The sequence below is a fragment of the Quercus lobata genome, chromosome 3, assembly GCF_001633185.2.
Source record: "Quercus lobata isolate SW786 chromosome 3, ValleyOak3.0 Primary Assembly, whole genome shotgun sequence".
Classification (NCBI taxonomy): domain Eukaryota; kingdom Viridiplantae; phylum Streptophyta; class Magnoliopsida; order Fagales; family Fagaceae; genus Quercus; species Quercus lobata.
In genome coordinates, this window is record NC_044906.1 from 39,595,810 (window position 1) to 39,739,988 (window position 144,179).

The 144,179-nt window shown below is 36.5% G+C and overlaps 4 protein-coding genes, 1 long non-coding RNA gene and 1 other non-coding gene across 8 annotated transcripts in view; 2 read left to right on the plus strand and 4 right to left on the minus strand.

Moving 5' to 3' along the window:
• Nucleotides 1–3,357: 3,357 nt before the first annotated feature.
• On the minus strand, nt 3,358–3,476 carry LOC115982996. The gene has a single exon (XR_004089813.1). It is a non-coding gene; the product is annotated as a 5S ribosomal RNA (ribosomal RNA).
• Nucleotides 3,477–16,205: 12,729 nt separating this feature from the next.
• On the minus strand, nt 16,206–22,378 carry LOC115980875 (pheromone-processing carboxypeptidase KEX1-like). The gene is made up of 3 exons (XM_031103080.1): nt 22,180–22,378; nt 18,066–18,157; nt 16,206–16,310 (listed from the first exon to the last, which is right to left on the minus strand). Exons 1-3 carry the CDS (start codon nt 22,376–22,378, stop codon nt 16,206–16,208), a joined length of 396 nt encoding a protein of 131 aa, XP_030958940.1.
• A 19,371-nt stretch (nt 22,379–41,749) lies between these two features.
• LOC115981700 (sodium/hydrogen exchanger 8) lies at nt 41,750–87,530 on the plus strand. 3 transcript variants are annotated; one of them, XM_031104017.1, is made up of 23 exons: nt 45,431–45,744; nt 50,973–51,023; nt 51,197–51,288; nt 55,859–55,936; nt 56,008–56,165; nt 56,750–56,851; nt 56,922–57,039; nt 58,496–58,548; nt 58,672–58,737; nt 60,089–60,133; nt 64,944–64,996; nt 66,410–66,594; nt 70,369–70,416; nt 70,572–70,679; nt 71,625–71,856; nt 74,683–74,985; nt 77,274–77,371; nt 77,512–77,643; nt 77,755–77,973; nt 78,074–78,280; nt 85,527–85,788; nt 86,328–86,617; nt 87,022–87,530. In XM_031104017.1, the coding sequence occupies exons 1-23, from the start codon at nt 45,543–45,545 to the stop codon at nt 87,334–87,336; spliced, it is 3,417 nt and encodes a 1,138-aa protein (XP_030959877.1). In that variant the 5' UTR covers nt 45,431–45,542; the 3' UTR covers nt 87,337–87,530. The 3 variants fall into 3 exon arrangements, with proteins under 3 accessions (XP_030959880.1, XP_030959877.1, XP_030959879.1); XM_031104020.1 differs by lacking the exon at nt 45,431–45,744 and adding an exon at nt 41,750–42,061 and having other exon boundaries at nt 56,750–57,039; XM_031104019.1 differs by lacking the exons at nt 45,431–45,744; nt 50,973–51,023; nt 51,197–51,288; nt 55,859–55,936 and having other exon boundaries at nt 56,077–56,165; nt 56,755–56,851.
• Nucleotides 87,531–117,444: 29,914 nt separating this feature from the next.
• Nucleotides 117,445–118,035, plus strand: LOC115980876 (RING-H2 finger protein ATL39-like). The gene has a single exon (XM_031103081.1). It carries the CDS (start codon nt 117,445–117,447, stop codon nt 118,033–118,035), a length of 591 nt encoding a protein of 196 aa, XP_030958941.1.
• A 21,379-nt stretch (nt 118,036–139,414) lies between these two features.
• LOC115982157 lies at nt 139,415–140,321 on the minus strand. The gene is made up of 2 exons (XR_004089519.1): nt 139,928–140,321; nt 139,415–139,810 (listed from the first exon to the last, which is right to left on the minus strand). It is a non-coding gene; the product is annotated as an uncharacterized LOC115982157 (long non-coding RNA).
• A 728-nt stretch (nt 140,322–141,049) lies between these two features.
• The window catches only part of LOC115982156 (probable potassium transporter 17), a 6,286-nt gene continuing 3,156 nt past the window's right edge, over nt 141,050–144,179 (minus strand). The window contains exons 5-8 of the mRNA XM_031104681.1: nt 143,509–143,769; nt 142,743–142,795; nt 142,287–142,656; nt 141,050–141,996 (exon numbers count right to left, since the gene is read on the minus strand). Coding sequence (XP_030960541.1) covers nt 141,143–141,996; nt 142,287–142,656; nt 142,743–142,795; nt 143,509–143,769 — 1,538 coding nt within the window. The 3' untranslated portion in view covers nt 141,050–141,142. The remainder of the gene's footprint in view (nt 141,997–142,286; nt 142,657–142,742; nt 142,796–143,508; nt 143,770–144,179) is intronic.

Sequence of the window (144,179 nt, forward strand, 5' to 3'; positions counted from 1 at the left end):
ATGTTAGTGGTCTACGTCCTGTTGAACAACTTCGATTCTTTCATAGTGGATTCAGGTTTACCTTGAGGATAGTTAGGTTAAATTCTCCCCAGGTTTTTACCGGTTTGGTTTCCTGGGTGATCATATCATTGTCTTATTTATCTTTCCGCTGCTTTGCATGATATGATTGTTTGATTGTGATAACCTAGATTTGTTAATTTGGACTAAGTAACAACTTGGCTAATTACCTAGGTTAATCCAATTGTGTTTTTAAGGGGTCTAAAAACTATCAAGTATATCACAAAGCCATTAAAAATCATCATTAACTCAAAAGGAGCTATAGAGTAAGACAACACAATAACACTTAGTATCTTAAGAAAACCAGCAACATCAGATGAACAGAAACTAGCAGTTACAAATTCAAAAAAATTTATTATCCATCCCTGTAACATTACTTGCTGCAAGAATAAAAACTACATATCTTTCATTACATTTTTCAGTGGTAAAAGAATTTTTATTTTTTTTAGAAAAAAGTATACAATGAAGTGACACCCAGCAAAAATAAAATAGCCAATTACTATAACTTCAAGATTCATTCGTTTTGCATTCAAATGGAAAGTATTACACTATTTTTTTGACATGGAACAATTACACGTTTAACATATGTAAATTAATAGTACAAGTCTTCCCCCTCCCCCCCCCCCCCCAAAAAAAAAAAAAATCAGTACAAGTCCTTGTTAATACAGACTGTACTGAACGTAAAGCCATGGAATTGATCCCAAGAAGGATCAATTAAATTAGAATCTAATGAACCAACAACAACAATGTAAGTGATCAGCAAAATTGAAAAGGTCACAAAAGAATTCTTCTACGTATCTTCTACGTTAAATTTCTCATCATTTAGATTAGTTTAATTCATAGCTATTATTTATATACACGTGTATTAATCTGATTGGTTGTAGAGGCTAGATCCGTATATTGTGGAATTAGTAAGAAGTTAGTTACTCTCAGACTTTGCATAAATACTTGATGTACTTTTATTTTCTTTCAATGCAATATAGAATTCTTTCATCAAATTCTCATAATAGTTACTTTGTTGTCTCAAATGACATAGTGCCTCAATGAAAGAGCTAGCAAGATGCTCTAAAATATTGGCACCTGAAAAGCTCAAAATTCCATTTTTAACAATTTTGAGTCCAATCTTAGGAACAAACTCTGGCAGCCATGGTACGACTCCACTGTGTAGGTTAACCCTATCCTTTAAGAACCTTCCCATGCATCGCATGGGTTAGAGACTAGTAATAATAATAACAAAATTGGCATCTCGGCCTCTTGGGAATCCCATCCCATCCCCACCAACCCAAGTAATTTACAACGGGTAGACTTGAGACTAGTAGGGTTTTAGTTTAAATCTTTTTCCTTTGCCAAAAAGGATTAGGAAATTGGTATTCCGATTTTCAATGGGAAATAATTACTTATTGCTCTCTCACTTTTTGAGAGTCTGGTACAACTTCAACATGGGAAGATTCCCCATATGAGTTTTTACTGAGCCCCTGAAGTTGATCACTCTCCTTTCTTGGACTAGCCATCCGAATTCGTCCAAGTGAGGTGTTACTAATGGCCTCCTTAGCCTGTTCAGCTCCTTCACCTCCTCCACCGTAGTCATGGGTATGTCTGTCTGGAACTGCCACCACAGGTTTGGAGTTGATCCCCATGCCGAATGATCCAGTGCCAAAGTTCCCGTCCTTAGACTGGAAGGAATGATCGGGAAGATGTTCTTCCATGCCGCTTCCAATTCTTGTTCGAAACAGCCCAACGGCGTCGTGGGACAAGCTCTGATTTGGGCAATCACTTCGTTGGGGACCATAATGGCCTTGTTTCGATGCCATATTACCCAGCCCGACTGGGTTAGATGAGAAGGTTGTGGGTTGTTTGCCATGAACGTTGAAGCTGAAGGGGATTCTCAACACTTAAGTTAGGCCTCTTTAGACCTTTAGCTCCTTTTGAATTTGTCAATTTTTTATCACAGTTTAGCTTAGTACTTTTGGACTGAGTGAGCATTGAACTACTCTTTTGTTCTGATATTTGACTTACCGTGGGACCCAATGAGATTTGTTTAGAAGATTTCTGGGCTTCCCCATTTTTCCTATGCGTGTACATCACCCTAGTGTCAGGTGATTTGGAAAAAAGGCCCACAGTCTTCTCGGGCAGGTGAGAGGCACCGGCTTCAAAGTGAAATGTCAAATCCGGCTCATAGGTAGGCAGGCTAGAAAAGTGGTTTCCATCCTTTTCCTTAGTTCCAGAATTGTTATGAATCCCTTGTTTAGTTGGAGAAAAAACCCCATGATTTCGTCCAGTTCTAACTGGATTTCTTTTTCAGGTAACTATCATCCATTCACCATAGTTTTGATCATTATGACCATTATGGTGAGGTGTCTACTTCTCATTTGGGTTAGAAGGCGAAGCTTCATCACCGACTACCGTGTTAGGCCCAGTGAGGTTAGGACAGCTATCAACTTTATGCCCAATTCTTCCACAGCTGAAACACAGCAAAGAAATTCCTTCATACATGAATTTTTGCTTAAGCTGGCCCACTTTAATAGTGTTAATGAGTGGCTTTGTAAGATCAATTCAAAGACAGAGGCGTGCATAGCTGCCTCTTGTACCCGATGCGTGTAAGAGTCTATCCTTAGCACCAGTCTATGGCTCCTCCAATTTCTCTAAGGACTGAAGCATCATAGAACTCAATAGGAAATTCTAGGAGCCTAACCCAGACTGCCACAGCTGAGAACGAAGCTTCCGATGCTTTGAAGTATGGCTCCCATGGCTTAATCGCGAGGAAATGTTCCCCAATAAACCAAGGGCCACCTTTTAGCACTTTGTCATAATCAGAGTTCTCACTAAACTTGATAAGGAAATAATCCTTTCCAAGGTCAACACAATCCATCTTAGCTATGGGCTTCCAAAGGGTGTTGAGTTTGAAAGTGAGGTAGTTAAAACCAACTATTCTACCATACACTTTCATGATCAACACCTTGGCCCAAGGAGCCCTCATACGGTACTTTGTCTCTTTAGAGAGACTTACATCAACCATGCCTTCAACTAAATCCTCAACTCCATCATCAGACACTTCCTCAGGATCTTCCATTCTATCAAAGCTAAAAGCCTGGGTATATGCCCCTGGAATGTCTCCTATTAAGCTGTGTTTATAACTTACTTGTTTGTGGGGTGGAACAAATGGTTTCTCAATGCTGTTATCTTTAAATTTCTTCACACTCCTGAACAATTCAGCTTCTTCTTCTGTAGAACATTGGGTTGGTTGTTGAAACTCAGATTCCATGGCAAAGCAGTTCAAGCTTTACGTCTTTCTTAAAGAGAGGGGTGCAACACGAGGACTTACCAGGAGGTCACCCATCCTAATACTACTCTCGCCCAAACACGCTTAACTGTGAAGTTCTGATGGGATCCGATGCATTAGTGTTGGTATGATCGCACCCACAGTGGGTTGCTATCTCTAGCAGCTCATTGTAGCTAAAAGTTATATACTTAAAACAATATTTAATTCACACATGCTCACCATATCTCACGCATGACACTTTCTTTATACCCTATCTCAATATCTCTATCTCTCACACACAAATGCAAAACAAGAGAAGCAACAGCTTTGCCTCTCTCCACAGAACCTCTCTTCGCCCAGGACTCTCTTCAGCCAACCCTCCCTCCCCCCAGCCCAGCCCTCTCTCCCCTTCGCCCAGTCCTCCCTCCGCCTAGCCACTACTCCTTTCACCCAGACCCAATCCTCCTTCCATTGGGTCTATGGATTTCTTTGGGTTAGGTTTTGGTTTAGGTTAGGGTTCGGTTTTGGGTTAGGGTTTGGTTTTGGGTATTGCTTATTAATTGGCAAAGGGAATGCTCCTCATAGGATCAATGATCTCAACGACGAAGCATTTCAGTTCATTAATTGGTAGGTCTGTTTCTTAACTGTTCTTCCGTTTTGAATTCACAGATAGTTGCATACTTGCGTTTGTTTCTTCTTGTTCTTTATGCTTTCACTTTGTGCATGATCAAATTTATCAAAAGAAAAACAAAAGGAAAAGATTGATGATAGTGCAACACAAAGCTTTTCAATTTCACAATAAAGTTACTAAGAAGTTTATTTGATTTGCTATTAGTTTTGCATTTAATATAAGGTCCAGTTGTTTATACACTTATGAAAAATAGAAAACATGTATAACACGTTTATACACTTATGAACAACCTGTGTCAAAGGTTTCAATTAGTTCAATTCATTAGGTCTAATGTCATTGAATAAGGGACCTATTTATCAATGTTAAAAAAAATATGACAGTCACGACAAACATGGATTTCCAAAAATATGATTCTTCAGTTAAAAAAAAATTATTAAAAAAATTCGAGTTTTAAAAAATGTGTTCGCTACGTTCAAATGATCAATTGAAAATACCCTTAGAAACAAAGAACAAAGAAAACATAATTAAAGAATAAAAAATTAATAGAAAAAGAATATTTAAATGAAAAGCTAAAAATTTTAGATGCTTTGACGTTGAGTGTATTGTAAAGTGAGTTTTTAAAATAGATAAAATAGCTTTTTGAGTTGTTTAAAGCTATAATTTTTAGCAATTTTACTATGAGTGCTCTAACACCACACTTTATAATCACCCAACATCAAAGGTTTTATTTTAGCATTCAATACATAAAAATAATATAAACAACATAATAAAATAATATTCTCAATACAATAAACAACCACCATAACCACCACCACCACAGCCACAATCACCCATAACAACCACACCATTGCATAGCCACAACCACAGCCACCACCACCCACAACCGCCCAAAAGATATTCCACGTCACATGCTTTCGGGAAAAAAATTTATTTTAGAAAATACATAGAAAATAAAAGAAAGCAAAACGTGAAATAGAGACACCAAACCAAACACACACAACTAGAAGCAGTTACATTAAAGCTTAAGAAACCAACCCAATCATCAAATCAACCATACCTGTCAACAGCAACCACAAGTAAATTGAGTCTTTCTTTGAAACAAAAACATTAAAAAAAAAAAAAAAAAAAAAAAAAAAAAAAAAAAACAAAACAAAAAGAAGAAGAAGAAGACAGAGTTACCAAAAGAGAAACAAGAAAGAATTAATAACTAAATGTCAACACCCAACCATCACAATCCCTCCAAATTGCAACCCACAAAACCCAAAACAAAATTACCACCCAAAACCACCATTAGCACCACCCACAAGGGCCACAACCCATACAAATTTGAACCCCCACCACCAAAATCAAATCACAAACCCACCAAAACCCATCTACACCCGCTGAACCATCGCGAGACACACGAATTGAGCCGCCCACATTGTCACCAATCTCAGTCGTCTAAGGAGAAAAAAAAAAGAAGAGAAGAAATTGAGAGACACAATCACAGGAGATACTGAAAGGGAAAAAGAAAGAAAGAGAAAAAAAAATTAAACAAAGAAGAGAGAAAATGAAATAAAATAAATTTTTTTTTATATAGCTTTGGAGCTACAGTAAAGTTTCATCTTACTATAGATTGGCTGCTAAATTTTTTAGATTTAACAACCCTAATGTAGCTAGCTTTTTTTGTGTTTTTATTGCTAAAAAAAGTTTTAAGTCATTTTAGCATCTTTAATGTGAGTGCTCTAAGATGTGCTAAATGTTGAAAATTTTGGCACGTGCTATAGCGATGTTCTACTTTTAGAAGGGCAAGACTAAGGGTCTGTTTGGGAACAGTGAATTTAGTTTTTTGCTGAAAACTTGTTGCTACAACTATAGAAAAAAAATTATGTATAATTTTAACCCTATTTTAATGCTTGAATATGCAAAATGACTTCCAAATATGAAAAGAAAATATTTAACAACAACAATAATAATAACTAATTTGTTTGGCTTAGTTATAATTTAATATCAAGTTTGTTATATTATAATTAAGATACATATTTCATCAAAGCCATCAATTAGAGTTACCAAAAAATACCATAATGTTAGTGGTAATTATAACAACAGTCAACTAGAGTTTGACCAAAAAAAATGCCATAATATATTGTAATTATAACATTAATAACAAAGGAAGTCCTACGATGGACGAATCCCACATATTGATGCTGTGATATTGTTCTGAACCATTTTCATCTCAGGTTCATTTAAAGAAGAGATCACATGTGTCATTTCATCATAATAACCCCTCTCACTACTTTTATTTCTGTCACATCTAGAAGTTCCTTGTCCAATATCATGTAATAAAAATATGAAGAACGACTGTAGCAACAATAATGGATTCTTGAATGTGTATATCATAGCTAGCATATCTCTCAAAATTCTCCATATATTCTTTTAAATACCAAAAGTTCGCTCTATGACAGAACGAAGTGATGAATGGAGATAATTAAATTTTTCCTCTAGAATTTTTGGTCTTTGACCTTCTTGAAAATCAGAAAGGTAGTGCCTCTTCCCCTTAAATGGTGCAAGGAACCCTTTTTTCATAGGGTACCTTGAATCAACAAGATAATATTTTCCTACAAATGAGAATGTTTATTATATTAGTACTTTCACCGCAAACAAGATTTTAATACGTTAATTAAAATTTAACAATACAAACTAAGTGGAAGTTTGGGGAAGTTGTCACTCTCATTATTGAGGCAACTTAAAAATATTCTTGTGTCATGTGCTAACCATTCTCATCCAACACAAGCAAATGTGAATTTCATGTCAAAATCACAAGCACACATGCAATTAGTTATTGACCCCCATTTTCTTCCTCTATATGTATGCTGATTATAAATTGATAAGCCCACGGAGATATGAATCTCATCAATAGCTCCAATGCATTCCAAATCATTGTCATATCAATACCATGTGAAATTTTGCAACGTGTTATGTCATAAAAACAAATTGAAAAAAAATTATTTAAGATACCAAAATAACAAAGTACCTTGAAATGTAGCCAATATCTATCACAATATTGTAAATGTTGTGGCACATTAGGAAATGCAGGATCTGTAGGCTTGATAATGTCTTGTGATATAACATTGCCTAACAATGTAACTACCATTTTCACGTGTCAACTTATTGTCTCACCCCAACATTGAAATCTGTCCTGAAGCATTTTATTACCCATGCCAGGTCCTGTTGACACCCTATTTTGCAACCCGTATTTAACCTCACATGGAGGGTAAAAGGATAATTTCACCTTGGAAATATGCATCTTGATTCTGGTCATTAGATCCCTAATCTCATTTCACCAAAATGATCTTGATGTTGTAACGATTAAATCGACTAGTCATAAACCCGAATCGAACCATTAGATTGAAAGTTATCATCTAATCAAGTTTTAATGGCTGAGATACACTATCACAAATTGAGTCCGACTATATGTGATTATGAATAATTGATTTCAATTGGTTATAAGTATAATCAATTTGAGATCAATGACGTGTCATAATTTGATTGGTTAGGACTATATTATATAGTAGGGTTGCATACACCTAATTAATTAGATAGTTAAATATTAATTATTGAATGAGTAATTTGTGCAATTATTTTTTAATTAGAGTAAATTTGGAATCAGTTAAGTCTAAAATGGGAATGATTAGAGTCATTTAATGTTAATAGGGAGCTAATTTGGGACCTATTAATATTAATTGTTCTGAAACTATTTTCTAGCAAATGACCTCTGCTCACTATTTTATCAATATCTCTCAGAATTTTTTGAATCTGTAAATGAGATTAATTTTTCTAGAAACTAGACATCCAGGGCTTCAATTTGAGCACAAAAATGAGATAATTCTGATCAGAATTGAGTCAGATATGATTTTTCGAAATTAGCTCTACAAACTGTTACAATAGTTACGAGAAAACCGAACTTTGCTTCCTCCTCACTCTCATCAATCTCCACATTTAATGAACCAAATTTCTCCAAAGGCTAAAATGAGGTCTAGGTTCATGATTCTTTATCAACTCTCATTAAATGGTCTTCTATTCATATTTCCTCCACCACTACTATATAAACCCCTTCTCTCATTCATTTCAAAACACACACAAAACCCCTCTCTCTTCTCTTGAGTTCTAGTGAAGTTGAGTAGCCTTGTCATATCTTGGTCTTCCTGAAACTTAAGGTATTGAGTGGGACCCACTCTCCCTCTCCTAGCTCTTCTTTTCCTCCACCCTTAGAACTTCCATCAAGAGTCCCCTCTTCCACCATATGGATCTTACATAAAGGTATAATCCACTTCCCTAACTGTTTGTTTATGTTGCTATGATGAAAATTTAAGATTAAAACATGATAATTCACTTGAATATGTTTGAATGTTCTTAATTGTTCTTATGTGTTCTTTATATGTTCTTGGTTGTTCATCACATATTCATGTATATCACTAGATTTAATCTTAAATCTACATCAAAAATATGAAAAACATGTTTGTTTAATAATTTTTTAAAATTCTTGAATCTAGGATATTACCATCCACACACATTCACTAGAGTTTATTTTTCAATCCAAATGCCATGCTTAATAAATTGAATTAGGGTTTATCACATGCACACACGTTAAATTCAATATGCAAATTGATAGATAACATATTGGATAATATGATATGAATGTTGGCCACCATAGTCTAGAAGACCGGTTTCACCGGGCGAGGTACCTTCCCACCTTATAACATAACCTCCGAACTTAGATCAAAGGTTGATAGACCAATGCTTATCTATGTATTTTATCTTAGATTGTATCTAGGACTAAAGTCGTGTAATTTTCCTATGATCAATGTAAATTCAATTTCAAATTAATAAAATGAGGAACTTTTCAATTATGGTTTTTTTTTTTAAATTTTTCCAATAATTAAATAAGTGGCGACTCCATTGTAAAACCCTTAATTTAAAGGGGAAAATATAAGCAGTCGAACCTCCATTTTGAAAGGCAATAACACGACTTCACCCATTTAAGTGGGTTTGACCTAACATCCTATAAAAACGGGCCGGGGGTGCGATCTCTCACAGTGGCAACTCCACTGAGGATATTAAGGGCTAAGCTTCAATTAGATTATGGTAGCCAACTATGTCATTGTTTGTTTATTGCTTTTTTGTTTATAATATGTCTAATAAGTTATTATTTTGTATGTCATGCATCATTTGCTTAAATGAAATTTATTTTATTTGTGTGTTAGCCCGGAAGCCCGGTAGTATTAGCCGTGGATTGTGGTCTTCCTGAGACTCACATACCCAACGGTGAACCTTCCACCCACCGCAACAAGGATCATTATGGTTATGCCATGGTGGTTCATAAGGACAAACTGTACCGTTCGGACCAACGCAACGCTCCTGGCGTCACAAGTTGGGTGGTACGACGTCTTAACTTATGGGAACCTTTAACCTACCTTCTACCCATGTTGTAATGACCCATAGAATCTACCTTTAGGTCGATCCTTGTAAAGTGCATTGCATTATGCATGTGTTTGGCCGTTGTTTGAATCATGATAAGCCCAAGTCCAATGCTTGAGCCCATCATAATTGTTTGAACCTTATATGCTATGAGTGAACTCAAGCCCAAAAGTCTATGATTGAACTCTACTTGGTATGGAAGCCCAAAATTTTTTCTGGAATCATTCTAAGCCCAACACTTGAGCCCATCAAAGGTGTATATGCATGATCAACATCAAAGGCCAAAAGCTCCCAAGATGCATGCCTTCTAAGTGCAAGCCCAAGCCATTTCATCATAATCAAGGTTCAAGCCCACCAAGTTTCAAGCATACTAAATGGATCAAGAAGAAGCAAGTGGCCCAACTTTGCCTCAATCCACATTTGGTTTGAAACATCATGGTTAAGCTTAAAGTTTGTTTGTTTATTCCATGTTTGAATTCAACTTTTTCATGTAGCATTTAATGAGCTTTGTTTATGTGTGTGTGTATATATATATATATATATAAAACAAAACAAAAAAAAAAATTCAAGATTTCCAAATCTTTCCCAAAAAAAGAGAAATTTTTAAATGAAAAAAAGTCTTTGGACTAGGGGCATTGAGCCCTTAAGTCATTTTTTGAAAAAAAAAAAATTCTTTGAACTAAGGGCATTAGTCTTCCTAGTGACTTTTTCAAAAAGGCCCATTTTTTTTTTCAAAGATTTCAAGATTCTTTAAAGTCTTCTTTTCAAAATGGTACATGAGGATCCCTTGAACAAAACTTTTTCTAAATTGTGATGTTTAAAGGCTTGAACAATCAACTTGTACTGAGAAAGTATTAATTTCATTTGATCCGTATAAACACTTTTGCTAAATTACTTTGAATAAAAGAAGAAATGGTCTTAAAAGGCAATAAAAAAGAATCCATCCATTAGAAAATCCCAAGAATCCATGTCCTTGATCCAATTTTCAAAAGTCTTTTGTTTCACATCATTAGAGCATTCGTACTTTTTCTTTTAAAATGAATTTATTAAAAGAGCTTGGGTCATTGTGCCTGCAAGCAAGCATTACTAGGGATAGGAGGCCGTCTTTGGTAAAACAAGATTATACCTTAATACCTAGAATGGTCATTATCCATTGCTAGCCCATTTGAGCCTTTAAATACTTAGCCTTTTTTTCACATGAACCCACTAATATCTAAACCTAGGGTGGGAAAATTCAAAGTATGCATGCTTATATCTCATGTTGAGGAGGAGTCGACCTTGTAGCTTTGAAGCTAATTGATAAAGCTCTCCTAGAAGACATGAAAGACAAGTAGAGCATTCATTAAGGTAAAGATAAGAGATCATCAAAGTAAAATTAATTTTCACTCAATCAAGGAAAGAGAAATGAAATTCCATCAATGTGAGAGAAAACAAAATGTGCGTCAAGTTTGAAGAACCTAAAATTCATCATGCCAAGAAGAGTAGAAGGTTCATCCAAAAGAAAGTTCATCAAAAAAAGAAAAAGATTCATCAAGCACAGAAAGGTGCAAATGCATCGAGGTAAGAAAGAAGTCTAGAGAGTGCATCAAAATGACCAAAAATCATTAAGCTAAGAAAAACAAGGAGGGAAAAATGTCCCCAAAAGTTCATTCAATCAAAAGATGAAAGACAAAAAAAAAAAAAAAAAAAAAAAAAAAAAAAAAAAAAAGCCCGCTAGGCTGAAAACCCAAAAGGGCGGTCTAGGCAAAAGTTAGGGCCAAAGAAAAGAAGAAGAAGAAAAGAAAAAGGGGTAAATCCCACCAAGTTGGAAACTTGAAGATGCAACCTAAAAAGAGAAGGATTTTACAAGATGAAAGTCTAGAGGTATGATTCAAGGGGAATGTGCATAAAAACAAATGTTGATACAAGTGACCAATGAAAACTAGTGAGAAGATGGCAAAGAAGAAATGGGAAAACTCCTTCAATACTTGATTTTTGAGTAATGCATACTTGGGAGAACATCATAGGGAATTTTGAGCCTTTTTATATCATTAATTTAATAACCTAAACCCAGCCTACATTACAACCCATGAATAAGACCTCCTTGAAGTCTTGCTAATTGTAGGCGCATCTTAAACTCTAATAATATTTTCTCTTGAATTAAAAAGGAAAAAATGCTTAAAATTTTCAAACCCCACAGGATGATATGTCCGAGGACAAAATTTCTTAAATTCTCAAATCCTCAAAATGACTCAAAAGAACTTCCAAGCCTAGACCACTCTCCTTATTTGCACCCCAAAATGTGATTCATAAATATTATCATATTTTATTTCTTGATTGCCTTTGGAGACTTAATCTGATGATGTTCAAAAGGATGAAACAAATTTGATTACATGAGTTTAATGATCTTGATCCTTCCTAATCAAAGAGATTTGTTTGATTCTTAAACACTTTGATTTGCCAAAATGGTTGTTCAAAGGATCACCTCTTGTTTGTTAAAAAAAAAAAAAATGAGAGAAGAAGAAAAAAAGAGAAATCTCATTTCCACCAAAAAAAAAAATCATTCTTTTTCAAAATCCAGTTCTCTTGAACTACGTCTTGACTTGATCCTCTATGAGAGAGGTACGTAGGCAGCCTTTCAAAGGCCCAGTCCCAATCATCCAAACAACCTTGGGGAACAAAGTCAAAATAATGTGACAAAATTGTTTGGGTGCATGTTAGGTTAAGCCCATTTGTTTGCATTAAGCATGTTTAAACTTGGTGCGTTAGCCTATTTATATTGTGTGCAAGTTTTCACGATAATTGGTTTCTAACAAGCTAGGGAAAGAAAGCCTTTTTGTAGGAACCAAGGATGGTGGACCATGATCTTCTTTCATGTTTGTCAATGGTCACAACATCAAATGAATTTAGCTTCAATCTAAGCATGGAATATGCCCCAAACTAGGGGCATTGGGTAAGTACTTCCAATTCATTTCAATGAATAAATCCATTGCTAATTAAAATTATCTTTTTGCAAGAATTGAGCAAGGACTTATCCAGTAATCCGCATCAATTTCCAGCCAAAATTATTCTCATTCAAAGGATAGGTTTTTCAAAAAAAAAAAAATCATCATGAATAAATCTTCATCACTATAACTCCATCTTCATCTTCTTCACTTTTTTATAATGAACAAATCTTCAGATTTCAAAAAAAAAAAAAGACAAGACAAAATTTCAAAAAAAAAAAAAAATCAATTCTTTCTAAATCTTTCAAAAAAGAAGAAGGAAATTTTCAAAAAAAGGCCTTAGGACTAGGGGCATTGGGCTCATACTTCTTTTTAGGTTGCTTCCAAAAAAAAAAGATCATTAATCAAAATTTTCAATTCCTTGAAAAAATTCAAGATTTCCAAATTTTTCAAAAAAAAGGGAGACAAAAGAAAAAAATTTCAAAAAAAAAAAATCAATTCTTTCTAATTCTTTCAAAAAAAAAAATCATCAATCAAAAATTTCAATTCCTTGAAAAAATTCAAGATTTCTAAATTTTTCAAAAAAAAAAATCATCAATCAAAATTTTCAATTCCTTGAAAAAAATTCAAGATTTCCAAATTTTTCAAAAAAAAAAAAAATTCATCAATCAAAATTTTCAATTCCTTCAAAAAATTCAAGTTTTCCAAATTCAAAAAAAAAAAAAAATTCATTAAATTCTTCTTCAGGAATAGAAAGCTATGATCCTCTTCCATATTTTCCAATGGTGCAACATCAAGTCAACTGTCCACCCTCAGCATTCATCGAAGCATGGAATATGTCCCAAACTAGAGGCATTCGCCAGGTATGCCAACTTCTTTTCAATGAATAACTCCGTTAGTAATTGAAAATGTTTATTTTGCAGGTACTAGTGTAAAAGGCCACACACATCGGCATGAGCCAAGATCTAGAAATCCTAGGTCCTCTGAAACATGAGCCAGGATCCAAAACTTTTGGTCCTCTAAAAACATGAGCCAAAGCCCAAAAAACCTTAGTCCTCTGAAAAACATGAGCCAAGATCCAAAAATCCTAGGTCCTCTGAAAACATGAGCCAGGATTCAGAACCTTTGGTCCTCTGAAAACATGAGCCAAAGCCCAAAAAACCCTTGGTCCTCTGAAAACATGAGTCAAGATCCAAAAATCTTAGGTCCTCTGCAAACATGAGCCAGGATCCAGAACCTTTGGTCCTCTGAAAACATGAGCTAAAGCCCAAAAAACCCTTGGTCCTCTGAAAAACATGAGCCAAGATCCAAAAATCCTAAGTCCTCTAAAAACATGAGTCAGGATCCCGAACCTTTGGTCCTCTAAAAACATGAGCCAAAGCCCAAAAAACCCTTGGTCCTCTGAAAAACATGAGCCAAGATCCAAAAATCCTAGGTCCTCTAAAAACATGAGCCAGGATCCAGAACCTTTGGTCCTCTGAAAATATAAGCCAAAACCCAAAAAACTCTTGGTCCTCTGAAAACATGAGCCAAGATTCAAAAATCCTAGGTCCTCTGAAAACATGGGCTAGGATCCAGAACCTTTGGGCCTCTGAAAACATGAGCCAAAGCCCAAAAAAAACCCTTGGTCCTCTGAAAAACATAAGCCAAGATCCAAAAATCCTAGGTCCTTTGAAAACATGAGCTAGGATCCCGAACCTTTGGTCCTCAGAAACACATGACTAGAATCTCCATATATTCTTGACCTCAAGTAAGCATGTCTTGTACTAAAAAAATTGCATGCATGAACTACGTTTGGACCTGATCCCCCCACCAAGAGGTACGTAGGCAATCTCCCCTGAGATTCGGTCCACATTTTGATCCACTACATGACCGTCTACATTTTTATCTACATGCATCATACATTCACTATGGTTAAATACTAATTGCAAAGTTAGGTGTCTCTTTCATACATTGACATTTGCTTTTCAAGCTCTGCCAATAAGGGGCATTCTGTTGACACCCTATTTTGCAACCCGCATTTAATCTCACATGGAGGATAAAAGGGTAATTTTAGCTTGGAAATATGCATCTTAATTCTGGTCATTAGATTCCTAATCTCATTTCACTAAAATGATCTTGATGTTATAACGATTAAATTGACTGGTCATAAGCCCGAATTGGACCACCAGATTGAAAGTTATCATCAAATCAAGTTTTAATGGCTGAGATGCACCATCACAAATTGAGTCCGACTATATGTGATTATGAATAATTGATTTCAATTGGTTGTAAATATAATCAATTTGAGATCAATGATGTATCATAATTTGATTGGTTAGGACTATATTATATGGTAAGGTTGCACACACCTAATTAACTAGATAGTTAAACATTAATTATTCAATGAGTAATTTGTGCAATTATCTTTTAATTTGAGTAAATTTGGAACCAATTAAAGTCTGAAATAAGAGTGATTGAAGTCATTTAATGTTAATTGGGAGCTAATTTGGGACCTATTAATGTTAATTGTGCTAAAACCATTTTCTAACAAATGACCTTCGCTCACTATTTCATCAATATCTCTCAGAATATTTTGAATCTGTGAATGAGGTTAATTTTCCCAAAAACTAGACATCCGAGGCTTCAATTTGAGTACAAGAATAAGACAATTCCGATCAGGATTGAGTCAGATATGATTTTTCGAAATTGTCTCTACAGATTGTTACAGTAACTACGAGAAAACCGAACTTTGCTTCCTCTTCACTCTCATCAATCTCTACATTTAATGCACCAAATTTCCCCAAAAGCTAAAATGAGGTCTAGGTTCATGATTCTTTGTCAACCCTCATTAAATGATCTTCTATTCATATTTCCTCCACCACTACTATACAAACCCCTTCTCTCCTTCATTTCAAAACACACAAAAAACACCTCTCTTCTCTTCTCTTGAGTTCTAGTGAAGTTGAGTAGCCTTATCATATCTTGGTCTTCCTGAAACTCAAGGTATTGAGTGAGACTCACTCTCCCTCTCCTAACTCTTCTTTTCCTCCACCCTTAGAACTTCCATCAAGAGTCCCCTCCTCCACCATATGGATCTTGTATGAAAATATAATCCCCTTCCTTAACTGTTTGTTTATGTTGCTATGATGAAAATTTAAGATTAAAACATGATAATTCACTTGAATATATCTGAATGTTCTTAATTGTTCTTATGTGTTCTTCACATGTTCTTGGTTATTCATCACATGTTCATGCATATCACTAGATTTAATCTTAAATCCACATCAAAAATATGAAAAACATATTTGTTTAATAATTCTTTTAAATTCTTGAATCTAGTATATCACCATCCACACACATTCACTAGAGTTTATTTTTTAATCAAAATGTCATTCTTAATAAATTGAATTAGGGTTTATCACATGCACACACATTAAATTCAATATGCAAATTGATGGATAACATATTGGATGATATGATATGAATGTTGGCCACTATAGTCTAGAAGACCGGTTTCACCGGGTGAGGTGGGTGCCTAACACCTTTTCACCTTGTAACATAGCCTCCGAACTTAAATCAAGGGTTGATAGACCAATGCTTATCCATATAATTTTCAATTTTTAGATTGTAACTAGGAAACATAGTCATGTACTTTATCTTAGATTGTATATAGGACCAAAACTATGTAATTTTCCTAGAATCAATGTAAATTCAATTTCAAATTAATAAAATGAGAAACTTTTCAATTATAGTTTTCTTATTTTTCCAATAATTAAATAAGTGGCGACTCCATTGTAAAACCCTTAATTTAAAGGGGAAAATATAACTAGTCGAACCTCCATTTTGAGAGGCAATAACACGACTCCACCCATTTACGTGGGTTTGGCTTAACTAACTATAAAAACGGGTCGAGGGCACGGTCTCTCATATGTCCAAGAACCACCAATATAATTGCATCAGACTCTTCCAAGTGAACTCCTTTGTTGTCCTCATATCCATACTGAGAATACAATGTATTACACAATTCTTCAAAAACATAGCATGATACTCTAAAAACATAGTGACATTTATGCTCATTCCCATGTAAGATATATTGTACCCATTCATACTCTGATTGTACATTTTGATAGGCTAAGACATATTGACTCCTTGTGATGAATTAACCAATTAATTAACCAAGTTAATTAATTAATCTGATTAACATGCAATACGAGTGGTTGCACAAACAAATCACCAATTAAGTTAATATGCAGCAGAAAATAAAATTGACACGATGATTTGTTTACAAATGGCGAATACCTCCAAGGCAAAAACCTCACTGGACGATTTTAAAGTCACCACTCCTGAGAATCCACTATTATCACAACAAACGGTTACAAGTAAAGGAATCACAATACTTTATACCAACTTACAGTTGAACCCCTATCCCAATACCCAATTGGACTTATTCTATAATGACAATCTCTCCTTTCAATGCACAGCTCCCAGGTACGTGACTAACTAATTGATGCATGGATTCAAGTATGTGACTAACCACCAACTTAAGAAGGATGTTAGCTGCAAAGTTCTTTAGTTCATCAATACAATGAAAATTACGAAACTCCTTGATTATAAAACCCTACGGCATATAAACGCAGCAGCTTCTTGAAGAAAAAGATGAACTAGGTCAAATTGTCTCCGGTCACAATATGCTTGTGAAAAACCTTTGCATCAAGTTGTACTCACTTGCATTAGCTGTGACGACCCTTAAAATAATTCTTATATATGTTTAAAATTGTGAGAAAAGAAAGCTTAAACATGTATACACAGATTGGAGTGAAATCAGATCTGAAAAACTGATTTTCTTAAATCTCAATAGATAGGGTATCTATCGAGCAGCTATCGAGCATCGGGCAAAAGTTGCTTTTTAAACCTCGATAGATGCTATCTGTCGAGTTTTAAAATCTAGGACTTTTTCACTTGATTCTTGGACAGATTTGCATGGTTTTAACACTCGAATTTGAAACTTTGTTCTTTGAAGTATTAAATATATCTTAGATCTACCTAATTACAAGTAAAATGTGTTTTGTCAAAAGATTAGCCAATTCTACATTGATATATATTCCTAATATGATTCACATATGTCCTAACAATCCCCCTCTTTGGCAATCTGTGATAAAACCACAACAAAAAAATGAACATATGAGAAAAGTCATAAATCACTCAACTCATACTCACTTGTTGAATACAATAAATCTATCATCTTTCTAAAAAAAAAAAAATATATATATATATATATATATCCTAACACAAACTCTTGAAAAACTTTGCAAGAAGAGAGTTTATGGCAAAAAAGACTTTGACAGCCTGTATTTTTGAAGTACTTTAAACAAAACTCATCACGACATCTTAGTGTGAAACAGAAATAAAAAATTGTATACAAATAATAAGAAGCATGTGCATAAAGAGAGAAAAGAAACAACACATAAAGAGATAGGTGAATAAACATACATCAGCATATATATATATATATATATATATAAATATAAGTACGATATATGTCAAATGGTCACGAGACTGGTATACATGAGGTAAAAGTAAAATAAAGAAAAGAAAATACATAATAACCTCACTACATCCCTCATAAACAAAAACAATCCTCCTAACAAAAATATCTATCCCCTATACTAACTCTGCCCCTAAGAACATGACTACCCTTATATCCAAAACTACTCCCCCTTTTTGTCACGAATGACAAAGGGTAAATAACTCAAACAATCATCATGTCCTCACCGGAAGAGCTGGCATCCTCATTCTCATCATCATCATCGTTGGAGTCACCATCATCGTCCTCGTCCTCAAATGCCTCTAGAGAAGGTGAGGGAGACTCTATGAAACCACCAAGGACTCTACGAAGCCACCAAGGCGAGCCTGCCGTCGAGCAATACGGTTGACATGGGTGTTTACTTGACACAACTCATCACTAAGCACGTCAAGACAAGCATCCATACACTGAAACTGCGCCATAATCACCTCGAGGGTCACACCAGCCGCGGATGTAGAAGGAGCAAAAAAAGCCGGAGGAGTCACCATCTTGGTCCGTGGCTGCTTCAATCAAAGCTAGAGCTCGCTCTATCTAATGGTAGTAGTGTCTATGACACACATAGGAGAGAAGTGTGTAGACTTAGGATAGGAGACAGAAAAATGGCGAAGAATTTGCATGATAACTAAAAAGAAAATGAGCTTATCACGGGTCACCGTATCTCTATAGACATCTATAAGGAAGAGAATAAAGTGAGAGGAAAAAATCTATAGTGAGTCCCTCAGGAAAGGATAACAAAAATCGAGCATGAGGCTCAGTAATGGAGTTATAGTGAGACAAAGGGTGGAGAACAAATGTCATCGCCATGTTAAGGAATCTAGGACCTTTTGCAAAGCTCGAGCAAGGAGTGTTTTGACGGTCACCCTAAGAAGAAAGTGTCTCACAAAAGCGAGACGAGAGTTCGTCTTTGGACATAGTCCTAAGACGCTCACAGCTGGGGTAATCAGCAAACTCTACCCTCAATACGTGTAGCACCTCAGATATAAGATCCAGAGTGACTAAAATGCACGTACCTAAAATGCGAGTGACAAAGTGAGGTACAAAATAGTCAAATCCGTGCATGTTGGAGTAAAACTCCTGTATGATCACGGAAGGATAGGTGACTAGGATGCCACACAGTGACTCTCAACCCCTACTGTAGATGACAGTGGGAATGTTAGTTTCGGAAAAGTCCGATAGAACAACTTAGTGTTCGGAATGAGTGCCATGTCGTGAATAGTTCACCAAAAAGTCCTTACGGGCTTTATCATCACAGAATTGGATGTGAGATGGAGTAGAATTAGCGGGGGAAGAAGAAGAAGATGACTCGGAACTAAGAGGGTTCCGGGATGGAGTAGATTTCCGTTTAGGTGCCATAGAGCAACTAACGAAAGAAAGAAAGAAAGAAAGAAAGAAAAAAACACTCAGAAAAACACCAACACAGATCAATATCAAAATAGAGATAAATGAAAGTATGTATGCATGAAAAATGCATGAACATGTGACATGCAAAAGAAAAAGCATCATAGATTTAGCCTAATCCAAACCTACTAGCACACATCATTTTAACATAGTAATCACACATCCAAAATGCATAAATCATAGTTAAAATGCAAATGTGATGCAATGCATGATCATTTTGAAAAACCCCAGAATTTTAAAAAATCCCAAAACCTAGGTCTAAAATGAATGAAATGCATGAAAAAGGAGAGAAAAGAGATCATACCAGATGAAGAACACAAGGTTTGGGCCGAAAAATGAGTGGGGAAGGTGAAGAATGTGAGTGGGAAGAGTTTGGAAGAGAAATGAGAGAGTTCCTATCGAAAGGGATCGGAGAAAATGAGATAGAAATCGCGCTGACCCTATATATAGACAAATACGCGGCTCGATGGATCAGTAGGTATTGAGAGGTGTCAAGAATTAAAATTAGCTAGATGGAGCTATCGAGGCGCTATTGAGAGATGTCTACAGCAAAGTGACCTTGCTGAATCGAGAAGCTATCGAGAATCTATCGAGCATACAGAAATTTCCTCAATGGATCGAGAAGCTATCAAGCAGCTATCAAACCAAATTCTCAAAAACTTCAATGGATCGAAATTGCGATAACAACTATCGAGAAAAGAAGCTCAAAAGGCTCAATAGATAGCCTAGCTATTGAGAGGTATTGAGAAACTGTCGAGATTGCTTAAAAACAATTTTTCAAAAAAGAGAAAAACACAGACATGAATGCAATCAAACATGCTACTCAACCAAAGATCCAAACAACATTTTGAACTCTCAAAAACATCTCTCAACTAGAAAAATGTCAAGCATTTAGATCCAAAACACACACATACACACACACTAAACAAGTCTAACCAATTTTATTTTTCAAAAACAAGTCAAGACAGTTTAGTGAGTATACATTAACACGTGTATTTCATGTGATGGCCAAATCACATTATACCTGCACATGTATCAAAAGTAGTAAAAAAATATTGCGTGTTGTGTGTGAAATACATCACACGATATCATAATTGTCTACATGTTATGACGATTTGAGATATGAGAAAATCACTTTAACTCACACACAATCATAACTGTTTGATGGGGACTATCACCTTCGAGGTACATCCTATAATTCTCACATCTCCTAGAAACACGCTTGCAACCATATTTAAAAGTATTTTGATTCTTTTTGCTTTTGATTTTCTTTGCATATTTTTCTTTTTGAGCATATTATGCATGGGCATATAAGAGAGGGAAGAAATACCCAATTATGTTAAGTTTTTGACATTACATTTTTGCTATGTCGAAGCATACAGATGTCATTTCATGATTGGCGGGCAACAGTGGTGAGATGGTGATTTATGCCTTTCTCTTAGGATTTTCTAGTCCTCGTCGAAAAGAGTGATACGAGTGTTAAGTACAAGAGATTACTTAATCTTATTCGTCACAAACACAAGCCACAAAACTCACTTGCTTAGTTATGCATAAAGATGCTCATCTAAGCTATAAAAATGGTCATCCAAGGTACACAAGTATCAATGTACACAAAATACATACTGTTTTTGTATTTTTCTGATTTTTCAATTTTTTTTTTTATGAAAAAAAAAATAAAACAAAACTAAAAATAAACAAACAAAAACATGTTAAACAAAGGAAAGTATAAAACTAGACTGACTCAAAACAAGAAAGTACATCACAAAAGTAATGCATACTCAAAAAAAGAAAGGGAGAGAGAGAGAAAATGACTAAATCACTGGGAGCCTTTTTTCCTTCCACACTTTGGAAAAACCTTTCCGTTTTGCGAACTCTTGATTTGGCAATGAGGGGGAAGAATTGAAACTGTTCAAGTTTGAAAGGAATATGAGGACTTTGAGTAGATCTCCTAGAGGAGCACAGAAGGATGGAAACTGATTCTGGTTTCCCGATGAGATCATACTGTTGCTCTATTGAGTGGCTAACCACTTATAGCAATTAGGTCGAGTATGTCCAGTCGCTCCACAGTGATGACAAAGTTGCTGCTTCTTCTATTTAGACTTTTGAGTGTTTCCCTTCATAGCCCTAGAGTTTTTAGTTTATTTCTTATCAAGCTTAGGGGGTGCTCCTAAGATAGATTTACCATTGTCTAAGTTCTTACTAGTTAAAGCAGTTTTGACATCATTATTCTCAAATTCAACATTATTAGTGGGATAAACAAATACAGTAGTACTAGTAGAAGCAATACTAGGAGAAGAGAAGTCATACCCTAAACCGATTCGATTGGAAGCAGATTTTCGAAGGCTGAGCATTTCGTCAAGCTTTGCACTTTAAGTCCTCTCCAGCTAAGCTCTGACTTGAAACAGCTCCGCTTCAAGCTTCTTGGTCTTCTCAGCCAAGAAATTATTCTCAAATCTTAGTGCTCCAATGGTCTAATTGGTTTCATCAAACTTCGTGCAGATTTCTTTTCGTTCAAGCTCCACTTCACTAAACTTCTTGGTTACCAACCTATACAACTTCTCATACTTTTCCGAGACCTTGTATAATTTTGCATAGGCTGTGTGGATGTCATCTTATTCATCCATCTTCACAGATTTAGACTCCACCAAGTTCTCTTCTTCATCTACATCTTCAACTGTCCCCTCAGTAGGATTTACAATGGCAGTGAAGGCATTTAGGATTCCATCCTCCTCATTATCGTAATCATCCTCAGGCTTGGTGTCGCTCAAAGTAGCAGCAAGTGACATGCTCTTCCCAATGGTCTTGAGATACGTAAGGCATTCTTGTTTCATGTGATCGAAGCCTTGATACCCAAAGCACTTTGTTCCTAAGGGAACAGTATACTGACCACCATCCTTAGCATCCTTCTTTCCTTTGTCTTGGTTCTTGAACTTAAATGAATTGGATTGCTTGCGGTCTTTGTCAAATCCTTTAGCATTAGCATTCTTCATAAACTTCTTGAATTGCCTTGTAATGTAAGATTTCATTTTGGAATTTTCATTATCTAAAGACTCATCTGTGTTACTGTTCTTGGCCTTCAATGCCATGCTCTTGCCCTTACTAAATTTCCTAATCCTTGTCAAACCCAACTCATAGGTCTGCAAATGGCCAACCAATTTTGTCAATATCCTTTGATTCGTCAATCGTGGTAATCTTGGCATGAACTCTCTCGGGTAGAGATCTGAGCACCTTTCTAATAATCTTGGGTTCGAGAATGGTTTCCCCAAGATTAAAGGTTGAGTTCACTATGTCCTTGAGCTTAGCATAAAACTCATCAAATGACTCATCCTCCTCCATCTTAATCTCTTCAAAGCTCGTGGTAAGCCTCTGAAGTTTTGAATCCTTAACAGCCTTGGTTCCTTCATAGGTTGTCTGGAGGATGGTCTATGCTTCCTTTTTAGTTTCAGTGGAAGATATCTTTTTAAACCTCTTATTTGTGACTGCACTGAATAAGACATTCAATGCCCTGTTGTTGAATTTATCCGCTTTGATCTTTGCATCATCCCAATCAGCCGGCACTTCCTTAGGCTTGGTCCAGTCTATCTCCACAGCTTACCATACTTTTTCATCTAATGACTACAAGAAAGCTCTCGTGCATACTTTCCAATATGCATAGTTAGTTCCATCAAATAAATGAGGTATAATTAAAAATTGTCCTTTATCCATGACAACAGGGGTCAATGGATTATACAACAAAGATTAACTCTAATTAGAGTATGTCTGCTCGGATACCACTTAATAGGCCAAGATGTATTGACCCCTTGTGATGAATTAACCAATTAATTAGCCAAGTTAATTAATTAGTCCGATTAACATGCAATACGCATGGTAGCACAAACAAATCACCAACTAAGTTAATATACAGTGGAAAATAAAGTTGACACAATGATTTGTTTACAAATGTGGAATACCTCCAAAGCAAAAACCCTATTGGGTGATTTTAAGGTCACCATTCCCAAGAATCCATTATTATCACAACAAGTGGTTACAAGTAAAGAAATCTCAATACCTTATACCAACCTACAGTTGAACACTTACCCCCATACCCAATTGGACTTGTTCTGTAGTGACAATCTTTCCTTTCAATGCACGGCTCCCAGTACGTAACTAACCAATCAATGCATGGATCCTAGTACGTGACTAACCACCAACTTGAGAAGGATGTTGACTGAAAATTTCTTTAGTTCATCAACATGATGAAAATCACGAAGTTCCTTAGTTACAAAACCCTATAGCGTATAAATGCAGCAGCTTCTTGAAAAGAAAGATGAACTAGAGCAAATTGTCTCCAATCACAATATGCTTGTGAAAAACCTTTGCATCAAGTTGCACTCACTTGCATTAGTTGTGACGGCCCTTAAAATAATCCTTATATATGTTTAGGGTTGTGAAAAAAGAAAGCCTAAACATGTATACACGGATTGTAGTGAAATCAGATTTGAAAAACTGATTTTCTTAAATCTCGATAGATAGGGTATATATCGAGTAACTGTCAAGCATCGAGCAAAAGCTGCCTTTTAAACCTCAATAAATACTATCTGTCGAGTTAGCTATCGAGTTTTAAAATCCAGCATTTCTTCACTTGATTCTTGGACAAATTTGCATGGTTTTAATACTTGGACTTGAAACCTTGTTTCTTGAAGTATTAAACACATCTTAGGTCTACCCAATTACAAGTAAAGTGCGTTTTGTCAAAGGATTAGCCAATTCTACATTGACATATGTTCCTAACATGATTCACATATGGTGTGATTCCTTTCTCTTTCTCTCTCTTTCTCTCCTTTTTTCCGATCCCCCATTAGGGATGACCTTCCTTCCTTTTTATAGCCATTTGAATTGCATCCTAGCCTTCCACTTGGAGGGTTGTTGATCTATCTTTGGATACCTGTCCTATCATTGCTTTACTGGTGGTAGTAGAGTAGGTTACAGGCTATGAGGGCACTGTTCAGGGGTTTTTCTATCATTAATGCGGCAGGCTGTGTTGTTGTAGAGCATTTAATACAGAAGTGATAGATGTTTTATCTGGAAGTTTTCTCTTGCTTTTATTCGTATGTCACCATGGTCCTCCTCGGCTTCTAATCTCATAGTTCTTATGGCCTTTCTCCTATCTCCCAAGGGGTCTCTATTCCTCGACTTCCTTGGGTGAACTACCCTCTTCGGTTTTACTGATCCGCCTAGTACTTCGATTGTCTTGATTAGGCTGGAACTAATTTGGTTTGAGTCAATCAATTGGTTGTTTGACTAACTCTGTCAGGTGAATCCTTTAATGTCAGACAACTATACCATGTTGAACAAGTCTCTCCTGCTAATCATTTTACCTAGTAGAAATATTTCCTATCATTATTATTGCTATTTTGTTCATGTTGAACATATCTCTGTGTGTATATATATTGCTAATTTCTTTTTTTATGGTAACCAATATTTACTTGAAACAATGAAACATATACCACTAAATTGTTATATATATTCAACAAAAAGGAGAAATTTGTTCTTACGTGGCATATTTATTTTTCCATACATTATAGACGTGATAATCTGGGATGAAGCCCAAATGGCCCCCCTTGACCCAAAAAAATAATTAGTAGGTATATGCATCAACCCATTATGCTTGGCCCCTCCACTCCAAAACAATCACAATCACAAGCCTAGCCCAACCCTCTCAAGCCCAAAAACTTAACAAAACTTAAAACCAATTAGCCAAAATTTGCAAACCTAATTCACAAAAAAAGGAAAAAAAAAAAAAAGAAAAGAAAAAAAGGGACAGACGCAAGCTAAGAGAGAGACCGAGAGAGACCCATCACAAAAAGCTTTCATATGTGATACTTTAACTTTTTTTTTTTTCTAGCCCTTGTCAAAAGTCCTCTCAAATGTCAAATGTTGTCTTTTCTACTTTTTTTTTTTTTTTTTTAGCCCTCAATTAGTTGTAAATGGTAGTTTTGTATTTGAAATCTAAATTGATTTTTAATTTTTTTCATAGATATAAATGTATGGACATAGGCTTGGGCTTAGAGTAGAATATTGGGATTAGGATTATAAATTATATATATATATATATATATATATAATAGCAATCATTTCGAAATGGTACATCAATATTGATTGGTACTATGGTTGTAAAAATCATGATTTGAATTGTAGGATCGCACGATTTTATGATCCCACCTCACCAAAACGTTTAGAATTGCACTAGGATTGTAAAAATTGTAGGATTGTACGTATGATCCTATAGGATCATAGAATCGTATGGGATCCTACCAAAAACAAAAAATTTTGGTTTATTTTTTTTATGGGATAAATTTTTTGTTTTGATGAAACTTTAAGGGTTTTTATTTTTTCATGTTATGATGGTATGACTTTTTATTTTATTTTTATAAAATTATATTAACCTAAGCAAATGTTTTCTATTTTCTATTTTATTTGTAATCAAAATGAATGAATGCTTCATCATTTCTAAATGAAGAATCTGATGTTGGCTTTGCTGCCTTTTCAGCCATAATGTTGTTATATTTGTTTGATCAATATACTAATTTGTGTTCTAATATTACTAAAATATTTTTTATATATAATTTTATCAATTATGCTTGTATTTGTATCTTGATTGATTGATTTTTTAAAGCATGCTCTTTAATTGTTGCTAAGTGATATAACTTGAATAGTTGAGTGTGAAATTGTATCTTGATGTCTTTTACAGTTCTAATATACAAATATATAATGTCTACATAGATAATGATGATTAGGAATTTAGAATGGTGGTTTTAATAACCTTAGAATGAGAATAATTAAATGTTCATTTCACCTTAATATTTATTTTGCTTTTGGATTTCATATTGTATTTAGCTAGTTTCCATTTACTAACTTATTTTGGATTTCAAACTTGGAACTTAGAACTTAGAAAATATTTTCCATGTGTTTAGATAAATATTTTTGTATTTGGTTGCTAATTAAAATTTAATGAACTTTTTAGATACATTGGGTCAAAACTTAAATATATTTGTTTTGTTAGTATGTATGTAGCAATATATGACATGTAAATTACATCATATGATGAAAATTTTAGTTTTTTTATGGATGAATTTATAATTAACGTGATTATTCAACGTATAAAGTTATTATCAATGTGTTTTTTGCTTTAAATCTGAAAATATGTGAATCTTATGATTCACGATCTGATCCTACGATCTACGATCCCATTACTTTCAACAATCCTACGTAGGATCTTGATTTTGACAACCTTGATTTGTACTGAAATATATCGTTCTCTCTGTCAAATTGAAATGGTCTCCAATACAAAATTGACTCCCTTGATTATGAAACAATGATTTTGTGTTTTTGTCTTTATTAATAGTTTGTTAATACTAAATGGATGCTTATTTGAAATTTCATGATTTTTTTTTTTTTTTTTGGTGTGTGGCTATACTCTACCCCCAATTAAACCCCAATGCATTATTGGACAGCCATTCTATTCTATTAATATGCTTCAGTTAGGAATTTTTGTTTCGAAGCCCTAATTATGGTATTGAATCTATTGATATATTAATCATTATTAATTCTAAACATACACACATATGACCTTTATATTGACATATTGTGTTACAAAGATTGTTGGGGGCATTTATGACTGACCATGGAAACTTTTTCTAATTTTAGAGTAAAGTAAAAAAAAGTGAAGTTGACTCTTTTAAGGATGTGAGCACTAGCTATAACCCCCAAATTACTATTTTTTACTATTAAATCAACAAAAACAAGCATTATCGCAGATGCTAGTTCTAAAATTTTTGCAACTTAGCTACAATAAGATGGTATTTCTAGAAATTACTGTAGTAAGTTGTAAAATTAATTTTATTATATTTTATTACTTTCTCCTCTCTCTCTCTCTCTCTCTCTCTCTCTCTCTCTCTCTTTCTCTTGTCCAAGTCTCTTATCTCCTCTTAGCTCTCTCTCTCTCTCTCTCTCAGATTGACATGGAGATGATGTTGTGGAGATCGGCCTGTGGTGGAGGCATGGTTATGCCTAGGTCATGGTGGTTGCTGTGATGGTGGGTTTATTGGGCTTTGTTCTTGGTTGGGTTGGCGGTGGTTATGGCAGTTAAGCAATGGGTTTTGGTGTGGTCGTGCTGTGGAAGTCATGGTTTGTGGTGGAGTCATGAAGGTCGTACGTTGTGGTTAAGGTGGCATTTGTGGTGGAAGTTACGGGTTGTGGTTGTGGCTGGGCCACGGTGGTTTTGTTCTTGGGTCACGGTGGGTTTGCTGCTTTGTTCTTGGGTTTTGGTGGGTTTGTTGCTTTGTTCTTGGCTACGTTGGTGGTGATTAAATAATGGGTTTTGGTGTGGTGGTGCCTCCTACTATTGGTGGTGGTGCAGTTGAGAGAGAGACACTGCGAGACAGTGATAGAAATTAGATAGAGAAGAGTTAAATAGTTTTATATTATTTTAATGTGTTGTACGTAAAAATAAAAACTAAGATTGTTGGGTGTATTGTAAAACAAGATGATATAATAGATAAAGTAATTTTTTAGATGGTAAAATAAAATATTTTTTGCAATCTCAAATGCTAATGCTCAATGGTGCTTTAAAGCTGAGATGTTATTTGGAGATATCTGAACCCAAAAACTTTTTTGATATGGTTGAAGAGGGATTTTATCTTATCAACGCATGGGATTGAAAATTTGGAATGTAAATTTGTTGTTTTGTTTTGAAATTTGGAGACCACCTGTAGATTTTATTTTATTTTATATTATTTTTAATTTCTAGTTACTGTGTCCATTAGTTTTTAAATTGTAACAATTTAAGCCCAATATTTTTTTAAAAAAAATTTGTTTATTTAACACAGCTCTCATACCCTACAAATGATTGTAGTGATGATTATAAGAAAATTTCTAAATCTTTACTAATAAGGATAAAATTATAAATATACTCACTGAAATAGAGGCGTAGAGCGATGTTCTAGACAAACCCGTTGCCCTTGTATCCACTGACATATGGCAACAGTATGGAGTCTACAGCTCCAAGCTGACGGCGTCAACCTAGAGCGAAGATGAAAAGTTGACGACATTAAGCTGAAGGGTATGCACGAGACTGATGGTTTTGACATAACCTAAACTTGGCCTCCACGCATGTGTATACGAGGAAATATCTTGTGCCCCACATTTAGAAAGACTCCTACAAAGAAAGGGTTCTGTAAAATACGCTCATAAGGACTCCTATAAGGAAAAGACTTATAAACCAAGGAAAAGATGTCAACCCTCTACTACTATAAAAGCTCCAATACTCTCATTAACTAAAGTACATATTATTCACCCCAGCTCTGGCACTCTAGAGTTGTGAGAAGTTCTAACTTGACCTTTGGAGGGTATTTGGCCGGCATCACACCGATGTTCTCTGTTAGGTTTTCTCTTTTTTTGTGCAAGCATTGTTTCGAGCACGTGAGGTCGTGTGACTTACTGTTGATTTTTTGACATCATCAGTTGGCACCGTCTGTGGGAAATAACAGCAATTTGTAAACCATATTATCGCCTCCCTGACAAAAAGTTGCATGGTACTTACTTGCTCGATGGCAACCACCACCTACAATCAAGGCAACAAACCGTGACCCACTGCCCTGGAGAGGCAAGTCCAAACCCTCACAGCAGCAGTGGAACGCCTCACCAAGCAGAATCATGACTTGAAGGAACAGCTGCGCCAGAAGAACGCGACAATGGACACCCAAGAGGAAAACCAAGAGGGCACTAGTGCTGAGAGAAGGAACTAAGAAAGACCAGAAGGTAGCAACGCCCCGAGTAGGCCAGAACGACAGGATACTAGTCGTCCATCCGTCATTGATACAGTTCCACCTCAAATAGTAACTGAGATGTAGATGATGAAGGAACGAAAGGATTTTATGATGAATGCCCTTAGAGGACGAGTGTCCACTGACCTTAATGATTAAGTCCATCGTAATGATTCACCATTCACTGCATCCATCACCTCATTCCCCCTTCCGTCAAAGTTTCACATGCCGCAGGTGGAAAACTATGACAGATCAAAGGACCCCTTAGATCACCTGGAGTCTTTCAAGACCCTAATGCACCTACAGGGGATACCAGATGAGATCATGTGCAAAGTCTTCCCGATCACGCTAAAGGGATCTGCAAGGATCTAGTTCAGCAGGCTGACGCTCAACTCCATTGGTACCTTCAAAGAGTTAAGCGTCCAGTTCGCCTTACACTTCATCGAGGGACACAGGTATAAGAAGTCTATTGCATGCCTTATGAACATCAAGCAGTGGGAGGATGAGACGCTGAGATCCTACATCACCCGTTTTAACAAAAAGGCTCTCTCGATAGATGAAGCCAACGACAAGATACTCGTGGCTGCTTCCACGAACAAACTACGAAAGAGTAAGTTCTTGTTTTCCCTATACAAGAACGACCCGAAAACTATGTCAGATGTGCTGTACAAGGCAACAAAGTACATGAACACGGAAGATGTATTGTTGGCCCGAGAAGAGAGGCCTAAGATGAGGGAAAGATAGGAAGACATACGAAAGGACAGGGGGCATAAAATGGCTAGTACCAGAGAACAGCGGGAGGACAGACGCTTCAAACCCCCCGTAGGGAAGTTCACGAGTTTCACCTCGCTAACCGCTTCGATCGATCAAGTCTTGATGCAGATCAAAGACAAAGGAGCCTTAACATTCCCCGGAAAGTTAAAGGGAGATCCCAATAAGAGACCTAGGGACAAGTACCGCTGCTTCCACCGCGACCATGGTCATGACATTGCTGACTACTATTACTTGAAGCAGCAAATTGAAACTCTTATAAGGCAAGGAAATCTACAATGGTTCATTAGCAAGGAGAGAGCGAACCTGCCTCAAGAGTATGCCCCTCGATGGGATAACGAGCGCTATAAACCACCCATAGGAGATATAAGAATGATCGTAAGGGGTATGACTACTAGGTCGTCCAAAAAAGCTTGGAAGACTTACCTCATGATGGTTTAGAACATCCAACTGATGGGTTCCGTACCAAAGATGGTAAGGATTGACAACCTTGTTATCGGGTTCTCGGAGGAAGACGCTTGACGTCTTCACCACCCGTATGACGACGCACTTGTCGTTAGCATACGAGTAAGGGATTACTATACGCACCGAGTTTTGGTCAACAACAACAGTTTAGTCGACATCCTTTACTATCCAGCATTCCAGCAGATGAGGATTGACAGAGAGCAGTTGGCTCTAATGAATGCCCCGCTCATTGGCTTTAGAGGAATGAGGGTATTCCTCTTGGACGCAGTCACGTTGTCCGTCACGGTTGGCGACTACCCCCAGCAGACCACTAAGGATGTAACATTCCTAGTGGTCGACTGTTCGTCTACGTATAATGCCATACTAGGATGACTTACCCTTAATTCATGGAAGGCAGTAACCTCAACCTACCACCTGATTATCAAATTCCCTATAGATTATGGGGTATGAGAGCTGCGCGAAAATCAAGTAGTGGCACAAGAATGCTATGTAGCTATGATGGAGATGGATGACCACTTCCAGGCCATGAATATAGAAAAATACCGGATGGTGACAAAGCCCGTTGAAAGGCTTGAAGAGATAGTTCTTGACGACTCCAAGCCAAACCAAATGACAAAGATCGGTACCTTCGCCAGCCTAACGGTCTACCAAGCACTCACGACTTTTCTCAGAGATAACCAGGATGTATTCACCTGGAGCCATGAGGACATACCAGGAATAGACCCTTCAGTCATGGTGCATAGACTGAATGTGCCGCCCTTTTTTCCACCCATCCGTTAGAAGAAGCGAGTATTCGCCCAGAATGAGATCAAGCGATAGAGGAAGAAGTTCACAAACTACAAGAAGCAAACTTCATTAGGGAAGTTTACTACCCTGACTGGCTGGCGAACGTGGTGATGGTTAAGAAAGCCAGCAGGAAATGGAGGATGTGCGTAGACTTCATTAACCTGAACAAAGCATGCCTCAAAGTTAGTTACCCCCTCCCATAGGTTGATGTCCTGGTTGACTCCATGGCTCAACACCAGTTATTAAGTTTCGTGGATGCTTTTTTAGGTTACAACCAAATTAGAATGCACGAAGCCGATCAAGAGAAGACTTCATTCGTAACCAACCAGGGCCTCTTCTGCTATAAAGTGATGCCATTTGGCATAAAAAATGCCGGCGTAACATATCAAAGGCTCATGAACAAGATGTTCGCACAACAGATTGGGAGAAACGTCCAGGTCTATGTTAACGACATGCTGGTAAAAATCCGAATGGAGGAAGATCACTTAGAAGACCTCAGGGAAACATTTAACACCCTATGTTCCTACAACATGAAGCTCAATCCAGGAAAGTGTGCCTTCGGAGTAACAATAGGAAAGTTTCTGGGATTCATGGTATCTCAGAGGGGAATCGAGGCCAACCTAGACAAGATCCGGACCATAATGGAGATGGCACCCCCAAGGAATGTACAAGAAATACAAAGCCTTAACGGCAAAATAGCAGCCCTAAACAAGTTCGTGTCAAGGGCAACGGACAAATGTCGACCTTTCTTCTGCACGCTGAAAAAATCTTTTGAGTGGATAACCGAGTGTTAGCAAGCGTTTGAGGACCTTAAGACCTACCTCTCATCTCCCCCGTTGTTAAGCCTTCCCAGCCTGGGGAAGAGCTGTTCCTTTACTTAGCGGTATCCTCGGCGGCCATCAGCGCAGCCTTAGTCAAGGAAGAAGAGAAGGTGCAAAAGCCCGTGTACTTCGTGAGTCGAGCACTCCGAGGTGCAAAAGAAAGATACCCATCAATGGAGAAGCTCGCCTTTGCTTTAGTTATAGCAGCCTGTAAGCTTAAGTCATACTTCTAAGCCCACACGGTGATCGTCCTAACTGACAAACCTCTATGGTGAGCGATGAGCAATCCCAAAGCTACTGGACGGATGGCGTTATAGGCGATAGAGTTGAGTGAATTTGACATACAGTACTGCCCACGTACTGCCATCAAAGGTCAGGTGGTCGCTGACTTCATCGCAGAATTCACAAACATAGAATGCCAGGAAGCGGGAGATTATCCCCAGTGGAGCGTGCACACGGACGATTTGTCCAATAGACGGGCTGGCGGGGCAAGCATTATACTTCATTCTCTAGAAGGTGACGAGATTGAATGCATGGTTTGCCTTAACTTCCTTACGACCAACAATGAGACGAAATACGAAGCATTAGTAGCAAGTTTAGATCTCGCCAAAGTAGCGGGAGCCGCAAGTGTGGTTGTTTATTGTGACTTTCAAGTCGTCATAAACCAAGTAAATGGCAATTACGAATGTAAAAGTGAGAGGATGAAGAAGTACTTAGAGCAAGCAAAGAAAAGGGTAGATGACTTATAGGCCAAGATCATTCAAATCCCCAAAGAGGAGAACGAGCAAGCCAACCATCTTGCCAAGACTGTGTCAGCAGAGCACATGGCCATTTCCGACAAGGTACTCTCATTTACTCAGCTTACGCCATTGATAGATGTCATTAATGTGCAGGAAGTAAGTTCCAAGAGCGACTGGAGCACCCCTGTAGTCTCTTATTTGAAAGACGACGTGTTACTCGATGGTAAGGAAGCCGTAAGGAAGCTGAAAGTCCAGGCAGCACAATTCGTTCTGATAAAGGACATATTGTACAAAAGAGGCTTCTCCCACCCATATCTAAGGTGTTTGAGTCCCGAGGAAGTAGATTATGTCATGAGGGAAGTCCACGAAGGAATCTACAGGAACCACTTAAGATCACGATCATTAGTGCACAAATTGATTCGGGCCAGATACTGCTAGCTCACCATGCAGAAGGACGCCCAGGCTTATGTCAAAACCTGCAACAAGTGCTAGAGGTTCAGCAATGCCATCAGACAGCCATCAGAAGAATTAACTCTAATAACGACCCTGGGCCATTTGCTCAGTGGGGATTAGACATCATGGGCCCATTCCCGGTAGCAGCACGGCAGCTGAAATTCCTTATAGTAGGTATAAACTACTTCACGAAATGGGTAGAAGTTGAAGCCTTGGCCACTATTATAGAGAAGAATGTTCGTAGCTTCGTCTGGAGGCACATCATTTGTAGATATGGGATCCCTAGAGTCTTGGTATCAGATAACGGAAAGCAATTTGACAATGACTCCTTCAGGAACTTTTGCTCGCAGTTAGGAATTAAGAACCACTACTCCTCTCCCATCCACCCTTAGGCCAACGGGTAGGTTGAGGTCATAAACTAATCCTTGCTTAAAAACATCAAGACTCAGCTTGAGGAGGCAAAGGGTATATGGCTCGAAGAGCTTCCAAGCGTGCTATGGGCATACAGGACAATAGCCCGAACACCTACAGGGGAAACACCGTTTCGACTAGCATATGGAAGCGAGGTAGTTATTCTAGCAGAGGTCGGGCTCACAAGCTACAGGGTGGACAACCACGATGAAGAGAAAAATGACGAAGCAATGCACCTACAGCTTGATCTACTGGAAGAAGTTAGGGCGACGGCAGAGTAGAGACTCGCACGATACTAGGACCTCATGGCCAAGCACTACAACTCTCGGGTCAAGCATAGAGACTTCAAGGTAGGAGACCTTGTCCTGAGAAAAGTAATGGGCACCACTAGAGACTCCGCCCATGGAAAGCTTGTCCCTAATTTGGAAGGACTTTACAGAATCACGTCATGGCAAAGGAAAGACACCTACCACCTAGAGACACTAAACGAATGGAAGTTGCATCATCCGTGGAATATCGAGCACCTACGGAAGTACTACCAGTAGAGATGATAATGTGGAGAGCAACACTTTTCATTTGTAGTTTACTTTAATTAATTTTAGCTACACTCCTCAGTTTGTAGTTTACTTCAGTTAATTTTTGCCATAAATACTTTTTAAGCCCAAAAGGCGGGTTTTTTTTTTTTTCTTTAAAGAACTACTTTTCTACGAATGCATGGTTTATCATAATAAGAGGAGTTTTATTCAGATATGACTAATGTGTTTTTCTACAAAATATTATCAAGTCCATAAAGTGGACGAGTTTACAACTAAGTCCATAAAATGGACGAGTTTACTATCGAGTCCATAAAAATGGACAACTTCATTGGTCCATAAAGTGGACAAGTTCATTAATTCATAAAGTGGACGGGTTCATTAGTCCACAAAGTGGACGAGTTTATTACTAACTCTACAAAGTGGACGAGTTTATTACTAAGTCCATAAAATGGACAAGTTTATTATCAAGTCCATAAAATGGATAAGTTCATTAGTCCATAAAGTGGACGGGTTCATTTGTCCACAAAGTGGACGAGTTTATTACTAAGTCCATAAAGTGGACGAGTTTATTACTAAGTCCATAAAGTGGACGAGTTCATTAGTCCATAAAGTGGACAGGTTCATTAGTCCACAAAGTGGACGAGTTTATTATCAAGTCCATAAAATGGACAAATTCATTAGTCCATAAAGTGGACGGGTTCATTAGTCCACAAAGTGGACGAGTTTATTACTAAGTCCACAAAGTGGATGGGTTTATTACTAAGTCCCTAAAATGGACAAGTTTATTACTAAGTCCATAAAGTGGACGGGTTTATTATCAAGTCCATAAAATGGACAAGTTCATTAGTCCATAAAGTAGATGAGTTCATTAGTCCATAAAGTGGACGAGTTTATTACTAAGTCCACAAAGTAGACAAGTTTATTATTAAGTCCCAAACATAGACGAGTTCATAATCAAGTCCATAAAGTGGACAAGTCCATGAAATGGACGAGTTTATTGCTAAGTCCACAAAGTGGACGAATGTATTATCAAGTCCAAAAAGTGGACAAGTCTAAAAAGTGGACGAGTCCACAAAGTGGACAGGTTTATTACCAAGTCCATAAAGTGGATGGATTCATTTCACATGTAGACGAATTCATAAAATCAAGAAGATGAACATACAACAACAAAAAAACAGATATAAAACACTATAAATAAAATGAAGTTTTTACAAACAAAGCTCAAGAAAAAACAAAAAGGGCAGTGTCCAGAAATTAGACTACAGTTACAATAAAAAGGAAAGAAAAATGCTAAGTTCATGACGTAGGGGGGTCTTATGGGGCCTTGTCACCTTGGAGAGGAAGGTTTGGGGTATCCCGAGCTAAAGGGTCGTCAGCAGTTGGAGGATTGGCCGACGGAGTCAGAGGAACGACGGGAGGATTCAAAGTAGGCTGAGCAAGGATGACGCTGTCATCTTGAGTATCTTGATCTGACTCGGTAGAGTCGTCGGTTCTTCTGGAACAGCGTCGCATGCAAGTGTTGTTGGCAAGAGGGCATCCATTGAGACCTTCGCCAAGTCTAGGTTAGGGTAATTGGATTTGACCTGTTTAAGGCAATCCTCAAACCCCACACCATAATATTCGGTGCAGGAATCAATGAATGCTTGTGAATCCTTGAACTCTTTTACAGCGTCGACCTTGGCTGTCTCCACTTGGCCCACCAGAGTCGCCAACTCTTTCTCCGCTGTCTTTTTGGCTTCTAAATCTTTTTTCTGCTAACAACCCTCCTCTTCCAGCTTTTCCTTCAACTCCTTCACCTCTTAGTTGAGGGCACGAAGGGCGCTCTTGTATTGTTCTTGCCTGTGAATCATGTTCTTAATACGCTTTTGCTGACGGGTAATCACCCTTTCATTGGCAACACCCTTGACCTGTAAAGCCTTCATACGAACCAGGGCCTACAAAACAGAGCAATTGTCAGCTGATTGGCATGAAAATGAATAAGTAAAAGAAAGAATGAAAGATACTTACCCGAGCAAGGTCAAAGAGGCCTGAATCCCCCAACTCCCCCGTCACCTATCCAACACAAGGATCCGTGTCTTTATCTTTGATAATGGACTCAAGCATCTTGATAGCATAATCCTTGTGGATAAGGAAATGATGCTCAGAATCTTAAGTGATGGAGCCAAGCGTTGTCATCAACCCCTTGCCAGCCTCGTGCTTTGGAGGTGATGGCTTTTTAGGAAGTTTCTTTCCAGGAGTGATGGACGCCTTTTTTGACGGGCGGTCGTCCTTCCCGTCACCTTTCCTCTTCGTCGCCCCCTTACCAATGGCCTTAGGGGCTGACGAGGACTCCTTTACCTTAGTTTTCTCTTCCTCTTTCTTATAAGCAGCAGCTGCCCTCACCCTCTATCTGGCTGCCTCCATTTCTACAAAGGCAAAAGACAAGTATGCATAAGTGACAACCAAAAAGAAAACGAGTACAAAGATGACGGGGAAATTAAGAGATACTTACGTCGATGAGAATAGGCATTTAACTTACGAGCAACCGACATCAGCTCCGGACCTTCACAGTAAAGGTGTAAAGTGTCGAGTGTAATGAGGTCCCGACACTTTCGCTACTCCAACGGGATCTTTGTTACCCGATGGATGAAGGCTTCTTGCTCCTCTATGATATGAGGACGAATGCTAGCTGAAAATAAGGGAAGTAGACGGTGTTAGAAATTTGAAACAAATAAACAAAGGGAAAAGAGCAGACGAGATTAACCTAAATCCTTGACAAAAGCCCAAGTATTGTAAAAAATAACCATGGAGCATTGTCTCCCATTCTTCTTGACGACACACCCAGTTCGTCCCTTTTACAAAGAAATACCTACCCTTCCAATCCCTATTGGAGTTGGGCATATCAGATACCAGCTTCAACCCCTTCTTCCTCACCGCAAAGTGGTATATCCCCTAAGATGAGACTATATGTTGAGGTCGATAGTACCAAAAGAACTTGTTAATGGTTAACAAACGGTTCCCGCCACTTAGATGAGCCTACAAAATCTCAGCCCCAATGAATATCCTCCAAGTGTTGGTGGTGATTTGGTTAACAGATAAGCCCAAAAAATTGACTAGCTGAAGGTGAAGCGTTGTCAGCGGTAGCCTCAATCCTGCTGCGAACATGGCATCATACATGGCAACGTCCGCAGTCTTCCCTGAGTAGCACTTCTCAAACTTCCTAGGGAGACGGATTGGGATGTCGTCCGAAATCTGGTAACGGTCTTGTAGGGTTTTAAAGACTTTGTCCGACATCATCGGCAAAAAGTCATTGACAGTCCATATCTTGGGGAGGACGAAAGGACGGTCATCTCCAGGGGCTTCCGAGGTGCTATCTAAAGCCTTCTCGACATCGTCATTATTGTCCCTGTCACTTTCTCTTCCTTCCCCCTTATCTTCCTCATTACTCATCACTCCCTCATCTTCCTCACTACTCATCACTCCTTCATCTTCCCCTCTATAACTCTCTAATTCCTTGTCAGAAGGTTGGGTTAACGTTTCTCTCTTTGACAACCAAGAGAAGCCCTCCTTGGGCTTGTGACCTGACGGGAAGACCTCGTCGTAGCTCGCTCCATTGCGGACTAATGACTATTCACTCGTCGCTTCTCTAGACATCTGACTGCCTACAAGCGACGGAGGCATTCTAAGAACCTAAGTTGACAGCCTTTTTAAAAAATACATAAAAAACAGAAGGTAATAAGAGCAAGGGTGACTTACCAAAGTAAAGTTGACGAATTCTTGGAAGATGACGGTTTTAGCTAAAGCAAGATGACGTGGGCAAAGATCTCTTAAGTGACGAGTTCACTCTGATAGTCAATAGTAGTAAAATAGAGAAAAATGAGGGGAAATGCGAGATATATATAAGGGAGGATATGCACAAAAGACGAAGTGACACCCTTGTCCAGAAGGGGAGCCAATTGGGTTGCGCCACGTGTCCAAGCATTAAATAAAGGCTGCTCGAGGAATCGCCTATAAATGATTTTCCCTCTCTCCTGAGGAAAGAAAACTAATAAATAAAGTTCAACTCCATAATCTGTCAGCTTAGACTGACAGAGTTATGGAGTAGGGGTAGCTGATAAGGATAAAATTATAAATATACTCACTGATATAGAGGCGTAGAGCGACGTTCCAGACAAACCCATCGGCCTTGATTCCATTGACATATGGCAATAATATGGAGTCTACGACTCCAAGCTGACGGCGTCAACCTAGGGCAAAGATGAAAAGCTGACGACATTAAGCTAAAGGGTATGCACGAGGCTAATGGTTCTGACATAACCTAAACTTGGCCTCCACGCATGTGTATACAAGGAAATATCTTGTGCCCCACATTTAGAAAGACTTTTACAAGGAAAGGGTTCCGTAAAATACATAAGGACTCCTATAAGGAAAAGATTTCTAAACCAAGAAAAAAATGTCAACCCTCTACTATTATAAAAGCCCTAATACCCTCACTAACCAAGGTACGCATAATTTACCCTAACTCTGGCACTCTAGAGTTGTGAGAAGTTCTAACTTGACCTTCGGAGGGTACTTGGCCGGCACCACACCGGTGCTCTCTATTAGGTCTTCTCTTTTGTTGTGCAAGCATTGTTTCGAGCACGTGAGGCCGTGTGACTTATTGTTGATTTTTCGGTATCATCATCTACCATTTTTTTTTTGTGTAACCGATTTTATTTTTCTTATAGAATTGAATGGATGCCGTTGCTCCCGTTGGGTCAAGTGTGGCAGCCACTAAAGTAAACATAACTTAAAAAAGTGGTCGTGATTATGTATTCATCTCCTATATTGTTCATCTTGTATTTTTCTTATAGAATTAAATGGATGCCGTTGCACCCATTGGGTCAAGTGTGGCAGCCACTAAAGTAAACATAACTTAAAAAAATGGTCGTGGTTATGCATTCATCCCCTATATTGTTCATCTTGTCCCATAATTTTGGAGTCTTTATTCCCTCACACATAATATAAATAAACTCTTCCATGAAGATTTTAGAAAGATGCCAAAAGCAAACACTTATCTTTTTTGCTAACAACTTACGTAGGATTAAGAAAGAGTAGGGTTTTTCACCTTTCATCAATGCTTTTGCTAACATTTTTCATATGCTCACGAAAAGGAGAAACTTGATGCCACCAGAAGAAATGGTAGCATATATTCCGATGTAATATCATTGCCTGTGATGTGATTATATATTCCATTAAAGTAAAATGCATAGGGACAATTTAATTTGACTGGAATTAGATTCCAATTTAATTGTTAAACTTTACAATATGAATTAACACTTATCTTGCACAATAATATTCGGTTCTTTGTAGACGACAGCTAGTGTTTGGGTTAGGAATCAATTAAGGATTGGCAGTATGAATGAGTACTACTCGAAAGCAAGTGTTTGTGTTTAAGGGAAAGAACTAATTCTATACTTAAAGCATGTGTATTATACAATTTATACTTGCCCCTTTTTGACATAACGATCACTTTTTACAAATAAAAACAAAAAAAAAGTTTATATTTGTCATGAAATTCTAATCGAGAACCCATCACTTTTTTGACATAACAATCACTTTTGCAATATAATTGTTGACTTAATTTCCAGCTAGCTGTTGGGTTCTCGATTATATTGTGACCTTGATAATTATCAAGTCTCACTCGTTAACATCCTTATCAGTTAAAGCTCCTCAACTTTGAAAAATGCTCAAATAAAGGGAAAAATACAAAAAACATCGCATGAACTTTGTGTCAAAATCAGGACAAAATTGGTATTTGCCATTTTTTAAAAAACAATCCAGCATTTTGCCCTATTTCCCAAACTAATTAGGGAAATGCCCTTTTTTTGAAACTTGACTTTCTCAAAATCGGGTTTTTAAAAAAAAAGAAAAAAAATTATGGAGTCCTATAGTAGCGTTTTAAGGAGCCTATAGTGACGTTTTAAGGACCTATAGTGACGTTTTGTAACTCGATTTTCATGAACTAGAGTTACAAAACGCCACTATAAGCTCATTAAAACGTCATTATAGGCTCCTTAAAACGCCACTATAGGGTTTAACTTGATTTTGAGAAAGTTGAGTTCCAAAAGAGATGCATTTTTCTAATTAGTTTGAGAAATTGGGCAAAATGCTGGATTGTTTTTAAAAAAAGTGCAAAGGCCAATTTTTTCTGTCAAAATCAAACTGATATGTTTTGTGATCAATAATGGTCTAATTTTGTTACCATTCTTGAAGTTTCATGTCAACATTTTACTTGCTCCAGTTTTCGTACCAATCACTTTTTTGTGCTGATTCCGTGGACTTGGTAATTTTTTTATTTTTGGCTGCTAAAACGTGGACTTGGCAATAATCTTTACTTTCTTATAATCAAACAGATACGTTGGAGACACATGCCAGCACAAAGTTGACTTAATGAACGCTAATCAGTAACCATTAATCACCACGCAGAATCTCCTGGTCTTCCTTCCTAATACGGTGATTAAAATTCAATTTAATTAATTAAACATCTATGATTAGCCAGTTCTTTGTTTAATCTAATTAGTACAACTTGTATAAGTGAGAGGTGTGTGAGCTCAATTTTTATTTATTTTTGCTTACCTCAATCTTAGAAAGGCCGCCCTCACAAGTAACCGTCCAACCCCCCCCCCCCCCCCCCCCCCCCGGGGCGTGCTCAGATCGCCACTGTCACCTTTTATCGTATAGCACAAACTAACTAAATATTTGGTAAACTTGGTATATTGTCATTTAGGTCATTTTTATTTATTTTTTTAAAGCAGAAGAAAAAGTGGAGTAAAGGAGGGTGGAAACCATTATAGTTTATGGGTTTAGGGAAATATGTAAAAATATGAGCATGAGCATCTTTAGTATTCATCAAAAAGACACTCATTAGTAAAAATTAAAGAGACTTCAAACTGCTATGTTACGTCATTTAGGGTCCGTTTTGTAAGAGATATCTAGTAATGTTGTTTGTATTTTTTAAAATTTTGTATGGGTGAAAAAGTATGTGAAAATACGTGTAATGTTGTTTAAACAACGCAAAACATATTTTCACAACACTTTTTTACCTACATGTATTTTAACAACACTTTTTCACTTACACGTATTTTCAAAATATTTAAACATCGTTATTAAAACTACATTACCAAACCGGCCTTAAGGTTTTGTTTTTGTTTTTATTTTTAATTATTAATTCTATAAGTTTGCATTTTCATTGGTAATCCTTTGTCTATTCTGCCAAAAAAAAGTTACCATTTAGAAGAATTAACAGTGACAACCAATATAAATTTACAGGACCAAAATGAAAAATAAAATAAAATATACAATTAACCAAATTTAAAATGTGTAATTTATACTTTCATTTTACATTTATAATAATTTTTTGGTCATAAAATTTTAATTTTTAATAATCAATGGAGTTATGAACGGAAGGACAGTAAAAAAAAAATTATAAAACTAAAAAGACCAAAAAAATAGCAATCATCAACCAAACTTTTGGTACTTGGCTAAAATTATGAAACAATGATGTCATAGCCGCTTTAATTTATGTGTGTCGGTATTCTTATCGTTACCTATAGTTGTCAAATACAGTGACGGTGACAAAAGAAAAAAAAAAAAAAAAAAACGTAAAGAAAGAAAGGGAAATACGAAATAGAAAGAAAAAGACGCAGAGAGAGCAGCATCTCGCGCTCATTCTTTTTCTGTTTCTCACTCTAGACTCATACTCAGACTCACTCAGTCTCTCTCACACATACAGACACTGATGCTTAAATAGAGATTCGTCCAGAACTTCTTCTCAACTGTGTGTGTAGTAGAGAAATGGCGAGTGTGAATAATAATAACACTTCGTCCAGAACCCAACCGACGCAGTGTTATTCGTTGGGATCAGTTTGGTGCTCGGAATCGCTTGCAGGCATTTACTGCGTGGGACTAGGGTTCCTTACACTGTCGCCTTGCTCATCCTCGGCATTGCTCTCGGTTCCATCGGTATCTCTCTCCGTTCCGTACTTTTTATTTTGTTTGATTGTTGATTCTGCCTCTGAATTATTCTTCCAATTCATACTCTTCTTTCTGTTTGTTTCTCAGGAAAATTAAGTTTTTCGTACCTAAATTTTTGAAAATGTTTAAGCAATCAAACAAGTCGAAGGTGATGATTTGACCCAGAGGAGGACGGCGCGATCTTGCAGGCACGAACTTGGCGCCGTGATCTCGAAGGCGCGACCTTGGCGCGATCGAGACGACGACGAGATCGAAGGCGATGATTTGACCCAGAGGAGGATGGCGCGTCTGGGCTTGGGGCGGTGGGCTGAGCTTGAAGGCGCGAGCTCGATCTCACTCTCTTCAATCTCTCTTCGTGCTCTTTCTTTCTCTCTTCTCTCTCTTTGGTGTTTGAGTCCGGAAATGGTTTGAAGGTAAAATACAAACGTAAAATGATTTCCAGGTCAAAGCCTAATATTTTACGGTCAACTGAAAATATTTTTCGGAAAATTTATTCTCCATGCGCAACCAAACACCCGCATTTACGGAAGTGATTTGAAGCCAAAACAAACACAGCCTAGGTATATTGTCGTTTTCTCAAAAAAAAAAAAAAAAGAAGGTAGATTGTCGTTTAGGCCATTTTTAATTTTTTTAAAGCAAAAGAAAAGCGGAGGAAAAGAGGGTGGCAACCATTATAGTTATGGGTTTAGGGAAATATGTAAAAATATGAGCATGAGCACCAAGATGCTCACTAGTAAAAATCAAAGAGACTCCAAACTGCGTTGGTAGGTCATTTAAGGTTTTGTTTTTAATTATTAATTCTATAAGTTTGCATTTTCATTGTTAATCCTTTGTAGACAGGGCGAAAGGAGTCGAAATTTGCTAGCCTAACCTAAAACCGCCCATTTTGAACTTGCTTGTTTTGTTTTGAATTAAATATGGGCCAACCTGAGGTCCGCATGTTTTTTGGGCCGACCCGACCCACAGCCCGCCCTTTTTTTTCTTTTTCTTTTTTTTCCCTAAAAAATTTTAAAACCTATATGGCATTATGGCAAGGTGTGCTAGATTACTCCTAGGTACATAACATTATTATAAAACACACAATGAACTTGTGTGTTCTAGCAATTTTGCCCCCTATTTACTAAAAATAAAGAGTTAAATGGAAGGGAAAAAAAATACAAAAGGAATAGAAATATACTAATATCTATCTAAGTATCTAACATGTCCAATTTTTTTTATTTTTTACTTTTTTATCCAAGTTTGTTTTTTTAAGTTTAATATAGTATTAATAGTAATAGTGTAATACACTAATATCAATCTAATCTAAGTATCTAACTAGCACATAGCCACAAACCCGGCCACAATGAGTCAATGACAATTGACAAAATGACAAACAGTAAGCAAAACAAAATAATTCAATAGTGACTCAAACAAAATAATTGCAATTTTTTTTAATGATTAGGAATTTGAGCATTATGAAAGTTCTTGTAAAAAGCCTAGACTTAGCAAAAAGCAAAATTCAAAGTTGGAAGTTCTCTCTTGGTGGAAAGAACATTACAACCGGTTTCTAGAACTCTCTTTAGTGGCACAAAATCTCATGAGCACATGAAAAAAAAAGTATTTGAACCAAGTTTTAGCACAGGAAAAAAAAATTCTTACTGCATATCAATCACGTCTTTTTCCTGAGAATGTGGAAGCTACGTTATGCACTAAAAGTTAGTTATATGGATTTAAAGGTATTAAATTTATTAATAGAGTAATATATATTATACATTTTTTAAACTCTTTATTTGATAAGTTTTGATTTGCTTTCATGATACACTTAACGTTGTATTAAAATATTGTATTGTAGATGAAGATATTGATGAAATTGGCCAACTTGAGCTACAATTCACAAGTATGAATATTTGTAGTATTGAATCTACTACCAACATTGAGTAGATTGATGTATAATTCTTATAAAATATTTACTTGTTCTTCTTTACTTAAATTGTTATGTTTATTTTTAAAGTTTTTTTTTTAATTTTTATATTTAGTTTATCTTTCTATATAATCTAAAGTTATTATTATTTTAAATATAATAGGGATTTGTGCACTTAAGAAGGCTGATAACTTGACATGGTCCATAACATTTAGTTTTGTAATTATTATTATTTAGGTTCTTTTGTGAGAATGATATCATTAGTGAACTTTGAATTTGAAGTATGTAAAGTATTTTAGTCATGCTTAAAAGTCAAAACTGTTTGAATTGCAAGGATATAGAAATCTTTATGTTTCTTGGTTTGTCTATTTTTTTCCTTTCACATCACACGTATAATAGTAAATTAGTAACAAATAAACTAACTATTTGATTTGATTCATTTTTTTCTAAAAAGTTGGCATTTATTATTATTATTATTTTTGTTAATGTGAAAAATATGGGCCAACTTGACCCAACCTAGCTTGCAACCCGATTGACTCGACCCGTTTTTAGCCCATTTAAAATGACCTTTTTTTTTGGCCCGCAATCCAAATGACCCGACTCGACCCAACTGTTTGCCATGTCTAATCATTTCCTATTCCGTCAAAAAAGTTACTATTTAGAAGGATTAACAGTGACAATCAATATAAATTTACAAGACCAAAATGGAAAAAAAAATTTACAATTAAAAAAACTTAAAAGATGTAATTTGTATCTTTTTTTACATTTATAATAATTTTTTAGTATTAAAATTTTAATTTTTAATAATTAATTGAGTTTTTTTTTGAGAGAGTTTCAACTTATAATGTCTGCTTTTGAAGATAGTTCTTTATCATCAGACCAAGACTCCAATTAGTTTTTGAAATAGGCAGAAATTGAACCGCAACTCTCTTAATCAACTATTAAAAATTTTATTAATTGAACTAATTTAAACCAAAAATAATTAATAGAGAAAGGAACAGAATACAGTAAAAAAAATTATACAACTTAAAAGACCAAAAAAATTACAATCAAACTTACTTTTGGTACTTAGGTAAACTTATCAAACGATAATGTCATAGTCACTTTGACGTGCGTGGACGGTATTCTTTTTTTTATTTGACGTCAAAGATTAGAATGGACGGTATTCTTATCATTACCACTAGTTGTCAAATACAAAGACGGTGGCAGAAAAAAAGAAAAGAAAGGGTAAGTCTAGTGCCACGCAGTGTGACCCACAATTCACCGTGTAGTGAGTTGTGATAGGTTAAAAAGTGTCCCATATGGACCCACTAACACTTCTCCATCAACTACAACCCGCCATCTGTGCGAGTTGCGGCATTTCGTATGCCACAGTCAGTGGCACTAGACTTATTAAGAAAAAAAAAAACAAAAAACGGAAAGAAAAAATTGACCTTTACCAGCTCCAAAATAAAAAAAGACAAAGAAAGGGAAATAGGAAATAGAAAGAAAAAGACAGAGAGATCATCCACTGATGCTTAAATAGTGCTTCGTCCAGAACTTCTTCTCAACTGTGTGTGTGGTAGAGATATGGCAAGTGTGAAGGAGGAGATGGTGGCGGTACCGTACAGAATAATATTGGAGGAAGAGGAAGGTGGGAACCCAACCGACGCGGTGTTATTCGTTGGGATCAGTTTGGTGCTCGGAATTGCTAGCAGGCATTTACTGCGTGGGACTAGGGTTCCTTACACTGTCGCCTTGCTCATCCTCGGCATTGCTCTCGGTTCCATCGGTATCTCTCTTCGTTCCGTACTTTTTATTTGTTTGATTGTTGTTTCTGCCTCTGAATTATTCTTACAATTCATACTCTTCTTTCTGTTTGTTTCTGAGGGAAATTTAGCATCTTAACCTAGCGACTGTATGATTCGTTCCATTTTTTTTTTCCCTCCTAAAATACTAGTTTTCATCGAATTATTGAAAAGTTCATTTTTTCGTCTCCAAAATTTTGAAAATATTTCACTTTCTGTCTTAAACTTGAATATTTTTTTTTTCATCACTAAATTATTGAATTTTTTTTTTTCTATTTTTGTCTCTAAAATGTTGAAATTTTTTTTTATACAAAATTTAGGGGCAAAAAAAGAATTTTTTAAAGTTTTTTTTTTTTTTAGTAAGAAGAGAATATTATTAATAAAAGAAAAGCAAGAAAAATACAAGGAGGTCACGGTAGTGAACGAAGGAAAAAAGAAACAAAAAGACAGATGCAGCCCCTAATCTATTCTTAGAGATGAAAGAAAATTCATAAGGGTAGAACAATCCGAGAAACCCCAACACCGAGACCAATCAAAGAGAGACTGTTGGCAAAGCTCTAATAACTGAACCACAGTTTTCCTTCGTCCTCAAAAGACCGCCGATTCCGTTCGGTCCAAATGGTCCACAATAAACCGTTTTAAAGTTTAGAGACAAAAAACAACTTTTGGTAAAGTTTAGTAACCAATAACAGTATTTTAACCCTTTTTTTTTTTTTTTTTCTTTTGGTGTATGTGAGAAGTAGAGAGCGTGAAAGAAATTCAATATGATTTAGTCCATGGTATATGTAATCTGTTCTCCTTTAGTAATGATGCCTAATCGATTATCTGATATGTTCATTTTCATTGTTAATTTTGTTTTAATTTTCTTTAGAAAGGATTATGAAGTCGTCATCGTTATCAAAATTTAGGTGTAAAATATGGGTGATTCCTTAATTTTTAGATTTATTTGGTTTTAAACCCTAAATAATTGAGGGCAATCCTTTTTAGGTTCTTTGTAAAACTAATGAGCCTCACTCAAATGGCACATTTTATTCTCATTAGTGTGGGTGGCGGGTAAGGTTATTGGGTCAAATTTCACCAGTGCGTCTGTAATGCACCACCACCACCACCAACAACAACTAGTTCTTAGTCCCAAAATTTGGGGTTGGCTATGGATATTCGACAGATTAGATTGGGTTGGCCACATGATAGTAGGGGACGCTCCAACATTCATTTGTATTGGATCCATATCATAAGAGAGTGACTAAATTTTATGCTGACCGTCAACCTATTGCAACCCTCCTCCGTTACCTGGGCTTGGGACTGGCTGTCGATTAAAATTATGTCACTAAGCAAAAACACAGGTAGAGTAATGTTTGCTTATCTAAAAAGTGATATAAAACTAATGCAAAGAGAATTTGGAGATCAAAAGATTTAATTTTAAGAAAAAGAAAGCATAAATAATGTTCCATTTATGAAAATTTTATACTATTACAACCATTGGGTACAAAAATTAACAACTAAAAAATTCTTGAAGGCACTAAAAATATTTTATCCTCAATGGGTCCAAAGCAAGAAGAAAGCCATCACTTTTCCAATTCTTTCTTTAGTTGCTGAACATAGTGCACCTTCTACTTGCTATGTTTGGTACATTCATGAAGAACTTTGCAAGAAAGTAATGAATCAATGGATTCGGCTGTAAATAAGTACAATGAATCAATGAATTCATACATCTTGGGAGGTCTACGTGCATTCAAGGACAACCAAAACAGCAACGAATCAATGGATTGAGATTTGAATCTCTCTGTGTGTAGAAAGTTCCTGTTCTTCTAACATTTTTGTATTTCTCTCCCTCCATATATGCCACAATAAACAAGGACCAACATTTTAAACTCTATTCTTGAAAGTCTTTGAACTATGTCACTAACATTGAAACAATCTTTTCACCGTCTTAGTCATCATGCACATCACCTAACCCTCCTGTGCTTATTGGTGTGCTAGCAATTTCCATTCTACTAGATAGTATTTTTTTCTCCTCCTTAATACCCTCCCATAGGAACTCCTGTTGTAATTTCTCCATCTATTAGCAACATTTACTAGCATAGTGAAAAGGGACATGAAATAAATAGGCAAATTTGAGCAAGTATTCTATATAATAGCAACGACAAATTACAGTAAACCTAATTGTGGTTAGGTTTGTTTTCATCTTGCCTACCTGTGGTTCAAAACTTGACACTTTATCCGCTTGAGGTCACCTCTGTTAGGGGCTTCGTAACCCACCTTTGTTAAAAACGGGTTAAATTTGTATTATTTCTCCCCTTTTATGTATCTTTCCTCTCTAAAAAAGAAAAACTAAAAAGAGAAAATAAGATCAAAAGGTGAGGGTTTTGTAAAAATTAATATTTGGAACCCTATATTTAAAACTCCTAGCAACAATTACAAGAATGCAACAAAATCAAACAAAAAGCCGACAATAAATCTTAGCAATAGGATCGGATCTTATTTTTGTGTGTTTTATACCCATCAAATGGATCAAAAAGCTAGGATCTAAAGCCAATTTTTGCACTATATCAAAGAATGAATTTGAAGACAATGAAAACTACTCTGCCATCTCAATGAAAAACTACTTGTTTCAATCGACTTTATGCAGTGTTGAGCTTGAAAGATGTGATGGGTTTTTTAATTTTATTTTTTATTTATTTTTCTGGTTTGAGGTCAATGTGTTTGCTTCAAACTCCTTTGATTAATGGCTGGGCTGCCAGCAACAATGGATTTGTCTACTTCAAGATGTCACTGGGTCACTTTGATGGGTTGGTGGCTAATGGTTTTTACTGGTTTTTTGATGTTTGTTGGAAGCTAGGTTCAAAATGTTGGCTGAGTTTGAAGGGTTTACTTCGAATATTTTGGGTATGAACGGCTGGGTTTGAAGTGTTTGAATGGTTTTTACTGGGTTTTTGATGTTTGTTGGTATGAACGGCTGGGTTTACTTAAAATATTTCTAATTCAAGGGGCTAGTTAGATTGAATTGGTTTTTTTGGCTGGAGGGGCTAGTTGATTGAATGGGGTTTTTTCTATTTGATGAGTTTCTTAGTTTGAGGAGATCTGGGTTTATTTATACTAAGTTCTGGGGGAATAACAATCACTAGAGAACAAAACACCAAGACGATCAACCAGCTACAGACAAAAAGCTGTTTGTAATTCACTTCTACACAATGTCCTTGCTGTCTGTGAGGAATATGAGCTGTTTGTAACCCAAAATCTTTGCTGCAATTACTGCATCTCGAACAGCAAGGAGGATAGTCTCTTGGGTGGTTTGGGCTTGTAGGCTTTTGACTCCTTTGAAGATCATTTTCCCATCTTTAGCAATTGCTTTGATTGCATACCTTGACCTGTTAAGCCTTTTGTGTTTGTTCCTCACACCAGCAACTTGTTCCTCACTCCCTGTGCACTAGGGTGTTCATTTTTTATCAATATATCTTATTACTTATCCAAAAAAAAAAAAGCAACTTGGATAATTAGTTGCCAAATTCTCCCAAAACTGGATAGGATTCTTAGCTTCGTCTCTTCCTTCTTTAAGTTTTTTCTATATTTGATAATTAGCTAACAATGTCTTTGTTTGGTCTAATGGGTTGGTTAAGTTTGAATTTGCTAGGGGCATCTCGATTGCAATGATGGCTGTTGCTACTTCAATTGGTACCAATTTCGTTGTGTCTTATTGAGAGAGAGAGGTCTGCTTCAAAATTTGAATTGAATAGAACCACTTAAATTCTTCTCAAAAAAATAAAGGTTAAATGCAAAAGTGCTGGAGTCGGTTCCAAATTTAATCTAAAGGCTGTTATTGAATTGTAATTGTTTGGTATTTCATCTGAAATGGTCATCTATTTTTGCAAAAATTCTAGTTTTTTGATTTGTGTTATGTTATGTTTTTGTGGTAAAGTTGTTTTTAAATGGAAAAGCTAAAGGTGGGTTACGGGAGACAATTAGAGGTAATCTCAGGTGGACGAAGTGTCAAGTTTTAAACTACGGGTAGACGAGGTGAAAATGGGCCTAATCACAGGTGAGTTTACTGTAATTTGTCCTAATAATAACTTGACCAAAGAGAGAATTTCCCCCACCCATTATCGGTGGGGATGGCAGGCTCAAGATCATTCAATTGGGAGTCAAAAGATCTTTTAACTCAAATTAGAGGGGGGTGGGGGAGTGGTATACACCTTCGAATCTATGAGAGGGAAAATATTTCTTACGGTTTTTCTTTATGCGAAAGGGTTCTGTGGTTATGTAAGAATTTAGAGGTGGTGATTGATAGGCAACAACAATAGTTTGTGAAGAGAACAAGGGAACAAAGCCTATGAGTTTCATAGAAATTCTAACGCATTTGGGCATTATGTTGTGGTGACCGAATTGAGGGGTAGAGGCTAGAGGTGGTCAATGGTCATTCTGGTGGGACAGGGGAGTGGGTGGTGTGGGTTTGAACACACTTTGTTTTGGCCACAAGTCCACAACCCCACCATTGAGCACAAAACTGTGGAAAATGGATGGAGAATCAGCTGAATGATCGAAAATCCCTAGGAAGTCAAAGTAGCGACCAACTTATGAAGGTATGGATGGATCACATAAGCATTAAAGTGGAGATTGACAAATGAACTCTCTTAACTTGGTATTTGCACTAAAAAGGGACAAAAATTCATCAGCTTTTTTTTTATTACTAGTATCATTGACTCACTAAATTTGAGCACTACTTTGGAATGATTGGCCATGAATACTTAAAATGCCCAAAGGGATTAGTGGTAACGGAGAGCTTTCGCAGGTAAAGTTGGGTTGGGCCTTGGCTTAGGGTAGAAACAGACATCTCTGGAAAGGCCAACTGAAAGGATGAATACTTTGATGACTAAGGTGTAGTAATAGGCACCAATACCTCCCCCCTTGCCCATGTTCCTTTATGGCTTACAAACTCTCACTCCATTTTACTTTCTGTGCTATGGTGATCAGTAGTTTGGTCTGTCTTTAAGTCAATATTCTCGATGTATTGAGAGCTAATACCATTTGGTATTAGACTTTCAAACTTCTGAAAATGGGCCATATTTTATGCTCATTTTGATGATATATTTTTTCCTTAAGATTTTCAACTGTAAAAACTGTGCATCATGTGCCTGATTCCTTAGGTGTGTTTGAACTTATTGTTTCTTTGCAATTAATGGTAACTCAAGTTGATCAATAATGGGTTATCATGCAGAATATGGGACGCACCATCGATTGGGAAAGATTGGGGATGGAATTCGACTTTGTAAGTTCAGAATATATTTTTAATATTGCACTGTAACACCTAATATAGGCTTGGCTTTGTGAAACAGTTTTTGACACACGAGTTTTCTCTTCTTGTTCAAATATTGGCCGTTTTTTTTATTTCTGAGTGGAAACTATTGGCCATTGAGAGGGTTTAATATTGTTAATATGCAGGGGCAAATATTGATCCTGACATTCTATTGGCGGTGTTTCTTCCTGCACTTCTTTTTGAGAGTTCATTTTCAATGGAGGTGCACCAAATAAAGGTTTCATTTCTCTATCTTTTAGTACTAGTCATTTGTGTTTTGGTTATTGGAAATTTGGAAATTTTCTTTGGTACATCCAAATAGTAGACTTGCAGATTTACCCCTCCCCCCCCAACCACCAGCCCCCCCACACACACAACACGCATTTCCTACCCACACATATTGATATAACACATGGCTCCAAAATTACTTTTTTCTTTGTGCTCAAGGGAGATATGGGATCATGACTGAAATTATGAATAAATTGTCAAGTCCCAGAGTGGAAGATGTAGAAATTCACCAAGTGAATTTATAAGATGGATGATAATATCAGTTAGGAATATGGTTGGAAGCTCAAGGTTTTTGTGGAGACAATCCATAACAAATTTGTTGTTTAAAACATGTGTTACTGTTTTTTGAGGAAATTTCTGGACTAAAAATGAACTTAGGGAATCTGAATTAGTGCTGGTTGGTAATGTACCAGATGTGGAAGCAGTGGCGCAAATCCTAAGGTGTAAGGTTTTCAACCTTCCCCTGAAATGACTAGGCCTACCTTTGGGCTCTATATTAAAATATAGGGATATTTGGAGGCCTATATTTGAGAAGATGGAAAGGAGGTTGGCAGAGTGGGAGAAGTTCTACTTGTCTAAGGGAGGTAGACGTACATGAATTAATAGCACTTTATCAATTTTGTCTACTTTCTTTCTCTCGTTCCTATGCCCTCTAGTATCGCTTTGCCCATCTATAAGTTGCAAAGGATTTTCTATTTGGTGGTCTAGGAGATGAGTTTAAGTTCCATCTAGTAAATAAAAGAAAATTTGTGAGCCAATTCAATATGGAGGTTTGGGTATACAGAGCTTGCTATACTTTAACCAATCTTTAATGGGTAAATGGCTATGGTTTGGTATCCTTCAACCATTCTTTAATTGGTAAATGGCTATGGTGTTTTGCTATTGACAAAGATGCTATTTGGAAAAAATTAGTGGCTATAAAATATGGCAGTAAGTCGGGTGGTTGGTGGTTGAAGGTTGGTTCTCATAGAGTTTGTCTGTGGAAACATATTAGAAGGGATTGGAGTAAATTTTCTAGCTTCATCAAATTTGTGGTTGGTTATTGTTATTTGAGTAAAAGTGTTTAGGGTTTGATAAGTTAACCCTAAAACATAAAATATCACAATGCATAGGCATAGACACCTTCGCATGATGTGTGTGCCATGGCTCTATACTTAGCCTCTGCACTAGATTTGGCTACAATTGTTTGTTTCTTACTTTTCCAAGTAATCAGATTTCTTTCCAGAAAAGTGCAATATCCAGTAATAGATTTTCCATCTAATGGTGAATTTGCCCAATTAGCATCAGTAAAGGCTTCTACTTGTGGGTGGCTGTTAGCTTTATACAAAAGACCTTGACTTGGATGTGCTTTAAGATACCTCACAATCCGAATAACTGCTTTCCAATGTGAAAGGAAAGGACCTTTCATGTATTGGCTCAAAACACTAACTGCGAATGATATATCTAGGTTAGAAATTGTGAGATAATTTTGCTTACCAACCAGACGAAAATATCTCTCAGGATTTGATATAATAGCTCCTCCTGATCTTCATACAGTTTGACATTAGGATCCATAGGGGTCATCACTGGTTTAGATCCTAACAAGCCAGTTTCTTTCAAAATACCAATGCATACTTTCTTTGTGATAAAATGATGCATTCTTTAGATTGTGTTACCTCAATACTTAAGAAATAACAAAGTTTGGCCAAATCCTTAGTTTTAAAGGAATTTTGAAGGTATCTCTTCAAATCTTCAATACCCTTCTTGTCATCACCAAAGATTAAGGTGTGGGGATGGGGTTCTTAAAGAGCATTTCCTGGAATGTTTGAAATTGCTCAAAATAAGGACACTGCTATTGTGGAGTGTATGAATTTGAGTGTAGGCCATCTTCATTGGGACATTACTTTCTTAGATTATTTAAGATTGGGAGGTGGATATGGAGGTTTGGTCGAGAAGGCACTCATCTTTGGAGGAGGGTTATTGCAACTAAATATGGAGAGGTTCAAGGGGGGTGGACTACTAAACTATGCAGAAGTGCCCATGGATGTGGTCTGTGGTGTGGTATTCATGATGGTTGGGAGAATTTCTCCAAACATGTGGCCCTAGTAGTGGGTGATGGCACTCGTATTCTTTTTTGGCATGATAAGTGGGTTGGTGATAACTCTCTTAAAAGGCTCTATCCTCAGTTGTATGTGTGTTCTAATGACAAGGAAGCTTGCATTTCTGATGTATTATGCTACTAGGAGGGTGGAATCGATAGAAATTGGAATTTGAGATTTCATAGGGATTTTCATGAAAGGGAATTAGAGGCTACCTTCTCTTTCCTTGAGTTCATTCAATCTCGGATCCCTAGGGGTGGTGGGAGTGACACTTCTCATTGGTGTCTCAATGAGAATGGCAAGTTTGAGATCCGGTCCTATTACAATAACATTAGGGGTGCAGCTGCATCCAATTTTCCGTGGAAGGGGGTTTGGAAAGCTAAGATCCCTAAGAGGGTGGCATTTTTTGTGTGGATAGCGGTTCATGGGCAGATCCTTACATTGGATAATCTCATGCTTAGGGGGCGCATTTTAGTGAATTGGTGTTGTATGTGCCATCGGAATGAGGAAACTGTGGATCATCTCCTCCTCCATTGTCCTGTAGCTCACTCATTGTGGGTTTATATGTTTCAGATCTTTGGGACCCAATGGGTCATGCCAGGCTCTGTGGAAAGTTTGGTGGATTGTTGGAGCTATTGGCTGGGAAAATTTAATTCAGACACATGGAATATGGTTTCTGGCTATTTGATGTGGATTGTTTGGTCGGAAAGAAATCGGCGTTCTTTTGAGGATACTGAGAAATCCTTGGCTCAATTACAAGCTCTTTGCCAGAAGACTTTATTTGATTGGTCTAGGTGTTGGGGTTTCTCGGACTGTTCTAATATCTAGGAGTTTATTTCTTCTCTTAGTATTGCTCTTTAAGTTTTTTATTGTTTTTTGTTGCTGTTTGTTTGTTTGTTGCTTTTCCTTGTGTTCACCATCATGAACACCTTGTATTGGCTGTCTTCTGTTTTTCAATTTGTTTAATAATGCTCTTATTACCTATCAAAAAAAAAAAAAAAAAAAAGATTGGGATGTGGATATACTAGCAGAGTTCCGTAATCTTATCCATCACATAAAGACTCAAAGGGATGCTGAAGACAAAATTTGCTGGGTGCCAATACAGCAAAATTCTCTAAATTTCTTCTTTTTCTCTCTCTTACAACCCAAAGTCATGCCTTCCTCTTAACTTTTATAAACCCTAAAACCTCAAGTACTTTTTTCTAGCAAATAGCCATAATAAACTCATCAAACCCTAGCCAATTTTGAGTCCTAAAATTTTTATCCACAAATCCTTTTAAACCTTAACCCACCTTAAGCACACGTAGGAAAATTCCTCAATTTTGTCTATGTCAAATGCATTCCAAAAAAATCTGGAAATTACAAAATACTACCTCTTTGGTAAAACTTACTCAAAACTAAACTAACTACTTTCTAACCTAAGACTCATTAGTAACAAAAGTGAGCCTATGGATGGTGCTAGTGAATAACTGAATGTCCAAATCGGAAAGTAGACCACAATATTTGAATCTTTTGGTATTTAATCTTTGCTTTTTCCTGGAACTCTTGGCTGCCTGCCTCATATGATAGTGATCCAATGATTTAACATTTCTTTTTGTTTTGGCATCTATATGGGATAACCAATGTTTGCTTATAAAATGATTTACTATCAGACAATTATAAACTGCTGTATGCACAACAAAGCAACTTCTAGAGAGTTAATGGCCTTTGCTTCCTATTGGCAATAGACTTTGTCTCGGATTGATGAGGAAATTAGCAAGGATTTAAATTTTTTTTTTTTAATTTTTTAATTTTGATAAGTAATATAACTTCATTGAAAAAAGAAAACAATACAAAAAAACCAAAGCACACAGGCAGTGTCCTAAGGAACAGAAAAAACAGTGAAAACTATAAATTGAAGAAAGAACGACTATCTAACAAATCTGTCAAAGAATTAAAGAAAAACACCCAAAGCATTTGTCCACTCTAGCAAAGATTGAAGAAAAAACAACTTCATATCATGAGTTGATCTCTTTCATCTCCAAAAGTACGAGCATTCCTCTTCCATCAAATACCCCACATAATACAATGAGGAATCATACTCCAAATCACCAAGGACTTACGTCTGCTACATTTACACGACCAGGTTGCTAGAAGATCCACAACATTGCATGGCATAACCCAATAAACACCAAATAAAGAAAAAACCATATTCCACAACTCTCTAGATTCCATTGGGACTTGTTCAAACCATCATAATCTCAACTTTTATTTGAACCTTAACAGTATAGAACTTTTCAAAGAATTTAAATAACCCTATTTAGCTCCTGGATTTGTATAATTTTTTATGTACATATATTTACTTGTTTGACGCAATTGTAACTTCATACAGGTTATCTAATGATGATTTTTAATGTTTTCAGAATTTACATGATTTGGCTGGTTTGTCTATTTTTCCTGCAGAGATGCATAGTACAAATGATTTTACTTGCTGGTCCCGGTGTTCTGATTTCGACCTGCTGTCTTGGAGTTGCTTTAAAGGTATCCTTCACCTTGCTGTTTAGACTCCAGTGTTTGTTTCACGTGATCAAATCTGTAATATCATACTGCAGTTCACTTTCCCATATGACTGGAGTTGGAAAACATCGTTGTTGCTCGGGGGACTTCTGAGTGCTACAGATCCCGTGGCCGTTGTTGCTATGTTGAAAGAGCTTGGTGCGAGTAAAAAACTAAGTACAATAATTGAAGGGGAGTCCTTGATGAATGACGGGTATTTATATTCAATGCTTTACCACTTTTTTCTTGTATCTAATATCTCCATAGAATTTTGACTGTCTAGCATGTAAAACCAGATGGTTGCTTTGTCATATATCTACATACATATATACTGTCCTTGTCCTTTAAGTAGTGTCTTACTTTCCTTTCTGGGATGTCTCTAAATGAATGTCAACTTTCAAAAACTCAGACTATTTATTTATCTATGTTTCTCATTTTGTCCTTGGCCACTCAAAAAACTACCAAAACACTAATTGAAGTTGTGCTTACCTTTGGTCGTGTTGGTAACTTTATTATACTTATTCCCATTTCTTAAGTACTTATCAAAAAGGTTATTCCCTTTTCTTGAGAACGGTGCCATTTCAAACGAAGACACTTGATTTGGGATTGAGGAATTATTACTTTATTGTTTTGATGATGATGATGATGATGATTACAGTGATGATATAGTTATCACTGCCATCATCATAGTTATCATTAACATTGATTTTAATACTATCATGGATAGTGAGAATCGCTTTGATATATTATGTCTTACATATTTGGACTACTTTGAGTTTGCTTGGCTTCCATGTCCAGGACAGCAATAGTGGTTTATCAGTTATTCTATCGAATGGTCCTTGGACAGAGCTTTAGCTGGGCTGCCATCATCAAATTTCTCATGCGAGTCTCGCTTGGGGCGTATGTATCACTTTTTTTTGTTGCAATGCAGACAAAATTATTCTGGTTATATGACTCTTTGCTGGTCCAGGGTAGGCATTGGTCTTGCTTTTGGAATAGTCTCTGTTTTGTGGCTTGGGTTTATTTTTAATGACACGGTGATAGAGATCACACTGACACTTGCTGTGAGCTACATTGCTTACTTCACTGTACGTGCCTTACTGAGCTTGGGCACTTCCTTTTCCAAGTTCATGTACATTTATTATATTTGAATTTTTGATTGATGTATACAGCATGTTAATGTTGGAGAAATCTGCCAAAAAATATATTATTCCAACCTGTGTATTAGTTTATTTTTATATAACTTGTGTTCCACTTCCTACCACTTAGATCCTGTTTGGTAGCCCTTTTTTAAATTTTCTTTATTATTTAAAAAATGCTCTAAAAAATTCTTTAACAACTTGTTTTTGAAATTGAAATAAAAAAATTATTTAATAGTGTTTTTTAAAATAAAATGTATATGGAAAGATTGATTATTTTTTTTTAGAAAATAAAAAAGTTGAAATCTTGTTTGATATATATATAAAAAAAAAAAACTCCACTACATTTTTTCTTTGAACCAAAACCCAAAAGATTATCACAAGAACTCAAACACATCAACAATCCCATTCAGTTGGGCATTTTAGCTAACACTGGATGGGCAACAAATTCAAAGTTTGATCTACAAATCAACCCTTCACAAATCCAAAACTTGGGGTTGAGGCCATCCGGTGTTTAGGCTGATGAAGCTTTGGGTGACAACAGGAAGAAAAGAGGAGGAATTAAATGGAAATGGAATTATCAGGTGTTGAAGGGGATGTTTACTTATAAGTCTGCCATTGCAGCAATTAGAAAACATAGAAATGAAACTGAAAACATCATTTTGAAGTATTCTAAAAACCAGTTTGCACAGAGCTTTTGAGAATTAGATTTTTCAACAAGAAAACTGAAACACCCGAGCCGAACAAGATTTTGATGTTTTTTGTTTTTAAGAACTATAAATTGTTTTTAAAAATCGCAACCAAACAGCCCCTTAAGCTTTTGGACTTGATGCTTTTTAACACAGTCATTCAATGATAAATGCTTCAGATGGTTCTTTTATTAAAACGTCACTTGACAAAGAAGGTTGGTTGATTTCTTCTTGGTGTCTATTTCCAAACTTATGATAATACATTCTTTGAAGTTCAGTTCTTTGCTATATCTGGTTGTTGTGGTATGCATCTGGTGACATTTATGAATTTTTGTGCCACTTTGTGCAGTAAATTAGCAGATACATTAATTAGCACTCACATCATTTCATCACATATAAATTTGTGTGCCACTTTGTGAAGTTATAAAATTTAACAAAGTGAATAATGGAATCAAGACTTTCAATTCGCATAAGTTGAAACTGCCTTAGTAATTTAATATTATAAAGAAAGAAAAGAAAATTTAGTAAGTTAATCTTATAGTTTTTGGAAAATATAAATTTTTTTTTAAAAAATCTAGATAAATCTCTTAGTCTATTCTTTTTCATGGGTTCATGTCTTGATCTAGATAACAAGATATTTTGATCATTATTTTTTGTTTTTGGTGGATGGAAACACTGAAAAGGTTTTTTTATTTTTATTTTTATTTTTATGATAGGCTCAAGAGGGGGTTGATGTCTCTGGTGTTTTGACAGTGATGACTCTAGGAATGTAAGTTCAATTGTGTCAGAAAGTTTCATTGCTACTTTTTTTTTTTTTTTTTTTTTTTTTTTGAGAAGAGTTTCATTGCTACTTGGAGTATAGATAGCTGTTGATATTAAAATTTGTCAGCAGGTTTTATGCTGCAGTTGCGAAGACCGCTTTTAAGGGTGATGGTCAACAAAGCTTACATCATTTTTGGTATGCCTTGTTGAGGTTATATGTTTTATTGAAGTTGCTTTTCTGATTTATGTTTTCAGCAGTCTAAGTGATGGGTGGAGTCTTACATAACACACACACACAGTTGTGCAGGTATGTATTGAAATATTATGACAACAATGGATAGAGAAACACAAGGGAATATTGTATTCTTTTCAGAGACCAGAAATTATCCAGTAAAGTTTGTTTGTTTAACAGTCTTTTACCACAGTTGGTGACGCCAAGGGGCTTATCCAACACGTCTTTCCCTTCGAAAGTTATATGGGGGGTTAAGGCTCCTCAGAGAGTTTCCTTTGTATGGATGACAGCTTTAGGGAAAATTCTTACCTGTAAGACCCTTCTCAAGATGGATTACTCTATTATGAGTTGGTGTTGTGTGTGCAAATGTAGTGAGGAGACGGTGAACCATCTTTTGATACATTGTAGTGTGGCATTTGAGTTGTGGAGTTATGTATTTAGGTCCTTTGGGATTCAGTGGGTATTACAGGTAAGGTCTTTTATGTTGGTGGCAGAATGGGGAGCTAATCATTCTTCAGATATCTGGAATCGTGTTCTTTTATGTTTGTTGTGGATTATATGGAGGGAAAGGAATCAACGTATTTTTGAAGATGTGGAATGCATGAGGACTTAATTGCTAGCAATCTTCAATGGTTCTTTATATGAGTGCTGCATTGGGTCTTATGGATGGTGATTCTGTTGAATCAATCATAGAGTCATTACATATGTAGATAATTCTTTCCTTTGTAATTCTTCAGGCTCCTTCATGTCATTTGTGCATGAAGTAGTCTCTAGTAATTGTTTTGCATCAGCTATGCAAAAAGTAATTGTGTCCTTGATGAATAACAAATGAGAGATTAAAACATGATCTCCCTATTGAGTATTCCACCATCCTCCATCTTGGGAATGATCCAGTTCAATGTCTCCATAACTAGGATGAATAAAAGAGATGGAGGATCTCCTTGTCCAACTACTCTAGAAGTCTTAAAAAATTCAGTTGGGCACTCATTTCCCAACAATAGTAAGTTTACTGCAGAGTATAGAATCACTTACCTGTCCCTAATCCATTGCCTCCCTCTTTAAAGAAAGGTTTCTTCTTTTCAATAAATTGTAAAATTCATTTTTTTGGGTATAAATTTTAAGGTTATTTTAATGTTCTAGACCCAAATAAAAGATTTATCCTCAAACTGAATTTTAAAAAATGATAGCTACAGACGCTCACAAGAGCATGTATGTGATGCTTTGAGACATTTTTTTTTCTTGATATATGTAATGCTTAAATTTTCAATGAGCTTGTATCATCCTCACCTTGACTGTGTTATTCATTGATTTTCAGGGAAATGGTTGCTTATATTGCTAATACATTAATTTTCATCTTGAGGTAAGAGCTTCATTAATCACTCTGGAATTTATTTATCTTTGATGGTGATGAAGTGGCAATGAGATATATGTAGCACTCTGGTTGAGTAAATTCTAATAATTTGTGTGTATGCATTGCAATAGATTTATTTATTTATTTTTAATAAGGAATTGAAAAATTTATTAAAAAAAAAGGAAAGGAAATGATCCCCGGGTACACAGGAAGTGTACTAGGAAAACTACAAATAAACTAACATATACCTAGAAATATTCCAAACAAGAAAAATGGTGACCACTCAATGCAGCCATCCAATCATATGTACAACATAGAAACAACAATGATATCTCCAAGGATGAATGTTCAAATCCTTCGAATGTACATTGATGCAGGACAACCAGAGGAAAACTGAAACAACAATAAAATAAAGGGATATGACCTACGAGTCAGCACCTAAGCTTGGCCTGGAGTTAGCACCAAGCGGGGAAATTACTTGGAGTCAGCACCTAGGGTAGACCTGGAGTTAGCACTAGACCAAAGAAAGACCAGACGACCATTTTTTTCATTCATCAAAATATCAACTATCTCCTCAAGGAGTACAATAGGTTGTTATAAAGAATTGCTAAACCCTAGTTCTAATTGGCTAGGAAACCCTAATTGCCTTATTACAAAAATAACCTTGCTTCCAAATTAAAATACTAATAGCCTAATAAACTACTAGGACCTAAAACATAAAAATACAATTGACTTGCAAACATAAATAATACTAAATAATAATCTTCTTGCGTCTCTTGCATCATTTTCCTCTGGTTGGAGAAAACTCGACGAGTTCTAAAGCGTTGAAGGATTAGGATGCTGACAAGTAACACTTGCTTCAAGTCTGGAATCACCCTAGGGAGCATAGAGAAAAGAAAAACCTTGAATTCCACCATGTCAAACTCTTCTGGAATAACAAAATCAATGTGTGGAGTCAACATAATCTTATCTTGAACCATTGGAAGCACTATGTTATCCACTTTCTCCACTTTAGGAAACTATTTGTCTTCATGCACCATGGAAGGTTGATCAAAAGCAGATTCATTAGCTTCTAATATCACATCATGTGCACCCTCTAACATAATACTCTCCTTTGAAACCATCTCATCACCTTGTTGCTCTTCAATAGATTCATTTCCTTGCACGCATGTTTTTTTTATTTTTGATAAGTAAAGGATTCATCAATATCAAAACAGAGAGACACCCAAGTACACAGGAAGTATACAGGGGTGAACAAATTAAAAACGAATATTACAAAAGTCAAGTAAATCCAAAATAGTAGAAAAAGGTTGGTTTCTCCACACAGAGAACCAGTCAAATAAGGTTCGGAGAAAAAGAAGCTTGAGATTCGGCATGAAACGCTCAATGTCTTCAAAACACCTACTATTTCTCTCCTTCCAAATACACCACATCAAACAAAGAAGAACGACCTTCCAAATATCTCCATTACGATGGCGACCAAAATGACCTTGCCAGCAAGCAAAGAGCCCAACAACAGACAATGGCATGACCCAACTAATTCCAAATAAACCAAAAACCATATCCCATAGCTTTGAAGCAACTGGGCAATGAAGGAAAAGATGGTCAACACTTTCATTGTTACACTTGCACATATAACACCAATCCAAAATGCAAACCTTTCTTTTCCTTAAATTGTCAATTGTCAGACATTTCCCCAAGGCTGCAGTTCAGACAAAAAAAGCCACTCTAGAGGGGATCTTCTGCTTCCAAATGCTTTTCCAAGGGAAAAATTGCTCACTATGGCCAACAAGAAAATGGTAGTATGCACTAACTGTGAACCCCTTACTCTTACAAGGCAGCCAACATCTCTTATCCTTCTCGATTCCCCTTACAGGAGTGCTATAAATGGAATTGATGAAGCTCCTTGCACGCATGTTAAAGTAACACTTGTCGAGGCATGTACATCTGTGTCAACATTAGGCTTTGGTGTTGCTTGAGGATTCTCCACGACCAAGATATCATCATCAATGTTTTCTATGGGGGCAGCAATAAGTTCATTGTGATCAATTATCCTTGGTTTCCCAATTTAATCGGTTTGAGTCTTCATTTGGTTCATCTGAGCAATCTTGTCTTGAACATCTTTCATGAGCTTTACAGATAATTCCTTTAATTCCTTGGTAGATAATTCCTTGATAGATTGTTCAAAAGTGTGCTGAAGACATGAAATGGGATGAGAATTCATCCTATTTGTTTTAACTTGAAAAAGTACCACACTAAGATTGTGATAGATACTTAGCTTGAAAGTATGGTGATAAATACTTATCACAAAGCTTTTCTTTCATATCTTCCCACACACTAATGGTAGGTTCATAATTTAGATAGTGGAAATATTCAAGATTCTTCCAAAACATTTGTGTTCCACCACTTAACTTCAACTTTGCATACCTAACCTTTTTGTTATTTACAAAATTTGCTTGCTCAAAGAATTGCTCCATCCCATTCATCTAGTTGACAAAATCCCGTGGATTAGTTTTACAACCATCGAAATAAGGTGCTTCTGATATTACCATGATTCTCTAAAATAGTGCTGCAACAAATAGTTGGAAGTTGGAACAAGAACCTGGGTTGCTGTGATGTTCTCTGGACAGATCGTTGGAATAGGCTTCTAAGACTATTCTCTCAAATGGTTGACAGGTTGGATTTCGTGGGTTGGGTCTTGTATTTTTTTTTTAATAAAGAAAACTGGTGTTGTAAAATGTGGGCTTTGGGCTTGTTAACAAATGGGTTGGGCAAGGGTTTGTTTCTAAAATGGGTTGGTTAGAATTTTTTTTTTTTGGGCTAAAGAAAGTGGATAACATAGAGGGGGCTGTATTGGGTTACCTTGGAGACCGGGTCGATGGGGTACTTGCGGCAGAACGGCAGTGAGCAAGTGAAGGTCATGGCGGTGCAAGGTAGGGATGGAAGGTGCTCATGGTGGGTTGCTGCAACTAGGGCCTGTGAGTGTGTATAGCGTTAGTCATGGTGGCAAGCAGGAATCGATGGAGGTGGATCAACGTCAATTCGGGTTGGTAGGGCTTCTTATCTCTCCTCTCTTTGTGGTTGCAAGGGATTTGGAGACTTGATTGTGGGTTCTGGAATTGAGGTTTTTGGTTGGCTTCAAAATCTGGTTTTATTTTTTATTTTTTTATTTTTATATTTTTTTTATTTAATGGGAAATACAACTGTATGACAACTTTCTTGCACCAAGTAGAAAAATGACATAGACAACTCTCTGGTGGAGAAAAACACGATGGTGAGGGATTTTTTTTTTTTTTTGGGGTGATATTTTCTGACTCTTTTTTGTGGTGATGCTTCGACAGATTCGTGTTTGCTCTGATACCAAAATTGATGCAGGATAACCAGAATAAAATTGAAACAACAATAAAATAAAGGGATATGACCTAGGAGTTAGCACTTAGACCTGGCTTGGAATTAGTACCAAGCGAGAAAACCACTAGGAGTCAGCACCTAGGATAGACCTGGAGTCAGCACCAGACTAAAGAAAGACCAAACGGCCATTTTTTTTATTCATCAAAATATCAACTATCTCCTCAAAGAGTACAACAGGTTGCTTATAAAGGATTGTTAAACCCTAGTTCTAATTGGCTAGGAAACCCTAATTGCCTTATTACAAAAATAACCTTACTTCCAAATTAAAATAATAATAGCCTAATAAACTACTAGGACCTAAAACATAAAAATACAATTGACTTGCAAACATAAATAATACTAAATAATAATCTTCTTGCGTCTCCCGCATCATACATTGGATTGCGTTCTTTCCAAATAGGCCACATAATGCATAATGGAATTGCTCCCAAGCTAGAACATCTATAACCCTCTTAGGCATGACCTAAAGGAGTCCAAACAAACAAAGTGCCAAGGGCAATGGATTATAAGGATAGTCACAATGAAGGAGAAGGTGATTTATGGATTCCTCACTTCTCTTGCACATGCAAATCCACTCTACAATACTGATATTTCTCTTCCAAAGATAATTCATCGTTGGGCAGAAAGCTACGTTTGAGGGAGCCTGATGCAGGAGCATAACCAAAAATTATTTCAATATTTCATTTTAGATTTTCTGTGGATAATTTTAGATTGTAACTTAGTTATTTGTTTAGTTTAGATTAGTATCTGAGATTGGTTAGGATTAGTTGTTTATCTTTAGCATTTGATTAAGTATCAGATTAGTATTTGAAATTATTTAGTCTTATCGGATTAGCATCTGAGATTGTTTAGGATTTGTAGTAGGAGAGTTTATCTTTATCATTGTGATTCCTGGAAGCTGTATATAAAGCTCAAGAGGATTTCCTTTGTATTTAGACTATGAATATTATTATTTAGATTATTTGCAAAAATTGCACTGCATTTGTTTGGTGGTGAATCCAAACACCTTAGGTGGGAAAGCCTAAGGTCAACGGTAGGACTAATCTAGGTGGGAAGCCTAGGTTGTTTTGCATCAGAGCTATTTCCCTCTAAATACTTTCCATGGAAAGGAGTGGTTAGATTCATCAGAAAGAACCTTATAATAGGAATTTACCTAAAAAATACTGCTCTTGGAACAACCCACACATCACAAGAGTACATTACATACTAGCAGAGGAATACAATATTATTTTTCTAACTCTTCCCTTCAAGCTGGAGCTTATATGTGATATAAGCCTAACTTGTAGACAATTTCTATGTAATGCCGTTGTAAAGATATCAAGAAGTTGGTTCTTAGACTCCAGTTAGAATCTTGTCTCTTATAAAATTTGTTGCTTGCATTAATTGTGCTTTTCTACTGTTTGTGCAGCGGTGTTGTTATAGCTGAAGGCATTCTCAGTGGTGACAATATTTTTGAAAATGGTAGCCCTCATCTATTCTTATTTATGCTATAATATGAACTCTCTATATACTGTTATATACAGTGAGAAGCAAAAAATGAGATTGGTTGGGTGCAAACAATGGAAACATTGGTAACTTGGGTGGAATGAGGGTGTAAGTTGAAGAGGGGGGGGGGGGGGGGGGGGGCTGGGGGCGAAGGAGTGATGAAATTAGTGTTTGGGTGGGTGAAATATGAGCTCAATCTTAAGAGGCAAATTATTTAACTACAAATAGTCTCTATGGTTTGACCATAAAAATTCATTTAGCTTTAACATCTGCCTGATGGTTATTTCTTCATATATGTGACTTAAATCTCAGCAAGTCCTTTGATATTTTGTAAAAGTTGTTTCTGTTATTAAATATACTTATATAGTTTCTTTTTGTATGTTTAACTATTTTTTATTTTTTATTGTTTATTATTATTGTTATTATTATTATTATTATTTTTTATTTTTCAGTTTTCGAATGTAAATTATAAATGAAACTGTATTTCTGTTACCCTTTGGAGGTTTCCGAGGATGCCATTAGCTTTTTGCAAATATACAATGTGAACAAGGTGCTCACTGAAATAGAGATGCCAGTTTTGTCAAAATTTTATTTGATATGGCCCCCTTTTTCCTCTCTTTTGTTGACTTACTGATGTTTGTTTGGCTAAAAATAATATATATATATATATATATTTATGTATATGTATATAATATTTTCTGTCTCTTCTTTTATGGAAACATGTGTTACACATTATTTGAGTTTTCAAGTAGTTTCCTGCTTCTGTGATCTATAATCCATACAATAATGGACATACACTCGAGAAAAAAAAGATATTGTTATTAGTGTCCCAATCGTTTGGTAATTAAGAAGTATAAAAAGGGATAAAAAGAAAGATTGATTGACAAAAAAAAAGGAAAAAAAAAAAGAGAATCTACAAGATATAATCTCTCTATTGAAAATATAAAAGCGTATGAGAATCAATTCTCCAACTTATGTTCCTTCTTTATCCTATATAGTTGTTTGCCTATTCGCTAGTTTATTGTTTATGTACTTAGGTTCTTTATTCTTATGTTGACTGTTCTAGAAATTAACTTTTTCCGGTTGATTTTCTACTACCTTTCTGGATACCAGAAATTCTCTTTTGTTTTATTCTCACTCCCCTCCCACCTATTTATTTATTTTATTTTATTTTTTATAAAAAAACTCCTATCAAAATAGGATTTTAGAAAAGCAATGAAATCCCCAGTGAATAGTGACAGAAACTGTAACAGTTTTATAAAGAATATTTGTTGCGCCTTTCAGAGAGGATTTTGGTGTGTGAAATCTATAACCATTATTGTATGAAGGTCTCTTACTTTTGGTTATGGGTAAATTCATAACTCTTATCACTTATTCTTTTCTCCCCAGGATATTCGTGGGCATATCTTATTCTCCTCTATGTTTATGTGCAAGTTTCCCGGTTCATCGTTGTTGGAGTTTTGTATCCCTTTCTAAAGTATTTTGGTTATGGTTTGGATTGGAAAGAAGCTACTATTCTCATATGGTCAGGCTTGCGAGGGGCTGTTGCATTGGCACTTTCCCTTTCAGTTAAGGCAAGTTTTTGAATTATCGATTTGTATTTTATAACTTCAAAACTGTGGTAATTGAGGTTCTTATTATTACATCCTCAAACGTTTGGAAATTTCTTGATTTCGTATTTTCTAATTATATTTTGGTATCAATATGCTTATTTGTGTATGGGTTTTCATTGTAAATGTTTTGCAAAATTCTCGAAATAATGATTGTCTAACATAAATTGGTTATTCTACTTGATTTTCTTTTGAAAGAAGGAAGGTGGGTTTTGTTGAACTGAAAATATAGAATTACGTTGTGCTTTGGTTATGTTAGAAGTTATTGAAAGTAGGAAACTGACATGGGAACTACCTCCTTTTCTTTTTTCTTTATTGCCCTTTTCCCCTCTCTTTTTTTGTGAGAGTATGTCTTTAATTTTGTAAGATGACACACCAAATGATGCAACATGACAAATTATCGAATAGGAAAAATGAATAAGAAAAATAAATATAGAACCTAGGAGTCAGCACCAAGCATGAAAAAAAACCTCTAGGAGTTGGCTCCAAATCTAGGAATTTATGTGAACTCACTTGAGATCTTCACTCACACGAATACAACAACTCTCCTCGGTTGTAGCACCCAAAAAACTTATCGGTAGAAAAAACCTCAATTTTATCTTCCCTTGTGTATGTTTCACGGCTAAAGAAAATCTCATTGTTTTCTTTGCTCCGTACTCCCTCTTTTTCACTCCAGGCGGCGCTATTTATTTGCACTCTACAGTCTCTCTCTTTTCTTCCAGAGGCTTGCTCACACGGATTCTAATTCTATTTGAAATAGAATTCTTGTCTTGTGGCTATCTAGGGGTGTGTCCCACACACTGTCTACTTGGGCTCTAATAAAATGTGGGCTGTACCCACAACATTGTTAACCCTAGTGGTGTCCTAATCTTTAAGAGTATGGTTACTTTGTCCATAAGTTTAGAAGAAGGTCTATCTTTTACGTAATTTAGAGTTGCATTATATATATATATGTATCGGTAATCTCAAAACAGTACACTGGTACTAAAATTTCGTTTTCTTGGCCAAACCGAAGTGGCCTTTGGTGGGAAGTTGACTCCCTTTAAAGGTAATTTTTTTTTGTTTTTTTTTTTTTGGGCTTGATGCATGTTGAAGCTTCAAAAGACCAATTTATGCTTTGATACCAAATTTGATGCAGAACAAACCAAAACCAAAACAATGCAATTTGAAAATTAACGAACACGAAAAAAGAGTCCACCAAGCATGAGAAAAACCTCTAGGAGCTTGCACCTAGGAATCTAGGATTTTCTGGATTCAGCACCAGACTATGGAATCAATTTTAGGAGAAACTTTAGTCATAAAAATAATTTCCCTTGCATAGAGCACAATACTTTGCTTATGTAAGAGTGCTAAACTCTAATTCTAACTTTTATAGGAAACCTTAATTGACTTACTTTAAAAATAACCTTAACTTTTAAATAAAAATACTAATAAACTTATTTAATAACTAGGGTCTAAAATAGAATATAGTTGAACAAAAATTACAATCGACTCCAAAATTAAATAAGTTTAATTTAAAATAAGTACAAAACTTAGATACAGTACCTTAGGTCTAGGTTGCACGGACACGCCATTTTTGGCGTCGTGTCGGACACTGGAACGGGGACGACTCGCCAGATTCCAGTGTCCGGCGAGTGTCCTCTTTTTTTTTTTTTTTTCGTTTCTCCTACACGCGCCGACGCGGTGCCAACTCGGCTCTGACGCGTCTGACACGCCAGTAGTGAAGAAAAAAAGAAAATTTCCGCATATTTCGGGTCATTCCGGCTATTTCGGCTGAAATGAAAATTTTGTCCGATACAAGATTTTGACTGGAAAAAAAAAAAAAAAAATCAAAATTTTACCTCCTTCTGGGTTTCGTGCTTTTCTTCCTCCTCTTCTTCTTCTTAATTTCGGTCTCTTCTTCTTCCTCTTCTTCTTCTTTTGGTTTCGGTCTACCTGACGACCTCTTCTTCTTTATTTGTGTGTCTTGGCTGTCATCCACTTGTGTTTAGAGTTCAGACTTTAGAGTCTTTAGGCTTTAGATATTTTCTTTGTTTTGTGGTGTACTGGTGTTTGTGAGCCCCACGTGATACTCATTCCTTCCAGGCTCTTTTGTTTTGTCCGTTTGAATTTAATTAACATTTTTTTTTTTGCTTTGTTTTGTTTTTGTGAACCTCAAGTGACTCATAATAAAAAAAGAAACTTTCAACCTTTTTGATTCCATAGTCACTAAAATTAGAAAAAAGTATAGAATTATAAAATTTTTTACAATTTTTTGTTACAATTATGATGTGATAGATTGTGATTGGTGAAAAAAATTATATACTTATAACTTTAAAACCTTCAATATTTATTATATGAATTTTTTTTATCAATAATATATATATATATATATATATATATAAAATAGTGGTAAGCCTGAAACAGCATGCAACAATATGCCGAAATATAAAATATAATTAATTATTTAACCGCCGTGTCCCCGCCGTATCGTGTCCTTATTTTTCAAAAGTTGCCGTATCTCCGTGTTCGTGTCCGTGTCGTGTCCATGTCCGTGTCCGTGTCCGTGCAACATAGCCTTAGGTGCTGTTTCTTAGGTTCCTCTCTTAAGATTCATCAATTTGGCTACTTAACTAAAAAATACACCTCCATCTCATGAGAAAAAATCCACATGACAAAATCTTAAAAGGGGAACTTAAGGAACAACACGTAAGTATTGTACCTAAGTCTTGTTCTTACAATAAATATTTCCTTATGCATCCCTCAACTTAAGTTAGTTTATTACCAAGAAACCAGAAATATACAATACAAGTTCAAGCATGCCTGGTACCTAAGCTCAACAAATCAACCTCTCTTGAAGGGCTGATAATATTTTCTAGCTCCTTTGTAAAATTCTATTTTTCTTCTTTTTTCCTTCTATATGCTATCAGAGCCATAAGATTATTTACTTTGATTAATTTTTGCAGTCCTTTCCTTCTCTTTCTGCTTCTCTTTTATTTTGCCTTGATCTTTATATCTAGTCATGAGTGAAACACTTAGGTTGGATACTTGATTTCTAGCCATTTGAATGCTGTCGGGAGGTGTGTGAACTGTGAAGAGATTGGATACAACACAGTTCAATATCGTTTCTCTCTGTCAAACGTATAGAAAAAGTGATTTACAGATCATGTGAGTTGTTTGAATTTATTGAAGTGGAAATCAACCACAGGAAGATGTACCTTGATATCTTGATGTTTAAGGTGTCTAAAGTGCATCAAGAAGTATATGAAGTTTCCTTAAGTTAAATTTCTTTCCTTCTATTTTGGGATATGTTTAAGGTGTAAAGTTTTCAATCAAGTTACAAAAGGTTTGGACCTGTTTTTGATTGTGGTTTGTGAAAATGCCAAAAGCCAAACTTCTTTAGAAAGTCATATTGAAGCCAAAAGGCATGTCTTTTGCCCTGTGAAAGTTCTATGATTTTGTACTTTATTATATTCTTAGAAAATGAGTCAGCTTACACTTAACATAACTATGCTTAAAACTCTGCTTGGCACACCCTTACCACTGTGAGTCATTAACATAAGAAAATTCCAACAGCCAACGGTCATTTCTAACAAGCATCCATGCCAGGCAATTTATTTTGTTTAGAAAAAGCAAATTAGATTTGTAATTTCTGGTCACTCTGTGTTGATTTAAAAAATTTCAGTGTCCACTTTATCCATTTTTTTATGCCTTATACAATATGTTGCTTCTGATTGATCTACTACGTGGTTTTTTCAGCAATCTAGTGACACCTTGCCCGCAATCAGTCCCAAAAACGGAACTCTGGTACATTTCTGAAGCATCTTGATTATATCTTTGGTTTGAGAGATTTGCAAATAAAACCATGTCATTTTTCTTGGAAGCCGAAGGGGGCTTAAGAAACCAGAAATTAATTTCCTTTATTCATTGATATATTTACACAATCTTTTTCACCTCCACAGTTTGTTTTCTTCACTGGTGGAATTGTATTCTTGACGCTTATTGTGAATGGTTCAACAACACAGTTCGTTTTACATCTTTTGAATATGGATAAGCTATCAACTGCAAAGGTGGGGATTCGAATAATTTCAGAGTAGATTTTTATTATTATTTTTGATAGCTAGACCATATAATTTAGTATTACATTACTTTAATTGCTGATTAGCTTCAGTTTTTTCATATAAGGTTATGATGGAATTCCTCTACCTCTAAATATGAGTAATGGCATTGAGAATATCTATAATATGGAGTATGCAGCAGACCATTAACCATGGAAAAACTATTATGTGAGCAACTGTTGAGGTGGCAGCAAAAGAAATACAATATAATAGCACAACCATATCTTTTTTTTTTTCTTTTTTTCTTTTTGAGTGTTGTGAGAAGGCCATGCTCATTAAGAGTTGATGATGCCAGAGATAAAAAGTGTTCTCTGTTTTGGGAATTACCAATAACTTCACCATACCTCCTTCACTGGACCAACAGTGAACTTTGGCAGTCCTCCTGGTGGAGGGGCAGTAGTGTTCCGGGTCCATCAAATTGCCTTTGTTAAAGTCAATTACGTCCTATTCAACATGGAAGAGTCGAGGTTCTTCTGTACTGAGGCAAACGTATTTGAATTCACCTTGGAAGAAAAGAGTCTTACGTTGAGACTAAGAATATATGAAAGAGGGAGAGTTTTTATTAGATCAGTCTTCTTAGGGCAAGAAAGTTCCAAATGACTTTTTGCGACACTAGTTGATCTAGTGCGTCTAAACTGTCAAGTGGAATTTATTAGAACCACTAGAAATTCAAAATGAGAATATTATTCATATTTATACAGGGGCTTATTCTTACATGGTAGACTTTTTGATAAATGTTATTAACTAGGACACTATTCTGTATGTTTTGAACAAAGCACGTTATTATAATTTGTACTTGCATAAACAGCATTGTTGGTTGTGGGAATTGTTTTTTTTTTTCTTCTTCCTTTTCTCCCCTTCTGTGTTTGATGTTTATATTTGTCTATCTTATAACAGAGGCGCGTACTGGACTACACAAAGCATGAAATGTTGAACAAAGCATTAGAGGCTTTTGGTGATCTTGGAGAGGATGAGGAACTTGGACCTGTTGACTGGCCTACTGTGAAAAGATATATCACGTGCTTAAATAATTTGGAAGGGGAACGTGTGCACCCTCATAATACACCTGAAGATAATAATAATTTGGATGTGATGAATTTGGAAGATATACGCATACGCCTTCTGAATGGTAAATTTCTTATCATGTTAGGACTTTTGTTAATAGGTACAAGTTAAGGTGAATTTAATTAAATTATATTTTTATACACTTTCCAAAAAATAAAGTCAAAGTGTACAAAAAATATCAAGAAAAATACACAACCAATATAAATTTGTGCATGCACACTAATGAATTATTGACATGTGTATTTTTATTTTAAAGCAATGAGCATTACAGCTCATAATTGCATATTTATTATTCCTAAACTTGTGCCTTTGAGGCTTATTAATTATGTAAGTGAATCTGAAACTGATAACAATCTAGATCCTATGAATTTCAAAGATGTACAAAGTGGCCAATGGCATATTTATTTTTATGTTTCCTTTTTGTCCTACTAATTGTTTATTGTTTATGCAATGATCGTCAACCATCTAGCATATTTTCTTTGACACGAACTATAAACTTTCCTTATTTTTATAAAATCTTAGCATATGTTTTGACCTACATACAAATGGACCTTGCTATTGTTTATGAATGAGATTTCATTTTTGTTAGGAGTTAGGCCTAATGTCTTGTAGTTGTACCATGTTGCAGGAAGATGGTCATAGATCTTTCTAGGTTGTCAATGTATTAGATCTTTTATTATTTAAGGTGTTGCAACAAAAATTGCTGTGTATAGGCTCCTTGGTCTAGCTGGATACCCCAATGGGTATGGATTTGGTGTTTGTCGCTTTTCAAACTGGACCATTTCATTGCATGTAGGCAGACAATAGACAATATTCATATGGCACATCTATTCCTCAGAAGGCAATAGCATTTAATAATTTTTTTTCAGACTGATTATTCAGAGTGTTTGTACTGATTACTGAACTACATTGGTGATGGGCTAATGGCTCTGTTGAGAGGTGAAAGGCAAAGTAAGCAATTGAAGACTACACAAGATTTATGGCATTGAGTAATTGGAGGCTCTTTCTCCTGTGACTTGAGGACACCAAAGTAATTTTATGTAGAATGGCCCTTTAATTTAGAGATTAGCATTGTCTACAATCAATAATGGTGGCTAAATGTTCTAGAGATAAGAGATTAGAGCATTCACATCAGTCCGTCTAAAATTTTCCATCTATTTTAGCATAAAAACCTACTTTTTCTATTTTATATAACCACTTTGCAAAAACTCCCACATCAAATTATCTATTATACACTCTAATTTCTTTTAATAATATTTTTTATTCTTCTTTTATTATATCTCCTACGGTCCTACCAACATCAAAACACTCTCTCTCTCTCTCTCTCTCTCTCTCTCTCAGTTCTTAAAAAAAAAAAAAAAAAGCTTCTCCCTCAGATTTCTCTCAGCTTTCCACCACTTCTCTTCTTCTTCTTCTTCTTCTTCTTCTTCTTCTTCTTCTGCGTTGCAGTTCTGGGTAACGTTTTTCTTCTTCTTCTTCTTCTTTGCTGGGTTGAAGACCACAGTGCTGGGTTATGGTGATGGATTTTATTTTGGATCTCCATTGGGTTTGATTTGGGTTTTTGTTGTTGTTTTCTTCTTTGCGGTTGTGGGTGGTCTGTGATGGGTTTGATTTTGGATCTCTATTGTACGGTTTTTTGTGATGTTGATTGGATTTGATTTTGGGTTTGGGTTAATGGCTTTGATTTGGGTTTTCCGGTTGATGGGTCAATCGGGTTTTGTGATAGGATGAACAATTTTATAATGGTTTGTGACTTGTGGTGGTGGTGCTGTCTGGTTGGTGATGGCTGTGTTTATCTGTGAGACACAGTGAAACGGAGAAAGAGGAAGAGAGAGAGATGAAAGAATGAGAAATTAATAAAATATTAGGATGCAAAGCTACAGTAACCATGTATATTTACACGGTTACTGTGGCAAAAATGTAAATCTGCAGTGTTTTAGAAGAGCTGATGTGGGGAGTTTTTGAAGAAAAATGTGTGAATTTGACAATTTTTTCTATTATACACCCACTGATGTGAATGCTCTTATAGTTTTATGGCTGAGAAGGCTAGGGCTTGTTTAGTAAGGGGATTCATGTTTTTGTTTTCCAAATAATGTGAAAAAAGTATTCAAATATTGGGTTAGAAAACTGTTTTTAGGGAACACATAACACTACAATGTGTTTGGATTATGAAGGGTTTAGAGTAACACAAGAAGACAAAGAAACAGATGTTCTGTTCAGGTGCTGTTACTAGTATCTGCAAGCAGTACCCATACTTTTAGGGTTTTGCATATTAATTGATGATGATCTTGGTAGGCTCTGTAGGTTAATGTAAGATGGGATATTATTCTAGAAATCATGATCCACGCCTCTCTCTCTCTCTCTCTCGCAGGGCTTTCAATACAATATGTGAATTTTGCTTGCTTTATGCATTGATTTGAGAATTCATTTCAGTTTTAATTTCAAGCAAGCAGTTGAGTACTTGGTTAAGTGTGCCTTTGCAACTAGTTGTGCTGTTATTATTCTAGTCATATTACTTAAAAATATGGATATGAAAAACTTGGAAGAAAAAAAAGGGAAAACAAGAGAAGAATAGAAAAAAATAGAAACAAAAAATTAAGTGGATCTCAAGAATGATATCCTGATAAATTTTGTTACTATTAATAATAAAAAAAATACTAATTAGTAATTTAATTTCTCAAAAAGTGGGAGGAAGGGATTTCAAATAAAAAATAATTTAAAATTAATTTTCGATTTACATATTAAAAGGCCTCACTTAAAGTTGTCATCATAAGCCTCAAATTTTATGGTGCCAGCCCTGATCACCCTGCTGCTGTTATTATGGAATCCAATGCTTGCTCTGTTTGAAGGTTACCTCCTTTGCTAATTTAAGAAGCATTTCTCATATCAGGTGTCCAAGCTGCGTACTGGGGAATGCTTGATGAAGGTAGGATTACACAAAATACTGCAAATATATTGATGCAGTCAGTGGATGAAGCACTTGACTTGGTTTCAGATGAGCCTTTATGTGATTGGAAAGGTTTAAAGGCTAATGTTCATTTCCCAAGCTATTACAAGTTGCTTCAAACGAGAATTATCCCGCAAAAGTTGGTTATGTATTTCACTGTGGAAAGGTTGGAATTCCAATGTTACATTTGTGCTGCATTTCTTCGTGCCCATAGAATCGCACGACGGCAACTGCATGACTTTATAGGTAACAAAAATTTCCTTGTTCTTTGTCAATTATGCTTTTCTAGTTAATGCGTCATTATTGATCTTGTGGCATTTCTTTTCTCTTTTCCTTTTCTCCCTTGCTATATAAGTAATGAAAAATACTATATAAACTTGATTGTAAGATTGACAAGAAGGTAGAAAACCTTTGATGGTTTTAGCAAGGTGGCAAACAACACCACCACCACTACATTTTTCTTTCCTTTTAAGTTACAAAGATGTTGCTTAATGATAATATTAGAATGTATGATATGATATTAAGACAATATATATAATTACTGAATTTAGTACTTCAAATTTATTTTCCAAGCCCTAATTTAAGTAATTTATGGTGTCAAATTTTCAATAATCTGTGCAATGAAAATCTCTTCAATATTATAATATACTTGTCAATGTTGGTATGTTTATGAGATTGATATAGATTGTTGGCTTCCATCCAAATAGCTTAAGCTTTTGGGACTGATGGTCTCTTGCATGTTATTTCCACATATATGCTTAAAATTTAGCTAGTAAATATTGTTAGTATTGGCATGTCATTAGTTCTAGAGATTAAGCTGTTAGAAAGTGAAAAAAAATTATGTGAAGCTAACAAACATGCCAATACTACATGTAAATTGTTTTGTCACTTTCTAATGCTTAAGCTCTAGGATTGATGGCTTCTAATTGTTAGAGGTATTGGGTTTATATTTGTAGGCCCATGTATGCCTAACCCTAGCTCTCTCTCCCTATATAAACCCTACTTAGGGTTCATTGTAACTGTGAATTAAGAGTACAATGAAGACGTAGCAATTAAGGTTTTCTCTTTGTGGACGTAGGCCGTTAGGCCAAACCACATAAACTTAACGTCTCTCTCTTCTCTCTATATTCTCTTTCTCCATATATTATCATAAAATCTAATAGGCAAATGTTCGTTAGTGGGTCTCACTGATTAGAATAAGGAAGACTCTCATGTCTCCACTCATGGTTGAGTAAGGGTTTTACTAGTGGTGAGTCAAGATGATTGCGTATTGGCGACTCCTGTAGTTGTGCAAGGAAGATTCCTATGTCCGCCCTAAGCATGGTTAAGTAAAGGGAACACTATTGGTGCTAGTGATGCATGCCACTTAGATTGTCAAGAACAAGAAAAAGGCTTCTATTCAAGGGGGAGACTAACCGAAGTGCCACAAGTGACTTGGTTAGAAGGCTTACACATGAAGGGGGAGATTTGTTGGAATATTCACAAGTGAGTAGAGTGGTTGGTCAGGTAGTAAAGTTCCACATTGGATATTAATGAGAAGAATGAGTGGTTAATATAAAATAATTGAGCTCATACCCATTGGGCTAAAACCTTTTGGGTTAAGTGGTGTCCCTATATGTTATATTAACCACTCATTCTTCTTATTAGCATCTAATGTGGGACTTCGTTACTTGACAAACCGTGCTACTTGTTAAATTACCGATTGTTCCATAAGTATAAGCTATTGGGATATGGTAAATTTAATTATTTAACTACATACTTCTAACATTCCTCCTCACACGTGGGTTTGAACTCCCTTTTAATAGGTGAGATCCAGTATGTGGATTTGAAATGGGAGGTAGAGTGGAGGAGATAGGGATTGAACTCAGGACCTCTTGCTATGATACCATGTTAAATTACCAATTGTCCAAAAAACTTAAACTATTGAGATATGGTTTAACCATTTAACCACATACTTCTAACACTGCTCACACATGAATATTCCAATAATAGGCCTACACATATAAACCTACTACTTCTAACACTAGCAATACTAATACCACAAGTAAATCTTCTTTCTCAAGTATGTAATGTTATATAATTTTCTCTGTAAATGCAAGCTCAACAGCTGTTTTACCTAAACCATATATGGTGTTGGCACAAAGAATCTTTGTTCTGCCATTCCTCTGAGTGAATTCTGGTCTTGTTTTATAAGAACTGAAAGTAAAATTTTAGAAAGGAAATTTGCACGTTTTCAGGTTGATAAACTGCCACTTGTCCAAAAAGATTCAGTTATTAGGAATGCTGAATTTAGTTGCTTAATCATTATTCTAATGTTCTCTCTCATGGGCCCAAACTCCCCCCTTAATAAGTGGGACACAACACGTGGTTTTTAACCTTTTAAATGGGATATAGAGCGGTGACAAGTTCTAACACAGGTCATAGTTCTGAACTGCTAGGGCCACTGATTTGGATTTATGCTCTTGATATTTGTTACTGGGTAGCCCCGTTTATGCTGAAAAATGATTTCTTACTTACACACACATGCTATTTAGGTGACAGTGATATTGCTTCTACTGTTGTCAATGAAAGTGAGGTAGAAGGAGAAGAAGCAAAAATGTTTTTGGAAGGGGTTCGTGTAACTTTTCCGCAGGTTTGTAACATAAAACTCCCCACTGGATGTGTTATGAATTATGATGACCAGTTGTGGTAGATCCTAACTGGAGTTTCACTGATATATAGTGTAATTTTGGGAATAATATTTTATTACTATTTATTTGGGGCAATTTTCAGGTTTTACGGGTTGTGAAGACAAGACAAGTAACATATTCAGTGTTGAACCATTTAATTGATTATGTCCAAAATCTTGAGAAGATTGGCTTGTTGGAAGAAAAAGAGATGCTACATCTTCATGATGCTGTCCAGGTATCTTTCAGTGATGTTTTGTTGTTTACACTTCTTCTGTCTTTAGATTACACATCACAAATTTTTTATCTTTATTATTCTTACAAGAAATTTTGCTTCCATTCTGTGCAGACTGACTTGAAAAAGCTTTTAAGGAACCCTCCTTTAGTTAAGATCCCCAAAATAAGTGATTTGATCAGTTTCCATCCTTTATTTGGGGCCATTCCTTCTTTGATCCATGCGCCACTTGAAGGGTCTACCAGGGAAACAATGAAGCTGCGTGGTGTGACACTTTACAAGGAAGGCTCCAAGCCAAATGGTATTTGGCTCATTTCCAATGGGGTGGTCAAGGTAAGTAAAAAGCTACCCTCAGATTATGAGTCCAAGATATATTACTTTTTTTTTATTTTGCCAGTGGAACATGACACAAATGAGAAGTGTTATTTGGCAGTGGACGAGTAAGAGCATAAAAAACAAGCATGCGCTGCATCCAACTTTTACACATGGGAGTACTTTGGGCCTATATGAAGTGCTAAGTGGAAAGCCTAACATTTGTGACATGATCACAGATTCTGTGGTCCTCTGTTTTTTCATTGAAAGTGAGAAAATACTTTCAGTTCTCAGCTCAGATTCCTCTGTAGAAGACTTTCTGTGGCAGGTATGGCTATACTGTAAATGTCATTACCATTAACGATGCCATAGCATGAATAGCTTCATCAATGTGTAATCAACTTCTGGAAAATTGAAAATTTAAGATCAATGTAGCTACAAAGCTCTTTGTTGCTCAAGGGTGGAACAGATTATGTTTCTGTTAGCTATATGATATTTATTATTGAGATCTTGCTATTTGGTAAAGACAGATGTGTCTGTATATTTATAGTGTCTGAGAAGCATAAAAAAGATAAGATGATAATGTAGAGGATAAACTTTTACTAGTCCTTTGGGTATATTTTCTGTTGGTTACTTGGTTAAATGAAGTTAAGGGTTGGTTGGATTAGATGGGAAAGAGTGGTCTGAAGATATCAGTTTTGTTACATTTTGAGAGAGGCCTGGCTGCCTCAAATTAGCTAGATAATTAGCGGTTGTCTTCTTTTGATCTATCTATTATGGGTGGTTCTTGTAGGGTTTTTTTTTTTTTATTGAATCCAAATTTATCCAACTGGTGAAAGAGGAAGGGGGATGGTATTTTTCTTTAAGGATTTTTGAATGGGGGAAATACTTCATGAAATCGGTCTTCATGGGTAAGCATGCGGCACAATGGCTGATGAAGGGAATAGAATAGGTCGTCGTTGGGATTAGTGCCAAGCATTTTTATACGTTCAGGGAGGGTGATATAGCGTATACCCTGCAACGGAGTTCCAACTCTTTTGGCTTGTTCTTACTATTGACTGAATTCAAAGTTGGCGGGTCTAGAAGGTTTGTTATTATTCCAGAGGGCAGAGCAAAGAATGGATGGAGGGTTTTTGGGTTAGAATTAAGGAAGATGTTGGAACCTGACCACTATGTGAATGGTGGCTCTAGTTACTCGAAATTTGTTGCTTAGCCTCATAAGAATAATTTAGGGACTTAACCGTTTAAGACTTTTGCGGATACAGTGCGTGGGCATCAAGTGCAAGCCAGGGGCAGAAATCAGCCACATCTGTTAAGCATTCATGATAAGGGGAAATTACAATTAGGGGAGAATAGGGGGGGTGAAGCAGAACTCAATAGTAGAACCGTTGGTGTTGAGTGAAATGCTGGCGAGCAAACCAAGTCCGACGGCTTTAGGAGGAGGAGATGTGGGTTCTCGATGCATTTATGTGGACTTCAATTTGGGAGAGAAAAATCCGGTGGGAAATAAAAAGAGATTCACGTTGAAATTTAGTTCAAATTCGATTGAACCTGTTTATGGGAAAGAACGTGAATTGAGGAATTCTTATTGGACAGGGGAAGGCTTGATCATGGAGGTGAATGGGGAAGGAAAGAGGTGTGCTGCATGGAATCACAATAAAGGTGGATTAAGGAGTTTTAAATGGGTCACAAGGGGTCAAAGGGAGCACGTGGTGGGTTTTGAGAACTCTAATGACACGGGCTCAAAAAAAGGTTGTGGTGGGCTTATACCAAAACTGTGACCAATAGGTGGGCCTTCCAAATTTCCCTAACTTAGAGGTCATAGGCCCAATTAGGATGGAAGTGGGCGAGAGCTCCTCGTTGGCTGACCTGAGACCACCAACGCCAAAAGCCCATGTGTTGGCGATGGCGGTGATTTCCAATGCACTTTATGAAGCTTTTGTTGGTCTGAATGAAGCGATGGGTCAACATGCTGAGCTTATGAGGGAGGTCGATGTCACAGCTGTTGGTGGATTTCACGCTGAGAAGTCACTGGCGCCATTGATTCAGGCCGATACAGTGCGAAATCAATCATCGACGATGGCGACAAGTGTTGATGTTTGTGAGATCGTGGCTGGTCAAACCCAGACGATGGGTCTTCTAGCGAAGTCCTCGGTGGTGGCTTAGTGTGCTGTTTCAAATGGGTTTAGCGCCTAGGACTCATCAAAGACACTGGACAAGATCGATACAGTTTTAATCCACTCCATGCTAACAAAGATGAACCTTGATGGTGGTTATGAGAAGTCTGTTCCTCAAACTGAAACGATGGGTCGCCTTGTGAAGTCATTGGTGGAGGTTGAGTGTCCTGTTTCTGATGGGTCTCATGCCGATGAGCCTTTGATCACACTAGGTAAGGCAGAAACAGAGGGCGTCAGGGCATCAATTGGTCTTCTGTTGCCCAATTCTGTTCCGAGTCTATCGAGAGCTGAGATTGTGGGTTTGGGTGTTTAGGATGGAGACAAAGGTGGTCGGGTTGATTGTACAAGTGATGTTCAGGGGATAGATACTTCCCATCAGGTTAAGTACTTATCGATGCTGGCAAATCATGGTTATTCTGAGGCGGGAGTATTGATTGCGATGGAAGCAGTTAGTGCAGACTTGGACTTGGGTGATGTGGATAGCTTCTCCCCTCTGATGACTATCAATCCTATGGGGTTGGTTGTGTCGGCGGAGTTGCATGGTAATATTGAGGTGATGGGGTTTGAAAATCCACTGAATATTTCTAATTGGGTGAATCATAGAATCCTTGGTTTTAGTAAAATGATGGGGCTTTCTTTGGGTCGACATGAGAAGATGCGTATTATGCTTTTACAAAGGCTTGAGAGGGAGATTGAGGCTGCCAATCTGCTGCACAGGAAAGATGCAGCCCACCGAAAAGCTGTTTCCAAGGATAAAGGGAAGAGGGAGTTGAGGAATTTGATTTCTTTAGTTAATTATGATGGTAGATAGTCTTCTTTGACTACAATACTGAGATTGGAGTAGGGAGTTAACAGTTTTTATGAAGTTGAAAATGGTGTCATGGAATGTTCGAGGATTGAATGATTTGGGGAAACGTTTGGTAGTTAGAAATTTACTATGAGAGTGGAATTGTGATGTAGTTTACCTTCAAGAAACTAAGCTTGCTGGCATGGATAGACAGCTGGTTTGCAGCTTGTGGAGTTGTCTTTATGTAGATTGGGTGGCTTTGGATGCGGATCAGATAGTTGGTGGGGTTTTGATGATGTGGGATAGTAGGGCTTTAGAAAAGTTGGAGGTAATGGTGGGTTACTTTTCCGTATCGGTTCGGTGGCAGGGTGTGGGGACGGTTTTATTTGGGCATGCTCTGGGGTTTATGGCCTGAATAATAATAACTTGAGGGGGCAGATGTGGGATGAGCTGATTGGAATTCAGCAACTTTAGGAGTTCCATAGTGTTACATAGGGGACTTCAATATCGTTTGCTTCCCAAGTGAACGGTTGGGGGGATCGCGCCTTAACTTAGTTATGGAGAATTTTTCTGAATTTATTGAGGAGCTTAATTTGTTAGATTTGCTGTTGGAAGGAGGGAGTTATACTTGGTCTAGTGGTTCAGATCAGCCTTCAATGTCCAGGATAGACAGGGCTCTGGTTTCTCATGATTGGGAGGACCACTATCTTGATGTGATCCAGCGGGTTTTACCTTGTCCTATTTCAGACCACTTCCCCATATTAGTTTACCTTGCAAACTAATATCAATCTCCAAACAATTTTGTTAGTTAACAACGTTTTCAAACTATTTAGGAAACTAACATATCGTGTCTAAGAAACTCGATTTTGCTCTTAAAACTCGAGCATAAGAGACTCGATTCTTTAGAATTCGAGCCTAAGAGACACGATTTCTTCGTTCCTCATGTTGCGAAAAGAAACAACGCAAAGAAGGCAGAGACAACACAAGATGCAAAACCCAGCAGAGAAGTAGTGATGCAAAACCCAGCAAACCAAAGAAGCAACGATTTGGATTGAACCCAGGCGGTGAAGCAGTGGTTCAGATTGAACCCAACGGCAAACGCTTCAGGTGGCGGCAAAGGCTCCAGGCGAGGGAAATTGCCTTGGATTGAACTTCTCCACTTCGGATTCTCACTCTCTCTCAACCAGATTTGCAAAAATCCGATCCTTTGGGGTTTTGGGTGTTTTCTAAATTTTTGATTTGGGTCTTGAGAAAGAAAAAAAAAAGGAAGAACATCATGAAAGAGGAGAGGTCAGTGTAGGAATCACGCAAATTTTAAATGGAAATCGAGTCTTAGAGACTTGATTTGCTATAGTGAAATCGAGTTTAAGAGACTCGAGATATTAGTTTCTTAAATAGTTTGGAAACATTGCTAACTAACGAAATTGATTGGTGTTAGTTTGCAATTTTTCCTAGGATATTGAGGGGGAAGAGTCCTTTTAGGTTTGAGAACATGTGGTTAAAGTCAGATGGGTTCATAGATAGGGTTCATTCTTGGTGGAATCGATGTTCCTTCTCAGGTACTCCCAGTTTTGTGCTTGCCAAGAAGCTGAAGGCTCTAAAAGAAGACATAATTCAGTGGAACTGTAGTGAGTTTGGAAATGTAGGTTGTGAGAAGAAAGAATTGTTGGAGGCCTTGAAATTATTGGATCCTAAAGAAGGGTAATGGCCTTTCTGAAGTGGAGATAGGTGAGAGGGCCGTGATGAGATCTCAAATAAAGAAGCTTCTTTCTTTGGAAGAAGTTTCGTGGAGATAGAAATCGAGGATGCTTTGCATTAAGGAAGGAGACAACAATACCAAATTCTTCCACAAGGTGGCTAATTCTTGGAGAAGGTATAATCATATTAGTGTGTTGGAGGTGAATGGGGTTATTCATGAGGACGAATTAGAGATGGCGGACCAAGTAGTAAAATTTTATAAAAACTTGTACAAGGAGACAGAGGAGTGGAGGCCTTTTGTGGAAGGTGTGGAGTTTGATTAGATTGAGGGGCTGGAGAGGGACTGGCTTGAACGGAGGTTTGAAAAGAAGGAGATTCTTTGAGTTATCAAAGAGTTGGAAGGAGATAAAGCTCTAGGTCCTGATGGTTCTCTATGGCCTTCTATCACCATTGTTAGGGAGTTGTGGAAAGAGATGTTTTAGCTGTGTTTGAAGAGTTTTATCAACACCGTAAGTTTGAAAAATCTTTTAATGCAACTTTCATAGCCTTAATCCCTAAGAAGAATGGTGCTCCCAATATCCGAGATTTCAGACCTATTAGCTTGGTGGGGAGTGTATACAAGATCTTGACTAAGGTTTTGGCAAATCGCTTGAAAGAGGTTTTGGATTAGCTGATATCTGAGTCTCAGAACAGTTTTGTGGGTGGTAGACAGATACTTGATTCAGTTCTTATTGCTAATGAGTGTGTTGATAGTAGGGTGAAGAGTAAGATTCCGGGGGTTATTTGTAAGCTAGACATTGAGAAAGCTTATGATCATGTGAGTTGGAAGGCTCTTCTAGATTTGATAAAGAGAATGGGATTTAGGGTGAGGTGGTGTAAGTGGATCTGTACATGTATATTTACAGCCCAGTTCTTTGTCTTGGTTAATGGGTCTCAAGTTGACTTTTTTGGCAGTTCGAGGGGATTGAGATAAGGGGACCCGCTATCTCCTATGTTGTTTCTGGTTATGATGGAGGTTTTCAGTAAGATGATGAAAAGAGTTGAAGGTGCTGGTGTACTTTGAGGTTTCAAGGCTGATGGTGGACGGGGTGGAGGGGTATGTGTCTTGCATCTTTTGTTTGTGGATGATACGATTCCGTTTTGTGATGTAGATGAGGAGCAAATTCTACATGTTCGGATGCTTCTTTGTTTCTAGGCTGTGATAGGATTAAAGGTTAATGCTTTGAAGAGTGAGATGGTTCCCATTGGGGAGGTTCCTAATGTCCATGTCTTGGCAGAGATTTTGGGTTGACGGATTGGGTCTTTGCCTATGACCTATCTTGGTATGCCATTGGGGGCGTCCCACAAGTTCCCTACTATTTGGAATCCTATCTTGGAGAAAATTGAGCGTAAGTTTGCTGGGTGGAAGAAGATGTATTTGTCAAAATGTAGAAGATTGACGTTGCTTAAGAGTACATTATCTAGTTTTCCTACTTACTTTTATCTCTTTTTACTATCCCTATGCATGTGGCCAATAAAATTGAGAGGTTGCAAAAGGATTCTTGTGGGGGGATTTCAAGACACATTTAGTGGGATGGGATAAGGTGTGTGCACCTCTGGAAAATGGTGGGTTAGGAGTAAGGAAATTAACTACTTTTAATAAAGTTTTACTAGGGAAATAGTTATGGCGGTCTGGGGTTGAGGAGACAAGGCTTTGGAGAATGGTTATAGCTCTAAAGTTTGGGGAAGAATGGGGGGGGTGGACCTCCAAGCTAGATAGGGGGGTACATGGGTGTGGTTTGTGGAGAAGCATCCAAATGGGTTGGGAGGCTTTTAGTAAAAATATTCAGTTTGAGGTAGGGGTGGGGGATAGAGTGAAGCTTTGGACACATCAATGGTGTGGGGATTCTCCACTTCAATTGCCCTTTCTAGCTGTGTATGGGATTGCCTCCAATAAAGAGGCATCAGTGGCCACTTCTCTTGAACGGTTGGGGATGGAGGAACGGAGAAGCTGGGATGTTCGTTTCATTCGAAGACCAAATGATTGGGAAATGGGTGGTGTGGATGAATTTCTCTGTAGTTTGGGTTCTAACTTACCTCCAACTGAGAATGGAGATCATATGCGATGGAAGTAGACGAAGAATGGAGATTTTGATATCCGATCGTTTTATAATAAGTTAAGTGGTCCCTTGCCCATTATCTTTCCTTGGAAAGGTGTTTGGAAGGTTAAGGCTCCTTGGCGTGTTTCTTTCTTTGTGTGGACTGCTGTATGGGATAAGACTTTCTTTGTGTGGATTGTTGTATGGATAAGATCCTTATAGGTGTGACAATTTAAGGGGTAGAGGGATGGATTTTGTTGACTGGTGTATTATGTTTCGTTGTAATGGAGAGACGGTGGATCATTTGCTACTTCATTGTGGTAAGGCTTACCGGTTGTGGAGTTTGGTTTTTAGATCTTTTGGGGTTTCATAGGTTTTTCCAAGATCGGTTGCGGATACTCTCTTTGGTTGGTGGAATTGGCTTGGAAAGCATTCGTCTGGCATTTGGAATTTAGCTCCGTTGTGCTTAATGTGGTGTTTTTGGAGGGAGTGAAATTGGAGGATGTTTGAGGACATGGAAAGGTCCGACGACTAGCTATTGGCTTCTTTCAGTGACTCCCTTTTTGACTGGTCTAGGGCTTAGAGGCTCACCTCTATTGATTCTCTCCCTATGTTCCTTAGCTCTCTCCTTTGTAATTACTATCTTTTCTTTCTTTTTTATCTTTTTCTATAATTTTTCTGTCTTGTGACTTTCTGCATGAGGTAGTGTTCTTGAATATACATCTTTATTACTTATCCAAAAATAATAATAATAATAATGTAGAGGATAGAATATATACTAGCATCGTTAAGGTATTAGTATTGGTCTCTGATTCAATTTATCTTGCTTTGCAGGAAAGTGCTATTGTACTTGTCAAAGTCTTGCTTCCCCGGATATTTGAGAAAATGGAAATGCAAGATTTAAGGGCTCTTGTTGCAGAAAGATCAATAATGAAGCTATACCTTAGGGGAGAAACTATAGACATTCCTCACCATTCCATTGGCCTTTTATTAGAAGGATTTATCAAAACCCAAGGTGTTGAAGAACTGATTACATCACCTGCAGCTCTGTTGCCTGCGCATGGGAGTCTAAGCTTCCAAAATCTGGAAACATCAGGTATGAAAAGAAGGGATCATCTCCTATCCAGTTGTTTTTTTATTGTTCTCTTGTTTGCAGCTGAAGTGTAGGCTTGGAAATTAAAGATAAAACTTTTAATATGGGCATCAGAATACTCAAACATGTTAGATAAATGTTTGTCAACCTCTGAAGAACAGCAATTTTACCTTAGTACGCTTATTTCACCTCTTATTCTTAGTTAGTCCTTTAGGCTTTGGTCGTTTCAGCTCATTTATGGCCCCCAAAGAAATCTTTATACTAAGATTGTGAAAGGTTTAAGCTTAAACTGACGTAGGCCTTTATCCTGTGTTGTAAGTATGTGAGCTTGTGATAGTGATCAGAACATTTGATAACATATATGCTTTTCATTGAACTAATTTTCTGAACATAGTTCTATTTCTAAGCAAGTTGGCTAAAAGTTCTAGAAATGTGAGGCATGTTATACTGAGGAATTCCAAAACTGCTAGTCTTTTTATTGATCCTTCTGTGACCAAAAGAATTATAAACTTTTCTGTTATTGATGATAATGAGCACCGCAGGAGTCAGTTTTTCTCATCAAGGATCCTCATATCAAGTTGAAACAAGAGCAAGAGTAATCATTTTTGACATGTCTGCATTGGAAGCTGACAATGCTCTCCAACAAAGATCATCCTCGGTACCCCATTCAGCTGATCATTCTCATAGAACCCTTAGTAGAGAGCTTGGACTGATGAGTTGGCCAGAAAACTTGAACAAGCGAATGCGACATAAGCAGAACCCTGATGGGATTGACAGACAAGCTAACAGCTTGTCTGCGAAGGCAATGCAGCTAAGCATCTTTGGCAGCATGGTATGTTCAGTTCATCCATGGTCTTTAGAGTTTGGAAGGTTCATGGAAGCAAACTTGGTAAAAAAAAAAAAAAGAACTTTTTTGGCTTAGAATAAATTATATACAGCCCTTCATGACTCTCTCTCTCTCTCTTTCTCTCTCAGGTTATATATTTGATCAAAGGTTATTAAATATATTATACAGTTGCCTTTTAAAAAAAAAAAGAAACTGAAAAAATGAATTGAGTTACCTGATTATCAATGCACATTTAATTTTCCTTTTGTGCCCTCTTCTGGGCAGCGGCATTTGAAAGTTATTCCTGGGTTTGTCTTTTGATTATGCTTTTTAGTTTTTTGGAAATGTTATTTTAATCATTTGTGTCTAACCTGCTCCTCTGACTTACTCCATTGTTTAATTTTTGCAAGGTGGATATCCGAGGGCGTACTCGAAGTCTTCCAAGAAGTAGTCTCATGAATCCATCACATATTCAGTCATCTCCAACAGTTACTTCATATCACGGCCAGCACCTTGTTTCTGTCCAATCAGAAGGATCTGCTACTATGAGGAAGAACCTTGAAGTGAGAAAGACCACAGGAAATATTACGCCAACCCTGCTTCAAATTAATTACCCAAGAGAGAGTCGTGTTGTGGATGACCCCAGTGATGAATCCGGAGCTGAGGATGAGATTATAGTTAGAATTGATTCACCAAGTAGGCTTTCGTTTCGCCAGAGTTCTTGAAAGCCTACATTTTTTTTTTTTTAAAAAATGGTTGTATTTCATTTGTTGTAGCAGTTGCAGTTGCCTGTTGCTTGTCAGAGCTTTGTATTTTAATAAGCGCACATGTAATATATATAATCTAGCCTAAAGGCCTTCTCCTAGATGAAATTGATGACTTGATCTGCATTATAATAGCTGAATTAAATTTTAATTAATCCACTTGTATAAGTGGTTGTCTTTTTTTTTTTTCTTTTTTCTTTTTTTCTTTTTTTCTGGTGAATTATTAATTTATGAAGGAGAAGAAACCAATGTCCTACGTAATCTGATGCAGAATTGAGTATCACTAAATTTGCTCTCATGAGTCATGAATACTGAGTTTCTTTCTGATGCAAAGCTTTTTATTTTCTCCTCCTACGTGCTATCATCCAAGTGAATTTGTACTGCCAATTTTGAACTAGGGCCCGTTTGGTAATGTTGTGATAGTAATGTTTAAATTTTGGAAATACAGGTAGGTGAAAATAAGTGATAGATTCTTAATTATTTTGAGATCAAATATTTCTGCCAAAGATGGGATTTGGCCTTTTTTGCCCTTTACATTCTACTTCCTTTTTGAACACTACACACAGTACGTTCTCTATAGTTTATACAGCCCATTAATATTTTAGTATGATTTTGGTAGATACCTGTCAAGAATCAATAACCATGTGATAAACTTATTCCTGGGTATTGATTTTGAATTGACAGAAATGTTTATGCCATCTCGCTCTTTTGAATGCCACAAGATATGGCACTTGTCCAAGTAATTTTCTCTTTTCTATCTACTCATTCATGTTTACAGCCCTAGTAACTGCTCGGACAGATTAAGCTAGTTCCCTCCTTGATAGAGAATCTACTGGATAGATGCTTTGCCGGAAATTGGAATTTGTGAGTCGTATATAGACCTATAAAAAATAAGTTTTATAGAAAAACTACATTGTGATGATGAATCCCGAACTCATAATTTTTTTAGTTCTTGTGGTTTCAACTATGTCTCGGCTAACCAGACTTCACAACATTCTAGAGAAGATTTGCGTATATAGCGACCATGAAAGGTGATAAAGATATAACTTATTAGGATTCCTCACGGCAGAATATTGCCAACTAGGTACTAATTGTAAGAGGGGCCCAAACCATTTCCAATTCATGGGGAGAAGACCACAAAGGAATATAGGAGATGGGCAAAGACCCAAGTGCTGAGTCTAAAGCCACACAAGCAACAAGGTGTTTTGGTGGGGTGGGGTGGGGTGGGGGAGATATATGAAATATGTTAGATACTTTGTCAGTCGAGAAATGTTTTCTCTCTCTAAATAAACATGTATTTTTTACCGCCCTGCAAATAATATATATATATATATATTTAGAAACAAACACACACACATGGACAGAGAAAAGGGTTTTAACATAAACACACGTCACAAAATATATATATATATATATTTTTTTTGTTGCAAATGAAAAAAATATTGAGGAGTTGTCTATACTTTAATCAAAATTCATTTTGGCAACCTATCGAAAATTGTGAATTGGTTAAGAAAATCTCAAAAAAGGAAAGAAAAAATTTGATACAAATAACCCAAAAATATTGCCTTTGAGCTTTGTTTTCATTCCTTGGTCCATAATCTCTCCAAATAGTCTCCAAATACAAATAGAGAAACAACATTAACAAATTCCATATTAACCAAAAAAAAAAAAAAAACTCCAAATTTGTTTAGGTCTCATAGTCCACGTAAATCACCTCCAATCCAATTGGTGGGGGGGGGGGGGTGGGGGACATTCTCAGTAAATTACTAGAAAGAAATTCTCCTTACGCAGTAGAAAGACCTAAAACCATATATATATATATATATATATATATAGTTTGCCTAAGCCACTAGTCGTCTACTTAAATTTGCCTCAATTCTATGCAAATTCGCCTCTGGCCATTGCCATCTGCTTAGCTGCAACTTGCAATGGTACATCTCTCTCTCTCTCTCCTGACTGTTATGAAAATATGTTAGATACTGGTCACTCGTGAAATGTTATCTCTCTCCAAAAAAACATGAATTTTTTACCGCCATGCAAATAAAATTTATATATTTTTGATAAACAAACACACACACACATGGGACAGAGAAAAGGGATTTAATACAAAAGCACACCACAAACAAAAAAAGTATTTTGTTGCAAATGAACAAGATACTGAGGAGTTGTCCAGTGTGTGTAGGGGTGTGTCGGTTCGGTTTCGATCGGTTTTATAAGTGTTGGCCAACCGAAACAGAAATTTTCGGTTTGAGAAATTCTCAACTGAAACCGATCGAAATAATTGGAAATCCGTCGGTTTCGGCTGGATTTCAGTTTCGATCAGTTTCGGTCGGTTTTTCAATTTCCTCATCATTTATTTTCCAAGAAAGCAAACAAAGAAAAAAAATTAACAAACCCAGAAAGCAGAAACCCAGAAAATATTAACAAACCCAAAAAAAAAAAAAACCCAGAAAATCCCTTTGCTTTCCCACGTTTTCTCACCACCCAAACACCAACAAACACCAAGCACCAAGCAAAGTAGCAAACACAAAAAAAAAAAAAAAAAAAAAAAAAAAAAAAAAAGAGAACGGCGAGAGAAGAAGCGTACCTAGCGAAGCCAAACTCACAACCTTCAACCTTGAAACCCAGAAATCATGAAGAACAAAACCCAAACCATGAAGAACAAAACCCAAACATCTAGAAACCTTGAAACCCAAACACGAAGAACAAAACTCAAACCACAAACCCAGAAACCTTGAAACCCAAACCACGAAGACAGAAAAATCAAACTAGAGAGGCGGCGACAGCGAAGGAGGCGGCGGCGATTGAACCCAGGTGGCGAAGACTCCAACCAGCGGCGACAACGGGGTCTGTTGATGTTTTCTCTCTGGATCTTTGGGTGGGTTTCTTGATTCTTGTTCTTGATTCTCTCTAAATCTTGTTCTTGGTGTGGGTTTTTTATTTCTTGCTTCTTGATGTTGCCAACGGAAGTGATAGAGAACAAAACCCAAACGTGAGAGACAAATGCTGAAAATAGGATCAATAGGTTTATAAAGCAAACCCCAAAACGACGTAGTTTTGGTAATAAGGAGAGGAAAAATAAAAAGACACATTACTAAGGGTCGAAACCTGGGCTGACTGGAGACAAGCACGTGTCCTTGCCGCTAGGATACCAGGTACTTTGTTAAAATATTTTGTACAAATTATTATTTAATATATTTCGGTTCGGTTCGGTCGGTTCGGTCTATTAGAAATTGCAACTGAAAACCGAACCGAAATTTTTGCATCGGTTCGTTTGGCTTGAAGCGGTTTTTTCTGTTTGTCGGTTTTTTGCACACCCCTATTGTCCATACTTTAATCAAAATTCATTTTGGCAACCTATTGAAAATTTTAAATTGGTTAAGAAAAACTCAAAAAAGGAAAGAAAAAATTAGATACAAATAACCCAAAAATATTGCCTTTGGGCTTTGATTTCAATCCTTGGTCCATAATCTCTCCAAATAGTCTCCAAATACAAATACCAAAACAACATTAACAAATTCCATATTAACAAAAAAAAACCCAAATCTGTTTTGGTCTCATAGTCAACGTAAATCAACTCTAATCGAAATAAGGGGGAAAAAACAATTTTAGTAAATTACTAGAAAGAAATTCTCCTTACGCAACATAAAGGGCTAAAACACTGCTAAAACCATATATATATATATATATATATATTGCCTAAGCCATTAGTCATCTACTCAAATTTGCCCCAATTCTATACAAATTCACTTCTTGCCCTTGCCATCTGCTTAGCTGTAGCCTGCAGTGGTACATCTCTCTCTCTCTCTCTCTCTCTCTCTCTCTCTCCTCAACTGTTTGGGTTCATTTGATTGGAAGGATGGAAAAGTGGAAGGATAGAAAAAATTTTAGTATTCTCTCATGGTGTTTGTTTGGGTGGGTGGAAAAATGGAAGGATAGAAAATTCTTTATTTGGTTGAGGAGAAAAGTGAGAGAATGGAAAATGTAATTTATAGAAAATTACTCTTATGTCCTAAGTTTTCTCTCCCCCTCCTCTCCTAAGGCTTTTGTCAATTGATTATAAATAAATTAACATTGTGAATGGAAGAATTGGACTCATTCATTGACCAAGACGTGGGCCAAAAGAGCAAGTGACCTAGTGCTCGAGTTTGGCGATTGGACAACCACATAGGTTAGGATAACCTCTAAATAGAAATGTGCAGTTCATGAAGTGCCTATATCATGGAGGTAATGGCCGTAAGGCGGAAACCAACACTAGTACTAGAGATACTCCTTGTGGGTGTAAGCGCCCATGATTGCAGTTTGGGTGAGTACATCTTGGTTTAGGGTGGACCATGGCAGATAGTGTAAATGGAGTCACCACATAGTTTAGGTTTAAGAACCATAAATATAACGCCTTTTGTGAAAGGATTGATCTTTACTAGAGTACATGTTCGGAGTTTAGGTATAGGGATAGGAAGGTGTTACGCACCCAAACCCCACTCGACCTGTGGGTTTGTCTCTACTCATTGTGTTCCAAATTATAATCTCATTAAAGGCATATTTAACGTGTTATTCTAACACACACACACACACACACACACACACTTTAACATACATCTAAAAGCAAAAAAATGGAATAATCATCCCCAAGTCTAGCATTCATCTATCATGGCATTAAGCACACATTACCAAGGGCAGAAACAACTTAAGACAGATCTGAATAAGCATGTCTAGATAACCAATTATCAAAACTCATAGCATTCAACCAAGCATATTCGTGTTCATCAACCATATCACATCATCCAAATTAAATTCACGTTCATGTAATTATGCATGACTTGCTCCACTTACCTCACTACATCACAACACCTATACATCAATGCATGTTCATATTCATGTGCATGTTTATGGTATTCAAACAATCCAAAACCCTAATAATCATCAAAGAGATAAAACATAATAAAAAAAAACATAACAAAAAGACAGAGACTTAGAGATATGAAAACTCGGTTAAACAGAGGCTAAACATGTAAAGAAAACAAGGAAAGAACAAACATAAACAAATTAGGGTTTTTGTGCACAAGTGTACGTGTGCATACATAAGGTATGTGTGCACATCCCAACTGTATGCGTACGCACACTTCGAGTCTACGTATGCATGCGCATGCACACACACCCAAAACTCTAACCCAAAAACTCATAATAAAAAATGAAGAAAACAAGAAATCTAACAACCTAGCATGCTTCTAACATAAACACTAAAAGTAAATCAAAACTAAACAAACATGTTAAAACATTAAAACATATATATACAAACACAAAAACAAAGAAAAGAGAAAAGCCAAAGTTAGAACCTTTAGCTCAATACTAGAACTCTTTAGAGTTTGATTTTGGCTGTTCTCTTCAGTCAATTTATTCACAACTAAATCAAAATGGGTTAGCAAATTTTAGAACTCAAAGTTCAAGATTAGAAAATGTATCAATCAAGTAAAATTTGATTTGAGAATGTTTTGCGAAAACTCCCTCTTTGATTCACTATTTTCTAGTGAATTTTGTGTGTTTTGCTACCATTTTCGTCCTCCTTTGAAAAAGAACCTTTAATGGCTTTATATAGTAGTAAAATAGGGGTACGGGGCAGCTCCTAGATGATGTGAGATTCGTTCCAAACCAGAATTAAGTGCAAAAAGCTTTCTTTACATAGTTATCGGAACTTGAACTGCATACACATGCCTGTGTATGTGTACGCATGCCATAAGCATGCGTATGCATGGCTTTTGTGTGCATAAGCATATGCGTATATGCATGCGCACACTTTAGGGTTTCTAGCGGCCTTTATTTTTCAAAAATAGTTTTATTCTTCCAAAAATAAGTTATATTTTATAGAAACACTTTCCTCAAGTCAATTTTCACGAGATTGGACCCTAAACCAACCTTAAGCTTTAGAGAACTACCATTATTGGGGAATGGGGGCCTAAGTCGTAAGGAGCACAAAATGCGGCATCTACATTTGCTCATCCATTAGCAAGATAATGATTGAAGTGGATGAGTGAATCGCGTTATCCCTAGGTGTGTTTAGTTGTGGTAATTTGTGGGGGGTGGAAAATGAAGAGAAGAAAATAGGGGTGATTTGTGTGTTTGGTTGGGAGAGAAGAGGAATGAGTGATTTTGGAGGGGCCCAGATATTTTCTACTTGAGCTTACCTTGATTTTGGGTGATTTTTGTGCCTCCCCGAATTAGGGAGAAAATGAGGGAGAGAGAGGCGCTTAGATGAGAATTTACTAATTTGTACTTCTCCTCCGTTCTAATGTTGGTTCCTTTCTAGTTTCTTCTTCTTCTTCCGTTTTTATTTTTTTATTTTTTTATTATTATTATAAAGTAACATTCAATTTTTAGTTTTTGATATGCTTACAAACTATTAGTTTGTTTTTAATGTAATAAATGGTTTATATAAAATACATTTTCTATCCTCTCATTTTTCTTCTCAACCACATAAAAAGAGTTTTCAATCTCTTTGCTTTTTCTTTCTCCAAACCAAACACACATAAAGAAAATTAAATCTTTTATATCCCCCAACCAAACAAAACCAAGGTTTATATAAACCCTTAACATCTCCACGAAAGTGAAGTATAAATTCTTGGGACTAGATTATATGCTAGCTTTTAACTTTTTTTTTTTTTTTTGGCTATAGTACTTTCGGCAAAACATCAATTAGCTTATTTTACTTGCTTTTAGCCTTTATCTTCAGTAGTTTTAACAAGAAATTTTCAGTAAAAAGCTAGATTAGATGTTCCTAAATGGACACTAACTTAGGTATTAGAATGCTTATAGGAGAAGTTCAATCTACTCTTTTGGCCCTCAAACTAGTAGTTTAGCACCATATTTCTTTTATTATGTTTGAGCAAGATTCCAAATATGTTGTTGAAGCCCTCAAATAGTTGTCCTCCAACCCTCCAAATTTTCTCACTCCTTTTGTGCCTAATGTGTTGGCTTCTTTAGGCTCTTTGGCTTGTTTAGATTTTTGTATTGTAAACAAATATATTAATTTCTTTGTCTATAACATTGCCTATTAGGCTACTAATTGTAAGTGAGAAGGGCCCCTAAACATTTCTTCTTTCTTTGATTGGGTCTCCTCCCCAGTCCTAGAAATGGCTTCAGGTTCTCTTCTCCCTCTTTTTCTTAGTTATAATATTCTTATATACTAAAAAAGAAAAGGAAAGAAAAATAATGCTCAACAATGTCACACCAACATCATCATCATCTCTCTCTCTCTCTCTCTTGGTTAAAAGAGAGTCATAATATAAATTGAGAAAAACTTAGATAGATTACCTTAAAACTGTTCCTTAGGTACCCCTTTTAAAATTCTGCCACCTATCTAATCACTTAAGTTTGCAAATTGTGTTAAGTTAACCAAAATTTTTTATTTTTTATTTTATTTTTTATTTTATGAAAACTCATTCAGAATTCTAGAAACCCCAAACCCCAACTTCTCACACCTATTCTATAAGATTGAGATAAAAATCATCCTGCAATGCTAGAGCATCCAAAACCTACACATCCAAAAAAAAGCCAAAATTCTTAGTTTGCATTTTGTTTATTCTATTCTTGTAAGACCATTGTTTTGTGGTTTCATCTTTTTCGGGTTTGACATTGTTGCGAAGTCGAGGGCCCCATCGTATATTGCTTTTCTATTTATAATACAAAATTCTCTCTTTTTTCTTTAAAAAAAAATCATAAATCCCACAAACCCAATTCATAAATTCCAAATCCAAATCAACCCGGCCTTAAACGAAAAAAAGTCTAAAAGCTCAAAATTCAACTTAGATCTACTGGGTATGAACCAATCTGAATAGATCATTCTTGACAACTTTGTGTGTTAGTTCAAGTTTAAGAGACTCTCTATGTGTTGTGCTGTCACTTCAGTTGCGAAGATGAAGACGAAGAGGAAGAGGAAGATAGGGAGTTAAGGTTCTCAAAGCTGATTGGATTGGTGACATTTGAACATGTGGAATCGTCCATAGAGGATTTCTTTTAGTGAAATTTTTCTTTTTCTCTAGAGAGAGAGAAAGAGAGATTTGAGGTTTTCTTGTTTCTTTCATGGCAAGTTGGGTTTCAATAGGGAGAACAAGAAAACTAAAAAGAAAGATACGAATGGTTAACCAAATGCTGGTTGCAAACTGAAGTGACTGGACAGGTGGTGGAATTTGAAAAGTGGTATCTAAGGTACTGTATCTAAGTTTTGCCCATATAAATTGCCCTGCAGGAATGCAAGAATCAGTTATAGGGGAACTATCACAAGAGTTGTCAAAAGCTAAGATAATCCACATTAGTGGAGCCATAAACTACCAACAACTACCGCACCTAAAACCCAATCATACCCAACAGCTGCCCAAATCCCATCCACCCAACAACACCCAACCCACAACTATGGACACAACAGAGTGTGGAGTCGCCACCTAGGTTTTGCAATGGTCTAGGAACCATATATATAGCATCCTTTCGAGAAAGGACTATTGATCTTATTACTAGAAATATGAGTTCGCAGTTAAGGTATGGTCTTAGGAAGCTGTTAGGCACCCAAAACTGCCCAACCCTAAGGTTGACTTCCTCTCATTGTGTCTTATGTCTTAACCCTATTAAAAGCATATTTAATATTGTTATCTAACTCACACGCACACTAACATGCATCTAAACACAAAACATGACATCAATCATTCCTAACTATACATCTATCATGCTTGTCAACCAAAGTCTAACATTCATCTAATCAAGCATCTCATCACATCATAGACCCTAACATTCCTCTAACATGGCATCTCTTAACGTTCATCTAGCATGCATATGACATCATCCTAGCATTCATCTAATCATGGCATAACATATCATCATCAAACAAGGCAGTAACAAAGATAAGGCAACAAAAGGGCATGGCAATCAAACATAGGTCATAACATACATTCCAATCTCTTAAGCATGAAATCAAGCATCAAACAACACATTGCATCATTAAAATGCATGTTCATACTAATGCATGACTTACCTCACTTACCTCAGAGTAACTCAGCACCTATGGCGTTATGCATGAGCACGTGAATGCATGTTCATGACATCAAAGTAAGACAACATAACATAAACCCTAATTCTAACATGTGAGGGACCAACCAATAATTAATCATGTGACACAGAAGCTTAAAAGCATGAAAACATGGAAAAGAGTCTAAACAGAGGTATACATGTGAAAGCAGACGTAGAAACGGAGAAAATAAAATTAGGGTTTCTAGGCTAGGTCATGTGCACGCATAAACAACCTTGCGTGCGCATAATCAAGCTCACATGCGCAGGCAAGATTATGCGCATTTGGGTCTTTGCCCAAAAACCCTAGAAACACAACGAAGTTTTAAAATGATAAATCTAACATCCTAACATGCTTTTTAGACATACAAATACGTGAACCTAGACTACTTAAACATATTAAAACATAAAACAAGCAAAGAAACAAACCAAAGTAGAATTAAACTAAAGAAAAAAAAATAAAAAGTTTCGAAATATATCTCAAAGAAAGAGCTCTTCAAGATTAATTTTTGACCGCTCCCCTTAGTCAAATCTATTCACAATTCAATAAAAGAGTGATTAGAATTCTTAAACTTAAAGATTAAGGCCAAAAAAGGCCCTAATAAAAAAAATATATATACTTAAGAATATTTTGTGGAAAAACTCCCTCTTTGATTCACTATTTCTAGTGAATCTTAGTGTTTTCCTATGTGTTTTGAAAATATACCATGTAAGGCTACTTATAGTGTGAAAATAGGGGTTTGGGAATGATTCCTAGACGATGTGAGATTCATTCTAAAACTCAACATTAATGTAGAAAACATGCCTTATTCATGTTTCCAGAATTCACTATGCATTTGCAAGCCGATTCTTGCGTGTGCATAGCAAGGGTTTCTTTGGCTTCACTTTTCCAAAAATAAATTTATTTGCTTATTAATAGTTATATTTTCCATTTTAACATTTCTCAAGTCAATTTAACATCTAATTGGGCCCTAAACCAACCTTGGGTCTTAGAGTTCGATATCATTGGAGAACGAGGGCCCGAGTTGTAAGGGATGCAAAATGTGGTGTCTACAACAACCACTACCAAAACCCAAATTGACGAAAAACCACCACACAAATCACCACCAACACAGCCACACCACTACTGACCAATGAAACCCAGCCACCATAAAATCTAGACAAACCCATGAAACCCAACCAAACCGCCACCACGAAACCCAGCTTCTACCTTGATTGGTCTCATGGTGCTCTTGATTTCGATAAAGCTTGGGTCAGCGATGGGGCTTAAGTAGGCGTTGGGGCTTGGGTCGGTGAGATAGCTTGGGTCGGCAGTGAGATGAAGGATTGGGCTTGTTGGTGATGGAGGACTGGGCTTGTTGAGCTTGGTGAAGGCAGGGAGGTAGAGTGGATTTTCGAAGAGAAGAGAAGAAATGGGAAAATAATGAAAAAAAGGAGAAAAAGAGATTTTTTAAAATACTGATAGTGTGAACACATGAATAAAATAATATATATATATATATATATTTTTTTTTTTAACCTATGAGCTACAGTGCACAATCAAAAGTAGCTGTGCAATGTAGCTATGGAGCCAATTATTTGGCTTTGGCTCCACGAATATAGCCATATTTTTGTATTTAGTTGTACTAAAAATAGCAATATAGCTTTTTAAAACATTCATATCAAAAATGCTAAAGTGCTAAAAATGCTCAAAAAAAAATAAATAAATAAATAACAGCTAACACACAAAAAATACATTACGTCAAAGAAGTCAAATGCTAAAATTTTTGACACCTACCTACAGTAACATGCCATCTCTAGCTACTCAGTGTACCTGAGTGTCAAAACCAAATATTATTTTTTTTAATCACCACACGTGCCCTCTCTCTTGTTCTCTCTTTCTCTCTTTTGGTTCTCCCTTAACCCAAGCTCTTCTCTTCTATCTATGACCAAACCCAAAAACCCAAGCTTGAAACCCATCTGCTCTCCATTATCATCTCAAAACTGAATCTTCAAGGGAGTTTTTGAGTCGGCGTTCAAATTGGGTTGAGTCGGCATTCTTGGGCATCATTCTTGAGTTAGCATGGTCGGTGTTCTTGGCTGGGGTTGGGACTGGAGAGGCTGGGCCGCTAGGGTGGTGGTCATCGGAGAGGCTGGGGTGGGTTTTAGCTAGGTTTTTTGTGGTGGGTTCAGATCGAGTTTTGTGGTGGGTTTTGGGTGCTGGCTTGGATTTTGATTTTGATTTTACAGTGGGTGGTGGCTTGGTGGTGGATGCTGTTGTGGTTTTGGGCTTGTGATTTTGGTGGTTAGAGGTTATAAGAAAAAATTCCAGTTTTTTCCCCTTCTACATATGCTCAATCAGTGTTCATCTTTGAATAAAAATTACTCTTTTTAATATATTTCTGGGTTTTTTTATTTAATGTTTTGTACTATTTTAAGTGTAATATTTGTTTTTGTCTTAGGTATATTACTAGGATTTTACCCCTTCTTTTGCTTTCGGTGTTTGGTGGTTTACTTTTTCTATTTCTTCGTTTTGGTCAGAGGAGAAAAAAAAAAAAAAAGGTGGGGAGTTCATCTCTGTATGTTGAAGTGTAATTATGTTTTGTAGGCAAATGATGATGACGACACAGTCATGTTGGCTTTAATAGAAAGATCTCTAGAACACCAGCATCAAAATCTGAATGAAATGGATGAGTGGTTGGTGATAGTAGGTGTGGACAGTAGCTTTGTGGGTAGTGGAATAGATGAGATTGAGAATGAAAAAAAAAAAAAAAAAAAATATTTTAATGAAGTGATGAAAAATATAAAATTTTTGATGTTGAATATATTGTAAAGTAAGTTGTTAAAATAAATAAAGTAAATTTTTAAAATGTTAAATGTTAAATTTTTTGAAATCTTTGATATGAATGCTTTTAGTACTACCAATATTAATGCTCTTATACATCCAAAATAGTTAGTGGGGGTTACATAATAAACAAAAAGCTACTGTTGCAAGCTGCCGATTTTTGCCAATGAGTCAGCCGCTTTGTTGACTTCCTTGAAGCAGTGTAGGAGATAAACTTGATGGAAAGCTTGGAGAATGACCCTGCATTTAGCCACCAGTGGCTCGTAGTAAATTTCATGGTGAAATTAAGACAGTTCTACTTCAAAAGAAATAATTCAAAGTTGATTCTTCCCTCAACTAACTAGACTAATAAGTATGAATGATCTCAATCAAATCTTTACTTTCTCATAATCAAACAGATATGTTGTTGACACATGCCAGCACAAAGTTGACTTAATGAACGCTAATCAGTAATCACTAATCACCATGCAGAATCTCCTGGTCTTCCTTCCTAATCCGGTGATTAAAATTCAATTTAATTAAACATCTATGATTAGCCAGTTCTTTGTTTAATCTAATTAGTACAAGTTAGAGGTGTGTGAGCTCAATTTTTATTTATTTTTTCTTTCGTCAATCTTAGAAAGCCCACCCTTACAAGTAACCGTCCGAGGAAGAGGAAATAGATCCCCCCTGTATATCACTTGCCCAGATCGCCAGTGTCACCTTTTACCATATAGCACAAACTAACTAGATATTTTTGATAAACTTGGTATATTGTCATTTAGGTCATTTTCAATTTTTTTAAAGTAAATGAATAAGCGGAATATGAGCATGAGCACCAAGATGGTCAATAGTAAAAATCAAAGAGACTCCAAACTGCGTGGTAGGTCATTTAAGGTTTTGTTTTTATTTTTGTTTTTAATTATTAATTCTATAAGTTTGCATTTTTATTGTTAATCATTTGTAGACATGGCGAAAGGAGCCGAAATTTGCTGGCTCGACCTGAAACTGCCCATTTTGAACTTGCTCATTTTGTTTCGAATTAAATACGGGCCAACCCGAGGTCCGCCTGTTTTTTGGGCCGACCCGACCCACAGCCCACTCATTTTTTTAACTTTTTTTTTCCCTAAAAAATATTTAAAAACTATATGGCATTATGGCAAGGCGTGCTAGATTACTCCTAGGTACATAACATTATTATAAAACGCACAATGAACTTGTGTGTTCTAGCAATTTTGCCCCCTATTTACTAAAAATAAAATAAAGAGTTAAATGAAAGGGAAAAAAAATATACAAAAGGAATAGAAATATACTAATATTTATCTAAGTATCTAACATGTCTAAGTTTTTTTATTTATTTTATTTTATTTTTTTTATATCCAAGTTTGTTTATTTAAGTTTAATATAGTATTAACAGTAATAGTGTAATATACTAATATATATATATATATAATCTAAGAGCCTGTTTGGCCAAGGTTTTTTCATCACTCAATTTCCATCACTCAATTTCTATCACTCATCACTTATTACTCATAACTCATAACTCATCACTCAATTTTTCACACTCGTTTGGCATCATCACCCAATTTCCATCACTCAATATTTTTTACACTATTTGTGGGCCCCATACCTGTTAATCGGTGCAACTTTTTCTCTTTTTTTGTTTTGTTTTGTTTTTTTTCAGTACCCAAACTCACCAAAGCTAAAAAAAAAAAAAAAAAAAAAAAAAAAAACCCAGAATTGAAGACTGAACAAGTGAAAAAAAAAAAAAAAAAAACCAGAACTGAAGACCGAACAAGTGAAAAAAAGAAGTCAAAAGGTGGTCAAAAGTTGCGGTTGTGGGTCCCCTATGTGTGTTTAATTACAATATTGCTATTGAGTTATGAGTTATGGAAACTGAAAACAGCCTTTGGTTGTTTTCAGTTTCCATAACTCATAACTTAAAAATCAGAGAATTGAGTGATGGAAACAGAGTTATGAAAACAGAGTTATCGTTTGGCCAAACAACCTTTTTGCTATGGGTTCTACCATTTTTGAGTTATGAGTTATGGAAACTGAGAATTGAGTTATCAAAATATTGAATCCAAACAGGCTCTAAGTATCTAACTATCACATAGCCACAAACCCAGCCACAATGAGTTAGTGACAATTGACAAAGTGACAAATAGTAAGCAAAGCAAAATAATTCAATAGGGACTCAAACAAAATAATTGCAATTTTTTTCAATGATTAGGAATTTGAGCATTATGAAAGTTCTTGTAAAAAGCCTAGACTTAGCAAAAAGCAAAATTCAAAGTTGGAAGTTCTCTCTTGGTGGAAAGAACATTACAATTGGTTTCTAGAACTCTCTTTAGTGGCACAAAATCTCATGAGTAAGAAAAAAAAAGTATTTGAATCAAGTTTTAGCACAAGAAAAAAAATTCTTACTCTGTATCAATCATGTCTTTTTCCTAAGAATGTGGAAGCTACGTTGTGCACTAAAAGTTGGTTATATGGATTTAAAGGTATTTAATTTATTAATAAAGTCATATATATTATACATTTTTTTTAACTCTTTATTTGATAAGTTTTGATTTGCTTTCATGATAAACTTACGTTGTATTAAAATATTGTATTATAGATGAAGATATTGATGAAATTGGCCAACTTGAGCTACAATTCGCAAGTATGAATATTTGTAGTACTGAATCTACTACCAACATTGAGTAGATTGAGGTATAATTTTTATAAAATGGGTTGATGTTTGTGATGGGTAGTCATTGATTCAGGCCGATATAGTGCAAAATCAATCATTGATGATGGCAACAAGTGTTGATGTTTGTGAGATCGTGGCTGGTTAAACCTAGATGATGGGTCATCTAGCGAAGTCCTCGGTGGTGGCCTAGTGCACTATTTCAAATGGGTTTCGCACCGAGGACTCATCGACGACACTGGACAAGACCGATACAATTTTAACCCACTCCATGAGGACAAAGATGAACCCTGATGGTGGTTATGAGAAGTCTGTTCCTTAAACTGAGATGATGGGTTTCCTTGTGAAGTCATCGGCGGAGGTTGAGTGTCCTGTTTTCGATGGGTCTCACACCGATGAGCCTTCGATCACACTAGGTAAGGCAGAAACAGAGGGTGTCAGGGCATCAATTGGTCTTTTGTTGCCCAATTCTGTTTCGAGTCTATCGAGAGCTAAGGTTGTGGGTTTAGGTGTTCAGGATGGAGACGAAGGTGGTTAGGTTGATTGTGCAAGTGATGTTCAGGGGATAGATACTTCCCTTCAGGTTAAGTAGTTATCGGTGCTGACAGATCATGGTTATTCTGAAGTGGGAGTATTAATTGAGGTAGAAGCAGTTAGTGCAGACCTGGACTTGGGTGATGTGGATAGCTTCTCCCCTTTAATAACTATCAATCCTATGGGGTTGGATGTGTCGGTGGAGTTGCATAGTAATACTGAGGTGATGGGGTTTGAAAATCCATTGAATATTTCTAATTGGGTGAAACATAGAATCCCTGGTTTTAGTAAAATGATGGGGCTCTCTTTGGGTCGACATGAGAAGATGTGTATTATGCTTTTACAAAGGCTTGAGAGGGAGATTAAGGCTACCAATTTGTTGCACAGGAAAGATACAGCCCACCGAAAAGCTGTTTCCAAGGATAAAGGGAAGAGGGAGTTGAGGAATTTGATTTCTTTAGTTAGTTATGATGGTAGATAGTCTTCTTTGACTACAATACTGAGATTGGAGTAGGGAGTTAAATGTTTTTATGAAGTTGAAAATGGTGTCATGGAATGTTCGAGGATTGAATGATTCGCGGAAACTTTTGGTAGTTAGAAATTTACTACGAGAGTGGAATTGTGATGTAGTTTGCCTTCAAGAAACTAAGCTTGCTGGCATGGATAAACAGTTGGTTTGTAGCTTATGGAGTTGTCTTTATGTAGATTGGGTAGTTTTGGATGCGGATCACACAGCTGGTGGGGTTTTGATGATGTGGGATAGGAGGGCTTTAGAAAAGTTGGAGGTAATGGTGGGTTACTTTTCTGCATCGGTTCGGTGGCAAGGTGTGGGGATGGTTTTATTTAGGCGTGCTCTGGGTTTATGGCCTGAATGATAATAACTTGAGGGGGTAGATGGGGATGAGCTGATTGGAATTCAGCAACTTTAGGAAGTTCCATGGTGTTACATAGGGGACTTCAATATTTTTCGCTTCCCAAGTGAATGATTGGGGGGATTGCGCCTTACTCTAGCTATGGAGAATTTTTCTGAGTTTATTGAGGAGCTTAGTTTGATAGATTTGCCATTGGCAGGAGGGAGTTATACTTGGTCTAGTGGTTTGTATTAGCCTTCAATGTCCAGGATAGATAGGGCTCTGGTTTCTCATGATTGTGAGAACCACTATTTGGATGTGATCTAGCGGGTTTTACCTTTTCCTATTTTAGACCACTTCCCCATATTAGTTTACCTTGTAAACTAACATCAATTCTCGAACAATTTTGTTAGTTAACACCATTTTCAAACTATTTAGGAAACTAACATCTCGAGTCTAAGAAACTTGAATTTGCTTTTAAAACTTGAGCATAAGAGACTCAATTCTTTAGAACTCGAGCCTAAGAGACACGATTTCTTCGTTCCTCATGTTGAGAAAAGAAACAACGCAAAGAAGGCAGAGACAACACAAGATTCAAAACCCAGCAGAGAATAAACTAATGCAAAACCTAGTAGAGAAGTAATGATGCAAAACCCAGCAAACCAAAGAAGCAACAATGAAGCAACAGTTTGGATTGAACCCAGGCAGTGAAGTAGCGATTCAGATTGAACCCAACGGCAAAGGCTTTAGGTGGTGGCGAAGTATCCAGGCGAGGGAAATTGGCTCCGACTGAACTTCTCCACTTCGGATTCTCACTCTCTCTTAACCAAATTTGCAGAAATTCGATCCTTTGGGGTTTTGGGTATTATCTAAATTTTTGATTTGGGTCTCAGTATTGTGTCCATACATGACACAATACTGAGGTTGCCGATGAAGGATTTTGTTAGATTTTGAAGGATGCTAAGATTTTTGAAGCTGTGGTTTTATCCCGTGGGTGGAACATATACAGAGATGTGAGAGCGCTTCACTTTTTGGTGCACCGCTGGAATATTGATACCCACACTTTCTTTTTTCCTTAGGGTGAGACTACGGTCACCCTTGAAGATATAGAAAGGATCTGTATGCTACCTAGCATTGGAGACGTGAACCTGCTAGGTTGTTTGATGAGGAGTTTGTGATTGCCGGAAAGCTGCTGGAGACTTTCAGAGGTATCTCTGCATCTTGGGGAGGTAATTGAGCTAGATTTTCTTTTTGGATTTCTGAGTTTAGGGAGTCTGAGGATGTTGATACAAGAAGAGCTGCTTTCTTAGCCTTGTGGATGAGCAAGTGTGTGTTCAATTTTGACCCAATTCAATTTATGAAACCTTTTACTTTTCCTTTAGTTGTAGTATTATACAAAGGTGTGTCCCTGCCCTTAGGTACTTTATGTTTAGGCACTCTTTATTCTGAGCTTGATAGGTTATGTAGTGACGAGCTTGAAGGGTCGCCATACCACATTATTGAGTCCAGTATTAATGTGGTATTGTTACAAACCTTCATATGGGAACATTCGAAAAATTACATTGATGTTGGTAAGGATGTGGGTGATGTGAAAGCGACCAATTGGGTGGTCGGAGCTGCTGGTCCCAATGGTGAGCTCCAATTTCTTGGCTTTGAAGATGGCCTTCCTTTGTTAATGAAATGGATGGGGTTGAAGGTGTGGAATCTCCCTTCAATTACACTGCTGGATGATGGGGCTCATTTTGCCTGGAAGCCCTATTCCTATGTTGCAGTTGGGTTTTGTTGCCCAAACCCTTTTCCAAATGCCAAACCTGGATCTCAAGAGTTTGGGTTGAACGATCATGAGAAAATTCCCAATTTCTTGCTCATTACATCCCCTTCATTCATTCCGTATCCAAGTGGTGCCGGGTTTGATTTGACACAATATAGTCCCCATAGAGTTTTGTGCCAATTTGGGTTTGATTAAGACGTTCTGGATATTAATACCACAGGATGTCCTTTGACTGATGCAATGAAGCCACTGGTTCATGATACAACAATAGAGTATTGGGCTAACAAGGTAGAGAGAATCTTGGTTCCAAGTAGCCACCGTAAGGGGTATGCTACCACAAAAATGAAGTGGTATTGGAGAAGAGTGATGAGCACTTTTGTAGATTATGTGAACAGTCGAGAGGTTGAGCAAATAGTGATAAGCCCTCCTTTAAGGGAACTTTCCTCCAACACTCGACTTATTCCAAATACAAGAGCAGCTTCAGCATGGGTCACTAGATAGAATTTGGGATTTGCTAAATGGTGGGAGTGATCTCAATGGTTGGGTGGTTCATGGGGGCAATGTTCCCATAGAATAGAGTGAGAAAAATGTCATAGCAAAAGCCTTTGAGTTTAACCCAGCCACTGATGCACCCAAGAGATCTTGTGGCAAATCACCTTCCTCTAAAGACAAGCCCAAAAAAGTAAGACGAAAGATAGCTAGTGTGAAGAAGTCCAAGGCTAGTAGTCCTAAGCCCCCAGCTGTTGTCCAGTCTAGTTTTGGTGTAGCTCCAGCTGCTAAGTCCAGTGTCCCAACTGCTGCATCTACTAGTTCATCCTCACCGTTAAAGCAATACAAAAGGAAGACCAGTGCTGGTAGAATAAAGGCTCTTGAATCTTTAGAAGAGGTATCCTCACAGAGCCCTTATCTTCTTACATCCTTTCTATATCTCTTTGCTTTTTCTTTTCTTCTTTATCTTCATTTTTTGGTGCTAACTATGTGTTTTCATGGCTGCAACAGTTTGGTGAATGTGAAGAGACACGATCAGAGGGGTATGACTTTGAGTATACGGCTGCTGACTTCGGTAAACTACTGTTCCTCGCTTCGGTTTCTTCTCGCGTTTCCTCTACTGACGTCCTTTGCTCTCTAGGTCCAAATGATGAAGATATAAAGATGGCTGGCGAGAGTCCTATTGCTGCTGTCACTATTGGAGAAGCTGCTACTGGGGATTCCAGTGAAGAGCCTACTGGCAAAGACCCTGATATTTCCGTTACTGCTGGGGAAGCTGTTGCTAGTGTGCCCAGCCAAAGACATGTTGTTTCTTCCACTGTTCATGACATTCACCAAAGCAAAGAACCTCCAAATATGATGTATTTGAGTTGTTTATGTAAATAGTAAAGCAAGCTTCTTGTTCAATAATACTTGGCTGTATGAATGCTTTTCTGTTACTGTTGGGGACATAACCACGACTCTTTTTTTTTTTTTTTTGCAGAGCTACGGGTTGAGTCTTCTGGTGCTTCCATCAAGGGAATGAGCCTTGAAGAATTCTTGGAGAAATTTGTAGAAGATGAAGAGAATGAAAAAGTGGCAACTGACTTCTATCCCCTTTCAAGTGATACAGTGATGTTCTAGCAGTCTGAAATTCCTGCAGAAGGTTAGCCACTACTGGCAGCAATTGTAAGGAAACACCCACACTTCATGGCTGGATGCAAGCTAGGTGCTTCATTCAGGAAATCCAGACTACAATTGCTCGTTGCAGTGCTGTTGGATATGCAACGTACAAAGCTTGAGAGTTCAAACTTGAAGAAAGAAATTGAGTGGAAAAATGCTCTTAAGAACTTGTTGTTCATGAAGTTTGGAGTTTAATTCATCCTTGATAAGATTCGGGCTGCTGCCGAGGCTTGTATTGCTCGAGATGATGAGTTCACAGAGAAGATAGCTGATCTTGAGAGAGAAATTGCAACAAAGAGAGCTGAGCTTTCACTTTTGTTGAGTCAGAGAGATGAAATGATGCGGTCCTCGTCAGCTGGAGGTGCTTCTTCCTCAGCGGAAACCTTTGGTGATGGCTTATTTGACTAGCTTTTTTTTTTTTATCATTATTAGTAGCTTGGTATTTTGGATAGTTTGTTTTTAAATTATGATGTAATGAAACATGTTACACATTCTGGGTTTATTTAGCTATGCGGGCTGTGTTTTGTGCAAAGGTGTACCAGCCATGTGAACTTTATGTGGTAACTCAATACTTCCCCAGCTGTACAAGCTGTGTTTTGTTTATGTACAAGTACATGAATTTATTTTGTGAAAAATGCTTTATTTATCAAAGAATAGTATATTCAAGCTAAAATATAGTCATGGGAATCATATACATAATTTTGAAAATACTTATTGCGTTCTTGACTATTTTGGTTCAAGATGCCCAGCTGTTAGGGCTATAACTTTATTCATAGTTTAGAATATGTGTGTTTATGCATGGAAAGTAACATTAATGTACTTGCAAATATAAGAAGTTCATATTTGAGGCAAAAGGCAATGTTTAATTCTTTATTCGCATAGTAGTGGTTTAAGACCGTACAAAAGAGAGTTACTTTGTACATACTTGAAATTTGAGTTAAGCATAGAACAACTTAAGCCATTTGCCATTGATAGGTTCCGTGAGACCTTCACCTTCTGCTGTAGCTAGACGATAATAACCGCTGGCATTGGCTTCCCTTATGAGATAGGGCCCCTTCCAACTTGGGGAAAACTTAAAGGGTGCTGAGAGATTCCTCTTGATATGATCAACTACCTTTAAAACCATTTGTCCCTTGACAAAAACCCTTGATTTTGTGGCCTTGTTGTAAACATTGGCCTTTGCTGATGGGATTAGAGCATGCATTAGGCTAATGATCTTGGTTATGCTGCTGCTAGAATAAGAGCCCCCTAGGGCAGATTGTATCACCCCAAGCCAGGTGTCAATCTTGGAGCCCTTTCTAGAAACTCTGTTGGGATCCCCTTAGTGCTCTCCAAACAACATTTCCCTAAGTTTCCCCATTTGAGGTTCATGTGTTTGGTTCATGAACTAGAGAATACACATTTTTAGTATGAAAATGAATTGATTTCAAGTTGTTTCAGGAGCTTTAACGGCCTGGTCATGGCTGCTCTTGGTTCTTGACCGAATGGGTTGGAGAAGAAAGAAGGGACAACTGGCTGAAGTTTCTCAGCTTTCTGTCATGTCACTTCAGCTTTATGTCACATGAGAAATGATGGAATTTTAGCTTGTGAAGGAAAGGTTCAACCCTTGATGGACACGTGTCTTCTTCTGATCTAATTGGACAAGCTGGGACTTGATGGCAATGGGCTCCAACTATTAAGTTGTGCTGAAATTTGGCTGGTCAGCTCACGTGAGCCTCAGTTGCTAGGATTTGCATGTGAGCTAGGCTAGGTCAATTGGGCCTTACAATTGAGCTTCTTTGGGCTTGATTATCCCTACAAGAACGAATAGTTTTACCATGGGTGATATACATGGGCTTTTATAAATCTTGTAAGAGAGGTATTTCTTGAGGGATGAGTAATTATATTTCCCATGAGTGAGGGATTTAGTACGTGTAAAACAAGTGTCAAAAATAATATTTGAGTTTTGTAAGTTTGAGCCAAAATAATATTTGGGCTTTATGAAATAGTTTCCAAAATAATGTTTAGGCTTTGTAGGTATGCGTGCCAAAAACGAGGTTGGCAGGCTGGTCCTCACTTGGGCTCACAATCTATTTGTGATATGGGCTTTGGATTTCCTACTTTGGGTAGTTCCTGGCACAGAGACCCAACATAGTAACCTCCCTTAAGAATTCCTCTTTGCTCACTACAACCTCTTTTCTATCTCTCCCTCTACTCTCCATTTCTTCTCTCAACCATCCCACCCCTTTTCATCCTCAGCTTCTCATATTTATAGCCTAATAATTAGTGGAGAGACTATGATTACCTCCAACGTTAGTGCAATAGGAGGTCTAAAGTCGTTAATTGTAAGTGGGTGTTTAGGTGGGAGTGGGGTGTGGTGAGAGTGGCTTTGGAAATGGTTCCCACTTCAGTAAATATGCTCGGCAGAGATATTTAGCAAGGCATTGCCCAACATACAAGAGATGGTGTCCCCGAGCGCCTTTCTACTTGCTCGGGATGTGGTTTGCCGAGCATTGCCCTGGCGGCGGAAGAGGGTGTGTGCTAATTGAAATTATCCACTCCTCAGGCTTTCGGGCAATGTAAGGCCTGGGGTAGTGACTTTTGTGGGCTTGGGCTGTGGCCTTAGGAAGAAAGAGGTTGATGCCATGGGCCACACTGTTGAGTCAGGATCCAAGGCCCAGCTGGGCCTAGGTATCACAGTGCCGTATAGTAGGCATGTGCCAAAATAGCATTTGGGCTTTATGAAATATTGCCAAAATAGTATTTGGGCTTTGTAAAATAGGTGTCAAATTAATATTTGGGCTTTGGGGGTGTCGTGTCGTAACAAGCTTTTAGAGGTGCTGTATCGTAACGGGCTTTAGAGGGGGGTTTTGTTGGGCTTTTTCGGATTTTGCCCACAAGTTAAATGATTTTGGGCTTTTTTGTGGAGATAGCATAATTTTGTGGCCCAATTTTGGTAGCAATATGGTGAGTTTTTTTTGTAAAAACCCAAGTTGGATAATATGTGGGATATAATGGGTAATATTTGTGAGAGGGCCCAAAGCAATTTATGGGGCTTATATAGGGAATCTTTATGGGAGCCCAATAACATGGAGAATATTTGGGTAATATATGGGGAATATTTATATGGGCTCAAAATAATTTATGGGCTTGTGTGGGATTTTTTAGGGAGTGGGCTAATGAAATTAGGGCCCGAAAATCCGTACCTCAACAAACATCAACACGATTCGACCCCGGTTCAACCTTGGTTCCACCTCAAAAACTTTGAACCTCTCCCTTTTATGATTCAATGAACGGTCCGGGTTTCAAAACCTTGCTTATGTGCTGAACTAAATTTCATTTTTATCTCTGTTTCATTTGTCAATTCCTCAACAAATGTCAATGATCAAGCCTCATAATCACTGGAAGCTTTTTATTCTATTGAAGGTGATACCAATCAATTGGTAACCATTTTTTTCTTAGAACCTTTTGAAGGAAAGGGGAATAAATTTGTTGCTTTTCTTGGGTGGTGCTTGATAATTTGCTTTTTTTGGTTCAATACACATTAGTTATATTAGATTTTCATTTCCTTATACTAATAATTTGTTGTTTATTGTTTAATTTGACTATTTGGTGTCCCAGAAATTGTGGAAAAATGGAAGAGAAAAGAGAGTAGAGTTTGAATCTTAAATTTTTATGTTGTATGGAATTTAGGGTGTAAACGTTTAAATTTTTTTCTCTTAATTTTTTTTAAAGGAAACTCTAATTCTTAAAAGTACATCAGCTTAAGTAGACTGTTGTGTTGTGGCTATAATTTTTGTGTTTTGGACCTTAGTTGGCCTGTCTAGTTGAGGAATAACTTTGAGGATTATTTAGCTTCTAAGAAATTGTTTGGTATTTTAGGAGTGAGGAAATTCAAAGAACTAAATTCTTTTTAAATTATATTAGTATTTAGCTTTAAGCTAATTGTTATGTGGATGGAAAAACTAGTTGGTTCTTGATTCTTGACTATTTATCTATAATATTGTGTACATGAATAATAGTTGAGCTTTTAGTTTTAGATTTTGAATTTTCTTTTTATAATTTTGTCCTCTTGAATATCTAGAATATTGTGTACATGAGTTTTAGACTAAAATTAACAATACTACTTCTTTTGGATTTTACTATTTCTTTTCTTATCAAACACAATATGATACAACTAATGTGATCCAATGAAGGCAGAAGCAATTGTTATTTTTTGGTCATAGTAGCTGATACAATCTGATGATTTCCCATAGCCATTTAAAGTTCATAACTTGGTGTTCGGGGTCATTTTTTGGTTGGCCAGCTACGTGTGGTCCGTTGGAGGGATGACCTTCCTAGGCCCATCATCTGTTTGGGGAGTTGCGTCCGAAACTCAACATTGGGCCACATGGTCCAATGGCTACCAGTGTATTTTTAAGCCCTACAAAACCATTAAAGCCAAAGTCTAAGAATTATGATAATGGTCGAATAAATATATAATATGCGTTTAATATGATAGCTTTGATTAGTAGTTGTAATAACAGTTGAAAGAAAGTAGTATTTATTTAGAGATAAAGTAATCATGTACTCCATGATGTAAATTTAAAGATATGGAAGCGAAGTCACTTATTTTTGTATGGTTTATAGCTCTAGCTGTGTAGCATCAGTGAGCTGATAGGATTCTAGCAGAATGCCAGCGGTACAGGCTAGTTAAGGTTGCCCCTCTTATCATGCATTTAAATGAGTTTAAGCCTTGGTTAATAGTTGTAATAGTAGTTGGAATAAAGTAATATGTATTTTAATGTGAAGTAATCATATACTCAATGATGTAAATTTAAAGATAAGGAAGCAAAATCACTTATCTTTGTATGGTTTGTAGCTTCAGCTGTGTAGCATCAATGAGCTGATAGGATTCCAGCAGAATGACTCCAGTGGTAGAGAGACAGTTTGCCATGATAACTTCGTGATTGAAGGGGAAAAATGGGTGCAACTAGAGGGAGAGAGAGTATGTTTAGCTGTGTGTTGGGGCCGGTTAAGCTTGCCCCTCTTATCATGCACTTAAATGAGTTTCCCCTTTGACAATACTCTTTTAATTGTTTTGAAGTTATGAATAGTGTTGCCTTCCATGGGAATGACTTTTGTAAGATGTAATTTGTGCCATCTAAGGGAAGGGCTTTTGTAAGAAGTAGTTGTGCCTTCTAAAAGGAGGGTTTTGATATAAGATCTTGGTGCCTTCTAGGAGAAGGGCTTTAGTAATAGAAGTTCATGCCTTCCATGAGAAGGATTTTTAGTATAAGTGTTTGATATCTCTTGAGAAGTGTGGAGATGGTAAAAGATATAGATATTTTGTGGGATATAGTATTTGTGATATGTATGATATATGGAAGTATGAGAGATATGGAGATTAAAGATAGTAAAAATGTGAGATTATAACCACTGGGGAAGTTATAGAGATTGCTTTCTAAGAGGAGAGATTTTGTAAGAGAAGAGATTTTGTAAGAGAAGAGTATGGAGATGTGTTTAGGTATTTGGAGATAGGAGTTGTAAGATAGATGTTATTTTCTGAACATGGGGAGTGAGAGAATGAGTATGAGTAGAGTAATGGTGTTGTAGTGTGTTTAGTAATGCTACTGGGATTTTCTGCTGAAGGATGTATGAGGGCTTATGAAGGGTAGTTATGAGGTAAGGGCTGAAGAGTTTAGTTCCTGATTTGGAAACTAAAAACTCAGAAGCTCAGTACTTCATTAAGAGATTAAGAAGATAATTAAAGGGAGAAAGAATAGGGAAGTTTTATGAGAGAGTTCTCTTCCATTGCTGTCCCCCCATTTGAGGTGTTGATGAAGGGTCCCCTTTAGAGCTGAGTTTAAAGGGGTATTTTAGCAAAGAATATCAGCCAAAATCTATCCCAACTAGCAATGAATCTTCAGAAAATCCATCTTAAGATTTGGCCAAAAATGGTATGTTTAACTTTAAGGTGTTCTTGCTGTTTTGGGTAAGAGCTGCTAGGGAAAGAGTAGCAGAAAAGGAAGGTATTTTAGCAAGAGAAAGGTAGTTTCTTTAGTTGGTTTTGGTTTTAGCCAAATGTGAAAAAATCAGTAATGCTCAGGCTGCTAGGTCAGCTATCATAGCTGTTTTGAAAAAGCTGTCACAACTGTTCTGAAAAAGCTGTCTTAGCTGTTAGGAAAAAGCTGTGACAGCTATCCTAAGACAGTTGTCACAGCTGTCATAAGACAGCAATTTGCTTTGGGCAGAAGCAAATGAGGTCAGTTGGGTGATTTTAGACTGCTGAAGAGGACATTTAGCATTTATTTTATGGATTTGGCTGAAAATGGTAAGATCTCTTTGAAGGGTATCTTGCTATTTTGGGTATAGCAGCTGGTTGTTGGGATTTCAGCATTAAATGGCTGATGATATCACTTCCAGCCAGATGTCAAGTGCCGGAAATGTTTCCTTTTTCGGGTGTTTATGTTTTTGTGCAAGGTTCCATTACAACACATTTCTAGCAAGTAATAGAAGGATTGGTTGAAAGTTAATGAAGCTTTAGAGATTTAGTCAAGGTCTCATTGTGTTGTGCAATAATCTTGGTGAGGAACAAGAAAATTTAATGCTTTGCTCTAACAGCTGGCAAAGGAATATATGGTCTGATTGTGGTAGATAGCAGCTGGGTATCAGAGATGTCATGAATATTTTGTATATATTTGGAGATAAAAAATAGCCAATCAGATTAGGCCATGTGTTTGAATTGGATTTTAGCTGAAAGAAGTAATAAGATTTATGTAGAATAATATAATGAAGTTTCTAGATTTGTATGGTAATAGCTGGGGATTGAATGAACAGTTATTTTCTCAACAGTTAGATTGTTGGAGATATTGAGTATTTGTCACATGATGAATATCAAGTTTTAGGAAAAGAGCAATGAGAAATTTTATCATGTAAAGTGCTATGTGATAAGAGATGATTACCATATGTTACCCGCTACACACAGACTCGTTAGAGTTAAGGGAGTTGGAGAAGACACGCCAAGAAACATGTCTCTTTTATCAACTTTAAACCGCTGGAGCTTTACTAAACATACCTCTTGGCCCTCCAAACCACAACTCCCAAAGTTTCCCCAAAGAGACTTATGAGCTTGGATCATAAGCCGAAGATGAGATGACGTACCTTGGGTTTTGTTGTTATTTTGTATAAATATGGGCTCTTGTTGAAGAATTTGCTTGCCATGAGTGTAAGAGAGGTAATATGGGCCGTGAGCTTTGATTCATTGCTTAAGCTCAATCCATATGTTGATGTTGATGATGTCATGGAGTTATGATCCCAATTGTTGAAGAGGAAATGTGGACCATGAATCCGCCTCTTGAAGTAAGGATCTCGCGGCCATGTGAGCCCAATCCATATAGTTGAATGAGATATGAGCTTATTTTGGGTTTTAAATAGATTTACCCAAAAAATCAATAATATGTTGATGTGACATGGGTTGCCAATAAAGTAATGCCACGTGGACCGAAAAAAGGGTCCTCAACACCTAGAATGCTAATAGTCATCTTCTCCAAGGCAAGAACAATTGGCCGAGTTCAATAAGTTTGCCACCAACTTTGACCATGTCATGGCAATATAGGCGACTTACTTACAATTCGTATACGCACTACTTTAATTCTCTGTGGGAATTCAGAACATTGATAAAACAAATGTAATGGCAAATGGGTGATTTGTATATGGACACATTGATAAATGTGTATAGTGGGCATGGGTGGAATCAATGGCACATTACCATTTGACAATTTGGTATTTGATGGAAATTAGTATAAGTGAGGGTCTATTAAATTTGATTATTTTGCTAAAGTAAGGTTTGTTAAAAACATATTTTATTTATTTATTTTATTGTAAATACGTTTTTGTACATGATGATTCAAACTTGTAAAACTTCACTTCACTTCTTTTTTTGTGGTCTTATCCTTTTCTGGTGGCAACTAACTAGACATCACTTTTAGGAATTATGGATTTATCAGTCGGTACAAAGGTTGCACCTAAAATTTAGAAGATCTAAAATATGATACAATCTCATAATGGGAAGAAAAATAGGAAATCTAATGTTTTGTTGCATGTCCCCCCATTATTGGGTTACAAATATCATATCTAAAAATAAATAAATAAAAAACTCAAAATGATAGAATGATATATTTGTAGAAATAGAGAGTTAGAAAATACTTTTAGAAATAGTTCAATTTTTTAAGAGAATGAATTATCTTCAATAAATTTTAGAGAATAAATTATGGATTATATCATATTACAAAATAATTATGTATTCCCACGCATTGCGTGGGTTTGTGACTAATTAATATAATAATGGAGAAATGATGTTAATAAAATTCAGCGAAAGTTCAGCGTTTATGAAACTGATGGGACTAACCATATCTCTTCCACCAAAGAAAAAATTACAGAAAAGATAGCAAGCCTAAAAGTGATGGAACTGAACCAAAACATAAGACTAGCTGGAGTGAGCCTTCTGCCATAGTTACAGCCCTGAAGAAAATACCATGAACAACAAGCATTTCCCAATATGCATGTACATCTAAACCAATGAAAAACTTGACCCTAGAACAAATGGTATGGAATGACCAAATTAAACCCACAAATACATGATGAGTTAAAAGGTTATATCTAGATCATAAAACTCCCATGTTTTGTGGAGTTTGGGAGAAATCTAGTTAGGTAGCCCTACTCTTAATTTTTGTTTTTGTTTTTTTTTTAAGAAGTTAATTTTTGAACTCAAATCTGAAACCTATCACCTTGGGTGGAAGGAACTTGTTGTCGCACCAAAGTCCGACTTCTAATGAATTATATATAATAAATAAAAATATAATTTTATGATGATATCCCTAGGACTGAGCAACGGACCCAGCCCACCCGAAAACCCAATCGACCCAACCTGACCCAACTCGATAGGTTTTGGGCGGGTCTGAAAATATTCGGGTCGGGTTTCGGGCCTAAATCTTGAGTTATTTTCGGGTTCGGGTCGGTGTCGGGTCGGTATCGGGTCCTATAAATATACTACTTCAACCCAATTTTTTTTTTTGGAAAAAAACCCTACCATTTGTTGTTCTGTCTTTGACTGAGTCAAGGAGGAGTGAGTACCCGTCAGAATCGTCATGGGTTGAGGACCAGGAGAGTTCCGAAGGGAAAGGGAATGTCATGGCTCTGGTCGCCGCCGTCGAGGAAGAGGAAGCTCTGATCGGCGCGCTGGATTTTTAGGTTGTCAAAGCCGGCCAAGGAAGTATCGGCTCGGAGATTACTGTCGCATTTCCAGATCTTTATGTGTCAGAGGGAGCGATTTCCCGATGAAGGGAATAACGGAGTTCTCGAAGTGGAAAGAGATCTCCATGTAGAAATCGCGCATACGGCGAAGCACATAATGGAATTGGAGTTTTGGGGTTTATTTGAGTTCTGGGTTTGGAATGAAATTGGAGTTTGTTTGTGTGAAAAGAGAGGAATTGAGTGTTTCTTGGGTTATACTGCTTGTGTTTGTGCTTGTGCACTATTGAGTTGTGAAGTGAAATGGGTGCTTTGGATGGCTTGGAAGGAAGGTATGTGGGTTTGGCTTGCTGGAGATTTCTTTTTGTTTTGTTTATTGGGGTTCTCTCTCTTTTTTTATTTATTTTATTTGATTTGTGGAGGCTGAGACTGTATGGCTCAAATTGAGGCATACAGATATTTTGCCTTGTTAAAAAAAAAAAAAAAAAAAGTCCAACCCGAGACCCAACCTGAGACCCGGAAAACCGACTTGATTATAGACCCGTTTTTTCGGTTTGAGTAGGGTTTCGAGTCACAATATATCCGATCTGACCCGACCCAAACTCACTCCTAGATATCCCCACAATATACAGGGACATAAATGATATTTTTTTAAGGAAATTTGCTCTTCCTTTCATGTATGTATGTTCATTATCTCACATTCTTCCCAATGAATGTAGAAACAGTGTAGCAAAACAAAACGAAAAAAAAAAAAAAAAAAAAAAAAAAAAAAAAAAAAAAAAAAAAAAAAAATCTAGTAACATTCTAGTTGTAAATTACTAGACCGGTCTTGCACAAAATTTATATCTAACAGTCATCCGATGATATATCTCTATTAAATCTTAGTAAATACACTACGATATATATTTTTTCCATAGAATATGACTATTTTGAATCAAGTCAATTCACACACACAAATAATAATAATAATAATAATAATAATAATAATGCACTTATGCACTATTACTAAGACTTTGTACTGTACATGACCCACATCATTCATCTATTCTCCAATAAATTCGTTATACAAATTGTCTTTTTTACTGCTTAAACTGTTAAACAATTGCAGGGAATTAATTAACCAGACAATCTAGAAAAACGGTGTGTCATCCTATAATAATAATAATAATACAAAGGGCACATTGTCTAGCGATCTCATCCCACCGACTCAAGTAATTTTACAATGATCACTGGACAAACGTACAACAATTGTTTAATTTAAAAAATTTAATTCCTTCTCCGTCCCCAAAAAGGATTAGAAACTAGGGTTTTAAATTACTTGTACTCTGAGGCTAGGGCATGCCCTTTTCTCTCTAAGTCGGTTTGTGGCATATCTCTATATAATAAAGAGATCTCTCAGACTCACTCCCACACTACCACCCTAATTCTCTCTGTCTCTCTCTCACTCTCTCACACTTAGTTTCTCTTCTAGTCTTCTTTTATTAGTCATACCAAAATCTAAGAAACAATGGAACCTTGTCAAAACAACATAGCCTTCGACCATAGCGCACCATGTCCACGTCCGGACAGCTACAACAACGAAAGTGGGACTTTGGATTTCCCTTTTATTCTGTTGGTATTATTTTATTGGTTCGTGTGTCACGTTTGGTTAATAATCCGCATAATATTTCCGGAGACTCAGAGTACTGATGATCATGGCCATGGCCGACTCAACACATTGCCTGCCAATTCTTCTAAAGGACTGGATCCCACCGCCAAACGTGCTGAACGTGGGGAAGGACTCGACCTCTACGCAAATTTGTACCAAATTGACAGCTGCGCTATTTGTCTCACTGAGTTCAAGGAGAACAATGGCGAAGCTGAGGCCGTGAAGGTGAAGGTGATTCCGTTTTGTAAGCACGTCTTTCATCCTGATTGCCTTGACACTTGGCTCTCGGCGCACAGTACCTGCCCTATTTGTGGATCCAAAATTGATGATCAGGGTGTGAATAAGGAGAAGATCATGTGTGAAGGCGAATGTCAGCTGGGCATGCAGGGTGTGATGAGTACTACTAGGTCATCATCAGGTGATCAAACATACATGACCATGTGTGTATAGAGATCCATGACCATATATGACTGTTTAATTACATGAGATAGGACATCCATCTTACATATATGTTGCAATCAACGCTTGTTACTAATCAATTTTTTTAATAATAGTGTTTTCACTTCCAATTTTTGCTTTAATTTTAGAGTACCGATTGACGTATGGTAACAAGAATCATTAGTTATGTGAAATATATATATTTTTTAATTTTGTCTCTATTGAAAATTGCCTCAAATTCTTAATTTAATTTTATTTGAATTTCCTTAGCATCAAAGGAAAGGTTTTTCCTTAGTATGAAATACAAAGATTTTCTTTGGTACGTAAAACAATTATTCTCCTTAATATGGAAGGAAAAATGTTATTGTGTTGAAGAAGTAATCATGCATTCCTTATCCATTAATGAATAGATTAAAGTCTTATAATAAATAGACATTATTACAAAGTGATTGGTGGCTATTGCCCAAGAGTTTTCACATGTCAAAGTTGTTTAGTAGAATTTTGGGGTTGAAAGCAATAGAATCAATTTAGTACTAAAGCCTATTTTAGTTTGACTAAGAGAATGACATATTTCAGTACAGGTTTCGTTTAAATAGTTACTTTATTTAATAACTTTTATTAAATAAACAAATGATTATTTAATTGGGTTAGCCTTTTGGGCCAACTCAAACTGGGCTTTAGTATGTGGCTTGAGATAGGACCAAAGAGACAAATAAGGTTCTAGTTCTAATGAGATTCGGGCTTCTGTTAGCTCTTGACAATCCTAAAGTTATCATTAATTATAACAAGTACCTTTATGGAAATATAATTGCACTCTATGCCTTATTAATAAATTATATCCCAAAACTCTAATATAATATTATTTGACCCCTCCATGAAATATCCATAGTGAACAAAGTCATAATAAATTGTCACTTTGTAAATCACTATTTTATTCTTTGAGTCCCATTTAATCTTGTAGTTATTCATATATTTTATGAAATCTAATTTCATTAAATATAAACTTTAGCAATTCTTTACTAAAGTAGCTAGGCCGACCACCTTGAATAACTAGTTTTCATTAAACTTATCTCAATGGGATATTTCTTGTGTCTATAGAAAGATATTAGGGATTCCATCTTGAAAATATGTATTTCCTCAACACTACATATGGTTACCCAACATACTGAGGTTTTGACCGTTAGATTAAATCTTACTCCTGATATATCAAAGTAACCTCCATTTCATTATTAGGTTCACAATCCTCTTGGGATTGAGATTCTATGAAAATAGAAGTCATGAGATGCATTATTCAGATGAAAATTGTTAATTGAATAATTAATCTCACAACAGTCTAGTTTAATGTGTCTTACACACTTAAGACACACCAATACATCAACTAGAAGTCTCCACTTTTATGATTTAGACAAATCATCATAGTTGACATCTTATAGTCTTCGTAGATAAAATGCCCAATTTCATCATCGACTACAAACTACATTTTTTAATTTACAAGAAACAAGTGATTTATATCTTATGTAACTAAATCACATAAATTACATACAATGCATCTCAAGGACAAAATGATAATGTCCAATTAGTTCATAATTAAATAGTCTCATATAATTAAATAATTTAATTATATATAACCTGCAAATAAATTGGATTTTAGGACAAAAACCCTAACATCAATTTCATACCAAAGCCAGTTTCAATTTGACCAAGGAAACGATATATTTTAGCTCTCTCATATTCTCCTTAACTCTCTCTCTCTCTCTCTCTCTCTCTCTAAAAAAATACAAAAAAAAGAGAAAGTTTGAAATGGTGTAGAGTTCCACAACTGCCTAGCTACTATAGCCCACATTCAACCAAAAATTATTTTAAAACCCAAAAGAAATATGAATTTTGATTTGGGAATATCTTGAACATGAACATCGAAAAACATATACCCAGAAAAATCTTAGTTCTTCAATCAACTTGAACTCAAACCCAAAGCACAATGCCTTTTACAACCTCAAAAACAATAATCCAAATCCAAAATTATCACAAAAGCATGACCCACCAAAAACACAAGCTGATCCTTTCATGCCAAAAATAAGATAAATCAACATGACAACAAAACTTGGTTTAGGCAAAAAGGATATTTTGATCATTTTTAAAGTTTTGGGGTATTTTGGTTATTTAAATGGTTTTGTAGTATTTTTGCTCATTCTAGCAATTTTAGGGGCATTTTGGTATTTTTAGAAGTTTCAAGAGTATCTTGGTCATTTTACAAGTTAAGAGGTGTTTTTGGTCATTTAAGAGATTTCAAGGTATTTTGGTCATTTTAGAGATTTGAGCGTATTTTCTTCATTCTAGTGGTTTCGAGAGTATTTTGGTCATTCTAGTGGTTTTGGGAGCACTTTGGTCATTTTAGAGGTTTCAAGGTACTTTTTGTCATTTTAGAGGTTTTAGAGGTATTTTGGCCATTTTAGATATTTTAGGATATTTTGGAGATATTAGAGGTTTTTGGATTATTTTTGTAATTTTTTAGTTTTAGGGTTATTTTGGTCATTCTAGTTGTTTCAAGAGTATTTTGGTCATTCTAGTTGTTTCAAAAGTATTTTGGTCATTTTAGAGATTTTAGGGCATTTTGGTCATTTAGAGGTTTCAATGTATTTTTACTCATTTTAGAGGTTTTAGGGTTATTGTGGTCATTCTTATAATTTTAAGGGTAATTTGGTCAGTTTAGAGATTTTAAGGTTTTAGAGATTTTGGAGGTATTTGAGTCATTATAGAAGTTTTTAGTGGTATTGTGGTCATTTTGGGGGCATTTTGGTCATTTAGGAGTTTTAGGGGTATTTTGAAAATTCATAGTGTATTTTAGTCATTTGGTGATTCCAAGGGTATTTTGGTCTTTTTAGAGTCTTTGGGGGTATTTTAGTCATTCTCATTTGTAAAAGAAATTTTATTAGTATGAGCAATTTTGCCAATTATATAAACTAGTCGCAAACCTATGTGATGCGTGAGAATAAATAATTATTTTGTAATTGTAATTGTAATATAATGTATAATTTGTTCTCCCTAAAAATTAAACAATTGCTATTCGGTCCAATTAGGTCTACTTTAGTCCACTTTGGCCCTATTTGGTCCAATTTGGCCCACTCGGTCAATTTCAGTCCCTTTCAATCCATTTTGGACAAATTGAGACTTAAATTGTTTCTTTTGTAAGTTGCCTTTTCAAGTTTAGCTCAAAAACTCTTTTTCTTTTTCTTTTTTCTTTTTTTTCTTAATTTTTGAGATGAAAAGTATGAGATTTTATTAGAGATCAAATTCAATAAGAACGGGGTGTAAACCCTTTGGTTTACACCAGCCAATAAGGACATGCCATATCAGGCTTTTACTTAAACTCATTGTAAAATTAATACATCTTAATACACCTAATAAAATCTCAACAAAAACATCTTGTTGCAACTAATAATATCTCAATCAACTCCTACTTTTACCAACATCATCAATTTCAGAACAAACTTAAACCCAAATCTCATCAATTCTTATGAAAAAAACAAAAAAGAAAAAATCTCATTGTTTTAGCAGCATCATGAATCTGTGATAGAGATTCCACGACCTCAAGGTTTACTTTTTCTTGATTAAACAAACTGCTTGGATGTGCTCCTTATTTCTTTGAGTTGTAATTGATTCTTATTTCTTGGTACAAACTGCTAGCAAGATTCTATGTTAACACCAACTCAAATTTAGATTCATTTCTATGTTAACAGAAACAATTATAAAAAAAAAATAAAAAAAAAATAAAAAATCTATGTCCAGCAAAATCCCTATCTATTTCAAAATTGCAAAATAGCTAAACCCAATTCTATTTCAAAATATTAAAACCCATACATAGATATCAAAATATGGCACAGGCCATACCAGATCAATGAAGTATATAGCAAAACGTGAAATAGGGCCTAGTAAACAAACCTTGAAGTCACAAAACAACGTCATATTATAGTCTCAAGGTTTCAACAGCGACTCCTTTGGGGTAATGTGGCGGAGGACGGAGGACGAAGGTACGGTGATGTAATGTGGCCGGAGACAGAGGAACAAGGGAGGGAGATGAGATTTTAGGGCCTTTTCTCACATCTAGTCTAAAAACATGAATTAAGATGTTTTTGAGATTTTATTAGGTTTATTAGGATGTATTGATTTTATAATGAGTTTTTAGTAAAAAGCTGATGTGGCATATCCTAATTGGAGGGTGTAAACTAAAGGGTTTACACCTGGTCCTTATTGAATTTATTCTCATTTTATTATATTTGGGCTAAACTCTTTACTTTTGAATTAGAAAATACAAACAAAATAAACATTAGAAATTAGAAATGTAAGTCCTAAAAATGCAATAAAAATGATAGATATTCAAAAGTATTATTTGGTCCACATTGGTCCATTTTGTCCACTTTGGTTCTATTCAGTCCACATTGGTCCTATTCGGTCCTATTTGTTCCTACTCGGTCCACTCTGTCCCATTCATTTCACTTTGGTCATATTATGTCCTCCTTGTTCCCATTCAGTCCTATTTTGCCCATTCAGTGCACTTTGTTCCATTTGGTCCATTTGTATTCACTTCAGTCCATTCATACCACTTCAATTCATTTTGGTACACTTGCATACAGGGAAAGACATGTTTAGGTTGAGAGTACCTATTCTGAATGGACCATATGGAGCGAAATGGATCCAAATGGACTAAATTGACTAAAGTAGACTGAATAGACCGAATTGGTCTAAATGGACAGAGCTAGACCGATTAGACCTAATTGAACCGAATTGGCCAAATTGGACCGAATAGACCTAGGTGGATTGAAAGGACCAAAATGGACCTAATAGAACTAAGTGGACCATATGGACCAAATTGGATTGAATAAACTAAATTGGACCGAATAGACTTGATTGAATTGAATTGGCCAAATTGGACCAAATAGACCTAGGTGGATTGTATGAACCAAATTTTATTGAATAGTTCGAAGCAGACAAAATGGACTGAATTGGATTGAATGGACTGAATTAACCAAAGTAGACTAAAAGGACTAAACTGGACCGAATTTGCTAAGTGGACCGTATGAACTGAATTGGAAGGAATAGACCTAACTGAACTGAATTGGCCGAATTGGACAGAATAGACCTAGGTGGACTGAATGCACGGACCATATTGGACCGAATAGACCTAAATAGGCAGAATGGACCAAATAAAGCTAAGTAGACCATATGGACAAAATTGGACCTAATAGATCTAACAAGACTGAATAGACCTAGGTTGACCGTATGGACCAAATTGGACCGAGTAGATCGAAGTGACTGTATGGATCGGGTTGGACTGAATAAACCAAACAGGACCTAATTGACCAAAGTAGACCGAATGGACTGAACTGAACCGAATTGAACTGATTTGACCAAAGTAGACAAAATGGACCTAATTGAATTGAAGTTGATTGAATTGGACCAAAATTGACTGAAGTGGACTGAAGTAGACCGAATCAGACCGGATTGATGAAGTGGACCAAATGCCGATCTGTTATTAGTATAGCCAAGATTGTGTTTTGCTGAAAATTCAAATTCTTACATCCAAAATAATCATGTATTAACTCAAACAAAAATCAAACCAAAACTATAAGAGACAAAAATGTGCTACTTGTTATAGGAACCTAAAAAATACAACACCAAAACGTATGAACTCAAAATAGAGTTTTAAAGATCACAATGATTCATCAATATAAAAAAGAGTTGAGAGAGAGAATAACCACGTTTCAAGAGAGGGTGTGAGAGAATAATAAGAAATTTATAAAAAATAATATGAGAAGAAAAAAAGTAAAAATATAAAATATTGTAATAAACACCAAATTATCAAACTCATGTTATGTAATAAAATAGCATTATATTCTTATATACTATATTTATATATAATGCAATAGGATAATATCTATGAAATCAAAGAGAAGGAAAAAGATAACAACTTAAAAACATAACTTAATATATATTTTGTAATTTTAGATTACTATAATCTTAGTAAAAATCAAATGAACTAAACACCTTAATGATGTCACATTAAGGTAATGCACATCACATTAATGTCACATCACTGCAAACCAAACGCCTCTAATATAACATTAGAATGTAATGTAGTTTCAAATGAACCAAACGCCTCTTAGGGATACCATCCTTCCTAGGCATGCAACTAATGTTCCTTCAACCCGATCTAAGCCAAGAAAAGAGTGGTTCAAGTTTAATTGTGATGCAGCCATAGGGAGTAGGTTCTCTATCATTTATGTGGTTAGAGATTGGAGAGGGATGATGGTTTTAGCCAACTCAAAAAAGGTTAATACCATCATCCCTCTCCAAGCGGAAGCAGAAGCGTTATTGTGGCCTACCCAGTTAGCTATGGAGAATTAAGTTCCAAAGGTAATTATTGATGGTGACTCTAAAGACATTTATGGTTGGAATTTCAAAAGTAGAAGATAGGTCTTGGAGGATTAAGAGTTGTATAGAGCAAAATGAGTTTATGTCATGTCATGTGGGTTATATTGCCCCTTGTGGGTTATATTGCCCCCCTTACAAGAGCAAAATCTAGTTTCACAGCACATAACCTAATCTTGACCATTCATACTTAACATGTGATGAGAAATAGTGATTACTCCCTCTGTCCCAGTTTATTTGTCTTCTATTCTATTTTGGGATGTCCCAAATATTGTCATATTTCTAAAAATAAAATTAATTACTTTACTAATGTTCTTATTATACCCCTACTTTATATTCAAAACTATTTGAAAAGAAAACTAACAAATATTTAAAAAAATCAATCTAATTGGGGCACATTTTTAGTTGCCCTATTAAAAATAACTCTTAAAAAAAAAAAAAAAGCTAATAAACTTATTTAAGGATAGTTTTTTAAACTTATACATTTTTATAAGCCAGATGTAAGGACGCGATTCGTGACGGACCGTAACAGTGTCGGGTTCGCACGTGAAAAGGCCCCTAACAATATCATTTGTAGAGCGTGGGTTTGGAAGGCTAGGCCTTGTTCGATAGGCGGTGGGTTTTTCGCGGTGTTCGTATGAACTTAAGCTTTCCTACACCCCTGGAGTCTTTCTCCTGGAGGTGGGCTGGGAGGCCCTGGTTTCTGGCCATTTTTCCCAACCCCCTTTTAGGTTACTTCTTTTTCCTTTTATATTCGCCTGCGTTCATTGTCCTTCGTCCACGTATAGGGTCAATCTTTCCAAAATTGATACTTGTCCCATCAGCCTATCCCCCAAAGTCGTTGGGGATGGTTGTAAAAGCCAAAGAATGCGGCTCTGTCAGGTTCAGAGCATTAAATGGCAATAACAGCAGCTTTCCCTGGATATTTTAGATCTTTTGTCCTGGTTTCGGTCCTATACCGTTTCTGCCCTCCTTTCAGAGGGGGAACTTTGGGTCTGCCGAGGACTGAGCCGTCCTCGGCGATGTCCATAGGCTATTTGGTCGAGTTTGGGCCATAGCCCTCCTCGGCTTGGGCCTTTGGATTTTCCCCAGGTAAATGGGCCCGGCCCGTAAATCGTTTGGGCCCCACAATAGCCCCTCAAAACCCGGCTGTCCAACCTCTTGGTTGGAAAGTGGGGTTTTGGTGATGCCAAACCTCTCCTGTGGCCCAATCTATTCGGCCTATTAAACATGCTGGCGGTTCCTCATATGCCCAAGAGATTCACCGGTCTACGAGATAGTTTTTAATTTCGCGCTTGATGCATTCTTATCGCTTGGGGTATTCAAAACGCGCTTTGAATAATCACTATTTACGAGACTACTTTAATTCGACGGTTTATTTTGATGGGGTGGAGAAGCGGAACCGGCGTGTTTGGGTTTGCTGATTCCTTTGGAGATCTGAACTTATTAAATGCCCCCCGCTCCGCCCTCTGTATAAGTAGGACAGGAGGAGGTGATTGTTTTTACCAAAAATCCCTTTTCATCCTCCTGCGACTCTGGAATACTTAGCCTCCCTTAAGATTCGATTTACTCGCCGGTTTATACACTTAATCGTAAAATACTTTACCATAACAACAAGGGATGCAAAAGTCCCACCCCTCCCAAAAACGCCACGTTCCGATAAAGCTTATCATGGCTCGATCGGGACAAGGATAGCGAAGACTCAAAATCAACCTCATCCTTCTTTCAGTCAAAATCCGAAGCAGGGACTCGTCACGTCAAACTTTCGACGTGACTGAGTCGAGAACACCCAAGATCGTTACCATCCGGCTCCTCACGAGCGTACCTAATATGGCACCGGCGTGTTAGGAGTCAGGGCGGAGGCAGGGGCTAAGTGCTTCTGCTTCTCCCTCTTTTGCTCCTTGGTGCCCTTCCCCTCCCTCTTCTTATTGTCTTCCCAGCACCAGTTCCGCCCTGGTGCTGTTTCTTTTCTATCTTTTGTTCCTCTCTTTGTCTCTTCATCTCTCTCTCTTCTTCTCCTCCTTCTTTACTCATGTCCTCCATCTTCTTTATTCATCCCCCTCATCTTCGTCATTGATTTCTTCCTTACTATTTCCTTCTTCTTCATTCATTTTCTTTTTTAAAGTGAGTCCCTCTCTCAGTATGAGCAGCAATGAGGCAGAGATTGGAGAAACTTTGAAGACGAGTTTAAAAGACGCTTGACAGTTTACTTTTTTGTACTACAGATGTAATGGTTGCTTAGGCAGTTTACATTTTGTGTAGGCTCGTTTGAGCCCCTTTTTGTATGTTGTAATGATTTTTTTTTATATTAATAAAAATGGTTGTCTACCTTATTTCGCATGTTATGTCTCTATGTTTTCATAAATTTGCAAGCGCTGCTCGGCACAATAATATAGCATCTAAATCAATGACGACTAAGACCAAAATATTTGATAATAAAATAATGTCGCCATAGCTTTAATAGAAGTGCTTGGCACAATAAGGCTGACCCGTAAAAAATAGTACTCACCCGGAACTAGCCGAGGAGAGAACCGAAGGCTTGATGCCGTATGAGAAATAGCCGTCCGAGGACATATCCCCTACCAAATGAATAGCCCTCTTATACGACTAAATGCTGGGGCGTTCCACCCATTTCCTTACACCTTTATTGGCCTTAACATTCTATGGTGTTTAAGCCGTGGATGAAGTGACCTGACATTTTGACCAAGTAACCTTTCTTATGAGAGTCAAACCTTTTCTTATCCAAGTATTTGGTTTTCCCATAGGCTTGAGTCCGAGGACCATGCAAGGCCTTGGTTCTGTCCAATAACTTGTAATTTTTATAATTTTTCGTGCTTGGCCTCCCCATAGACTTGAGTCCGAGGACCATACAAGGCCTTGGTTCTGCCCAAAAACTTGTAATTTTTATAATTTTTCGTACTTGGCTTCCCCATAGGCTTGAGTCCGAGGACCATACAAGGCCTTGGTTCTGCCCAAAAACTTGTAATTTTTATAATTTTTCGTACTTGGTTTCCCCATAGGCTTGAGTCCGAGGACCATACAAGGCCTTGGTTCTGTCCCTGGGCCCATATGCCGAACGGGCCTGGGCCGCGAATTTACTGGGCCCACAAATTAAGAGGTGTTTCCATAACTTCTGATCACGCGGTACCTTTTGGCGTCCCAGTGTTCGAGGTGCACCTTCTCGAGACTCCTTTAACCTCAGGGTTGCAGACGACGTTGGAAGTCGAGCCAGAGACGTTTTGTCTGTAGCGTTCCTTGGGACGCTGCGCGAATTAAATGCCACCACCTTATCTTTTAACATAAATAGGAGAGAAAGTTGCTCCTTTTCACACACAAATCCTTCAGATTCCTCCCTTAGTTCATCATGCTTGAGGCAGAGATTGGGAAAAAGGAGCTCCCTCCGCCACAAAGGCGTCATGTCCCCCCGAGACTCAGAGTAGGGAGGTACGGGCCAAGGAGGTGCAAGTTCAAGGGAGCATTCCATTTCGTCATAGGGGAGGGGGTCCTCTTCCCTCTTTTAGTCAAAATCCGAAGCAGGTTCTGGTCATGCCAGTTTTTCGGTATGTCCAAAGAAGGAATTTCCACCATCAGCACTGTCTACCTTGTGGCAGGCAAATTTTTGTGGGGGCTTCCCAACCTCAAGCTCCTAGCACCTTTTCTGTAGATGGTGTTAGCCTGAGGTCAGGTTCTTTGGCTGCCTGAGTTATGGGCATGCAGAGGTGTCGAGGAATGGTTTCCTTAGACAATAACTTGGCGCAGTAGCCAACCTCTCCTCTGAGCTGTCCCCACGGCCTTCTCTCCACTCGCTTGTATTTTCCTTTACTTATGTGGTCAGCTTTAGTGTAAGCTTGTTTCAGCTTTTCATTGTACACTGTACTGTTCCTTTGTCTTAATAAAATATGTGCCTATTTCTCCATACATATCTTTCTTCTCCGTAACAACTACTTTATGCATGAATATTAAATGCAAGCTTGCCCTTAAGGATATTCCAGGCAGAAAAAATGCTTTAACACGGGTTCCTACTAATTTAAACTCACAAATATTATCAAGTATAACAATGGTAACTTTCAATAAATTAAATTCTTGGAACTAACCGGGATAAGCGTTGAGTACTACGCGATGCATGCTAGACCAATGTCCGAGAACGATAATCTCTAAATAATTCGTCTGAAAGGGTAGCTAAGTAGCGAGGGACTTTGGTTGTGCTTTTGGGGCAATATGTTGCGCCGTATCGCATCAACCCCTTTGATACTGGGGATCCGAGGGTAGACCGAGGAATCCGCGCAATCAAGATATTAACCCGTCTGCTAACGCGGAGTTCTCTTCGGAGGGATTTCGAGGTTTACGGGCCATAGTTTTTCTTTAAATAGTTGGTTCCTCATCCAAGTAGTTGGTTTCCCCACAGGCTTGAGTCCGAGGACTTTGCAATGCCTTGGTTCTGTCCAAAACCTAGTTTTCATTACATCCAGGTAGTTGGTTTCCCCTGAGGCTTGGGTCCGGGACCATCAATGCCTTTTCTGTCCAAAACCTAGTTTGGTTTCCCCTGAGGCTTGGTCCGACATGCAATGCCTTGGTCTGTCCAAACCTAGTTTTCCACATCCAGGTAGTTGTTCCCCTGAGGCTTGGAGTCCGAGGACCATGCAATGCCTTGGTTCTGTCCAAAACCTAGTTTTCCACATCCAGGTAGTTGGTTTTCCCACAGGCTTGAGTCCGAGGACTATGCGATGCCTTGGTTCTGTCCAAAACCTAGTTCTCCACATCCAGGTAGTTGGTTTTCCCATAGGCTTGAGTCCGAGGACCATGCAATGCCTTGGTTCTGTCCAAAACCTAGTTTCCCACATCCAGGTAGTTGGTTATTACCCTGAGCCCTGGGTCCACCTGGAATGACAATGCCTTGAGTCCGTCCAAAAACCTACGTTTATCCCACCATCAGGTACAGTCGGTTTCCCCTGCAGCTTTGGGTCCGAGGACCATGCAATGCCTTGGTTCATATGTTCCAAAACCTTGTTTCTCCACATCCAGGAGAGTGGTTTCCCCTGAGGCATTGGCATCCAAGGGACCATGCAATGCCTTGGGGCTGTCCAAACCTAGTTTTCCACATCCGAGATAAGTTGTCTTCCCCTGACGCGCTTGGTCCGAGACCATGGCAAATGCCTAAGTCTGTCCAAAACCTAAGTTTTTCACATCCAGGTAGTTGGTTTCCCACTGAGCTTGGGTCCGAGGACCATGCAATGCCTCGGTTCTATCCAAAACCTAGTTTTCCACATCCAGGTAGTTGGTTTCCCCAGAGGCTTGGGTCCGGGACATGCATGCTTGTCTGTCAAACCTAGTTTTCCACATCCAGGTAGTTGGTTTCCCCTGAGGCTTGGTCCATGGACCATGCATGCCTTGGTTCTGTCCAAAACCTAGTTTTCCACATCCAGGTAGTTGGTTTCCCCTGAGGCTTGGGTCCGAGGACCATGCAATGCCTTGGTTCTGTCCAAAACCTAGTTTTCCACATCATCCAGGTAGTTGGTTTCCCCTGAGGCTTGGGTCCGAGGACCATGCAATGCCTTGGTTCTGTCCAAAACCTAGTTTTCCACATCCAGGTAGTTGGTTTCCCCTGAGGCTTGGGTCCATGGACCATGCAATGCCTTGGTTCTGTCCAAAACCTAGTTTTCTCTTTGTGTGGGATCTTGGCTTTAGGGGAGTTAGCCCCTCGGCCAAGCCCCTAGAGTTTATCCATACGGTTAACGTTACAAGGTACCTAGTTTACTCTTTACAGGGGACCTTGGCTTTAAGGGAGTTGGCTCCCCAACCAAGCCCCTAATCAAGAAACACAGCGGCTAACAGAACTTTATACTAGAACTCTATAACCGACGGTTAGATATAACGAAGAAGCTCCATCGACCCACTTCCTATACCAACACACAAGCCTTCCCCACAGACGGCGCCAATTGTAAGGACGCGATTCGTGACGGACCGTAACAGTGTCGGGTTCGCACGTGAAAAGGCCCCTAACAATATCATTTGTAGAGCGTGGGTTTGGAAGGCTAGGCCTTGTTCGATAGGCGGTGGGTTTTTCGCGGTGTTCGTATGAACTTAAGCTTTCCTACACCCCTGGAGTCTTTCTCCTGGAGGTGGGCTGGGAGGCCCTGGTTTCTGGCCATTTTTCCCAATCCCCTTTTAGGTTACTTCTTTTTCCTTTTATATTCGCCTGCGTTCATTGTCCTTCGTCCACGTATAGGGTCAATCTTTCCAAAATTGATACTTGTCCCATCAGCCTATCCCCCAAAGTCGTTGGGGATGGTTGTAAAAGCCAAAGAATGCGGCTCTGTCAGGTTCAGAGCATTAAATGGCAATAACAGCAGCTTTCCCTGGATATTTTAGATCTTTTGTCCTGGTTTCGGTCCTATACTGTTTCTGCCCTCCTTTCAGAGGGGGAACTTTGGGTCTGCCGAGGACTGAGCCGTCCTCGGCGATGTCCATAGGCTATTTGGTCGAGTTTGGGCCATAGCCCTCCTCGGCTTGGGCCTTTGGATTTTCCCCAGGTAAATGGGCCCGGCCCGTAAATCGTTTGGGCCCCACACCAGACAAGATAATAAATGATGTTCCCTTAAAAAATTTGATTTTTCAAATAGTACAAACAAATTGGGATGGAGGGAGTATTAATCATATTCGACAAAGTTGAAACGGAAACAACATATTAATTCTTTCAACAGATAGACATTGCTGAACAAAGAAGCCAATTAAGTATGTGGTACTGGTTGGAGCAGCAAATGATAGTCTCATAGACAATTTCATAGAGAAGAAGTCACTCACAGTAATCAAACAACTATCAGCCTTATGGTTACGATATCCAAACACTGATTTTGAAGCTTCTGTCAAACCCTTTACAAAGTCATTAAATTCTTGCTATATTTTTTACTAGATAATGGGGCCAAAAGTATACCTTTTGGGCAGCTTCCCCTTTTGCAAGTTCAATTTGACCAAACCTCTTAAATCTTCCATCAACATCCGAAGTGAACCAAAAATCAACAATTTCACCAGCATCTTTAATGAAAATTTCCCTACAAAAATGCATTAATCAGGCGAAAATTATCTTGTTACTCTCTAAGATTACCTGTAAGCTATACGTACACATCAGCTTGCTGAACATTGTATGATAGATTGCGAAAAAACAGGGTCTTTGATGCTGTTTGCTCTTGAGGAGTAGCAGGGGTTTGGACTGCGAAACTTTATTAGAAATCATCAAAAAATCTATGAAAATTTAAGAATACAATTCCCAGAAGAGAAAGGCTTAACACTATAACAGCCAATCACAGTTTTCTTCTCAGATTTTGAATCGGTCTGCTTGGTCTTCGGTGACACAGCATCCTCCGCATCAGCGTTCAGTTCAAGAGGTTATGGAGCTTGAGCATTAATTAGGACCAGAGCTATTATTGAAGATTCTAAATGTCTACGATAAAATTGATATTATAGACCTTAAGCATCAAGGTCCACTTTTTAAATGTTTTGGGGTAGCTCTTGAGGGGAGTGCCAGTTTGAGGGGGAGCCTACATAAAACTTACTTTCTCTGTTCCCTCATAAGTGGTCTCCAATATCTGTCAAGCCTTCTTGGCAATGGTAATGTGAGAAATCCGATGGAACTCATCTGGAGACACACCACAAAAAATAGTGTTAAGTGCTTTGCTATTAGCATTTGACACCGCAAGGGCTGCCTTATTCCATGTGGATTTGGCTGCCTCTGGCCTAGTCTAGTCAATATCAACTGCATCCCAAACAGCTTTATCAATAGAACATAAAAATGCTCTCATCCGTACCTTCCAAAAGGCATAATTGCTACCATCAAAATATGTTAGAGCATTTAAAGATTGAAACCGGTCCATCTCAATATGGGGTCAAGGATCACACTAAGGTAATAAACCAATATAAGTGTACCAGATCTGATACCAATTGAAAGTTTAAAGTGTGTATAAAACACTATGAACGTTTAAACCCCCAATTTCCAAATTATCAATTCAAGCTTATTATCAAATAATTAATGTGCAGAATATGAACATAAGCATATAATAGAATTGATAAACAATCTAAACCAAATAAAATCACATCCACAGTAGAAATTAAATGGTAAAGATTAAGGGAAGAGAGATGCAAACACAAGGACAACACAACGATGTGTTATCGAAGAGGAAACTGAAACTCTCGACGTAAAACTTCTCCGCCACCCTCCAAGCGGTAAATAATCCACTAAAGAATGTAGTTAGGATACATAAACAGCAGAAAACTCTCCAAGCCTAATCTACCTAGTGTACCTAAGCCCTTCAAGCTCTTACTCCAACGAGATTACACCAAACCTATTTCTTCTTTAGCTTACTGGATTCCGCTATAACCCATAGCATCAACTAATATGAATTGGTTTCTTCCGAACTGTTTCCCAAAGCACCAAATAGTCTTCTCACAAATACGAGTATGGTGAGAAAATGATTTTGGTTAAAGAACCTTTTAAGGATCTAACAATGGAAATGATGAGAGTTGAGAAATTTGAAGAGTCACTATGTAAAGATTGTGGATGAGTCAATCTTATTTTTTTCTAGGGTTTCTCTCTCAAAATTCTCTCTGAAAGCTCTCAATATTTCATGGGTATAAAAGGTATTTATACTGGAGTGAGATAGGAATACGAAGAGTCAGTTTTTTCATAACAGAGTGGACTGGCGACTTGGCCTTGCGACTTGACTGAGTCACGAGTCCAAGCTGCAAGCTAACTAAATGGCCAGTCTGGATTTTTGTCCTGTAGTGCTACAGCTGGCATGACGGTTCAACTTCTCTGCATGCTTCACTCGTGTGCATCTTCTGGCGGCTTGCAAGCCACAAGCCACCCGCGAGTCCTACTTCATTGCACAGTCTTGAGCATTTCTTCACATTCTCTCACACACTACCCTTACATGATTTTCACTTAAACACAGGGTTACTAATTGCTAAATTACAAGCAAATTTGGCACAAAATAAAGCCAACAAGATGGTTGATTAAATTCAACCTTACAAAATGGAATTCCCCTAAGATGATGATTCTAACTAATTGATTAATTACAATTAAGCAAAATATTCCTTACCATTCTTTTTTTATTGGTCAGTTACACATGCTTGTATCTTGGATCATGGACCATATAGCTTCAATTTGGTAACTCCACGCAGGACAAATACCCAAAAAATATTGTCAAGTTGTGTTCTACCTCTACAGATTTCATCTTACGCAATGTCACTCCACCAAAACACAAATATATAGAAACACACAAACTGCAGGTTACATAAATTTACATTTTTCTTGGGAGTCTTGGAGGGTTATTCCTCACTTTCTTCAACAGATTCAGTTGTATCTTCCTCTGATTCCTCATCTGAACTTCTACTTTTCATTGAATCTTGAGCATGTTGCAGGGTCAAAAATAAGAAATGTGGCTAAATGTCGAATATTAAGAGCTAGTGCAAAGCTAATGGGAATTAAGTTGCCTATCCATACTAATATGTAAAATTCCGTCATTAATCAAACACATCAAGTCCAGCCAGGAAGGTAATGTATTTTTAATGCCCCTAATTCTGAATCTCCTCCTCTTTCATTCACTTCAGGTTTTAATAATAAAACCTTCTCAATGAATCTATATCATTATAACTCGTCTTCTTTTTCTTTCCCTTCTTCCCACTCACAGGTCCCAGCATTTACACATTTATTCTGAAAGGCAGTCAAATATCGGCACTCTCTCCCAGATCAGTTCATGATGGATGGTTAATTCTATTAAGTTGCAACTTAGCAGCATTAATTAATGTCTTCTTTCCTTCTCCTATAAATAAACCGTGCAACCATTCACAAATGATGGTAGCACTGGCAGAGCATCCAATCCTACATTTTTTCTCTCCACAATATCTGCTCTGAGTGAGCTTTTTGCTCAGCTCCCGTTTTCCATCCCACCAATTCCTACACCACTCTGAAGAAGCTCAGACCCTCTCCTCTTCCATTTTCTTCCACAAACATACATTCCATGACCCGATACCATCTCATTCAAATACTTCATTCCGTCACTTCCTATTTTATTTATTTATTTATATCCTAGAAATCCCAAAAAAAGCTGAGAGAGTAGTTTGTGACTATTATTGTTGCACACAGGGCCGGCTCAACAACTTTTGAGGCTTTAGATGAAAATTTTAAACGGGATCTTTTTATAATTAAATATTAATCAAATAAAATATATATATTGAATTTTTTATTTAAAATATATTTTTCTTGCCTTTTGAAATATAAAATTACTAATTAAGTTTTTGTACTTAAGTTCCTTTAACATTTTTTTTTCAATTGATAATATAACTAATCTACTCAGTCTTTCTTGTGACACAATTTATAATTAAAAATGATAATTTAACTAAAAATAAAATTTAAAGTATAGAACAATAGAACCTGGTTATTGAAATTTTTCTAAAGCCATGACCACTTCAAAGTTTAAACTTGCACAAATAAAAATTAATTTAATACATATTTTAATAAATTAGTGTCACTATAACACAAATAAGTTAATATGATACACATCAAATTATTAATTAATATAATAATTTATAATAATAAATAAAGTGTCAGATTAGAAAAAAAAAAAGTGAGAAACCGTCGGATCAAACCATGTAAGTTATACTTATAACTATGGTCTGTGGACTGTACTCCTATCCAAAAAAAAAAAAAGTGAGAACCATCCAGCTGTACTCCACTACATCCTATATTCATATGGCTAAGCTTTAAAGAAAAAATGTGTCCTATTAGAGAGAATACCACTATGGAAAGAAAAGAGAGTTTAGTACTAGTTTAGTAAAGTTTTTAGTACTTTGTGTTTGTTTTGTCCTATAAGAGGAGGGGCAGAATTAGAAAAGCCATCATTAATTTTGTCTGCTATTAATTTTGATTTTAGTATTTTTTAAGAATGAGTTAATAAATTTATCTCTTAAAATTTAATTTTGTTAGCTGGAGTTTGACTTCTTCTTTTCTTTTTTTTTTCCTTTTTAATCTTTTGCATTTTAGGATACAATGGGCCTTTTTAATACATGTTATTGACCAATAAAAATGCTTAAATTTTTTTTAACTAAAATATATTATATATATAATTTTATTTTTTACAAGTGGGGCCTTCTTTTATCATCACCTGTTGAGCCGGCCCTGTCTTGCACACGACTAGATACACACGGCCATACTGATGATGCCTCTTCTTCAGGTACAAACAAAAGAGAGCTCTGTCTTGCCCTTGTGTTGGTTCAGAAAGCAAAGGATGAAAAAGCAATTGCATGAAACTTTTTATTATTATTTTAATTGTGTTCATATTTTCTAGGGGTGTCATTTTTTTCCAAGATTTTTGTTATGGGTTTTGTGTTGCTCCAGTTTATTTGAGACATCCACTATGGTTGTGTAGTGTACATGATGTGTGGTGGCTCATAATCTGTAACCCTAACATATTGTAGTTCATTACCATTGAAATTTGAAATCTGTCTTCTTTAACTTTAGATTCATAAATCAAATTTTGGTGTACAAAACTGAAGAAGGAATTTTGTTTGATAAGCAGTAAATACAAAGTGTGTTTCTTTCCATATGGTTATGACTTATGAAGGCTGGAGTATCTAGCAAATTTGCAAATCTTTAAACCGACTTGATTTTCTTTTAATCTTTTTTTAAAGCCTTTTGGCTAGGGATTCAATCAAATATGACAAAATCAACTTGATTCATGTTTTGGTTTTGGGGAATTTAGATGTTTTTGAGATTTTGTTAATTCAATTTTTATTTCAAATTTGTATTCAATTTTTTTAGTGGAAGATTGAGTAAGAGCTCATTGACATTTTTCTCGAAGGGGTTTGAAATATATAAAGATAGAACCAAATAGTTATTCTATTCTTAGAATTTTCTAACAATTCTTGGAACAAACAGCATAAAAATTATAATTTCTATGTAGTCATTTTTTTTCAGTTAACCTATTATTTTGGTCCGTAAATTATATATAAAATTTTAATGGTGTATCTTAACTATCTATTAATGCTTATATTTAATCCTTAAAGATTGATGGTTAAAAATATTTTTCATTCAAATGGTCAAATTGGGGGATTAAACAATAGCTTAACCAAGTTTCACCAAACATACAATGTATTGTTTATAAAAACCAATGTGAAGGTCATGATCTAATCAATCAATATATATATATAAAAGTAGAAACCTCATGCGGGAGTACATGAGGCCCTGCCAAGTGGTGCTCTAATCTTACATTTAGCCTTTTCTTTACCTCTTTTATTAAGTTTTTTTTACCGTTACCTAAATGTTCACATTAACTTATTTTATTGTTATCTCACTAATGTTTCATTAATTGACTAAGCTTATATTGCATGTTTCTCTATTCTTCTTTCTTCATGTCTTTTAGCATACCCACCGTTTTAGAAAGAGAGATTGAGAGACACAAAAATGTTGTGAATTGTTAAATAAAATGCACTGTTTCAATATATATTACCAAAATAAAAGATCTGAGACTGACAAAACATTTGAAAGAGAGAGAAAGAGGAATCTAAGGGGTCACCACCTCTGTTATATAGGTTTCCCACTACCATCAAAACGCCAAAACCCTTATGGGTAATTTTTTTTTCCTTTTTTCTTTTTAAAATTAGGGGCTTAATTATGATTTAGGTTTTGGTAATTTGGTTGGATAGTTTTTGTTTTGGGTATATAAGTAGAGAGAATATTTGGTGTGCAATGTAAAACCATATTCTACCATGATTTAATTTTAAATCATCTATAAGATGTATGCATACACACTTTCCCATATCCTGTTTTAATGTCACATCATCGATGAGTAAAAGACAGTGAAAGAGTTGGGCATACTTTCATTTCATGGCATGAAATATATGAACACAACACAAATTAGTTGATTTTCATAATCCCATTACTCTTTTGCATTTATCTTTGATTTTATTATTTTTTAAAAAATTAATCTTACCTTGAAAATACTATAAATATGCAATGAAACTACTAAACTAGTTTTTAATATCTCAAAATGTATATGTTTCTTTACTCTAATTTAGTTTGCTTTTTCTTATAATATATGTAAAATATTATTCAAAACTGTCTTACATAAAATATCAAGAACCTCATGTTGGAGAGTATGAGGTTGTGCCATGTGGCGCATTCCTTGAACTTCTCTTTATTTAGTTTTCTACTTCAACAAAATTTACATTTATATTAAAATATTAGTTCATTGAATTAGCCAATAGAGTAAATGCATATATTAATTATCTATTGCTGTGCATTAATTATTTATATTAAATGAATTTATATGATTATTTTTATAAACTCTATATAGAAAATAATTTTTAGTTTGAATAATAAATTTAAAATATGACATTCTTACTCATGTTTAGTTGCTTTGACAACAAATGTCACAAAAGCTATAAAAAATTAAATATTTGTGAATTCACTAAAATTAAACTTAATCCTTTAAATTTCCTAACTCCTTTGTGTGTGTGTGTGTGTGTGTATGTGCACGTGTGTGCATATGTGTGTGTGTGTGTGTGCATGTGTGCATATATGTGTGTGTGTGGAACTAACACTGTAATATGTATTCTATGTAGTTAGAAAGATTACTAATATAATAAATATGTTTATTTTGTTATATTAATTATTTTAATATCAAATTTTAATATTATTTTTCCAAGATTTATATGAGAAACAATTGGTTTTTTTTATTTGAAAAACAATTGATTTGAAATATGGCATTTTTGCTCAAATTTAGTTGTTTTTGCAACAATTGAAACCATGTCCAACAAGAAGAGGGAAAATTTTTTAGTAAAACAATCAGGAATGTAAGAAAAAATAATAATAATAATTAAAGGATGTATGCATTTTTTTAGTAGGCATAAACATGTCTATCTATATTAACTACTATATCATGCAATTTTCAATTTGTAAACACATATATATATATAGTATGATCAAATCACTATACTACTCTTAGTGTATTTATATTTTGTCTATATATAAATTAATTAAAAATTATAACTTTTTACAATGAAATTTATTGAAATATTTTTTTTATATATCGATAGTTGAAAGTGGGGATTTGAATAATTTTTATTGGAAATTGAGGTGCCAATCAATTAAGTTACATGATTTTTGGTAAAACTTATCAAAATATTGAAGAAAACTAATATTAAGTTGCAATATGCACAGGAACTCAACAAGTTAGTTTAATTGTCAATGTCATCAATTAAAACGTTGGGTGGGTTTGAAGAGTGGCGATTTTAAAGTTTAAAGTTTTATATTTTGATTTGCTAAAAAAAAAAAGTTTTATATTTTGAGAGTAGTAATAGTTAAGCATGAGGCAGGGTTTGCACTAATCATTTATATAAAAAGTAATAGTCGAAATGTTTGATTTTTTGTTGACTGTTCTTCATTGTGTCACATGATTACATTAAAAACAGCCACGTATATAGTTTATTCTGAAAAAAACTGCACGGTACACCGTTTGGGAGGTCGTTTTTTTTTTTTTTTTTTTGACCGACCGTTTGAGGGTCTTCATATCAAACTTCTTTATAAAGACACAAACCCAAATGCCACATTCCCAATGAAAACTTCAAAGTCACTCTAACTAAGATCTCCTCTTCTGCCATGTTCCGTTTCTTTACACCGTTTGAGGGCTTTAAACTTTAAAGTTTATCCCACACGGTTTAAAAAAAAATTCGGTTAAATTGAAAAACTGAGAGAATCTGAGAAACAGAGGGAGAGAGAGAGAGAGTCGCTAAGAGTGTAGAAAGAGAAAAACTGAGAAATCTGGAGAGAGAAATCTAAGAAATCTGTTCACCAACTGCATCAAGCCGTAAGACAATCCAAGCCCAGATTCTTACTGATTGGAAGAATCACGTATCATTCAGAAAAAGAAGTAGAAGAAGAAGAAGTATGAAGTCGACTAAAAAGTGCTCCCTCTGACTTTTTGGTTAACAATGACTCCAACGGGTAATTCTTTCTCTGACTTTTTTTCCTCCACAAATTTAAAGTTAAATTAGTTTTGTTATATGCTTTCAACATTAAATTTCTTCAAACACATTACACACCCAGCAAAAATGTCAAACCAAACCCATAAATCATCAAAACCAAAATAATCTCATCTCTCTCTTCAACATCTTCATCTTCATCCCATAAATTTCCTCAAACATAGTGCACAAGCAGCATAAACCAAACCCATAAATCACAAATACAAGCCAAGCCCACAAATCATAAAACCTCCTTCTTTGCATCTGTCTCTTTCAGACTTTGCCCTCTTTCTCTTTCCGCTCTTAGATCTTCCATTTCGTGTCTCTCTCGGTAAAATTTGGGTATTTTCTGTTCAAATGATAGAGAAGAGATAGCGAGATGAGATAAAGAAAATGAAAGAAATTGTTGACCAAAAAAAAAAAAAAGACAAGAGAGGTAAGATGGAAAAAAAGAACAGAAACTTACAGGCACGATGGAGGAAACTTAAGTTTTAGCCGCTGAAAATTTGATTATACACAGTCTGAAACTTTCAAAGATAAAATGAAGAGAAAGTTTGAATTTTTATATCCGAAGAAAATAAAAAGGCCAACTATGAAAGTTTGAAGCACTTTGTGTGGATGTTGTGCTGCCAACACATTCTTGGAACTTGATCACTTTTCATTTTATGTTAATATTTTTTACTTTTCTTTAGTAGCTTCCTTGGATTGTCCGCCCACTTAACTGGAGACTCTTTGGTTAAGGAAATAAAATCCTATGAGAACAAGATAATATGGGTTAAAAACCTAACATATTATTAGACTATCAAACTTCAATATCTATATATGCTTACTTAGAATTTAATATTTTTATTTACCTAAAAGTTGTGATTTAAAAATATATTTGAAAGATAGATTTTTATATTTATTTAGACTATTTTAGTCAAATTTTCAACTTTCACCAATTTAATATATTTATTATATTTTAAATAATTATTAAATTAATTATGATGTCATTACAATTCAACTTTGGTTCGATCTCGGTCCGATCTTAAAACCACGAACCTCTTCTTTATCCAGTTCGTTAAATGGTTAGATATTTATTTGCTTATGAAATATATCAAATATGACCTTCATTTTCAAAAAACATAAGGTATCATATTCACAAAACTTCACTTAAGACTTTCTTTCTTTTTGAAAAAATTTCAAATCCATTCTATGGGTTTGTCTATTCTTTATTCATTGTTGATTTTTTTTCATAGTTAATAGATTTCTCGTGCATCCCACGGGTTTGTGACTAGTAACTCATAAGTTGAAGACTTTTTTTTTTCTTTTTTTTTTTCTCTGTTTATTATAGTTTTGACTCACCGCACTGCTCCCCTCTTCTTCAACTCCCCAAAACCCCAAACCTCCCATTCTCTCTCTCTCTTCGACTCGATGAAGGATTCATCAAACTGGCTCCAATGGGTGTCGTTGGTTTCTATCTCACAAACCCCACCTTCAATTCCTTAACCCTCCAATGCGTTACATTACCCAACAAGAAAATACCTATAATATTGAGCTTGATCCTTCTTTCCCCAAGTTTCTAGACACCCTCTCTCTTTTGCTTATATAGTATATTACTAAAAATCACACGAACAGGAGATGACAGTATATTACTAAAAATCACACGGACAAGAGATGACACTCGATAGAAAGCATCCTTTCAAGCCTCATAAAGCATTCCAACCTCAATACGCTGCTGTAATGGTACCTCCAGAGCAGGCAGAGCAGACCGACAATTGTTGTGTATAACTTCATAAAATGCAAGCATGATTCGGTCAAACCAGCCACAGTTCTTGCCTACATGGAACCTTGTCTTCCCTCTGACATGAACCACCCCAGCCTGCTTTGCATGTTCCAAATCAGAAATCTCTTCTTGGATCTCCACAGGATCATATGTTAGACCATCCGAGCAGTCCTGTAGATGCATCTGCAAGCTATTGGTAACTTGACTTACAAAATCATCTCCTTCAAGATTTAAGGAATCTGCATAGCCATACTGAATCATACACCCATAAACCCCTATTAGGCCCAATTTCCTGATGATGATCCTCTCATGTGGAGCAACCTTAGAAACCAACAAATATCGAAGAGTTGTGAATATGGTGAACCTGTGAAGGGATTTCATGTTTTTTATGTAGTGTTCAAGAATAGGAGTAAGCCCATCTTGAATGTTAGTATAAAAGAAGCACAATCCAGGAACCCTTTGGACACTGGGGTTGGATAAAAGCTCTCTTAGTCCCTCCAAAGTTATCTTGTGAGTTACCTCATACTCTAGCTTTCTCTGTCTCCCATAAAACCAGCCAAACATAATAACAGCAAGAATGAAGGATATGGCAAAAGGAATCCATCCACCTTCATAAATTTTAGTGCAGACTGCACTCACATAAACACCTTCCATCACAAAAAACACAGAGAAGTATAGAGCAACCAGCACAGGTGGAGTTTTCCATATGATGATCATCACAAGTGTCAGCAATATAGTGGTAATGAGCATCACTAGACTGACAACGACACCTGCAAGCAAGGTCATCTTGGGTTAGCATTTTGTAAGGATTGCATAGATTAAACAATAGACTAAAACAGTAAAGAGATGAAGGAAGTTCAAAACAGTCTTCAAATTGGAGAATACGATGTATTATTTAGTTTGATTTAGATTGCATTGGTGGTGATGTCAAACTGTTAAAAAACTTCAATTGCAGTACTTATTGGAACTTGATTTAGTTTACCATCTATAAACTGGTAACAATTTTTTAAATAGTGAATGCAGTATAAAGCAATCTACAGATTTTATTTATTTACTGTACCAAAAGCATTTCCAATATCTTTCCCATCTCCAAAGATGAGTATGACAGCAACGCAAAGAATCATGAGGATGTAGTTCACTTCTGGGGAATAAACTTCGCCTTCCTTAATATTGGATGTGTGTACCACCTTCACTCGAGGGAAATAATCCAGTACTACAGATTGCTTGATTACCGAAAATGTGGCTGATATGAGCGACTGGCTTGCTACAACTGCAGCTGATGTGGCTATGATAAAGATAGGCCAATAGACTGCAGTTGGTATGAACTTGTAGAATCCATCATCATGATCATTGAGATTCTTGATCAGGTATGCCGTCTGCCCCGCATATGTTAGAACTAAAGAAGGATATATTGTAAACAAGAAAGCTATCTGATGTAAGAAAAAGTGTCAGGGAGCTACTGGAGCAGAAGACATGAAAATCTAAAAGATAAACAAACAAATGGTACTGCTATAACCTGAATGGAACGCTGGTTGAAATGACCAAGATCCGCAAACATTGCTTCTGAACCTGAATAGGGTAGATGATATCAAAGATCAAATGCTGCATATGGTGGTACATTTGTGTGAATAAGTCTACCTATCAATATCAAGAAGATTTTATGACAAGGTAAATCAGATTTACAAGCTTTCTCAATCATGTTACTCAGAAACGCAAACAGGTCTAGACCCTCATAAAGGCCTAGTAGTTCTTCAACAAAATCAACTGAAATCAAATAATCCAAATAATATAATGGAGTTCTTGGGTCATGGTGTAAATATCAAACTACTAAAAGCTAATTCCTATGAGTTCTTTGGAGTAACAAGCAATGCAAAAGATATCCACTGTGTGCATTCTTGGGATCCTTCTGCCTATAGAGAATCATGAAAGAAAATTGTGAAAGAGATCCCATAAGTATTGTACTTATAAGTTCAACATTCAACAATTTTAAACCTACCTGACTTTACATCCTACATTAACAATATCTAAAATTGTTTTGGGAAAATCATTCTCAGCTTATTTTGAGAAACTCATAAAATCTTTTTCATTAATAACTTCTAGACATTTTTGTTAGTCTGCACCCTATGTAAATTAATATTTCCAGGATAATCGTTTCAATAAGTTCCACAACCCAAGTTTTGTGTATGTGTAGGCTATCATAATGTTAAAGAACTCAACCCAAAGTAATTGTGCTACTCTTCTACTTGAATTATGGATTCATATTATCTAAATATGACACTCACCTGTGATGCAAAGGACAGTGCCACCAAGCAACAGCCAGCCCTCCTTTCCATTTCTCCAAAAGAAATGGAAGATGTAGTGCGGTGATATAGCCTTGAATATACTTGGATAATGATGTATAATGCTATAAATTCCGACAAGTGGAGTGCTCAAGGTCCATGCAGCCATGATAGGAGAAAAGAGGAAACTCACTCTAGAGGTACCAAACTTTTGCAACAGGAATAAGACAACTAACACTACTGCAGAGAGTGCCTCCACCAGAGCTGCAGGATAACAAACCAGATAGTAAATAAATTCAAAGAGATATTTTTTCAATTAAATTGTAAATTTTTGTATCAATAGAACTATGCAACCCCAATTTCCAGTACAGAATGCTGACTTGGTTTCCTAGAACATACAAGAGGCCTACTCTAAGATGGTTTTGTATTTCCCACTTGAATTTCAAATATTTTCCCTTTCCTTTGTTTACGTGACATGCATTCTCTCCATTTTTTGGAATGTATGTGATCCTTTCAAACTGAATCAGCTGCTTACATCACGGCATCAAAACATCTGCTCATTGTGTTTATGACAGAATTTGTGTGAGTCTGACTTTTGAAACCCTTGTTTAATAACAAAGCATCTAGTGACTCCAACATATGTCCTGATTTCTGTCTTAAGAGTGATTTTCATG

Coding starts and splice junctions, on each gene's coding strand:
- LOC115980875 (XM_031103080.1), bottom strand. CDS start 22,378: ATGGCATTGAAGGCCAAGAACAGTAACACAGATGAGTCTTTAGATAAT. Junction 18,158..22,179: donor GAAGGATGCTAAGGATGGTG/GTCAGTATACTG, acceptor CACCTTCTCTAG/AGGCATTTGAGGACGAGGAC. Junction 16,311..18,065: donor CCGGTGAGGACATGATGATT/GTTTGAGTTATT, acceptor TTGTATTCTCAG/TATGGATATGAGGACAACAA.
- LOC115981700 (XM_031104017.1), top strand. CDS start 45,543: ATGGCAAGTGTGAAGGAGGAGATGGTGGCGGTACCGTACAGAATAATA. Junction 51,024..51,196: donor TGGGGATGGAATTCGACTTT/GTAAGTTCAGAA, acceptor GTTAATATGCAG/GGGCAAATATTGATCCTGAC. Junction 78,281..85,526: donor TAGAAGACTTTCTGTGGCAG/GTATGGCTATAC, acceptor CTTGCTTTGCAG/GAAAGTGCTATTGTACTTGT.
- LOC115980876 (XM_031103081.1), top strand. CDS start 117,445: ATGGAACCTTGTCAAAACAACATAGCCTTCGACCATAGCGCACCATGT.